The sequence below is a fragment of the Bos grunniens genome, chromosome 5 (assembly GCF_055505025.1).
Source record: "Bos grunniens cultivar Pamir isolate PY7600 chromosome 5, Bosgru_T2T1.0, whole genome shotgun sequence".
NCBI lineage: Eukaryota > Metazoa > Chordata > Mammalia > Artiodactyla > Bovidae > Bos > Bos grunniens.
The window spans coordinates 57,515,296-57,652,746 of NC_141169.1; the positions used below are offsets into that span (position 1 = coordinate 57,515,296).

At 40.5% G+C, this 137,451-nt stretch overlaps 3 protein-coding genes, 2 non-coding genes and 1 pseudogene across 24 annotated transcripts; 4 read left to right on the top strand and 2 right to left on the bottom strand.

Annotated features, from left to right (window-relative positions):
- Positions 1-27,770: 27,770 nt before the first annotated feature.
- On the top strand, positions 27,771-27,850 carry LOC147372027 (small nucleolar RNA U2-19). The gene has a single exon (XR_015164984.1). It is a non-coding gene; the product is annotated as a small nucleolar RNA U2-19 (small nucleolar RNA).
- A 154-nt stretch (positions 27,851-28,004) lies between these two features.
- LOC147372028 (small nucleolar RNA U2-30) lies at positions 28,005-28,076 on the top strand. The gene has a single exon (XR_015164985.1). It is a non-coding gene; the product is annotated as a small nucleolar RNA U2-30 (small nucleolar RNA).
- Positions 28,077-52,240: 24,164 nt separating this feature from the next.
- On the bottom strand, positions 52,241-74,173 carry LOC147372029 (17-beta-hydroxysteroid dehydrogenase type 6). Of its 2 annotated transcripts, XM_086400476.1 has the most exons (5): positions 74,054-74,173; positions 63,524-63,850; positions 60,524-60,782; positions 56,639-56,802; positions 52,241-52,892 (listed from the first exon to the last, which is right to left on the bottom strand). In XM_086400476.1, the coding sequence occupies exons 2-5, from the start codon at positions 63,834-63,836 to the stop codon at positions 52,675-52,677; spliced, it is 954 nt and encodes a 317-aa protein (XP_086256602.1). In that variant the 5' UTR covers positions 63,837-63,850; positions 74,054-74,173; the 3' UTR covers positions 52,241-52,674. The 2 variants fall into 2 exon arrangements, with proteins under 2 accessions (XP_086256602.1, XP_086256603.1); XM_086400477.1 differs by lacking the exons at positions 56,639-56,802; positions 60,524-60,782 and having other exon boundaries at positions 74,054-74,147.
- Positions 74,174-89,758: 15,585 nt separating this feature from the next.
- PRIM1 (DNA primase subunit 1) lies at positions 89,759-108,345 on the top strand. 6 transcript variants are annotated; one of them, XR_015163895.1, is made up of 14 exons: positions 89,759-89,936; positions 90,693-90,850; positions 94,272-94,378; positions 94,454-94,527; positions 95,909-96,045; positions 96,471-96,529; positions 97,658-97,767; positions 98,268-98,359; positions 98,529-98,670; positions 100,950-101,019; positions 101,429-101,514; positions 102,843-102,892; positions 105,666-105,764; positions 107,203-108,345. XR_015163895.1 is itself a non-coding variant. In XM_086400491.1 (13 exons), the coding sequence occupies exons 1-13, from the start codon at positions 89,834-89,836 to the stop codon at positions 107,220-107,222; spliced, it is 1,257 nt and encodes a 418-aa protein (XP_086256617.1). In that variant the 5' UTR covers positions 89,759-89,833; the 3' UTR covers positions 107,223-108,345. The 6 variants fall into 6 exon arrangements, 1 of the variants encoding a protein (XP_086256617.1); XR_015163898.1 differs by lacking the exon at positions 97,658-97,767 and having other exon boundaries at positions 98,271-98,359; XM_086400491.1 differs by lacking the exon at positions 102,843-102,892.
- A 2,190-nt stretch (positions 108,346-110,535) lies between these two features.
- On the top strand, positions 110,536-121,431 carry NACA (nascent polypeptide associated complex subunit alpha). 13 transcript variants are annotated; one of them, XM_086400479.1, is made up of 10 exons: positions 110,536-110,699; positions 111,153-111,291; positions 111,476-111,547; positions 113,955-118,409; positions 119,519-119,604; positions 119,791-119,868; positions 120,101-120,247; positions 120,653-120,781; positions 120,996-121,118; positions 121,307-121,431. In XM_086400479.1, the coding sequence occupies exons 3-10, from the start codon at positions 111,478-111,480 to the stop codon at positions 121,319-121,321; spliced, it is 5,103 nt and encodes a 1,700-aa protein (XP_086256605.1). In that variant the 5' UTR covers positions 110,536-110,699; positions 111,153-111,291; positions 111,476-111,477; the 3' UTR covers positions 121,322-121,431. The 13 variants fall into 13 exon arrangements, with proteins under 13 accessions (XP_086256605.1, XP_086256604.1, XP_086256613.1 ...); XM_086400478.1 differs by having other exon boundaries at positions 110,536-110,625; XM_086400487.1 differs by lacking the exon at positions 113,955-118,409 and having other exon boundaries at positions 111,454-111,547.
- A 12,270-nt stretch (positions 121,432-133,701) lies between these two features.
- LOC147372032 (cytohesin-2 pseudogene) lies at positions 133,702-135,286 on the bottom strand (annotated as a pseudogene). The gene has a single exon (XR_015164944.1). The product of XR_015164944.1 is annotated as a cytohesin-2 pseudogene (transcript).
- Between the last annotated feature and the right edge of the window lie 2,165 nt (positions 135,287-137,451).

Here is a 137,451-nt window from a genome sequence, read left to right on the forward strand (position 1 = left end):
GTTATTGATATTTCTCCCGGCAATCTTGATTCCAGCTTGTGCTTCTTCCAGTCCAGCGTTTCTCATGATGTACTCTGCATATAAGTTAAATAAGCAGGGTGACAATATACAGCCTTGATGTACTCCTTTTCCTATTTGGAACCGTCTGTTGTTTCATGTCCAGTTCTAACTGTTGCTTCCTGACCTGCATATAGGTTTCTCAAGAGGCACGTCAGGTGGTCTGGTATTCCCATCTCTTTCAGAATTGTCCACAGTTTATTGTGATCCACACAGTCAAAGGCTTTGGCATAGTTAATAAAGCAGAAATAAATGTTTTTCTGGAACTCTCTTGCTTTTTCCATGATCCAGCGGATGTTGGCACTTTGGTTTCTGGTTCCTCTGCCTTTTCTAAAACCAGCTTGAGCAACTGGGAGTTCACAGTTCACGTATTGCTGAAGCCTGCCTTGGAGAATTTTGAGCATTACTTTACTAGCATGTGAGATGAGTGCAATTGTGTGGTAGTTTGAGCATTCTTTGGCATTGCCTTTCTTTGGGATTGGAATGAAAACTGACCTTTTCCAGTCCTGTGGCCACTGCTGAGTTTTCCAAGTTTGCTGGCATGTTGAGTGCAGCACTTTCACAGCATCATCTTTCAGGATTTGAAATAGCTCCACTGGAATTCCATCACCTCCACTAGCTTTGTTCATAGTGATGCTTTCTAAGGCCCACTTGACTTCATATTCCAGGATGTGTGGCTCTAAGTGAGTGATCACAGCATTGTGATTATCTGGGTCGTGAAGATCTTTTTTTGTACAGTTCTTCTGTGTATTCTTGCCACCTCTTCTTAATATCTTCTGCTTCTGTTAGAGCCATACCATTTCTGTCCTTTATCGAGCCCATCTTTGCATGAAATATTCCCTTGGTATCTCTCATTTTCTTGAAGAGATCTCTAGTCTTTCCCATTCTGTTGTTTTCCTCTATTTCTTTGCATTGATCCCTGAGGAAGGCTTTCTTATCTCTCCTTGCTATTCTTTGGAACTCTGCATTCAGATGCTTATATCTTTCTTTTTCTCCTTTGCTTTTCACTTCTCTTCTTTTCACAGCTATTTGTAAGGCCACCTCAGACAGCCATTTTGCTTTTTTGCATTTCTTTTCCATGGGGATGGTCTTGATCCCTGTCTCCTGTACAATGTCATGAACCTCCGTCCATAGGTCATCAGGCACTATATCTACCAGATCTAGTCCCTTAAATCTATTTCTCACTTCCACTGTATAATCATAAGGGATTTGATTTAGGTCGTACCTGAATGGGCTAGTGGTTTTCCCTACTTTCTTCAATTTCAGTCTGAATTTGGCAATAAGGAGTTCATGATCTGAGCCACAGTCAGCTCCCAGTCTTGTTTTTGCTGACTGTATAGAGCTTCTCCATCTTTGGCTGCAAAGAATATAATCAATCTGATTTCAGTGTTGACCATCTGGTGATGTCCTTGTGTAGCATCTTCTCTTGTGTTGTTGGAAGAGGGTGTTTGCTATGACCAGTGTGTTCTCTTGGCAAAACTCTATTAGCCTTTGCCCTGCTTCATTCCGTACTCCAAGGCCAAATTTGCCTGTTACTCCAGGTGTTTCTTGACTTCCTAATTTTGCATTCCAGTCCCCCATAATGAAAAGGACATATTTTTTGGGTGTTAGTTCTAAAAGGTCTCGTAGGTCTTCATAGAACTGTTCAACTTCAGCTTCTTCAGCATTACTGTTTGGGGCATAGGCTTGGATTACTGTGATATTGAACAGTTTACTTTGGAAACGAACAGAGATCATTCTGTCATTTTTGAGATTGCATCCAAGTACTGCATTTTGGACTCTTTTGTTGACCATGATGGCTACTCCATTTCTTCTAATGGATTCCTGCCTTTGCTATACACACATTGTAACACAATAATGTAAATTAACAATGATTTTTGTAAGTCAACATTGTAAGTCCACAATGATTTGACTTTAAAAATGAATAACAAAATAAAATAATATTTAAGTTTTTATTGAAGTATAGTTGATTTGCACTGCAGTGCCATCTCTGCTGTATAGCAAAGTAACTATTATACACATATAGACATTCTTTATTTAATATTCTTTTGGTTTATAACAGGATATGGATATAGATGTCTGTGCTAAACAGTAGAAACTTGTTGTTTATCCATCCTATATATAGTCATTTACATCTCCTAATCCCACACTCATACTTCTTCCGTCCCCTACCTGCTTCCTCCTAGGTAAGCAGAAGCCTGTTCTCTATGTCTACAGTCTGTTTCTGTTTTATAGATAGGTTCATTTGTGCCATATTTCACATTCCACATGTAAGTGATATCATATGGTGTTTGTCTTTTTTTTTCTGATTTACTTCATTTAGTATTAAAACCTCTAGTTGTATCCATGTTGCTGTAAATGGCATTATTTCATTCTTTTTTGTGGCTGAGTAGTATTCCATTGTATGCTGCTGCTAAGTCGCTTCAGTCACGTCCGGCTCTGTGCGACCCCATAGACGGCAGCCCACCAGGCTCCCCAATCTCTGGGATTTTCCAGGCAAGAACACTGGAGTAGGTTGCCATTTCCTTTTCCAATGCATGAAAGTGAAAAGTGAAAGTAAAGTCGCTCAGTCATGTCCGACTCTTCGAGACCCCATGGACTGCAGCCTGCCAGCCTCCTCCGCCCATGGGATTTTCCAGGCAAGAGTACTGGAGTGGGTTGCCATTGCCTTCTCCATTTCATTGTATAATAATATTTAAAAATAATATAATTCCTTTAAGAAAAAAGTGGAGAAGGGTGGGGTAAAGTATTAAAGAAAGTCAAAGAGAGCATAGCTGAGATTAAATTGAATAGGAACATGAAAATTACTGCAGAGCTGGGATCTGGACTGGTGACCAACCCCCACATTGACCAGATGTCAGATTTCACAATGACTCTTCTTGTGTAGTTATTCTCTGGTTTTTTATTCCACTGTTTTTTTTGGTCTCATTTTGCCTGCCTGACTCCATCCCCCAAATGGGCATTGCTCAGGGTCAAAAGGGAACTTTCCAATTAGAAAGAGTTCCCCTCACCAGGAACAGAAGAGCAGGGTAAGAAACCAGCTTCCTCAGTCTACTGGGGTACTGCACAAATATCCCATGTTTGTTTCAACCCACCCAAACCAAAAAAGCTGATATGTATAGAAATATCTAGGAACAAAGAAGAAAAGCAAGGGCTACCAATAGCAGCCACACAGCAGGAGCAATCGTGGTCCACAGTGACCTGCTCTCCAGCAGATTTCACCACAGTCACCCTGGAGATTACACAAGTTTTCACCCTGGACTCTGTGCCACCCCTTGACCCAGCACTCCAGAGTGCCCCCACCGGCAGGTAAAAGTCTTCCCTTACTGAAGTCAGCCCACAAAGTCTGGAAGAGGGAACTGCTTCTTCAAATGCACAGACATCTGCACAAGGCTACAGGGATCACAAAGAATCAGGGAAACATGACTCTACCAAAAGATTACAGTAAACCTCTCATAACTGGCCCTGAAGAAATGAAGATACTGGAACTGCCCAACAAAAGTTCAAAATAATAGATCTAAAAGATGCTCACATTGCTACAAGAGAACACAGATAATTTAATGATATCAGAAAAACAGTACAAGAACAAAATGAAAAGTTCAAAAAAGAGAGAAAAAAAAAAAAAAAGAACCAAACAGAAATATTGGAGGTAGAGAACAGAATGATTGAACAAAATAATTTGATAGACAATTCCAGCAGCAGACTTAATCAAGCAGAAGAAAGAATAGATGAGCCTGAAGATGGATGAATTGAAATTATCCAGAGAAGTAGAAAGAAAATTAGGCTTTAAGCTCTGAATCAGCCTCACTCACCAGTGGGCAGACAACAGCCCCAGAACAATTGTAGCCACTCACACCCAACCAGCCCACTCACAAGCAGACCCTGGGAGTGGCTGAACCCCAGCTTCACACACCAGTGTGTGAACATCAGCCCCAGTACAACCACAGCCTTGTAGCCTGTGGGCCCAACTCACCCACCAGCAGACCAACACAAGTTTTGGGAACCCCAGACCTTGCAGCCAAATGTATCAGGAACTGGCCCCACCCACCAGTGATTCAATACCAGCTCTGGGACCTCTTGACCCTGAAGCCAGACACCAGGAGATGGCTCTGCCTGCCAGTGGGCTTGCACAAGCAGCAGGACCTTGTGGAAGGCACCAGCCCTGGGATCTCCTGAACCCAACCCCACCCACCGGTGAGCCAGGTAGTGACAGGACCCCCTGGGGTTCCTCGCCAGCTGCCTTGTGACCCAAATCATTAACAAGCAGCCAGCAATCTCTGCACAAGGCAGAGCCTAGCAACCAATCAGACCAGGGGCCAGCCAACCCTACCAGATTGCCCAAAGTAGTCACCCACCACAACAGAAGGACCCATGCGGTCCACTTAAGGGGAACTCTGAGAGCATATACCTCTGGGGACAAGAAGAAAATATGCTGCTGGGATACACAGGACATCTTCTACAAAAAGCCATATCTCCAAGGCAGGGAAATATAATCAGATATAATACATGAAAACAGATATTAATACATGAAATCAAAAATGGCAAATTAGGCAAAAATGAGGCAATAGCAGAATATTAACAAATTAAGAAACAAAATAAAATCCCAGAGGAAGAAGATCTAAGTGAAGTGGAGATAGGTAATCTACCCAAGACAGGGCTCAAAGCAGTGATCATTATCAAAGTGGGGCTTCACTGGTGGCCCAGTGGTTAAGAATCTGCCTTCCATTGCAAAGGATGCAGATTCTATCCCTGGTTGGGGAACTAAAATCCCATATGCTGTGGGGCAACTAAGTTTGTGCACTGCAACTAGAAAGCTTGCATGCCACAACTAGAGAAGCCTGCTTACCACAATGAGAAGCCCACAAGCCACAACTAGAGGAAGCCCTTGGGCTGCAACAAAGAGCCTGTGTGCCACAACAGAGACCCAGCACAGTCAAAAAAATGATTCTTTTAAGGAAAATAGACATTGGAGTGGAGTGGACAATGGCACCCCACTCTAGTACTCTTGCCTGGAAAATCCCATGGGCGGAGGAGGCTGGTAGGCTGCAGTCCATGGGATCATTAAGAGTCGGACACGACTGAGGGACTTCACTTTCACTTTTCACTTTCATGCACTGGAGAAGGAAATGGCAACCCACTCCAGTTTTTTGCCTGTGAATCCCAGGGATGGGAGAGCCTGGTGGGCTGCTATCTATGGGGTTGCATAGAGTTGGACACGACTGAAACAACTTAGCAGCAGCAGCAGCAGACATTGGAGACCATCTGCGGCATTGTGTATTATCAAAGGTTTGGCAACAAATTTTCAAGAAGCCTGACCCAGATATCTTGGGAAAATTGTCTCATCAGATGTCATCTGCTTCAATTCCAGGAAATCTTTACTTTTAGGTTAACAGATGATATAGAGGTCCAGTCAAGGTTCAGTCCTTTCTTTAAGTGTATCACATGAATCCGGGAGTCTATTCCTTGGGGTTCGGCAGCACAGGTGTTGCTTAGCAGTACCTGATAGGGACCTCTCCAACAAGGTTGAAAGGAGTTATTCTGAAGGTATCTTTTGCAAAAGGTGAAATCTCCAATTTCCAACTTGTGATACTTAAGGTCTTCATCTCCTGAGAGTCCACTGTGAAAAGCCTGCTTTACCAAAACATGGTTATTTTTCATAGAAACATTTAGGCCTCTGCAATACTGGAATATCTCCTTTTATTGGTTGTGGGTCAAAATAAGTAGGAGCAAACTGTGTTAGGTGTCCTGTACTATCTCAAAGGATGAGAGTTTATGAGTTCCAAAAGAGGCAGATGCAAGATATAAAACGACCAACGTCAATGCTTTTGGCCAACGTTTTTGGAGAGTCTCTACAAATTTTGCCAAATGAGTTTTAATAATGCAGCTGATGCATTCAACTAAGCCAGCCAATTGAAGATGGTGATCACAGTAAAGGTGTAAAACTGACCAAACAGTGCAAACTTGCCAAAGTATCTGGCCAGTAAAATGGGTTCCTTGATCACTATGTAGTTTGAGAGGAGTTCCCCAGGTAGGGATAATGGTTTCCAAATGGAATTTAGTCACAGAAGAGGCAGAAGCCTGCTTGCAAAAGAAGGCTTCGGTCTAGTGTGAAAACATACAGATAATGACTAAAACTATTTATATCCACTAGACATGGGAAGTTGTAAGAAATCCATCTGCCAGACCTCGATGCTCCATTAGGCAGTTTAAAATGTCAGAGAGGAGGCCAAGCCAAGTGGGTACCCAATTCTACCCACCAGCAGGCTATCACAAGCCCCAGGACACACTTGGGCCCAGCCCCACCTACCAACCTGCCCACAGTTGTCACCTTGTCACAACAGAAAGGTCCATGCAGCCAACATAGGGACAGTCCTAGAGAATATAGCTCTGATGACCAGAGGAGAGTGTACTGCTGGGCCCCAAGGGCATCTCCTCCATAAGGCCACTTCAACCTACCTATTATTAATAGGTATTAATCCATAGAAATAAAAACAGAGAATTAGTCAAAAGGAGGATGCAGAGGAAGATATTTCAAATGAAAGAACAAGACAAAACCCCAGAAGAACTAAGCAAAGTGGAGACAAGCAATCTACCCAGTAAAGAATTCAAGGTAATGATCATAAATATGCTCAACAAACTTGGAACAAGAATGGACGAACACAGTGAGAAGTTTAACAGAGTTAGAAAATATACAGAAGAACCAAACAGAGCTGAAGGGTACAATAATTAAGTTTAAAATACACTAGAAGGAGTCAACAGTAGATAATACAGACAAATGAATCGGTGAATTTGAATAGAATAGTAGAAATCACCAAAACTGAACAGAAAATATATTTACTATCAACGTAAATACGGGCAGCTTTGTCCTGGGCTAAAGTGCAAGCCTATGTAAGAGCGTATAATTTAGACAGTTGGGCCAGAGTTGACATCAGATAAAGATACTATCTTAACAACATCAAAAGAAGTTGCAGTAGCATACTTAGCACAGCATTTGCATCATCACCTTTTAAGTAAGAGCCATCAGTGAACCATAAGAAGTCAGTGTTACCTAAAGGTATTTTCTGTAGATCATCACAGGAGTCAGAAGATGATCTGTCAGCATTAAGAAACTGTGATGGACTTTGTTGGTACTGAAGGGAAAAAGAGCCAAAGGGGATGAAAGCATATAAAACTTCCAGCTGAAAATACATAAGTCACAGGGATATATTATACAGCATGCCAATTCTATTAACACTGTATTGCATAGTGAAAGTTGCTAAAAGAGTAAACCTTTAACGTTCTCATGACAAGAGAAACAAATTCTGTAACTGTGTATGGGGATGGATGTTAACCAGATTTATCGTGGTGATCATGTCACAATATAAACAAATATGAAATCATTACATTGTACACCTAAAACTAATCTAATGTATAATATATACATTATAATGTATAATCTAAGGTATAATGTCAATTATATCTAAATTTTTAAAAAAGAATAACATGTATAAAATGAGTTCTGCTGAAATATGGACATGGAGGTATTTTTAATCCTTCCCTGAGAATCATTTAAATTTATATAATTTTTATTAAAATAATATAAAAAATGAGTAGCAAGGTTAAGATTACCACAATATAAAAGAGTAACGTGAGGGGCAGTTAACAAAAAGACTTCATAAGAGTTGAGGTGAGGAGGAAGAGCAAAGATGGCAGAGGAGTAGGACGGGGAGAACACTTTCTCCCCCACAAATTCATCAAAAGAACATTTAAATGCCAAGTAAATTCCACAAAAAACTTCTGAATGCTGGCGGAGGACATCAGGCACCCAGAAAAGCAACCCAAGTCTTTGAAAGGAGAGACCCTTTTTTTTTTCTTTAACTCAAACTTCATATATACATTTTTTATAATTTTTTTGACCTTGTTTTTTTTTTCTTCTTTTCTTTAACATTGTATTTTTGAAATTCCAAACTCTACTCTAGATTTCTAATTTTAGCTTTTTGGTATTTGTTATCAATTTTGTACCTATAGCTTTTTAAATACTTTCTGTGACTTTTTTTTTTTCTCTGTTTTTTTCTCTTCTTCTTTTATATAACATTGTATATCTGAAATTACAAACTCTACCCTAGATTTTTAATGTATGCTTTTTGGTATTTGTTATCAATTTTGTACCTGTATTTTCTTTATAATTTTTGCGACTTTGTTTGTTTTTGTTTGTTTGTTTTTCTCTCTTTCTTTTCCTTCTTCTTTTCTTTAACATCGTATTTTTGAAATTCCAAACTCTACTCTAGATTTTTAATTTTTGCTTTTATGTATTTGTTACCAATTCTGTACCTTTAAGAACCCAATCTTCAGTACCCATTTTTCACTAGATTACTGGCTTGACTGCTCTCTCTCCCTTTGGACTCTCCTTTTTCTCCACCAGGTCGCCTGTGTCTCCTCCCTAACCCCTCTCTACTCTACCCAACTCTGTGAATTTCTGTGTGTTCCAGACGGTGGAGAACACTTAAGGAACTGATTACTGGCTGGATCTGTCTCCTTCCTTTTCATTCTCCCCTTTTATCCTCCTGGCCACCTCTGTCTCCTTCCTCCTTCTTCTCTTCTCTGTATAACTCCGTGAACATCTCTGAGCGGTCTAGTTGTGGAGTGCACATAAGGAAGTGATTACTGGCTAGCCCACTGTCTCCTCTATTGATTCCACCTCATCTCATTCAGGTCACCTCTAAATCCCTCCTCCCTCTTCTCTTCACCTCTCTGGGTGACCCTCACGGTAGAGAAACTTTTCATCTTTAACATAGATGTTTTATCAATGGTGCTGTATAGAAGGAGAAGTTTTGAAACTACTGTAAAAATAAGACCGATAACTGGAAGCAGGAGGCTTAAGTCCAAACCCTGACTCCAGGGAACTCCTGACTCCAAGGAACATTAATGGACAGGAGCTCATCAAACGCCTCGATACCGACACTGAAACCAAGGGCCACACAAGGGCCAACAAGTTCCAGGGCAAGACATACCAAGAAAATTCTCCAGCAACGAAGGAACACAGCCCTGAGCTCCAAGATACAGGCTGCCCAAAGTCACCCCAAAACCATAGACATCTCATAACTCATTACTGGACACTTCATTGCACTCCAGAGAGAAGAAATACAACTCCACCCACCAGAACACCGACACAAGCTTCCCTAACCAAGAAACCTTGACAAGCCACCTGTACAAACCCACACACAGCGAGGAAATGCCACAACAAAGAGAACTCCACAAACTGCCAGAATACAGAAAGGACACCCCAAACTCAGCAATTTAAATAAGATGAAGAGACAGAGGAATACCCAGCAGATAAAGGAACAGGATAAATGCCCACCAAACCAAACAAAAGAGGAAGAGATAGGGACTCTACCTGATAAAGAATTCCAAATAATGATAGTGAAATTGATCCAAAATCTTGAAATCAAAATGGAATCACAGATAAATAGCCTGGAGACAAGGATTGAGAAGATGCAAGAAAGGTTTAACAAGGACCTAGAAGAAATAAAAAAGAGTCAATATATAATGAATAATGCAATAAATGAAATTAAAAACACTCTGGAGGCAACAAATAGTAGAATAACAGAGGCAGAAGATAGGATTACTGAATTAGAAGATAGAATGGTAGAAATAAATGAATCAGAGAGGATAAAAGAAAAACGAATTAAAAGAAATGAGGACAATCTCAGAGACCTCCAGGACAATATTAAACACTACAACATTCGAATTATAGGGGTCCCAGAAGAAGAAGACAAAAAGAAAGACCATGAGAAAATACTTGAGGAGATAATAGTGGAAAACTTCCCTAAAATGGAGAAGGAAATAATCACCCAAATCCAAGAAACCCAGAGAGCCCCAAACAGGATAAACCCAAGGTGAAACACCCCAAGACACATATTAATCAAATTAACAAAGATCAAACACAAAGAACAAATATTAAAAGCAGCAAGGGAAAAACAGCAAATAACACACAAGGGAATTCCCATAAGGATAACAGCTGATCTTTCAATAGAAACTCTTCAAGCCAGGAGGGAATGGCAAGACATACTTAAAATGATGAAAGAAAATAACCTACAGCCCAGATTATTGTAGCAAGGATCTCATTCAAATATGAAGGAGAAATCAAAAGCTTTTCAGACAAGCAAAAGTTGAGAGAATTCAGCACCACCAAACCAGCTCTCCAACAATACTAAAGGATATTCTCTAGACAGGAAACCCAAAAACGATGTATAAATTCGAACCCAAAACAATAAAGTAAATGGCAATGGGATCAGTAATTACCTTAAACGTAAATGGGTTGAATGCCCCAACCAAAAGATAAAGACTGGCTGAATGGATACAAAAACAAGACCCCTACATATGTTGTCTACAAGAGACCCACCTCAAAACAGGGGACACATACAGACTGAAAGTGAAGGGCTGGAAAAAGATTTTCCATGCAAATAGGGACCAAAAGAAAGCAGGAGTAGCATATCAGTAGCATATCTGATACTCATATCAGATAAAATAGACTTTAAAACAAAGGCTGTGGAAAGAGACAAAGATGGTCACTACATAATGATCAAAGGATCAATCCAAGAAGAAGATATAACAATTATAAATATATATGCACCCAACATGGGAGCACCACAGTATGTAAGACAAATGCTAACAAGTATGAAAGGAGAAATTAACAATAACACAATAATAGTGGGATACTTTAATACCCCACTCACACCTATGAATAGATCAACTAAACAGAAAATTAACAAGGAAACACAAACTTTAAACGATACAATAGACCAGTTAGACCTAATTGATATCTATAGGACATTTCATCCCAAAACAATGAATTTCACCTTTTTCTCAAGCGCACATGGAACCTTCTCCAGCATAGATTACATCCTGGGCCATAAATCTAGCCTTGGTAAATTCAAAAAAATAGAAATCATTCCAAGCATCTTTTCTGACCACAATGCAGTAAGATTAGATCTCAATTACAGGAGAAAAACTACTTAAAATTCAAATATATGGAGGCTGAACAACACCCTGCTGAATAATCAACAAATCACAGAAGAAATCAAAAGAGAAATGAAAATATGCATAGAAACGAATGAAAATGAAAACACAACAACCCAAAACCTGTGGGACACTGTAAAAGCAGTGCTAAGGGGAAAGTTCATAGCAATACAGGCATACCTCAAGAAACAAGAAAAAAGTCAAATAAATAACCCAACTGTACACCTAAAGCAACTAGAAAAGGAAGAAATGAAGAACCCCAGGGTTAGGAGAAAAAAAGAAATCTTAAAAATTAGGGCAGAAATAAATGCAAAAGAAACAAAGGAGACCATAGCAAAAATCAACAAAGCCAAAAGCCGGTTCTTTGAAAGGATAAATAAAATTGACAAACCATTAGCCAGACTCATCAAGAAACAAAGGGAGAAAAATCAAATCAATAAAATTAGAAATGAAAATGGAGAGATCACAACAGACAACACACAAATATAGAGGATCATAAGAGACTACTATCAGCAATTATATGCCAATAAAATGGACAACGTGGAAGAAATGGACAAATTCTTAGAAAAGTACAACTTTCCAAAACTGGACCAGGAAGAAATAGAAAATCTGAACAGACCCATCACAAGCACGGAAATTGAAACTGTAATCAGAAATCTTCCAGCAAACAAAAGCCCAGGTCCAGATGGCTTCACAGCTGAATTCTACCAAAAATTTAGAGAAGAGCTAACACCTATCCTGTTCAAACTCTTCCAGAAAATTGCAGAGGAAGGTAAACTTCCAAACTCATTCTATGAGGCCACCATCACCCTAATACTAAAACCTGACAAAGTTCCCACAAAAAAAGAAAACTACAGGCCAATATCACTGATGAACATAGATGCAAAAATCCTTAACAAAATTCTAGCAATCAGAATCCAACAACACATTAAAAAGATCATACACCATGACCAAGTGGGCTTTATCCCAGGGATGCAAGGATTCTTCAATATCTGCAAATCAATCAATGTAATACACTACATTAACAAATTGAAAAATAAAAACCATATGATTATCTCAATAGATGCAGAGAAAGCCTTTGACAAAATTCAACATCCATTTATGATAGAAACTCTCCAGAAAGCAGGAATAGAAGGAACATACCTCAACATAATAAAAGCTATATATGACAAACCCACAGCAAACATTATCCTCAATGGTGAAAAATTGAAAGCATTTCCTCTAAAGTCAGGAACAAGACAAGGGTGCCCACTTTCACCATTACTATTCAACATAGTTTTGGAAGTTTTGGCTACAGCAATCAGAGCAGAAAAAGAAATAAAAGGAATCCAAATTGGAAAAGAAGTAAAACTCTCACTATTTGCAGATGACATGATCCTCTACATAGAAAACCCTAAAGACTCCACCAGAAAATTACTAGAACTAATCAATGATTATAGTAAAGTTGCAGGATATAAAATCAACACACAGAAATCCCTTGCATTCCTATACACTAATAATGAGAAAACAGAAAGAGAAATTAAGGAAACAATTCCATTCACCATTGCAACGGAAAGAATAAAATACTTAGGAATATACCTACCTAAAGAAACTAAAGACCTATATATAGAAAACTATAAAACACTGGTGAAAGAAATCAAAGAGGACACTAATAGATGGAGAAATATACCATGTTCATGGATTGAAAGGGTCAATATAGTGAAAATGAGTATACTACCCAAAGCAATTTATAGATTCAATGCAATCCCTATCAAGCTACCAAGGGTATTTTTCACAGAGCTAGAACAAATAATTTCACAATTTGTGTGGAAATACAAAAAACCTCGAATAGCCAAAGCAATCTGGAGAAAGAAGAATGGAAATGGAGGAATCAACCTACCTGACTTCAGGCTCTACTACAAAGCCACAGTCATCAAGACAGTATGGTACTGGCACAAAGACAGAAATATAGATCAGTGGAACAAAATAGAAAGCCCAGAGATAAATCCACGCACCTATGGACACCTTATCTTTGACAAAGGAGGCAAGAATATACAATGGGTTAAAGATAATCTCTTTAACAAGTGGTGCTGGGAAAACTGGTCAATCACTTGTAAAAGAATGAAACTAAAACACTTTCTAACACCATACACAAAAATAAACTCAAAATGGATTAAAGATCTAAACGTAAGACCAGAAACTATAAAACTCCTAGAGGAGAACATAGGCAAAACACTCTCCGACATACATCACAGCAGGATCCTCTATGACCCACCTCCCAGAATATTGGAAATAAAAGCAAAAATAAACAAATGGGACCTAATTAACCTTAAAAGCTTTTGCACATCAAAGGAAACTATTAGCAAGGTGAAAAGGCAGCCTTCAGAATGGGAGAAAATAATAGCAAATGAAGCAACTGACAAACAACTAATCTCAAAAATATACAAGCAACTCCTACAGCTCAACTCCAGAAAATAAATGACCCAATCAAAAAATGGGCCAAAGAACTAAATAGACATTTCTCCAAAGAAGACATACAGATGGCTAACAAACACATGAAAAGATGCTCAACATCACTCATTATCAGAAAAATGCAAATCCAAACCACTATGAGGTACCATTTCACGACAGTCAGAATGGCTGCGATCCAAAAGTCTACAAGCAATAAATGTTGGAGAGGGTGTGGAGAAAAGGGAACCCTCTTACACTGTTGGTGGGAATGCAAACTAGTACAGCCACTATGGAGAACAGTGTGGAGATTCCTTAAAAAACTGGAAATAGAACTGCCTTATGATCCAGCAATCCCACTGCTGGGCATACACACCGAGGAAACCAGAAGGGAAAGAGACACGTGTACCCCAATGTTCATCGCAGCACTGTTTATAATAGCCAGGACATGGAAGCAACCTAGATGCCCATCAGCAGATGAATGGATAAGAAAGCAGTGGTACATATACACAATGGAGTATTACTCAGCCATTCAAAAGAATACATTTGAATCAGTTTTAATGAGGTGGATGAAACTGGAGCCTATTATACAGAGTGAAGTAAGCCAAGAAGAAAAACACCAATACAGTATACTAACGCATATATATGGAATTTAGAAAGATGGTAACAATAACCCTGTGTACGAGACAGCAAAAGAGACACTGATGTATAGAACAGTCTTATGGACTCTGTGGGAGAGGGAAAGGGTGGGAAGATTTGGGAGAATGGCATTGAAGCATGTATAATATCATGTATGAAACGAGTCACCAGTCCAGGTTCGATGCACGATACTGGATGCTTGGGGCTGATGCACTGGGATGATCCAGAGGGATGGTATGAGGAGGGAGGAGGGAGGAGGGTTCAGGATGGGGAACACATGTATACGTGTGGCAGATTCATTTCGATATTTGGCAAAACTAACACAATATTGTAAAATTTAAAAGTAAAATAACATAAAGAGTTGAGGTGACTGACTGAGAAATGTTGAGTGTGGTGAGAATTCAGGAAGGATTCTACTGACATGTACAAATGGTAATTTTAAAATGGATAACCAACAGGGACCTATTGTATACCACAGAAACTCTGCTCGATATCCTGTAATAACCTAAATGGGAAAATAATTTGAAAAAGAATAGATGCATGTATACGTATAAGTGAATCATTTTGCTGTACACCTGAAACTAACACAACATTGTTAGTTGTGCTAATCAACACTACTCCAATATAAAAGTTAAAAAAAAAATTTACTTTCAGTGAGAATGGATTTTAGTAATACATGAGCATTAGGGAAAACAGGGTATGGGATAAAAACGTTATTTATTGCTCAGGCCATGACAAACCTCCACCCTTGATCCTTAAGTTTTCTTACTGGTAAAACAGGAGTGTTATAGGGGCTAGTGCAAGGAATCATGAGGCCTTGAGCCTTGTAACAGCAGCAGCAGGGCCTTGTAATCTTCTATTATGAACTTTATGCCTTGAAGGCTTTCTTTACTGACAGGGTATTGATTAATTCTGGGAAGAGGTTTTGAGAGACCTATTTGAATTTTGATGGGAGATGCACTGTAAATTTTGCCAACATCATTTGGAGATTTTACCTATAAGGATGGTAGTTGATTCAATAGAGACAAATGATGGATGTTTCCAGAATCAGCTCCAGTACTACCAGAAATAGAACAAGTAAAAGATGTCAAAATATCATTTAATTCACCTAATGGTTTACTTTGATGACTACTGTCAAATTCTAGAATTATTTCTTCCTTTTGGGAGAAAGAAATTCTGGTATAATACTTCTAAGAAGTCTCAAATACAGAATGAATATCGGAATGGACAGGGGCAGAGTTCCTAAGGAAAAAAAGGTGTGTCTCTCTCAAAGGGTCTAAACCAAGGTCTAAACCTATTCAGTTCAGAGACAGGCCCTCTTGAGGTTCATTAAAGATCTCCACTATTTGAACTGTTTTAGTTCTCTGTGCAGTGGCTGCTTTACAGTAGTGGGATTGAGCATCAAGAATGTGGCTACAGTGTCGGTTAGGACTGTAAGAAATTCATCCCCAATCTGGAGAAATGTTTCTCAAAGTTGGTTAAGAAGGAGGGTTGGAAAGAGCACCTGTAGTTCCTTGGAGCCCCATCCGTAAGAGTTGGGAGGAAGTTGGAAAGTGCTTAAATTTGGAACAGCCTCTTTCGCAATATCCTGGATCTTTGCAAAAACAGCAGAAAATAGGAGGGTTTTGATTTCATTTAGGAGCCTTCATTTTCCAGAGTTGAAGATTAAGAATTTTGGCAGTCTTCCTTAGAGACAACTCATCTAGAGAGTATAAGAGAGCTGCTTTACCAGATTAATGAAATCTGGAGTGGACATAGTTTCTGATTCCATCCTGGTCCTTTTTACTAAGAGGGAAAGCTCCTGGTTTACCCCTTAATAAATATAGAATTAAAAACTACCTTGGAAGAAAGACCAGAATTTTCTTTAAAAACAATCTGAAGTTGATTAAAGTCGTGATGAACACGTTCATCAGTTTTTTGTGTGGAAGCCTGAATTTGGTTCCAATCAACAGGCTTTGGAAAAGCCCTGGGCTCAAGGCCTCAGACAAGAGCTGTCTGCATTGAAAAATAAACAAATGGAATCTGCGTGTGTGCATGCTGACACTTCAGTTGTGTCTGACTCTTTTCCACCCTGTGGACTGTAGCTCACCAGGCTCCTCTGCCCATGGAATTTTCCAGGCAAGAATACTGGAGTGGGTTGCCATGCCCTCATCCAGAGGATCTTCCCTACCCAGGGATCAAACCTGCATCTCTCCTGCAATGGCAGGTGGGGTTTTTGTACCACTAGCTCCACCTGGGAAGCCCCAAATAGAACCTAATTAGACTTAAAAAAATTTGCACAGCAAAGAAAACATGAACAAAATGAAAAGACAACCTACTGAACGGGAGAAAATATTTCTTGATTATACGACCAATAAGAGGTCATCCAAAATATATAACATCCAAAATATATAAACAGTTCATACAACTTAACATCAAAAAAAAGCCCAACCTGATTAAAAAATGAGAAAACCTGAATAGACAAAAAGCGTACAGGTGACTAGCAAACACATGAGAAGATGGTCAACATCATTAATCATCAGAGAAAGACAAATTAAACCGCAATGAGATATTACCTCACACCCGACAGAATGGCTCTTATCAAAAAAGACACAAGTAACAAATACTGACAAGGATATGGAAAAAAGAGAACTCTTGTGCACTGATGATGGAAATACAAATCAGTGTAGCCACTGTGGAAAACAGAACAAGCTAGTGGTTATCACTGGGGAGAGGAGTATATGCCTGCTAAGTCACTCAGTCATGTCTGACTCTTTGTGACCCTATGGACTGTAGCCTGCCAGGCTCCTCTGTCCACGGAATTCTACAGGCAAGAATACTGGAGTGGGTTGTCATTTCCTCCTCCTTGTGTCAGGGAATCTTCCTGACGCAAGGATGAAACCTGCATCTCCTGCATTGCAGACAGATTCTTTGCCACTGAGCCAAAGACTGAGGAAGCCCAGAGGGGAATATTTGTTAATGTTGTTCAGTTGCTAAGCACGTCTGACTCTGCTGCCCCATGAACTGCAGCACGCCAGGCTTCCTTGTCCTTCACTATCACCTGAAGTTTGCTCAAATTCATGTCCACTGGGTTGGTGATGCTATCTAACCATCTCGTCCTGTCACTTCCTTCTCCTCCTACCCTCAATCTTTCCCAACACCAGGGTCTTTTCCAGTGAGTTGGCTCTTTGCATCAGGTAGCCAAAGTACTGGGACTTCAGCTTCAGCATCAGTCCTTTCAATGAATATTTCAGGGTTAATTTCCTTTAGGATTGACTGGTTTGGCCTCCTTGCAGTCCAAGGGACTCTCAAGAGTCTTCTCCAGTGGGAGAAGAAGAGGGTGGGATGATTTGAGAGAATAGCATTGAAACATATGCATTGCCACATGTGAAACAGATAACCAGTATGAGTTTGATGTATGATGCAGGACACACAAAGCCGGTACTCTGTGACAACCTGGAGGGATAAGGTGCAGAGGTGGGAGAGAGGTGATACATGTATACCTATGGCCGGTTCATACTGATGTATGGCAAAAACCATCACAATATTGTAAAGTAATTATCCTCCAATTAAAATAAAATAAATAAATAATTTGAAAAAAAAGTCTCCTCCAGCACCACAATTTAAAAGCATCGATTTCTGGTGCTCAGCTTTCTTTATGGTCCAATTCTCATATCCGTACATGACTACTGGAAAAATCATAGCTTTGACTATAAGGACCTTTGTCAGCAAAGTGACGTCTCTGTTTTTTAATATGCTGTCTAGGTTTGTCATAGCTTTCCTTCCAAGAAGCAAGTGTCTTTCAATTTCATGGCTGCAGTTACCACCCACAGTGATTTTGGAATCCAAGGGAATAAAATCTTTCACTGCTTCCACTTTTTCCCCTTCTATTTGCCATGAAATGATAGAACCAGATGCCATAATCTTAGTTTTTTGAATATTGAGTTTTAAGCCAGCCTTTTCACTCTCATCTTTCACTCTAATCAAGAGGTTCTTTAGTTCTTTAGAAAAGGATATAGCCAATATTTTATAATAACTATAAATGGACTATAACCTTTAAAAATTGTGAATTTAAAAAATTTTGCTATACTGTAACTTATATCAACTATACTATACATCAACTATATCTCAATAAAAAAAGAAATTTATAAAAAATAAACTGCATCTTAAGGACCAAAATAAGGTAGTCACCAGGCCTAGACTAGAACTATGAGGTCACTAAGGGTCATGGAGCACACACACAGACATGCGCGCACACACACACACAACTTGAATCAGGAAAGACCCCCTTCCTCCTATAATGTCCCTCCAACACCCTCTACTGGCCTCTCCTGGCAATGCATAATTTAAGAAACTGCTTGTTGAACAGTCCAGTCCAAAGTCACAGAGCAGTTTCTGAAGAATGAATTCAGAGTTCGGCGACAATAAATTGGTAGTTGGTACAGACAATGTATTGTTCCAATACCAGTTAGTGAATATTCATTCTTTTCTAAGTTATTTAAAACATTATCCTTACATTTTCATATATTCATGGTTTCGTTCAGGGATTCTGTATCCTACAAAGCTATTTGCAAATCTCTGTATTAGTACCACACAATTGTTTTGTTTTTTTCTCTCCTTCTTCCCACTTTGGACAGTATTTTTCTAACAGTTCCAATGCCACCTTCTCCCTGTTGCGTGCCTTTATTACAGATTCCTGGATCACAGAATAAACTTTCCCAGAGTCTCAGGTCTTTACTGGCCTATACGGTCTTTTCTTCTATTTTCCCAGGAAGGAGAGGCTTAGGAAACAAGGCCAAACTGGCAAGACCAAGATGAAGCCAGAACATGATATTCTGTACCCCACACTTCTAGCCAGCACTATCTATGACCTTTGGAGAAATCTTTGTTTTTTTTCCAGCTGCTCTGGGTCTTCATTGCAGCTTGCAAGCTTCTCTACTTGCTGAGCACAGGTCCTAGAGCACTGGCTAATAACACAGGTATAGTTGCCACAAGGCAGGTGGGATCTTAGTACGCTGACCAGGGATCAAACCCAAGTCTCCTGCATTAGAAGGCAGGTTCTTAACCTCTGGACCACCAGGGAAGTCTCAGTACCACATGGATTTATCACTATAGAGAAACGAGTTTTGACACTTGTTGAGGCAAATTTCCCCTCATTGTTGCTTTTCAATTATTTTTGTAATATTCCCAAGCATTTTTTTCCAGGTGTTCTTTATTATCAACTTGCCAAATCCAGTTGGTTTACATTAAATTCACTTGTTAACATGGATAGATTTACAATATCAGCCTTCCTAAATACTTAAAAATAAAATTCTTTAAAAAAAAATTAGCCACTGTGGAAAACAGTATGACTTAAAAAATTAAACAAAATTACCATATGATCCAGCAATTCCACTTCTAGGTATGTAGCCAAAAGAATTGAAATTCAGGGCTCAAACAGCTATTTGTACATTCATGTTCATAGCAACAAAGCAACCTAAATATTTACAGGTGGATGAAAGGATAAATAAATGTGATATATATATACAATTGAATATATTCAATCTTTAAGAAGGGATGAAACTCTGATATATGCTATAACATGGATAACCCTAAAAGACACTGTGTTTAAGTGAAATGAGCCAGTCACAAAAGGACAAAAATCATATGACTCCACTTACATGAGGTACCTAAAATATGCAAATTCATAGGGACAGAAAGTAGAAAAGTGGTTACCAGGGTATGGAGGAAGGGGAAATGGGAAGTTCATACTTAACGAGTACAGAGTTTCAGGTGGGAAAAATGAAAAAGTTCTGGTGACAGATGGTGGTAATGGTTGCACAACAATATGAATGCAAAAGTTATGACCAACCTAGACAGCATATTGAAAAGCAGAGACATTACTTTGTCAACAAAGGTCTGTCTAGTCAAGGCTATGGTTTTTCCAGTGGTCATGTATGGATGTGAGAGTTGGACTATAAAGAAAGCTGAGCGCCGAAGAATGGATGCTTTTGAACTGTGGTGTTGGAGAAGACTCTCGAGAGTCCCTTGGACTGCAAGGAGATCCAACCAGTCCATCCTAAAGGAGATCAGTCCTGGGTGTTCATTGGAAGGACCGATGCTGAAGCTGAAACTCCAATACTTTGGCCACCTAATGTGAAGAGCTGACTCATTGGAAAAGACCCTGATGCTGGGAAAGATTGAGGACAGGAGGAGAAGGGGATGACAGAGGATGAGATGGTTGGATGGCATCACCGACTCAATGGACATGGATTTGTGTGGACTCTGGGAGTTGGTGATGGACAGGGAGGCCTGGTGTGCTGCGGTTCATGGGGTCGCAAAGAGTCGGACATGACTGAACAACTGAACTGAACTGAACTGAATGCTACTGAACTGTACATTTTCTTTCTTTCTTTTTTTTTTACAACAGCTGTTAGTAATTTATTTATGGTTACATGTGTCAAGGCAGTATAAAAACCAACATTTCGTCCTCACTAACAACCCAATTATGATGCAGAAATGTGTTACAAAGAAAATAGTTCCTCTGAGACCCAGAGAGAAAGGAAAAGGTGGTATGCTAATCTCATTTCAACCAGAGAGTGCATTTTTCTGTTTTCCTAAAAAAGTCCTGGTTGATATAAGTTGCTCCATTTTCTACCTAAGCAAAATGATGCCCAAGGACAACACAAACCTGTAAGCGGCAGACTGGAGCTTTTGCTTTGGTTGTTTTGTTTTCTTTTTGTCCATGCTGCATGGCATATGGGATCTTAGTTCCCCAACCAGGAATCAAACCTGTATCTCCTGCATTGGAAGCATGGAGGCTTAACCACTGGACTGCCAGGGAAGTCCCCAGAGCTGGAGTTTGAACCCTGGTCTATGTGATGTTAGAGTTCATTTTCTTTCAAGTTGCCCTATTGCCACAGTCTGAGGCAACTGCTGCTGCTGCTGCTAAGTCGCTTCAGTCGTGTCCGAATCTGTGCGACCCCATAGATGGCAGCCCACCAGGCTCCCCCGTCCCTTGGATTCTCCAGGCAAGAACACTGGAGTGGGTTGCCATTTCCTTCTCCATGAACTGTACATTTTCAATGATTCAAATGGTAGACCTTATGTTGTATATATTTTACGACAATAATAATAAAATGTGCACTTTTTTATTAATTATAAAATGATACACATGCAATATGAAAATATAGGAAACATGAAAAAAGTTATCCATAGTCCTATCAGAGATGATATTTAAATTACTGATGTGTTTCCTTCTAGTTTTTAAATAATGTTTATACATACATGGTTGAGATTATGCTTACTATGCAACTTTGTATCCTGCCTTTTTAACTGAAGCACTTTCCTTATGAATTAAACTTCTTCAAAATATCGTTATAAGGAGTTCCAAAATGGTGGAACGAAGGAGTAGGTGGTCATGGAGTGCATCTCTCTCCACAGATGCATCAGGAATCTATCTACAGACACAACAGTTCTCACAGAACACTGGCTAATATTAGCCAGGGTCCTTGACCACCGGAAAGGGCCGTATGGATCCATGCATAACTGGGTAGGACGAAAGTTAGAAGGGAGTAGAAGAGCAAGCAGGACAGAACCTGAACCCCAGGGTTGGGGAGCTGAAGCAGAGAATGGATTATTGCATCTGGGGAAATCAACTGGGACAGAAGGGAAGCATTTGAGGCTATTGGAGGAAGATGACGCAGCTGATCTGTGACAGTCTGGATAGAGTAAGAATCACACAGACAATCTGTACCCCACAAACTGTACATACCCTGGGCTGGAACACATGTGTACTGGTGTGCACAGGGGCGAAGCTAGAGCATGGGGATTGGAGAGTAAGCCTGGGGCAAGGACTGCTGTTGGCTGTAAGGAGATGACCCAAGGAAACAGGATGGAGGAAATCTGCAACAAGAAATGCCTTTGGAGGAAAACTGAACTGTCATGAAAGCAGGGCACTACTACTGAGTTATGTGCAAGGGTTGGAGCCCAAGAAGGACCAGCCAGAGCTGTCTCTTGTGTGCCTGCTGCCAGAAGCTAAAAAAGGCTCCTTGTAGAGCCACATATCTTGCACCATGGTCACCAGCTTGCCTGCACACCTGGCACCATTGGGCCCCCCACGATTCAAGCAGCCATGCCACTTTCATGCCCTATCCTCATTGGGGCAGACCCAAGTCCTTCAGGGCAGCCTCAAGAGCAGACTCTTGTGGGTGGCCTACATTCAGAGGTGGGGCTAAAACCACAACTGAGTTCCAGCAGTGGAGTAGCTAAGGAAGAGGATTGAAAAGTTTTCCATCACCTGCACAAATTGAAGATTAAATCCACATGATTAACTAGGTAGACTCTGTGTCTATGGAAAATGTGAAAGGACAGTGAGTGTTCCCACAGAGAAAACACTCTAGCTCTGGCAGCTGTGGACATTGGAGGCAAGCACACACAAGAGTAAGGACCAGATTAATGTCCAAGCTGTCCCCACAGGTCCCACAGTAGATCCAGAGACCAGCTCTCCCCAGCATTGGAAGGGCTCCAAGCAAGGCAGAGGTGGGCTGTGGCTCATGGTGGGGCAAGGACACTGACAGTTGGAACCCTAAGAAAACATTTATTATTATTATTATGTTTTGATTCATGCTGTTGTTGATTCTGGGTTTTTTCCCCCTGTTGTGATGGTTACTTTTATTACTATTATTATTTCTGTTTAAGTTTACAGGATTTTTTCAAAATACTTTTTATTATTTTATGTATTTCTACTTTTACTTTGGCTTTCTGCTGTTCTGTGTTTTTGTTATTGTTGTTGTTTTGGTTCTTTTTGTTGTTGTAGTTGTTTAATACATATAGATCTTTTTTATATATAATTCTATTTTAACTTTGCCTTTCTGTTCTTTCTTTTCTAAATCATTTTTGTCTGTTTTGTTTTCTTTGCTTTATTTCTCAGTTGGCATTCTGCTTTGGTTTTGTTTTCCATTTGTGTTTTAGTTAGTTTTCTTTTTAATTGGCCAATTTCATTTTTGGTTTCTCTTTTTCATCTGGTTGCTCTCTTGTACTTTGTTTTCTTTGGTTCAGTTTTGGTTCTTGTGTGTGTGTGTGTGTGTGTGTGTGTGTTCCTTTGTCTTTGTTTCTGTTTATTTCTATTTGGTTCCTTTTTCTTTTACCATGTGCCTGGGTTTCATTTTGTGTGTTGTGTGTGTGTATTTGCTTTTTTGTATTTTTAAATCTCCTTTATTACCATGACAAAGAGCTTGTGGGGTCTTGGTTTGGTTACCAAAAGTCGGGCCTGAGCCTCTGGGGTGGGAGCACCAAGTCCAGGACACTAGACCACCAAAGACTCCTGGCCCCAGAGAATATTAATCAGTGAGAACTCCCACAAAGGCCTCCTTCCAAATCCAAGACCTGGTTCCACTAAACTGCCTGTAGCACCCAGCGCTGAATACCTCACCCAAACAATAAACAAGACAGGAACACAAACCCAGCAATCAGCAGACAGATTGGCTAAAGTCATACTAAGCCCACAAACACCCCAAACACATCACCTGACACGGCCCTGACATGTCACATGACATCACCTGACATGGAGGAAGAAAGTTACCTCCATCTACCAGGACACAGATGCAAATCCCCACCACCATGAACCCTACACAAGCCTCTGGACCAACCTCACCCACCAGGGACAGAGAACAGAAGCAAGAACTACAACCCTGTAGCCTGAGGACAGGAGACATCAAACACAGTAAATTAAACAAAATGTAAAGACAGAGAAATATCATACAGGTGAAGGATCAAGGTAAAAACCCATAAGACCAAATAAATGGAGGGGAAATAGGCAAACTACCTGAAAAGAAATACAGAACAGTACTAGTAAAGATCCAAAATCTTGAAGATAGATTGGAGAAGATGAAATAAACATCTAAAAAGGATCTAGAAGAAATGAAGAATAAACAAACAGTGATGAACAACATAATTACTGAAAGTAAAAAATACTTTATAAGGAATAAATAGCAGAATACTGAGGTAGAAGAACGGATAAAAGAGTTGGAAGATAGAATGGTGGAAATAAATGCTGAAGAACCAAATAAAGAAAAAAGAATGAATAGAATTGAGGACAGTCTCAGAGACCTCTGGGACAATATTAAATGCACCAACATTCTAACTATAGGGGTCCCAGATAAAGAAGAGAAAGAGAAAGGGTCTGAGAAAATATTTGGAGAGATTATAATCAAAAACTTCCCTAACATGGAAAAGGAAACAATCAATTAAGTCCAGGAAGCACAAAGTTCCATACAGGATAAACCCAAGGAGAAACATGCCAAGACACATATTAATCAATCTAACAAAAATTAAGCACAAAGAAAAATATTAAAAGCAGCAAGGGAAAAAAGACAAATAACATACAAGGGAACCTCCATAAGGTTAACAGCTGATCTTTCAGCAGAAACTCTGCAAGCCAGAAATGAGTGGCAGGATATATTCAAAGTAATGCAAGGGAAAAACCTACAACCAAGATTACTCTACCCAGCAAGGATCTCATTCAGATTTGATGGAGAACTCAAAAGCTTTACAGATAGGCAAAAGTTAAGAGAACTCAGCATCACCAAACCAGCTTTACAACAAATGCTAAAGGAAGTTCTTTAGGCAGGAAAAACAAGAGAAGAAAAAGATCTACAAAAACAAATGCAAAAAATTTAAGAAAATATTAATAGGAGCATATATATCAATAATTACTTTAAGTATAAATGGATTAAATGCACCAACCAAAAGACATAGATTGGCTGAGTGGATACAAAAATAAGACCTGTATATATACTGTCTACAAGAGATCCACTTCAGGGGCTTCCCTGGTGGCTCAGTGGTTAAGAATCCACCTTGCAATGCAGTGGAGGTGGGTTTGATCCCTGGTCAGGGAACTAAAATCCCACATGCCACAGAGCAATTAAGCCCATGTGCTGTAACTACTGAGCTCATGTGCTCCAGAGCCCATGCACCACAACTAAAGAGTTCATGTGTTGTGATGAAAGATCCCACATTACACAACAAAGATCTTACATGCTGCAACTAAGAGCCAACACAGTCAAATAAATATTTTAAAAAGAGAGACCCACTTCAGACCTAAGGACACATATAGACTGAAAGTGAGGGGATGGACAAAGATATTCCATGCAAATGGAAATCAAAAGAAAATTGGAGTAGCAATACTCATATCAGACAAAATAGATTTTAAAATAAAGACAATTACAAGAGACTTGAGAGTCCCCTGGACAGCAAGGAGAACAAACCAGTCAATCTTAAAGAACATCAAACCTGAATATTCATTGGAAGGACTTATACTGAAGCTGAAGCTCCAGTACTTTGGCCACCTGATGTCAAGAGCGAACTCATTGGAAAAGATCTTAACGCTGGGAAAGATTGAGGGCAGGAGGAGAAAGGGGCAACAGAGGATGAGATGGTTGGATGGCAAACTCAATGGAGATGAGTTTGAGCAAATTCTGGGAGATAGTGAAGGACAAGGAAGCCTGGTGTGCTGTAGTCCATGGAATCACAAAGAGACACAACTGTGTGACTGAACAACAACAACAAGAAACAATGAAGGACACTACATAATGATCAAGGGATCAATCTAAGAATGTGTGTGTGTGCTTAATTGCTCAGTCATATCTAACTCTTTGGAACCCCATGGATTGCAGCCCACCAGGATTCTCTGTCCCTGAGGAATATCCCTGGTTGCCATATCCTCCTCCAAGGGATCTTCCCAACCTAGAGATCAAATCCAGATCTCCCATACTACAGGCACTTCTCTACCAACTGACCCATCAGGGAAGCCCCAGTTTAAGAATAAGATGGCTAACAAACACATGAAAAGATGCTCAACATCACTCATTATCAGAGAAATGCACATCAAAACCACTATGAGGTACCATTTCACGCCAGTCAGAATGGCTGCGATCCAAAAGTCTACAAGCAATAAATGCTGGAGAGCGTGTGGAGAAAAGGGAACCCTCTTACACTGTTGGTGGGAATGCAAACTAGTACAGCCACTATGGAGAACAGTGTGGAGATTCCTTAAAAAACTGGAAATAGAACTGCCTTATGATCCAGCAATCCCACTGCTGGGCATATACACTGAGGAAACCAGACGGGAAAGAGACACATGTACCCCAATGTTCATCGCAGCACTGTTTATAATAGCCAGGACATGGAAGCAACCTAGATGTCCATCAGCAGATGAATGGATAAGAAAGCAGTGGTACATATACACAATGGAGTATTACTCAGCCATTAAAAAGAATACATTTGAATCAGTTCTAATGAGGTGGATGAAACTGGAGCCTATTATACAGAGTGAAGTAAGCCAAGAAGAAAAACACCAATACAGTATACTAATGCATATATATGGAATTTAGAAAGATGGTAACAATAACCCTGTGTATGAGACAGCAAAAGAGACACTGATGTATAGATCAGTCTTATGGACTCTGTGGGAGAGGGAGAGGGTGGGAAGATTTGGGAAAATGGCATTGAAACATGTATAATATCATGTATGAAACGAGTCGCCAGTCCAGGTTCAATGCACGATACTGGATGCTTGGGGCTGGTGCACTGGGATGACCCAGAGGGAGGGTATGGGAAGGGAGGAGGGAGGAGGGTTCAGGATGGGGAACACAGGTATACCTGTGGCGGATTCATTTCAATATTTGGCAAAACTAATACAAAATTGTAAAGTTTAAAAATAAAATAAAATTTTTAAAAAATAAATTAAAAAAAAGAATAAGATGTAACAATTATAAATATTTATGCACCCAACACAAAAGCACCTCAATATATAAGACAAATGCTAACATATATAAAAGGGGAAATCAACAGTAACACAATAATAGTGTGGGACTTTATTACACCACTTACACCAATGGACAGATTATCCAAATAAAAAATTAATAAGGAAATGCAAACCTTAAATCACACATTATACCAGATGGACCTAATTGATATTTATAGGACATTCCATTGAAAAGCAGCAGAATACACTTTTTTTTTTTTTTTTTTAGTACATGGAACATTCTCAAGGACAGATCACATCTTGGGTCACAAATCAAGCCTCAGTAAATTTAAGAAAATTTAAATCACATTAAGCACCTTATCTGATCACATCAACATGAGATTAGTTATCAGTTACAGTGGAAAAACTGTAAAAAACACAAACACATGGACACTAAATAATATACTTCTAAATAACCAAGTGATCACTGAAGAAGTCAAAGAGAAAATAAGAAAAAAGAACATAGAAACAAATGACAATGAAAACATGACAATCAAAAACCTATCAGTTCAGTTCGGTTCAGTTGCTCAGTTGTGTCCGACTCTTTGCGACCCCATGAATCTCAGCACGCCAGGCCTCCCTGTCCATCACCAACTCCCAAAGTTTACTCAGACTCACGTCCATCGAGTCAGTGATGCCATCCAGCCATCTCATCCTCTGTCGTCCCTTTCTCCTGCCCCCGATCCCTCCCAGCATCAGGGTCTTTTCCAATGAGTCAACTCTTTGCATGAGGTGGCCAAAGTACTAGAGTTTCAGCTTTAGCATCATTCCTTCCAAAGAAATCCCAGGGCTGATCTCCTTCAGAATGGACTGGTTGGATCTCTTTGCAGTCCAAGGGATCCTCAAGAGTCTTCTCCATTCTCTGAGATCTGCTCTTACTGAAGTGGATCAGTGATGAAAGTAGCCAAATCTGAGCATCAGAAGACCACCCAGTGTATCTGATGCATGATCTCTGTAGTTCTGAGAAGCAAAAGAATAATTTAAAATAAGGGGTATGAAGGGGTGTGTGTGTGTGTGTGTGTGTGTGTGTGTGTATAGGTGACTGGATAATTAAGGGGCTTATTGGTGGGTAAGTGAGAGTTGGTTGTGGGTGTGCTTGTATGAAAGGCTGATCAATTCTGACCAATGATGAAAAGATTTTACTGCAGGACTTTATACAGTTATGAAGGTTTCTACACTTGATCTGAGCTCAGAATTTAAAAAAAAAAAAAAAATGAGTCTTCTCCAACACCACAGTTCAAAAGCATCCATTCTTCGGCGCTCAGCTTTCTTCACAATCCAAATCTCACATCCACACATGACCACAGGAAAAACAATAGCCTTGAGTAGACAGACTTTTGTTGGCAAAGTAATGTCTCTACTTTTCAATATACTATCTAGGTTGGTCATAACTTTTCTTCCAAGGAGTAAGCGTCTTTTAATTTCATGGCTTCACTCACCATCTGCAGTGATTTTGGAGCCTCCAAAAATAAAGTCGGACACTGTTTCTACTGTTTCCCCATCTATTTCCCATGAAGTGATGGGACCAGATGCCATGATCTTCGTTTTCTGAATGTTGAGCTTTAAGCCAACCTTTTCACTCTCCTCTTGCACTTTCATCAAGAAGCTTTTTAGTTCCTCTTCACTTTCTGCCATAAGGGTGGTGTCATCTGCATATCTGAGGTTATTGATATTTCTCCCAGCAATCTTGATTCCAGCTTGTGCTTCTTCCAGCCCATTGTTCCTCATGATGTACTCTGCATATAAGTTAAATAAGCAGGGTGACAATATACAGCCTTGACGTACTCTTTTTCCTATTTGGAACCAGTCTGTTGTTCCATGTCCAGTTCTAACTGTTGCTTCCTGACCTGCATACAGATTTCTCAAGAGGCAGGTCAGGTGGTCTGGTATTCCCATCTCTTTCAGAATTTCCCACAGTTTATTGTGATCCACACAAAGGCTTTGGCATAGTCAATAAAGCAGAAATAGATGTTTTTCTGGAACTCTCTTGCTTTTTCAATGATCCAACGGATGTTGGCAATTTGATCTCTGGTTCTTCTGCCTTTTCTAAAACCAGCTTGAACGTCTGGAAGTTCACAGTTCACGTATTGCTGAAGCCTGGCTTGGAGAATTTTGAGCATTACTTTACTAGCATGTGAGATGAGTGCAATTGTGTGGTAGTTTGAGCATTCTTTGGCATTGCCTTTCTTTGGGATTGGAATGAAAACTGACCTTTTCCAGTCCTGTGGCCACTGCTGAGTTTTCCAAATTTGCTGGCATATTGAGTGCAGCACTTTCACAGCATCATCTTTCAGGATTTGAAATAGCTCCACTGGAATTCCATCACCTCCACTAGCTTTGTTCGTAGTGATGCTTCCTAAGGCCCACTTGACTTCACATTCCAGGATATCTGGCTCTAGGTGAGTGATCACACCATCGTGATTATCTGGGTCATGAAGATCTTTTCTGTACAGTTCTTCTGTGTATTCTTGCCACCTCTTCTTAATATCTTCTGCTTCTGTTAGATCCATACCATTTCTGTCCTTTATCAAGCCCATCTTTGCATGAAATGTTCCCTTGGTATCTCTAATTTTCTTGACGAGATCTCTAGTCTTTCCCATTCTGTTGTTTTCCTCTATTTCTTCGCACTGATCGCTGAGGAAGGCTTTCTTATCTCTTCTTGCTATTCTTTAGAACTCTGCATTCAGATGCTTATATCTTTCCTTTTCTCCTTTGCTTTTTGCTTGTCTTCTTTTCACAGCTCTTTGTAAGGCCTCATCAGACAGCCATTTTGCTTTTTTGCATTTCTTTTCCATGGGGATGGTCTTGATCCCTATCTCCTGTACAGTGTCATAAACCTCCGTCCATAGGTCATTAGGCAGTCTATCAGATCTAGTCCCTTAAATCTATTTCTCACTTCCAGTGTATAATCATAAGGGATTTGATTTAGGTCATACCTGAATGGTCTAGTGGTTTTCCTACTTTCTTCAATTTCAGTCTGAATTTGGCAATAAGGAGTTCATGATCTGAGCCACAGTCAGCTCCCAGTCTTGTTTTTGCTGACTGTATAGAGCTTTTCCATCTTTGGCTGCAAAGAATATAATCAGTCTGATTTTGGTGTTGACCATCTGGTGATGTCCATGTGTACAGTCTTCTCTTGTGTTGTTGGAAGACGCTGTTTGCTATGACCAGTGCGTTCTCTTGGCAAAACTCTATTAGTCTTTGCCCTGCTTCATTCTGTATTCCAAGGCCAAATTTGCCTGTTACTCCAGGTGTTTCTTGACTTCCTACTTTTGCATTCCAGTCCCCTATAATGAAAAGGACATCTTTTTTGGGTGTTAGTTCTAAAAGGTCTTGTAGGTCTTCATAGAACCATTCAACTTCAGCTTCTGCATTACTAACTCAATGAAACTAAGCATTACTGGTTGGGGCATAAACTTGGATTACTGTGATATTGAATGGTTTGCCTTGGAAATGAACAGAGATGATTCTGTTGTTTTTGAGATTGCATCCAAGTACTGCATTTCAGACTCTCTTTTGACCATGATGGCTACTCCATTTCTTCTGAGGGTTTCCTGCCCTCAGTAGTAGATATAATGGTCATCTGAGTTAAATTCACCCATTCCAGTCCATTTTGGTTCGCTGATTCCTAGAATGTTGACGTTCACTCTTGCCATCTCCTGTTTGACCACTTCCAATTTGCCTTGATTCATGGACCTGACATTCCAGGTTCCTACGCAATATTGCTCTTTACAGCATCGGACCTTGTTTCTATCACCAGTCACATCCACAGCTGGGTATTGTTTTTGCTTTGGCTCCATCCCTTCATTCTTCCTGGAGTTATTTCTCCACTAATCTCCAGTAGCATTTTGGGCACCTACTGACCTGGGGAGTTCCTCTTTCAGTATCCTATCATTTTGCCTTTTCATACTGTTCATGGAGTTCTCAAGGCAAGAATACTGAAGTGGTTTGCCATTCCCTTCTCCAGTGGACCACATTCTGTCAGACCTCTCCACCATGACCTGCCCGTCTTGGGTGGCCCCACAGGGCATGGCTTAGTTTCATTGAGTTAGACAAGGCTGTGGTCCTAGTGTGATTAGATTGACTAGTTTTCTGTGAGTATGGTTTCAGTGTCTGCCCTCTGATGCCCTCTTGCAACACCTACCATCTTACTTGGGTTTCTCTTACCTTGGACTTGGGGTATCTCTTCACGGCTGCTCCAGAAAAGCGCAGCCGCTGCTCCTTACCTTGGAAGACAGATATCTCCTCACCGCCCCCCCCTCCAAAAAAACCTATGGGATGCAGCAAAATTAGTTCAAAGAGGGAAGTTCACAGCAATACAATCCTACATCAATCAACAAGAAAAACATCAAATAAACAACCTAATTTTACACCAAAAACAACTAGAAAAAGAAGAATAAAAAACACAAAATTAGTCAAATAATAAATCATAAAGATCAGAGCAGAAATATATGAAAAAGAAATGAAGAAAACAATAGCAAAGATCAATAAAACTAAAAGCTGGTTCTTTGAGAAGATAAATCGATAAACCATTAAGCAGATTCATCAAAAAAAAGGGGGGGGGGGAGAAGATGCAAATCAATAAAGTTAGACATAAAAAGGAGAAGTTACAACAGACATCACAGAAATACAAAGGATCATAAGAGACTACTACAAGAAATTATGCCAATAAAATGGACAACCAGGAAGAAATGGACAAATTCTTAGAAAATTTCACCAGTCCAAGACTGAAGACTGCCTGCAATGTGGGAGACCCAGGTTCTAAACCTGCATCAGGAAGACCCCCTGGAGAAGTAAATGGCAACCCACCCCAGTATTCTTGCCTGGCAAACCCCATGGACAGAGGATCCTGGCAGGCTATAGTCCATGTGGTCACAAGAGTTGAACATGACTTAGCTACTAAACCACCACCACCACCAAGACTGAACCAGGAAGAAGTAAAAAATGTGAACAGACCAATCGCAAACACTGAAATCAAAACTGATCAAAAAATCTTCCAACAAACAAAAGTCCAGGGCCAAATGGTTTCATGGGCTAATTCTATCAAATGTTTAGAGAAGAACTAACACCTATTCTTCTCAAACTCTTCAAAAACATTGCAGAGGGAGGAACACTTCCAAACTCATTCTACAAGGTCATCATTACCCTGATACCAAAATGAGACAAAAATATTACCAAAAAAAGACAGTTTCAGGCCAATATCACTGATGAACACAGATGCAAACATCCTCAACAAAACACTACAACAGAATTCAACAACACACCAAAAGAATCATACACCATGATCAAGTGGGGTTTATCCCAAGCATGCAGAAATTCTTCAATATATGCAAATAAATCAATGTGACACACCATATTAACGAATTGAAAAATAAAAAGCATATGATAGTCTCGATAGATGAAAAAAATTTTTTTGACATAATTCAACACTCATTCATGATTTAAAAAAACCTCTCCAGAAAGTGGGCATAGAAAGAACCTACCTCAAAAAAATAAAGGCCATATACAACAAGCTGACACCAAACATTATTTTCAATGGTGAAAAACTGAAAGCATTTCCTCTAACAAGACAAGGTTGCCACTCTTGTCACTCATCAAAACATAGTTTTGGAAGTCCTAGCCACAACAATCAGAAAAGAAAAAGTAATAAAAGAATCTGGACTGGAAAAGAAGTAAAACTGTCACTGTTTGCAGATAACATGATACATGTGTGTGTGCATGCTCAGTCACTCAGTCATGTCTGACTCTATACAATCCCCTGGTCTGTAGCCCACCAGGCTTCTCTGTCCATGGGCTGTTCCAGGCAAGAATACTAGAGTGGATTGCCATTCCATTCTCTAGGGGATCTTCCTGACCCAGGGATTGAAGCTGTGTCTCCTGCCACTCCTGCATTGGCAGGTGGAGTCTTTACCCCGAGCCACCTGGGAAGCCTGTACTATACATGGAAAATACTAAAGATTTAGGATTTAGCCGCCAGAAGATTACTAGTATTAATCAATGAATTTACTAAAATCGCAGGATAAAAAATTAATACACAGAAATCCCTAGCATTTCCATACACTAACAACCAAAAATCAGAAAGAGAAATGAAGGAAACAAGCTTATTCACCATTGCAAGAAAAAGAGTAAGTACCTAGGAATAAGCCTACTTAAGGATATAAAAGACCTATGTACAGAAAACTATAAGGCACTGATGAAAGAAATCAAAGATGGCACAAACAGATGGAGAGATAGGCTATATTCTTGGACTGGAAGAATCAATATTGTGAAAATGACTATACTACCCAAAGTAATCTACAGATTCAATGCAATCCTTATCAAATTACCAATAGCATTTTTCACAGAACTAAAACAAAAAATTTTACAAAATTTTTAGAAACACAGAAGACCCAGAATAGCCAAAGCCATCTTGAAAAAGAAAAACAAACTGGAGGAATCGGCCTCCCTGACTTCAGACTATATTAAAAAGCTACAATCATCAAGGCAGTATGGTATTGGTACAAATGTAGAAATATAGATCAAAGGAACAAGATAGAAAACCCAGAGATAAGCCCATGCACTTGTGGGCACCTTGTGTTTGACAAAGAAGTCAAGAATATACAATGGAGAGAAGGTAGCCTCTTCAATAAGTGTTGCTGGGAAAACTGGACAGCTATGTGTAAAAGAATGAAATTATAACACTTCCTGACACTATACACAAAAATAAACTCAGAATGGGACCTAAACTTTGATCCATTTTGAGTTACCTTTTGCAAACAGTATAAAGTAGGGTTCAGTTTCATTCTCTTGCATGTGGATATCCAATACTTCCTGCACCATTTCTTGAAAAGGTTGTTCATTTCCTATTAAATTGTCTTGACATCATTGTTGAAAATCAATTAACTATAAATGTAAGGGTTTATTTCAAGTCTCTAATTCTATTTCCTTGACCTATTTGTCTATCATTATGCTGATACTACACTGCAGCTCTACATTAAGTTTTGGGATCAGGAAGTAGGAATCCTCCAGCTTTGTTCTTCCTTTTCAATATTGTATTTGATATTCAGAGTCCTTTGACTTTCCATATGAATGTTTGGAGAAGTTTGTCAGTTTGTGCAAAGAATACAGCTTGGAATTTAAGGGGGAATGAATTGAAATTATAGATGAATTTGGGGGTTATTACTAGAAGATCCAACCAGTCCATCCTAAGGGAAATCAATCCTGAATGTTCATTGGAAGGACTGATGTTGAAGCTGAAACTCCAATACTTTGGCCACCTGATATGAAGTGCTGACTCATTTGAAAAGACGCTGATGCTGGAAAAGATTGAAGGCGAGAGGAGAAGGGGACGATAGAGGATGAGATGGTTGGATGGCATCACCAACTCAATGGACATGAGTTTGGTAAACTCCGGGAGTTGGTGATGGACAGGGGGGCCTGGCGTGCTGCAGTCCATGGGATTGCAAAGAGTTGGACACGATTGAGTGACTGAACTGAACTGAACTGAACTATCTTGAGAATTTTAAGTCTTCCCATTCATGAACATGTAATGTCTTTACATTTATTTAGATCTTCTTTAATTTCTTTCTACAATGTTTTGTAGTTTTTAGTGTGCAAGTCTTACACTTGCTTGATTAAACTTATTCCTAAGTATTTTATTCTGTTTGATACTATTGTCAATTGAGTTATTTTCTTAAAATAATTTTGTATTGTTCATTTCTATTGTGAAGAAATACAATTGATTTTTGTATATTGATCTTGCATTCTGTAATCTTGTTGAACTTATTTATTAACTATAATAGCTTACTTTCTTTTTTTAATTGAAGTATAGGTGATTTATAATATTGTGTTAGTTTCAGGTGCCCAGAACAGTGATTCAGTCTTTTTTTTTTTTTAACTTTACAATATTGTATTGGTTTTGCCATACATCAACATGCATCTGCCATGGGTGTACACGTGTTCCCAATCCTGAACCCCCCTCCCACCTCCCTCCCCATACCATCCCTCTGGGTCATCTCAGTGCACCAGCCCCAAGCTTCCTGTATCCTGCATCGAACCTGGGCTGGCGATTCGTTTCTTATGTGATATTATACATGTTTCAATGCCATTCTCCAGATTATATTCTGTTATACATTATCTTCTCTTCCTTTGGGAGACTAAGAGGGAGAGGAAGCTGTTTGAATGGTTTCATTTATAATTGAATTCTAGGGTTTCCCTGGTGGCTTATCTGATAAAGAATCTGCCTGCAATGTGGGAGACCTGGGTTCAATCCCTGGGTTGGGAAGGTCCCCTGGAGAAGGGAAAGGTTACCCACTCCTGTATTCTAGCCTGGAGAATTCCATGGGGTTGCAAAGAGTTGGACATGACTAAGCAATGACTTTCACTTTCATAGATTATTACAAGATATTGGATAATAGGCAATAAAAACAAACAAATCTTTGCTCCTATCTATTTTACAAATAGTATTCAGTATCTGTTAATCCCATATTCCTGATTTGTCCTTCCCCTCGCCCTTTCTGCTTTGGTAATCATAAGTTTGTTTTTTCTGTCTGAGAGTCTGTTTCTGTTCTGTATATGAAATCATTTGTATTATTTTTAAGATTCTACATATAAGTGTTATCATATAGTATTTATCTTTCTCTGACTTATTTCACTAAGCATTATATTCTCTGAGTCCATATTGCTGAAAATGGCAATATTTCATTCTTTTATGACTGAATAATATTCTATTACATGTATATACCATGGGCTTCTCAGATAGCACTAGTGGTAAACAGCCCACCTGCCAATGCAGGAGACTAAGAGATATGGGTTCGATCCCTGTGTCGGGAAGATCCCCTGGAGGAGGTCATGGCAACCCACTCCAGTATTCTTGCTTGAAGAATCCCATGAACAGAGGAACCTGAAAGGCTGGAGTCCACAGGGTCTTAAAGTCAGACATTATTGAAGTTACTTAGCATGCACACATACCTCAATAAAGCTAGGGGAGAAAAAGCTAGTGAGATATAAATGACAGAATGAAATAAACATTCATTGAAGACATACTACATGCCGCTGTAGTGAAATCTGTCTATACTCATGCACACATACATACACACATACACAATCTCATTAATCTTCATGTGGTTCCTGTCTCTTACAGGCCCCACATTTTCCACTATACCTGATCTCTCACCAGGGTTCCCCAGCATGAATGTTCTCTTTAGGGAAGGTACCTTCTGCCCCAACTCACACCTGCAGAGGTCTGCTCAAACACTTTGACTTACGTTATCCAATTTAACAAGTACCTATTGAACTGCTACCAAGTACAATGACACAGACATGTAGAAGATTGGGTCCCTTGCCTAAAAGAGCCATCAGTCTCATCTGAGAAACCAAGTAGATGCTAAAGAACTAGCTACTTAAGGGTGAAAAGTTATCTACAACTTAGAACATATAATTTGTTGTCCAAACCAATTCATTTTTGAGAATGTGAAAAGGCTATTAATAATTGTGCTGAGGTAATAGGAATAAAGAGGGCAAGAAGTAGAAATAAAGTGGGTATATGGATCCTATAAAGATAACAGGTCTGCATTACTGAAGAACCCTTTGTTTGCTGAAGAGTAAGAGGGACATGGATTTGCCACATGGGACAGGAAGAGGGACCAAACTAAATCAGTCTGCATGGTGGAGAAGTTGATATTTTCAGGGGAAAACTCAGAGCAATGGGATAAAGTCAAGAGGCTGGGTGCAGCTAAAAGAGCTTCAGGGAAAGAAACCCCTGTAATGAAGGTAGCAGAGAATAGGTTTGAGGAAATCAAATCAAAGTCAATTGTGCATTTTAAATTGCTTACTTTGAGGCATATAACTACCTTCTGGCTTCTCTCCCACAAAAATCCTCAGTAAAAGCTACATTTCTCACCGCTACTCTTTTGTAAGTAGACTCCAGGGAAAATTTGGAGAGATTCTGAGTTCTGCTTTGCTGTTTAAGTGGAGCAAAAACACAGACACTACCAGAGCTAGAGGACAGAGAACCACCACATCTGGTTAATCAACAAAAGCAACTCTTTTGTGTATATATCCTATACTGATAAACTTTAGTGGCTTTATGCATTTTCATTCATCTTTAAACAAGTTTCATTCCTTGTACAGTTCCGAAGTGTATGATATAGACTATGGGTACCACAGGGAACAATCTAGGAAGGAAGGAGTTTGGGTCAGAAAAGGCTTCTGAGAGGCTTAAGAAAGAAAAAGAAGGGAAGACGATCCAAGAGGGATAGCATGAGCACAGATGGTGATTAAAAAAATATGAGCTGGGTATTAACAGGGAGAGTGAGGAGGCCAGTCTCTTTGGAAAAAAATGTTATACTGAGGAGCAGGAACAATGCCAGAGAAGCTGAATAAAGGTTTCAGTATCTTTAGTCAGCAGAGTTAGAGAAGGGAAAAAGCACCAGCTGCAGCCTATTCACAAAAAGCCACAGTGCTGCCTTTCATCTTGATCTATACACTTTCAGTCATTTGACCTATTTTTTTTTTTTGGCTGCACTGGGTCTTTGTTGCTGCGTGTGGGCTTTGTCTAGTTGTGGCGAGTGGGGACTACTCTTAGCTGTGGTGTGCGGGCTTCTCATTGTGGTAGCTTCTCTTTCTGCAGTGTGTGGTTCCTAGAGCACATGAGCTTCAGATGTTGTGGCTGGTGCTCGGGCTGAGTCACCCCATGGCAAGTAGGAATCTTCCCGGAGCAGGGATCAAACCCATGTCCCCTGCATTGGCAGGTGGATTCTTAACCACTGGACCACCACAGAAGTCCCTGGCCTGTATTTTTAACAAAATATGGAACATATGAAACATAATCTACATGTAACTTAACCATATGTCACGAACATCTCCCATTCATTAAGCATCATCCTTCTACCATTTGATTTTTATTGGCTCTTTTTCACTCTTTCACAGATGAAGTATGCATGAAGTTTATGAGCAAGAGAACTGAGGTCGTCACCAAATAAATATTCTGAAAAGAAGGTTGGAGCAGTGGAAGCTAGACGTGGAAGGCCCATTCAGAGGCCAGTGTAATCTTCCAGAGCCTGTGGAAGCTCCTAGAGAGACCGTGAGAAATGCAAAAGGTGCTAGCTCTCAAGAGCAGCACAATAAATGCACACAAGAAGATGTACAGTGCAAAGCACCACAGGAGTGAAGCCAGAAACTAGCTCTGCAAGAACTCATAAGAGGATACGAGGGGGTCTGGCAGGGCCTCCCAAAGGAAGGGAGCAGGGATTGGCACATGGAACAAGGGGGCTCAGCAAGTACAGGCTGTCTTGAAAGAGCATGACATGCACTTAGGCCTCTTCCCTTCTGTCTGTTGTCTATTAGTCTTTATGTTCTGTTCTTCAAATGAGAGTAGAAATTTCTCTTCCCTACTCCTCTTTCCATTGGGAAATTCTGTTCTCACTTATTTTCCCTGACCCTCTCGGGAAAAGACCAGCCTGAAGAACCTCCAGCCACAGGGAGAATGACTCAGCATAACTTTTAACTGATTCCAAATCCTTGAAGATGATCTTTGACGACTTCACATTTCATTCACCATCCACTTCATGCTTAATCAGTTGTGGCTTGTAAGGCCTCTCTCTTTAAAACTTAACACACATACACCAGGTTCTTTGGCAGCAAATTTCTGCTTCACCGTCATGGTCTAGCTCATCTATCTGTGACATTCTCTGAGAAAATTTCCCCCAACTTCTTTTCTTTCTTCCCACCCCTCCAAAGTAATGGCTTCTTTCTCTGAGCCTGACAGTCCTAGTCCCAGTCATTGTCACAACCACACAATGTGATAGGCACCACACAAGGTGCCTGCTGTAGTCTCAACAGTATGCTCTCCAAAAGCAGGAATCCTGCCTCCTGGCCTCTGTGGCCCCAGTACCTGGCCTAAAGGAACTCAGTATTGTTAAATGGATACCACCTTGAAAAAATAAAAGTGAAAGAAAAGTTTAGGGGACATCAGATTTCCTTGGGCATAGATTCAAGAGTCCTCAGCTCTAAGTAACTTTTTTACATAATCACATCAGAAATTTTTTATGGCACTATTTTCCATTCAACTGCCTCCATGTCCTACATGTTCCACATAAAACCACCATCTTATTACCACTTCCACCCACGCCAAAAACCTGCAGCAATCTCAATGAACAACTTTTCATATCAGCAAAGCTCTGAAGTGCCTGTCTCTGCTTTCTCGTTCAATGAATATTTATTAAGCAACTATTATATTCAGGGAACAATCTCTCTTGACATCCCCTGCAGTGCCCTTGAGACCCATAGCTTCCGACAAACAAAGGCGCTGTTATAAACATACATCCAGACACTGAATAATGATGGATGACGGTGCATCCAGCTTTCTTTCTGCAACTCATACTTTCAAAGTCATTACATCCTGTGCTTCCTGTGTCCCAGCTTTCCTTGTGCCTTTTAAACCTTTATAACTTGGAATATCAGCATGATACAAGCCATCTAGAAACAACTTTTTAAAGTAAGGCTATTAAAGTTTAGGGAAACTTTGTTGTACATGAAGCATATGTGTTCAGTCGTGTCTGACTCTTTTGTGATCCCATGGATTGTAGCCTGCCAGGCTCCTCTGTCCATTGGATTTTCCAGGCAAGAATCCTGGAGTGGGTTGCCATTTCCTCCTCCAGGAGATCTTCTCAACCCGGGGATTGAGCCCATGTCTCCTGCATCTCCTGCATGGGCAGATTGTTTCTTCACTGCTACACTATGTTGGGTGTATATTCTCCTTTCAGCTACTATGGTTAGTGAGAAGTGGCTACAATACATACATGTATGTATTGTATGTATTGTACAGTGTACAGTGTATCCTCATGAGAGGGTAACAGGCAGGAAGGTCAGGGGTCTCCAAACGGAGGAAATAGCCTGCAAGTGTCAGACATTTTTTATCTCTCTCTTAAGTGGCAGGAGGAAACAAACTACTGTTATATTTTTTCCCCTTCTCTATACAAATTTAAAAAGAGGTCTCTCTGAAAATTCTGTACTGCCTAATAACAGCTGGTTCCACCTGAACTTAACTTTTCTCAAACCTCGAGCTAACCAATGCATTTTTCTTATTTAAGCAATGCTAACGTACTATGTATTAACCCTTGACTCTATCTTCAAGTTGGTTCTGCCTAAAGGCTCAGAACCAGTATGTTATACTGATACATTGCTCTCCTAATCTATGTTGATGAAACTATATATTTGTATGGAAACCTGCCTTTCTTCAAGATTCATGTCAATGGTTTTATGGCCTGGGATGACTCACCTGGTGCCAACATTATCTCAAAATGCATCTTGTGGGTGAGAGGCCTGGTGCCATTCTCTGAGTTTTGAGACATTTCCTTTCCTTTATTAGCAGACTGCTAGAAGCTATATAACATCCAGCTAAAGACTAGCTGGCGGGGTACTCTTTATCTCCCCTTCTGATGTCTATGTCAGAAGATTTCTCTATCTCTTTTATACTTTAATAAAACTTTATTACCATGAAAGCTCTGAGCAATCAAGCCTCATCTCTGGCCCCGGATTGAATTCTTCTCCTCCGGAGGCCAAGAATCCCGGTGTCTTTTGTGTTTCAGCAACAACCTTTCATTCAGACCAGCAGAATGGAAGAACTTGTCTGCTGTAACAAAGCACATTGCTCTCCCTCCTAAAACTAAACTACATTGAAATAGAAATTCAGTTTCTAATTCAATAAAGAAGTTTACAAAGTTGTGTCTATGTAGAGAACAGAGCTGGTGTTGAAAGGTTGTTGGAGAAGGGACAGGCCACCCATGGAGTCGCAAAGAGTCTAACACAACTGAGGGACTTATACTTTCATTTTCTCTGTACCATACAGTAGGACCTTATTGTTTATCTATCCTATTTATGGTAGTTTGTGTCTACTAATCCCAAACTCCTAATTTATATCTCCCTACCCTCCTTTCACAAAGCCATTGGCTGTGTGGATCACAATAAACTGTGGAAAATTCTGAAAGAGATGGGAATGCCAGACCACCTGACCTGCCTCTTGAGAAACCTATATGCAGGTCAGGGAGCAACAGCTAGAACTGGACATGGAACAACAGACTGGTTCCGAATAGGAAAAGGAGTACGTCAAGGCTGTATATTGTCACCCTGCTTATTTAACTTATATGCAGAGTACATCATGAGAAATGCTAGGCTGGAAGAAGCACAAGCTGGAATCAAGATTGCTGGGAGAAATATCAATAACCTCAGATATGCAGATGACACAACCCTTATGGTAGAAAGTGAAGAGGAGCTAAAGAGCCTCTTGATGAATGTGAAAGAGGAGAGTGAAGAGATTGGCTTAAAGCTCAATATTAAAATGGCTGTCTGGAGAGGCCTTACAAATAGCTGTGAAAAGAAGAGAAGCAAAAAGCAAGGAGAAAAGGAAAGATATAAGCATCTGAATGCAGAGTTCCAAAGAATAGCAAGAAGAGATAAGAAAGCCTTCCTCAGTGATCAATGCAAAGAAACAGAGGAAAACAACAGAATGGGAAAGACTAGAGATCTCTTCAAGAAAATTAGAGATACCAAGGGAACATTTCATGCAAATATGGCCTCGATAAAGGACAGAAATGGTATGGACCTAACAGAAGCAGAAGATATTAAGAAGAGGTGGCAAGAATACACAGAAGAACTGTACAAAAAAGATCTTCATGACCCAGATAATCACGATGGTGTGATCATTCACCTAGAGCCAGACATCCTGGAATGTGAAGTCAAGTGGGCTTAGAAAGCATTACTATGAACAAAGCTAGTGGAGGTGATGGAATTCCAGTGGAGCTATTTCAAATCCTGAAAGATGATGCTGTGAAAGTGCTGCACTCAATATGCCAGCAAATTTGGAAAACTCAGCAGTGGCCACAGGACTGGAAAAGGTCAGTTTTTATTCCAATCCCAAAGAAAGGCAATGCCAAAGAATGCTCCAACTACCGCACAATTGCACTCATCTCACACGCTAGTAAAGTAATGCTCAAAATTCTCCAAGCCAGGCTTCAGCAGTACATGAACCATGAACTTCCAGTTGTTCAAGCTGGTTTTAGGAAAGGCAGAGGAACCAGAGACCAAATTGCCAATTATCCGCTGGATCATGGAAAAAGCAAGAGAGTTCCAGAAAAACATCTATTTCTGCTTTATTGACTATGCCAAAGCCTTTGACTGTGTGGATCACAATAAACTGTGGACAATTCTGAAAGAGATGGGAATACCAGACCACCTGACCTGCCTCTTGAGAAATCTGTATGCAGGTCAGGAAGCAACAGTTAGAACTGGACATGGAACAACGGACTGGTTCCAAATAGGAAAAGGAGTACATCAAGGCTGTGTATTCTCACCCTGCTTATTTAACTTATATGCAGAGTACATCATGCAAAATGCGGAGCTGGATGAAGCACAAGTTGGAATCAAAATTGCCAGGAGAAATATCGATAACTTCAGATACACAGATGACACTACCCTTAGGGCAGAAAGTGAAGAGGAACTAAAAAGTCTCTTGATGAAAATGAAAGAGGAGGGTGAAAAAGCTGGCTTAAAACTCAACATTCAAAAAACTAAGATCATAGCATCTGGTCCCATCACTTCATGGGAAATAGATGGGGAAACAATGGAAACAGTGCCAGACTTCATTTTCTTGGGCTCCAAAATCACTGCAGATAGTGACTGCAGCCATGAAATTAAAAGACGCTTGCTCCTTGCAAGAAGAGCTATGACCTACCTAGACGGCATATTAAAAAACAGAAACAATGGTTTGCCAACAAAGTCCGTATAATCAAAGCTATAATTTTTCCAGTAGTCATGTATGGATGTGAGATTTGGACTATAAAGAAAACTAAGCATGGAAGAATTGATGCTTTTGAACTGTGGAGAAGTGTTGGAGAAGGTGTTGGAGAAGACTCTTGAGAGTCCCTTGGACAGCAAGGAGACCCAACTAGTCCATCCTAAAGGAAATCAGTCCTGAATATTCATTGGAAGGACTGATGCTGAAGCTGAAACTCCCATACTTTGGCCACTTGATGTGAGAACTGACTCATTTGAAAAGACCCTGATGCTGGGAAAGATTGAAGGCAGGAGGATAAGGGGACGACAGAGGATGAGATGGTTGGATGGCATCACTGACTCAATGGACGTGAGTTTGAGCAAGCTCCAGGAGTTGGTGATGGACAGGGAAGCCTGGAGTGCTGCAGTCCATGGGGTCGCAAGGAGTCAGACACAACTGAGCAACTGAACTGAACTGAAGTGAACTCACTTCCTAGAAGAATTTAAATTGGGGAACTTTTTCCAGAAAAATTATTACCAGATACAACTTGTTTTTAATCTTTTGCCCATACCACATGGCATACAGGACCTTCGTTCCCCAACCGGGGATGGAACCCAAGTTCCCCTGTAATAGAAGCTCAGAGTCTTAATCAGTGGACCACCAGGGAAGTCCCTACCAGATATAGCTTTTATCTAAGTAACCCCATATATATGGCAGAGCAAACCTTTAATTACTAACATTGGCTGCTCTTGTGTACTATTAATAACTCTCTTGTCCTTGGAAGCCCCAAGGCCCTATCCCATTCCTTAGCTCAGGATGGCATACATATCTCATTTTACCTTTCTGTCTCTGAACCTCTCATGTCTGTAGGGTTCTCATACATATAAAATTAAATTCTATTTTCTTCAGTTAATATGTCTCATGTCATTTTAATTATTTAACCAGTAAAAAAGATCCAAAGAAGGGAAGGGTAAGGCAACTTTTCCTCTTCCCAACACTATACATGTGACCCTGTATTTTTGACTTAATAATGTATGTGTCTCAGACACAGACTTCCATGTAGATAAGAAGTTAATGATTTAGAGATTTTGCTGAAGTCATTTACAGGAAGATCACTGTTTTGTTTACCCTGTCCACAAGATCTAAATTAATGTTCAGAGGCTTCCAGCATTACTCAATAGTGTAGTCTGTAGGGGAAAACTCCTAACCATGCATAGAGAGGTCTTACTCTTTTGTGTCAGGTCAACAATTTAAATTCTGACTCTTGCTGCTAGAATTGCTAACTTCTCAAGAAAATCTCCCTCCAAAAGCATCAGAAAAAAAAGCCTTTACTTTTCACATAATTTTATATTTCCTATATTTGTTTCATTCAGCAAGTATTTATTTAATAACTACTGGGTTATCAAATAACTTAGACAAGGTCCTAGAGATTAACATTTTATTGACATATTTACTGATTTTTTCCTTCCCAGGGACTAAGCTATTTTATAATGCTGGTGCCCTCTAAATGTTCCACTCCTCAATCAGTTGACAAGATAGAAAAGTCTGTCTGTTAATGATCTACTTGAACAAATTTTTAAAAACAGTCTTTGGCCTCACTAAAATTTCCAACAATATCCACTAAAATGAGAATATATAAAAGTATATTAAAATAACTACTCTCTTTTGAAAAAAAGTTTATTATTTACAGCCACATTTTATTGTAACTGTACTACACACAAGGCATGGGGGCTTCCCGGGTGGTGCAGGGGAAGAACCCACCTGCCCAGTGCAGGAGATGTAGGAGACCCAGGATCGGTCCCTGGCTTGAGAAGATTCCCTGGAGAAGGGAATGGCAACCCATTCCAGTATCCTTGCCTGGAGAAGCCCATGGACAAAGGAGCCTAGCGGCCTACAGTCCATAGGGATTGCAAAGAGTTGGAAGTGACTAAAGGGACTTAGTTGACCAGCCAGCCACACACAAAGCATAGGAAAATGTATTTAAAGAGGTTGTTCCTATAGTTTGAGATTACACAGACTGTTAGTTCTTTTTAATTTTAATTACTAAATATTTGAGTACTACAAAACAGTATATATGTTAATTAACATCTGCACCTGTGTTCAGTTCAGTCAGTTCAGCTCAGTCGCTCAGTCGTGTCCAACTCTTTGCAACCCCATGGACTGCAGCACTCCAGGCTTCCTTATCCATCACCAATCCCAGAGGCTACTCAAACTCATGTCCATTGAGTCAGTGATGCCATCCAACCATCTCATCCTCTGTTGTCCCCTTCTCCCACCTTCAATCTTTCCCAGCATAAGGGTCTTTTCAAATGAGTCAGTTCTTTGCATCAGGTGGCCAAGCATTGGAGTTTCAGCATCAGTCCTTCCCTGATGGGAAATCAGGATTGATTTCCTTTAGGATGGACTAGTTGGATCTCCTTGCTGTCCAAGAGACTCTCAAGAGTCTTCTCCAACATCACAGTTCAAAAGTATCAATTCTTCGGCCCTCAGCTTTCTTTATAGTCCAACTCCCACATCCATACATGACTACTGGAAAAACCATAGCTTTGACTAGAAGGACATTTGTGGGCAAGGTAATGTCTCTGCTTTTTAATATTCTATCTAGATTGGTCATAGCTTTTCTTCCAAGGAGCAAGCATCTTTTACTTTCCTGGCTGCAATTACTATCTTCAGTTATTTTGGAGCCCAAGAAAATAAAGTCTGTCACTGTGCATTGCTTCCCCATCTATTTGCCATGAAGTGATGAGACCAGATGCCATGAACTTAGTTTTATGAATGTTGAGTTTTAAGCCAACTTTTTCACTTTCCTCTTTCACTTTCATCAAGAGACTCTTTAGTTCCTCTTCACTTTCTGCCATAAGGGTGGTGTCATCTGCATATCTGAGGTTATTGATATTTCTCCCAGCTATCTTGATTCCAGCTTGTGCTTCATCCAGCCCAGCATTTCTCATGATGTACTCTGCATATAAGTTAAATAAGCAGGGTGACAATATACAGCCTTGATGTACTCCTTTACTGATTTGGAACCAGTCTGTTGTTCCATGTCCAGTTCTAACTGTTGCTTCCTGACCTGCATATAGATACACCTGTAATGCTCAAAATTCTCCAAGCCAGGCTTCAGCAATATGTGAACTGTGAACTTCCTGATGTTCAAGCTGGTTTTAGAAAAGGCAGAGGAACCAGAGATCAAATTGCCAATTATCCCCTGGATCATGGAAAAAGCAAGAGAGTTCCAGAAAAACATCTATTTCTGCTTTATTGACTATGCCAAAGCCTTTGACTGTGTGGATCACAATAAACTGTGGACAATTCTGAAAGAGATGGGAATACCAGACCACCTGACCTGCCTCTTGAGAAATCTGTATGCAGGTCAGGAAGCAACAGTTAGAACTGGACATGGAACAACGGACTGGTTCCAAATAGGAAAAGGAGTACATCAAGGCTGTGTATTGTCACCCTGCTTATTTAACTTATATGCAGAGTACATCATGAGAAACGCTGGACTGGAAGAAGCACAAGCTGGAATCAAGATTTCTGGGAGAAATATCAATAACCTCAGATATGCAGATGACACCACCCTTATGGCAGAAAGTGAAGAGGAACTCAAAAGCCTCTTGATGAAGGTGAAAGAGGAGAGTGAAAAAGTTGGCTTAAAACTCAACATTCAGAAAACTAAGATCATAGCATCTGGTCCCATCACTTCATGGGAAATAGATGGGGAAACAGTGGAAACAGTGTCAGACTTTATTTTTCTGGGCTCCAAAATCACTGCAGATGGTGAGTGCAGCCATGAAATTAAAAGACGCTTACTCCTTGGAAGGAAAGTTATGACCAACCTGGATAGCATATTCAAAAGCAGAGACATTACTTTGCCAACAAAAGTTCGTCTAGTCAAGGCTATGGTTTTTCTAGTGGTCATGTATGGATGTGAGAGTTGGACTGTGAAGAAGGCTGAGCACCGAAGAATCGATGCTTTTGAACTGTGGTGTTGGAGAAGACTCTTGAGAGTCCCTTGGACTGCAAGGAGATCCAACCAGTCCATTCTGAAGGAGATCAGCCCTGAGATTTCTTTGGAAGGAATGATGCTAAAGCTAAAACTCCAGTACTTTGGCCACCTCATGCGAAGAGTTGACTCATTGGAAAAGACTCTGATGCTGGGAGGGATTGGGGGCAGGAGGAGAAGGGGACGACAGAGGATGAGATGGCTGGATGGCATCACTGACTCTATGGACGTGAGTCTGGGTGAACTCTGGGAGTTGGTGATGGACAGGGAGGCCTGGCGTGCTGCGATTCATGGGGTCGCAGAGTCGGACATGACTGAGCGACTGAGCTGAACTGTGTATCGAACACCAAACTTGGGAAATATAGTATTATTATTTCAATTGACATTTCCAATATAGCCTTCCTCAAACCTCAAAGGTAATTACCATCATGAATTTGGTGTTTTTTATCCTAATAAAATCTTTAGTACTTTTCCTATATAGCTACATATCCATAAATAGTATATAACACTTTCTGCTGGTTTTAACACTTTAAACAAAAGATATCATACCAGTATTCATATCTTCTGCAACTTATTTTTTTTTCATTTATTATGTTATTAAGTTTTACCCACATTAATACACATAGTTTAACTTTATTCATGTTAAGCATCAGATGGATAGACAGGGAAATACTGAGACAGAGACAGATAGACTGACCATTTTATGAACATACTACAGTTTATCCATTCTCCTGTGAATGGACAGATAAACTGTCTCCAGTTTATCCTGATTCAAACAATAGAGCAGTTAAGATTCTCATACTAATCTTTTTGTGTACATGATATTAATGCTATGCATGAGAGTGCAAATCCATTTCAACTTCATCAAATATTTTCCAAATTGCTCACCAAAAGATTTTACAAATTAACCCTTGCACCAGAAGTGTAGGGTCTCCCCTTGATCTACAATTTCACTCTTTGTATTGGCTGGTTTTTTAATTTTTTGCAGTATGATGAATGTGAAATTGCATCTTGCTATGATTTTACTTTGCTTTTCTCCAATTGCTAATTAAAATGAGCATATTTTGAATGTTTATTAGCCATGCAGATTTTCTTTTCCTTTGTCCATTTTTCTACCAAGATTTTTTTTGTTTATTAATTTCAAGGAGTTCTATTTCTTAACAGTAAGACTTTGTGGTTACCTCTGATGCAACTGTACCTCCCAACCGGCGTCTTGTCTTTTGACCTATGTAAGGTATGTATTTTTTACTATTATTTATTTATTTGGCTTCATAATAAATGCGGTTGCCATCTATGGTCTTAGCTGCCACACTGGCTCTCTGTTGTGGCACGTGGGGTTAGTTGCCCCATGGCATGTGGGATCTTAGTCCCCAGACCAGGGGTTGAACCCACATCCCCTGTATTGCAAGGCAGATTCCCAACCACTGGACCACCAGGGAAACCCCAAGGTACGTATTTGATGTAGCTGTGCTGTGCTCAGTCACCTAGTCACTCTGTCGTGTCTGATTCTGCAACTCTATGGACTGTAGCTCTCCAGGCTCCTCTGTCCTTGGGATTCTCCAGGCAAGAATACTGGAGTGGGTTGCCAAGTCAGTGGATCTGGATGCCCTCCTCCAGGGGATCTTCCCGACCCAGGGATGGAACTCGCATCTCTTCTGTCTCCTGATTTGTAAGCAAGTTCTTTACCACTAGTGCCACCTGGGAAGAATTTTAACTATAGTCAGACTTGATAGTCTTCCTTTTATGATTGAGTTTTTGTGTCTGTATCTTATATAAAAGCCTTTCCTATCCTAAAGACATAATATATTCTCAAGGTTTTGACAGTTTTAAATTTTGGCTTTTCACATTTAAGTATTGGTTCCTCTGGAATTCATTTTTTAATGTGGGGGGGGGGGTAGGGATCTAATTTTAATATATTCTTTAAGAAAAAACTGTTGTTTTATCACCGTTACTGATCGTTTCCGCACTACCTCATTATGATACTGCTGTCATACCAAGTTTCCACATGTGCATCAGCTCCTCACTCTGTTCTTAACATCTATTTGTCCGTCTTTACTTTGTGCACATTATACAGTTTTATAGTAAATCTTAATGCTTGGGGAGTCAAGTTTTCCTCAACTTGTTCACCAAAATTTTCGTGGTTCTGCATGCCTTTCTGCTCTTCCAATTAAATTTAAAAACAAGCTTCCCAATTTGAATAAAATGCTGCTGGAATTTTGACTGGACTGGAAGCACATTGAACTCATAAATTATTTGGGAGGAAGTTGATACATCTATACCTTTTCCTGATGTTCAAAAATTCCTGTTCCTGAATATTGTATCTTTTTACACTTACAAAAACTTTCTTTAATGTCTTAAAATAAAATTTTATAATTTTCTATGTGAAGATATTATATATCTTTTGTTAAATTTATTCCTAGGTACCTTAATTTTTGTTGTTGCTATTACAAATGGCAACATTTTAAGTCTCTGTATGATGTCTGAGATTTCTTCAAAATAATTCAGGTTGGACTTTAGAATCATGTTAATGTTTTATGGATTCACAAAATAAAATTATATCAATAAGGATGCAGGAGTGGGGGATGATACCAAATTAAATACTAACAGGAAAAGAATGAGCCAAATTATACTTCAAATGAGTAATGAAAACATGAAAGTGCAAGTCACTCAGTCGGGTCCAACTGTTTGCAACCCCATGGACTGTACAGTCCATGGAATTCTCCTGGCTAGAATACTGGAGTGGGTAGCCAGACCCCTTCTCCAAAAGATCTTTCCAACCCAGGGATCGAACCCAGGTCTCCCGCATTGCAGGAGGATTCTTTACTAGCTGAGCCACCAGGGAAACCCCAAATGAATAATAAAAGACATTGAATGGGAAGGAAAAAATAACCCAATATTTAGAAGTTCTAAATATGTTTTCAGTTTAAAGACAAAAAGAACCACAAGTAAATATTGAACTCCAACAAGTAGATTGCTTTTTTTAAGTGCTATGGTTATAAGAGTTATAAAAATATGAAACATATTATGACATAAATGGTCTATAACTAATTGAATAAAATAAGAATCCATGAATCCATTCTTACAATAAATAAAAAAATAAAGGGAATGGAAATTTCAACTAGTAAACATAGATGAAAGTATAGAGCTAAAAATCACCATTTGCAACCATCATAATAAGAACTGATTTTAAAAGAATTATAAATAATTCTAAAATGAGTGGGTAAAAGTTTGATGAGGAATGGGGCATTTATATAATGTTGAAATATCCTGACAAATTACTTTTTTTTTCAATATAAGCATTTCTTTTAATGGAAAATACAATGTAAAAACTATGCCAAAACTCAGAAGGTGTTTGGTGATAACTTTCTGTGTTTCTGAAATATCAAGATCATGATCTTTTTGATCATTATTTTTTTAATTGTATTTTATTTTTTAACTTTACAATATTGTGTTGGTTTTGCCATATTATTTTTACTTTTACTATTTTGTACAAGTATTAGGTGTTTATATTTGCTGTGAAATCTCCAAGCTGTATGATATTTTAAAAATTTTTTATTAGTGTACAAAAATTACAAAATTACATAGGAAAAAAGTTAGCTTTATAATGGAGAAACATGGCAGACTACTTTAACCAAGGGTTCAAACTTAACATCACCAGTACTGAAATAAACTTACATCTGTGCCTACTGATGGGATGCACTGAGAGGGACACAGTGATGCACTTCTATGTCATTTCTGCTAAAATGCATAACCTGGATCTGATCATGAGAATGGATCACATAGTCCAAACTGGGGGACACTTTGCATAACTGGCCTGTACTCTTCCCTGATGGCTCAGACAGTAAAGAATCCACCTGCAATGCAGGAGATCTAGGTTCAGTCCCTGGGTTGGGAAGATCCCCTGGAGAAGGGCATGGCAACCAACTCCAGTTATTGTTGCCTGGAGAATCCCCATGGGCAGAGGAGCCTGGCGGGCTACAATCCATGGGGTAACAAAGAGTTGAACATGACTGAGAGACTAAGCACACACACAGCACATACTCTTCAAAGGGCTTTCCTGGTAGCTCAGCTGGTCAAGAATCCACCTGCAATGCAGAGACCCTGGTTCGATTCCTAAGTCAGGAAGATTCCCTGGAGAAGGGATAGGCTACCCACCCCAGTATTCTTGGTCTTCCCTGGTGGCCCAGATAGTAAAGAATCTGCCTACAATGTGGGAGACCTGGGTTCAATCCAGTCCATGGGGTCACAGTGTCAGACATGACTGAGCAACTAAGCACAGCACAGCATACTCTTCAAAACTGTAAGAATTGTAAAAGATTTTTTAAAATTGTTACTGGAGTATAGTTAATCCACAACATTATTTTAGTTTCAGGTGTACAGCAAAGTGAATCTGTTATACATATACATATATCCACAGTTTTTTAGATTCTATTCCCATATTGGACATTGCAGAGTATTGAGTAGAGCTCCCTGTGCTCTATCCCTCTTAGTTCTCTATTTTATGTGTAGTAGTGTGTATGTGTCAACCTCATTCTTCTCATTTATCCCTCCCTCCCTTACCGCCTTGTAACCTTAAGATTATTCTCTACAGCTGTAACTCTATTTCTGTTTTGTAGGTAAATTCATTTGTACCCTTTTTTTTAGATTCCACATATAAACAATATCATATTTGTCTTTCTCTGTCTGACTTACTTCACTCAATATGATAATCTCTTGGTTCATCAGTGTTGCTGCAAATGGCATTATTTCACTCTTTTTACGGCTGAGTAATATTCCATTATATATATGCGTGTACCATTTATGGCTAAGTAATACATGCAAAATCCTACTGTATAGCACAGGGAACTACATTCAATATCTTGTGATAAACCATAATGGAAAAGAATATGAAAAAGAAAGTATGTATATATATATGTATGTATAACTGAGTCACTTTGCTGTACAGCAGTAATTAATACATTGTAATACAACTATACTTCAATAAAAAATAAATTTAAGAAAAAAGAAAGAAGTATGGAGATAAAGAAAATGGTCAGGAAAGTGGTGTGAAAAGCTAAATTCTCATTTATCCTAATAGGAAATTAATAAAAAAATGTCTAAAATTAATAAATCAAGAAATAACGGTATGAAAGTGAAAGTGAAGTCGCTCAGTCGTGTCCGACTGTAGTAACCCCATGGACTGCAGCCTACCAGGCTCCTCCATCCATGGGATTTTCCAGGCAAGAGTACTGGAGTGGGTTGCCATTGCCTTCTCCGAATGGTATGAACTATATTATTAAAAAATACAGTGATATATACCAGAAGAAATAGCTGAAAGTCAAAAGCACTCATCTCTGAGGAGCAGCAATGCAGGTGGGAAACAATTATATTTTCATTTTTAAGCTTTTGAGTAATAACTGAATTTTTAACTAAGCATATATTACTTTTAAATTTAACTATATTAAATTAATAACTACATTACTTTTAAATATTAAAAAATTAATAATCAGTTCTTCTTTTAATATAAATTTATTGACTTTAATTGGAGGCTTATTACCTTACAATATTGTATTGGTTTTGATATAAAGGAGAAACATATCCAAAAACAGCTGGCTAATAGGAAGAAGATGAAATTAAACATTTATTAAAAGTACCAAAGTACAGACCCATTTCAAGTAAGAATTAACAGACCCACATTTCTCAATAGTCCCTAAGCAACAGTTGATCACAGCACAGAACAGCTATTCACTTACCTAAAGAAATAACATCAAAACAAGCTTAACTGTTTTTAGTCTACTCTAACAGGGCAAGGAAGATTGATGCATTTTGGAAACACTGTCATGCAAAAATGGCTAAAATAGTAGCGATTTAGCACCTAAGGGAGTAAGCTTTGGATATCTATAACATCAACATGTTGGTTCTCGGATGGTGTCAGATAAATGAGTTTAAGCAAGAAAGTTGATTGCTAGAAAAATTATAGATTATGCATTAGGATCAGAGAGAATCATCAATTTCAGATTTTTGTCTTCATTTCAAGGGCCATCAAATCATTTTTCTTTAGACTGCCTGGGCTGGTTTGGGCCAAGATCTAGTCAATATGTAGTCTGCCAGGGATGTAGGCAAATAAGATAGAGGGACAAAGAAAAACTGAGCATCCCAGCCAGCTGAGTATCGAGTGCGGGGATGCACGGATGTCACAGCATGTTCCATGCAGTCGGTGACCAGGTTTAGGTTTGTGCTACAACTCAGCAGCCCTTGTTTCATGAGATCGTGATCTGTAAACAAAATGAAAAATGGTGGTTAGCAATCATTGTTTAGGGATTTCCATGGTGGCTTAGACGGTAAAGAGTCTGCCTGCAATTCCTGAGACCTGGGTTCGATCCCTGAGTTGGGAAGATCCCCTGGAGAAGGAAATGGTAACCCACTCCAGTATTCTTGTCTGGAAAATCCCATGGACAGAGGAACCTGGCAGGCTACAGTCCGTGGGGTCACAAAGAGTCGGACACGACTGAGCAACTTCACTTTCACTTTCAACTTATTGTTTATATTTCTAAGATCCTGTTGCATGAGGTCACAGAAGTCTAACTACATTTCAGTTCCACAAGAATTAGGCCTATTGGACCTATGCTTCCCAGTATAACAGCCACTAGCCACATGTAGCTAATGAGCACATAAAACATAGCTAGTATGACTGAAAACTGAATTTTAAAATTTAATTAATTTTAAAGCTTAATTCTGTTATTGGAAAATTTTTAAATATGTTTGGAACAATATAGATATGTGAATCTACTTTTCAATTGGAAATTTTTTAGCATCTTTATTGAGATAATTCACATTCGTAAAAATCATCCATTTCAAGTATACAAATCAGGGCTTCCCTGATGGTCCAGTGGTTAAGAATTCAGTTTGCTTGGATCCCTGGTCCAGGCAGATCCCACATGCCACAGGTAACTAAGCCTGGCCACCACAAGCACTGAGCCTGTGCTCTGGAGCTGGCAAGGCACAACTACTGAAGCCTGTGCACTTAGAGTCCATGCTCTGCAACAGAAGAAGCCATGGCAATGAGAAGCCCACGGCACCCCAACCAGAAAGTAGCCCCTGCTCACCACTAAAGAGAAAGCCCATGCACAGCAAACAAGACCCAGTGCAGCCAAAACAAATAAGTAGATAAAAATTTTTTAAAATCAAGTATACAAATCAAGGAGTTCCCTGGTTATCCAGTGGTTAGGATTCAGTGCTTTCACTGCTGTAACTTGGGTTCAGTCCCTGGTTAGGGAATTGACATCCCACAAGCCAAGTGACATAATCAAACAATAATAATAAATAAAATAAAATATACAAATCAATGACTTTTAGTTTATCCAGGATTATGCAACCATCACCACAGTCTAAGTTTAAAACATTTCATCATCCCAAAAAGATACCTTATACCCATTAGCAATCACTCTCCCATTTCCTGACAACCCACACTTGCCCTAGGCAAATGGTAATCTACTTTCTGTCTCTACAGATTGCCTTTTATGGATATTTCATATAAATAGAATTATAGATCATGGTCTTTTGTGATTGGCTCCTTTCAGGGAGCAAAGTGTTCTCACAGTTCATCTATGCTGTAGCATGTATCAGTACTTCATTTTTTTTATTGCCAAGTAATATTCCATTGTATGGTTATATCACATTTTGTTTTTCCCTTCAACAGTTGATGGACATTTGAGTTGTTTCCACTCTGGGGCTATTATGAATAATGCTTCTGGCAACTATCAGTTGTATTAATCCAAATACAGAAGTACTTCCTAGGAAAATTTAGTATCCCAGTTGAGATGCGGAGAAGGCAATGGCACCCCACTCCAGTATTCTTGCCTGGAAAATCCCATGGACCGAGGAGCCTGGTGGGCTGCAGTCCATGGGGTCGCTAAGAGTCGGACACGACTGAAGCGACTTAGCAGCAGCAGCAGCAGCAGTTGAGATGTGCTGTAAATGTAAACTACACATCAATTTTCAAAGACTAATAGGGAAAAAATATAAAATATCTTATCAATAACTTTTATATTGATAATAAATGTTAAACGATAGTATTTTGGATATATATATGGGATTAAGTGCCGAAGAATTGATGCTTTTGAACTGTGGTGTTGGAGAAGACTCTTGAGAGTCCCTTGGACTGCAAGGAGATCCCACCAGTCCATTCTAAATGAGATCAGCCCTGGGTGTTCTTTGGAAGGAATGATGCTAAAGCTGAAACTCCAGTACTTTTGCTACCTCATGTGAAGAGTTGACTCATTGGAAAAGACTCTGATGCTGGGAGGGACTAGGGGCAGGAGGAGAAGGGGACGACAGAGGATGAGATGGCTGGATGGCATCACCAACTCGATGGACATGAGTTTGAGTGAACTCCAGGAGATGGTGATGGACAGGGAGGCCTGGCGTGCTGTGATTCATGGGGTCTCAAAGAGTCGGACACAACTGAGCAACTGAACTGAACTGAACTGAAAGTAAAATGTATTAAAATTAATTTAACCTGGTTTTTTTTTCTTTTTAAAAAGTATCTACTGGGAAATATAAGATTATATATATATGGTTCTCATATATCTATTGGATAGCACTGATCTAAATTATTCTGATCTAGGGACAAATAAATGAACAATTTCAACTCCTTTAAATCATTAAATACATATATCCCTCCTTTTACATAAAGCCACTTCTTAGTAAATTCTCTTGTCCTTTGATTTCTGTTGTCAAATATATGTACCCACAAGGGGAGACAAATTCTCTAATAGTTTAAAACTTTAGGTAGAGAAGAGCTCAGAAGAGCAGCTGGCTGCCTGACTTGTTAGGAATTGTAGTTCCCTAGCTTTGTATTCTGAGAGGCTCAGGAAGTTTTCTATCAGTCTTTCCTTGATCCAATTTCTCTCCCCTCTGTGGATAGTCACCCCCCTAAGCCTAATGTACCCAGAAGACAGGGCTGGAGGTCAGGAGTCTTCCATGTGCACATTCCCCTTCTCCTTTCTCTGTACTGAGCTATCACCCAAAGTCAAGGCCAGGGCTACTGCTACCTGCCACGGAGCCTTTTTGTGAATGGGAAAAGAGAGCTGCTCCCTTTGGCCTTGGCAAGCTGCTAAATTCTTTATGTGAAAAAAAAGTACCCCTTCCCCAGGAGCGATTCCCTGGTGGCAATGGTAAAGCATCTGCCCGAAATGTGGGAGACCCGGGTTCGATCCCTGGGTTGGGAAGATCCCCTGGAGAAGAAAATGGCAACCCACTCCAGTACTCTTGCCTAGAAAATTCCATGGATGGAGGAGCCTAGTGGGCTACAGTCCATGGGGTCACAAAGAGTCGGACACGACTCCACAACTTCCCCAGGAAGGTGCACCCCACACTAGTGTGCATGACTTTCTTCTACTTAAAGGACTTCTTTAAGCCCTCCCTCTTCCCCCAAAACCGATCCTCCTCCATGCCATGAAATTGAACCTTCTCACTCCTGCAAGACTCCCACGGCCTGCACATGAGGTCCAACCTCTGGGAATGGCCGACAGTGCCCTGCAAATCCTGTCCTAATCCACTTACCTCTCCCCACCTATATGCACCCTCCCTCCTCTCATAATAAAATGTGGAGTTTGTGGCTAGGCTGTTACCCAAAGAGTAGATAATACTGAATGCTCAACTAAGCAGGCCTCCCACACCAGCCCCTTCAAACTGTGAAGAGGCACCCCCTCACAAAATCCAGAGACTCCATGTTTCCAACCACATAATACCTCCCTGGTGCTCAGGTGTCCAGGCCCATATGTGACAGGGCAGGGCAAGCTCTGGCCTGAGGCTGCTTGTATGGCCTCTTCCTCAGCCACAACAGCCATCACCACACCAACTATGAAGGCGCTGGGACCTTCCTGAACCTTCCCTCTTGTCTTGGGAAGGCTTTACTGAAGGTGATTTATTCTTAGAAGATCTCCCAGTCTGTCTCTACCAACCGCCTTTGCCCTTTTCGTGCAAGATTATCCATCATGCCATTAAAAGAAAAGCTCACAGGCATCAAAAAACTTCTGTCCATAGGTCTCCTTAATATGCGCAGGGGTTTCTTTCCAGATTTGTTTCATTATCTCTGAGAACTTCTGCCAATCTGTCATTGCTGTTCTGAAGTAGCCAGGTTCAACCATACTGACTTTCACCCCAAAATGTTGAAGCTCACGCCTAGGGGAAAAAAAACCCTCAAGTTAACTCCTCTGACTGAAAGATACCACAATTTCAATGTTTTCAAGGAGAAAACAAAACAAAATAGTTATAAAAACACCTTTACTGAATATTTTAAAAGATAAAGAAATGGAGGGGAACAAAATAAAATTTTACACATCCCTAGGTGCAATAATTGGGATATGATTATACAAACTACCATAACTATTCAACTCCACATCCATTTATTTAACAGAATTGTTCACTTTCAACCATGTGCTATACACTGGAAAAATGAAGAATACAAGGAATAATAAGGAAAATTAATGTTTTTATGGTATCTACTGGGCTAAGTGTTTTGCATGCACAATCTCAGTAAATTAAGACTCTGCTCACCACCCCTGAAAAACCCACAGTGAGTGAATCTGATAAATAAGCAAATAATTGCAATACAAGTCAAAAGAATTATAAAGGCAAGGTATTAATGGGGCTACATAAGTAGAAAAGAGGATGTAGATTTTCTGAGGGAGTCAAAGAAGGCTTCAGTAAGGAGAAAATGTTTCAGTTGAGCCTCCAAGGATAAAGAGGAAATTTCCAAGTGAAGAAAGAGTGGAGTGGAATACCATACTGATGGAATTGCACTCACAGAAGCAGGGGGCTGTGAAAAATTACAGTGTGTTCAAAGACTGCAAGAGACCATTAGTGGAATATGACGTGGGCATTAAACTGACAAGTCACTGGTCACTCCAGAATATTCGGGTTAGTTCAAAAAACATTTTCGAAAGTATTCATCAGGGGGCCGTGTATGTATCAGGCACTATGCGAAGTGCTGCCTTCACCACGTGAAGTAAGATGGCATTGTGCACCCTGTGAGGTATTCTTTCAGTACTCCAGGACAGTGATGAGGGCTGCTCCCTGCTCTAGAGGTTGGAGCACCTTGCTAGAGAAGATGAAGCCCAAGCTAATGTCAAGGAGAAAAGTTTGGAGCAGTGTTTCATAAGAATATAAAACACAAAGCATCGTGATCCTCTAAAGGAATGAATGGTTCCCAAAGTGTGGACCCCAGATCAATAGCATCAGCATCTGGGAACTTGCTAGAATGCAGATTACTGAGCCCAAGTCTAAATTTACTAAATCAGAAACTCTGGGGGTAAGAACCAACAATCTGTCCAAAGTAGCCTTCCAGGTGACTCTGAGGCATGCTAAAAGTTAAGAACCACTGCTCTAAAGGAAAACCCTCCCTTATCAAACCAAAGCCTAAAACCTTTCAAGTTAAAGCTTCAGAAAATGATTCTCCAGGTACCTGTGTGTATTGGAGCAGAAGGAGGGGCTAGGCAAGCCAGGGGTGCTTTGGCCCTTTGCATTTCACTTCCCCTTGCAGCTTTCTCATACATTCCCCACACGCCACATCTCCATCACCTTTAAAATTCTAACTCAAATGGGGGACAAAACTTCCTTTTTCTGTTTATCCTTAGCATAATTAAGGCAAACTGGAATTTCCTACAGGAACTAAATAATGATTTAAAGGTTGGAAGGGCATGTCTTTGCTCTTGGCCTGGGAGTCCAAGAGGCATGAGCAGTGGTAAATCAGCAGGCAGCGGCCCCATGGAGGTGGTCAAAATGTTGGATAGGCAGGAAGCCAGGAAAGATGCCTGCCATACAGTAACAACTCATGTAATGTCCTTGGTTATTTCCCTACTCCTTTCCTAAGCAGATAATATGATATGCACATTATATTAGATATATACCAGTCATGGCATGTGGTAAGTTAAATAATGACTCCCAAGCATATCAGGTCCTAATCCCTGAAACCTGTAAATGTTACCTTATGTGGCAAAGACTTTACAAGTTTGATTGAGTTAAGGATCTTAAGCTAGGGAGACTATGCCAGGTGATCTGGGTGCATCCTAAATGCAATCACAACTGTCCTTATAAGAGAGGCATAGGTAGATCCAAAGACCAACAGAGGAAGAGAAGGCAAAGTGACCATAAAGGCAGAGGTTGATGTGGCCACAAGCCAAGGAATTCCAGCAGCCACCAGAAGCAGAAGGCAAGTAACAGATTCTCTCCTAGAGCCTTCAGAAGAACATGGCCCTGTCAACAACTGACTTTGGCCCAGTGATGCTGATTTCAGACTTCTAGACTCCAGAACTGTGAGAGAATAAATGTGTGCTGTTGTAAGACAGGGAGAAGGCAATGGCACCCCACTCCAGTACTCTTGCCTGGAAAATCCCATGGATGGAGGAGCCTGGTGGGCTGCAGTCCATGGGGTCGATAAGAGTCAGACACGACTGAGCGACTTCACTTTCACTTTTCACTTTTATGCCCTCGAGAAGGAAATGGCAACCCACTCCGGTGTTCTTTCCTGGAGAATCCCAGGGATGGGGGAGCCTGGTGGGCTGCAGTCCATGGGGTCGCACAGAGTCGGACATGACTGAAGTGACTTAGCAGTAGCAGTTGTAAGACACCATGCACCATAAATTACTTGTGGAAACTTATTACAACTGCCATAGGAAGTTAATTCATGATGTCTGTAATATTCGTAGCTTGTTTCTAAGAGAAACTGCCCCTAGAGTCAGCCTGTGCTAAAGGAGAGTCTGTGCAGCACTATTCTGTACCGTGTGACTGCATCCTCATGTCTACAGCTGGCATGACCAGGAAGGGTCCTTAATGGGAGAAGAGCCCTTCTTAGGACTGGACAGTGACTCAGCCTGTTATTACCAAGATGGCCATGGCAAATTACTGAACCTTTGTGCCTCAGTTTCCCTAGATATATAATAAGGATAAAAATAATTTCTTCCTCACTGGGTTGCTATGAAAATTAAATGATTTATTAGATGTAAAATACTCACAGCAGTGCCTAACAGATAGTAAGTGCAAAAAAAATCACATCATGCAATGTCATACAGAATACCCAAAAAAACGATCTCAAGCCCAACAGGATTCTCTGTCTCAGAAATTAAAATATGAAGGGAGCTATAAAAAGAAAGAACCGCTGATAGAGGAGCAGGAAGCTGAAGTGAGGTATTTTAAAAAGCCAGGAGGTAGAGGCAGGGCCATTAGAGGGTTGTGGCAAACTAAAGTTATAAGAAAAAAAAGAAACCATTAGATAAAGAGAAGATATACAGAATAAAGGGATGAAATAAGTTAACTGCAAGCAGATGAGCACCAGAAAGGGTTGCTGTGAAGAGATGAGGACAGGAGGAAAGAGGACAGTCATCCTCTCTTCAGAAAGAAAATTTTACCAAGGATATATCTTGAGAGTTAAAATGTGGTATGGTGACAGGAGACAGAGACTTCGGTCAAAACACGGCTCTGCCAAATCATTGTTGTTGCAGGTGAACTTTGAATAGATACTAAATCTGAGCCCCAGCTTTCTGTATGAAACAGACTAGCAATAATATCTAGTAAACAATAATATTTGAATATTATCTAATACATAATATCTAGTAAACATATCAGATTTTGGAAGTGATGAAATAAAATAATGTAGGTGAAAGTGACTAGTGACTAGGAGGTAGTGGTGACTAAGACATATCTAAGTGCTCAGTGGTTGCTTTTGTTTGTTTGGGGGTTTCTTTGCCACTTTATTTTTTTAATTGAGGGATAATCGCTTTACAGAATTTTGTGGTTTTCTGTCATCCATCAAAAAGAATCAAGCGTGTCCCCTCCTTCCCACACCTCCCTCCCATCTCCCTCCCCATCCCACTCTCCTAGATTGTTTTTAACTTTAGAGTCTCACCTCAGAATATCTGAGAAGGCTTCCACTCCATACTTGGAACAACTGTAGACTGCTCCAAAGAAAGCAATTCTTCCCAGAATGCTGGAGACATTGACAATTCTCCCCTGTGCTTTCCTGACCAGGGGAAGCATGCTCAGGGTCACCTCTATCACACCAATGAGGTTCACCCTAAGGGTATCCCTGTAGGTCTCAATCTTTATCCACTCAGCATAGCCATGTGAGTGAAAAATGCCTGCATTGTTGACCAGACCCCAGAGCCCTAAAACAATAAAAATCAAAGCAGGAGTTTAGTTTCAGACAAAAATGACAGACTTCTTCTACCTTGATCAATCTTCCTGTTGAAAACAGCTAAAAATGCTAGACAAAATATACTTTTTCAATCTTAAATCAAAATATGTATTTTCAATCTTAAACACATCTATCAGTAAGAACATAAAAGAAGGTCAAGCCAAAAACAAAGAGAAGGCAGGAATCCAGGGAGGATAAATAGAACCTTAATGATAGCTTTTGATTTGAGGGAATTTGCCAAACAGTGTGAATTGAACTTCAGTATTTATAGCATCAAAAAATATACACAATTAGAAGATATGAAGTCCAAGGCCCACTAAGGTAGGGAGTCTAGTAAAAAGACTCTTTCTGGATTAAATGGCTATATTATCACTTTAAGGGTGAAACAGAAAGTACTTCCAAAGGACTGAAAGTATAACTTCCTGTCTTGAGCTCTGGGATTGGAGGGAGAAGAGAAGAATCAGTCTCAAGGACCAAAATGAAAAGCAGATTTGGTGAAGATGAGACAATAAGAGTTCTCCTTTAGATTTGGTGAGTTTGAGCTTCCAGTAGAATTTCCAGTTGAGAAAACCAGCAAGTAGTTGGAAATTCAGGTGTGATGAACAAGAAATAATTTAGAAATCAAGAGCATAAAGGTAATAGATTAAACTATGCGTAAATGAGATCCATTCAACACTTGTTGAGCCCTTAACATGTATCAGACAACATGTTAGAAACTGGGAATACCGTGATGGTTAAGAGATATCCATGTCCTTGAGAACACTCTCTAACAGGTGGGAAAACATTAACAATAATAATAACGATACAGTAGAAATAAACCACTATATACAGCATAGAGGCTATAACTAACCATAACTTCTGACTCTGGAGTCAAGAACATCCTCAGGTAGGAGTAATATTTTAAAATCAGTTTTCTAATTTAAAGTAAATTAAAAAAAATAAACATTCTTCAATCCAAAAAAAATAATTTTATTACTATTTTAGAACTCATTGGATGAATAGATATCTAAGAGGTCCAATTATCAGGACCTAAAGAATCATAAAACAAGTAGAGAAAGAAGAAGGGGATCAAAGAGGATTTGGATAATATCCAAAATGAACTTTAGAAAAGTGGATTTATCCATAATTGCCAAAAAATTTAAAACAACCAAGATGTCCTTCAGTAAGCGAATGGATAAACAAACTGCAGTGCATATAGTGGAATATTATTCAGTAATAAAATTAAATGAGTACTCAGTTCAGTTCAGTCACTCAGTTGTGTCCGACTCTTTGCGACCCCATGAATCGCAGCACGTCAGGCCTCCCTGTCCATCACCAACTCCTGGAGTTCACCCAGACCCATGTCCATCAAGTCAGTGATGCCATCCAGCCATCTCATCCTCTGTCGTCCCCTTCTCCTCCTGCCCCCAATCCCTCCCAGCATCAGAATCTTTTCCAATGAGTCAACTCTTCGCATGAGGTGGCCAGAGTACTGGAGTTTCAGCTTCAGCATCATTCCCTCCAAAGAAATCCCAGGGCTGATCTCCTTCAGAATGGGCTGGTTGGCACGGAGGGACCTTAAGTGCATACTGTTAAATGAAAGAAGCCAGTCTAAAAAGCTATATCCAATATGATTCCAATTGCATGACATCTGAGAAAAGGCAAAACTATGGAAAGAGTGGGGACAACAGAGGACGAGATGGTTGGATCGCATCTCTGAGTTTGAGCAAGCTCCAGGAGATGGTGAAGGACAGGGAGGCCTGGTGTGCTGAAATCCATGGGGTCGCAAAGAGTTAGACACAAATGAGTAACTGCACAACAAGATGGAAAGAGTAAAAGGCTGCACAGTTGCCAGGATTTGGGAGGAGGTGGGGAGAGCAGAGGAGATGAATAGGTGGAGCCAAAGGATTTTTAGGGCACTGAAAGTATTCTGCATCATATTATAACACAAATGAGTAACTTCACAACAAGATGGAAAGAGTAAAAGGCTGCACAGTTGCCAGGATTTTGGAGGAGGTGGGGAGAGCAGAGGAGATAGATAGGTGGAGCCAAAGGATTTTTAGGGCACTGAAAGTATTCTGCATCATATTATAATGGTAAATATAGGATATTTTACATTTGGCAAAACCTATAGAACCATACAACACAAAGTGGATCCTAATGTAAACTATAGACTTTCATTAATGCTAATGTATCAACATCAGTTTATCAATGTAATAAATGTACCACACCAATGCAAGATGTTACTAATAGGAGAAACTATAAGAGGGGGGTTGCATATGGGAACTCAGTGCTTTCCAACTTTTCTGTAAATCTATCACTGCTCTAAGGAATACAGCCTATTAATTAGAAAAAATAAAATGAAAACTTGTTTTAAAAAAAGAATAGATGATCAAAGGCTGGCTTCAAGGAAGGGCAGAAGAAGCAGATCCTTAAGAACCCCTTGAAAATTCTTCAAACGTAAAGAATTGTGAAGAAAAGGATTGTAGTTGTAAATACTTCACTTGCAAGGTGAGATAATAGCCTTGAAATCTGAAATCTACTGGGTTCATTTTTCAATACAAACATTGTTAAGGAAAAAAACACACTGCCAAAGATCACAACTGTCTTTCAAATGACAAAGCCAGTCTTTCAAGCCCTGCTTTTGAGATTATATATGTGTAATATATATGCACATAAAATGTTAACATCTTCACGCCTGAGTAAATGAAAGGAGAAAAAACTTGCCCATACCTCTGTCCCCAACACGCTCCTTCACCCACTCAGTGGCCGCAGCGATGCTCTGTGTCTTGGTGACGTCCAGAATCACTGTCTGCAGCCTGTCTGATGTCTGGTTCCTCAGCTGCTCGGCCCCCTGCTCCGTCAGACACCCAGCCAGGACCCTCAAGCCTCGCAGGTCCAGCTGCCTGGCCAGCTGGTTCCCAAAGCCCGAGTCACAGCCCGTGATGAAGACAAACTTGTCCTGGAGGTGGCTCACCACCTGCCTCTCTCGGTACCAGCGCAGGAGGTAGTACAGGCCCAAGAGGACTGCCAGGTACAGCCACATGGTGAGAGGACTTCCTTCAAAAGAAAAAGAACAGCTTTCATTTTATTCCTTCCTTTTTTCCTTAACCAGTATTTACTATGTGCCAACCACTGCACTATGTGCTAGGACTCTGTACTAACTAACACATGGTCCTACCCTCTAGCCACAGTCTAGAGAGGGGAGTCAGGGAAGTAACCAAACAACTGCATTGCAATGTGGTAGGTACCAAACAGAAGTATACACAGTCTGATGGAGCTATAAAGGAGAGTGACCCACTACCTGCTAAGTTAGACCTAGCTTCACAGAGGCGATGATTTTTGAAATACTTCTAATAAAATAGTTAAAGAGTTCAAAAAGTGGATACGGATGAAATGACATTCCAGGCAGCAATAATGTGTACATGAATGGAGGAGTGAGCAGCATAAAACTTCCTGATACCTACAAGCAGTTTAGGTGATGTAGAAAGCATATGGAAGAAGAAATGGAAAGTGAGGTGGTAAAGGGTCAGACCAGGAGGGGTCCTGTAAACTACACTAAGGAATCTGGATGTATGTTATAGGCAACAAGGGTGTGCCATTAGAAGGTATTAAACTGAAGGCTGAGATGGCCAGATTTAGCTTTAAAAAGATCTGTCTCACAGTGGGAATGAAGGATGGATTAAACAGGGGTGTGATGAAGGCAAAGAGATTAGTTAAGAGATCCAACAGTTTGGTGAGACATTGCAGCCAAAGCAGTTTGGAAATATAGACCAATCATATGCATTGTTGAAATGAATGTTCAGAGATGCCTACACTTCTGTACATAGTTCTAGAGAAACATCCACCTTTTGGGGGCAATCTGTAGTTTCTGGCTGAACTAACATATGACTCATAAAGTCATGTGCATGCTCAGTTGCTCAGTCGTTTCCGACTCTATGCAATCCCATGGACTGAAGCCACCAAGCTCTTCTGTCCATGGGATTTCCCAGGCAGGAGTGGGTTGCCATTTCCTTCTCCAGGGAATCTTCCCAGCCCAAGGATCAAACTCGAATCTCCTGAATCTCCTGTGTCTCCTGCCTTGGCAGGTGGATTCTTTAACACAGAGCCACCTGGGAAGTCATAGATAGAGGTCAAAGATGGGTGTAGGGGTTTCCCTGGTGGTCTAGTGGTTGAGAATCACTTTGTAGTGTAGAAGACACCAGTTGGATCCCTGGCCTGAGAAGACCCCACGTGCCATGGGGCAACTAAGCATGAGCACTGCAACTTATGAGCCTGTGTTCTAGAACCTGAGAACCACAACTACTGAGCCCACGTGAAGCCTGCATGCCTGGAGCCCATGCTCCACCACAAGAGAAACCACCACAGGTAGAAACCCATGTGCCATAACCAGAGAGGAAGCCCCCACTCACCGCAACTAGACAAAGCCCAAGTGCAGCAACGAAGACCCAGATCAGCCATAAATAAAGCTTTTTTTTTTAATAGATGGGTTTGGACCCACTAGGACATCACAAGGCTTACACAATGTTTACCTTAGCTTGGCTTTAAGGTCTCCCCAGTGCTCTGGTCCCAGATTTCTTTCTTAGCCTCCTCTTTGACCACCCTCTTTTACACCCTACTCTTTAGCTGTAATAAGCACCTTTCAATAACCCACACAGTACAGGCTTTTCATGCCCCAATATACAATTCTGTCTATAATTCTTTCCCAGCTCTCATCCATTTGACAAATAATACTCATCTGTTAAGACTCCACTGAATCATTTTCATTCAACGACATCAATTCAACATCCACTATGAGTCAGACACAATGTAAAGCACTGATACACAAAAGTGAACAAAACAAGATTCCATTATGCATTGAATTCATGGTCTAAGTGTAAAGACTGACAAGAAAACAGTGCGATATACAGTCATCCCTTGGTATCCATAAGGGGTTGGTCCCAGGACCCTTCACAAATACCAAAATCTGAGGATGTTCTGTCCCTTATGTAAAATGACATAGCATTTGCATATAACCTATGAATATCCTCTTTAAATCATCTCTAGATTACTTATCATACCTAATATAATGTAAATGATATGGAAATAGGTGAAAATACAATGTAAATGCCTGTAATTAGTTGTAAATGTGGTGTAAATGCTATGTAAATAGTTGCTGGCATGAAGCAAATTCAAGTTTAGCTTTTTTGGAACTTTCCGGAAATTTTTTTCCTAATATTTTTAATCTGTGGTTGGTTGAATCTGCAGGTGCAAAACCAGTAGATATGGAGGGCCAACCATAATAGAAGTGAGGGCCAGATGCTGTTGGAGCATTCAGGAGAGGCTTCCAAGCCAGTCTAAGAACTGAGAGGTTTCCTAATGAGAATAAAATATAACTTCAGATCAAAAGCATAATAAAAGCAGCTAACACTTGCAAAGCACGTGCTGTAGTACATACAGGTCCTGTTATAAGCATTTCATATATATTAAGTCATTGAATTTTCATAACAGCCCATTAAGGTAGATCCTATCAATATCCCTGTGTGTCAGTTCAGATGCCAAGACAGAAACAGACATGCAAGGCACTCACTGGGGGAAAATACCTAAAAAGACTAAAGGTGGAAAGTGCAGGAGTGGGTGCCAATACAGGTCTGAAACAAGAAAGAGAAGGAAAAAAGGATTTAAAAAGAAGAAACTTAAACTGCAGTTCAGCCCTGAGAAAGTCTCAACTAGGCCAACGAGGGTCCTTGAACAAAGACTGCCCAGTAGAGTTCTACATTGGGCTGAACTGGTTGGAACTTTCAGTTCCACCTCCTGACCTCCAGGGAGAGGAGAGGATTTGGAGATTGAGTTTAATCAGTAATGGCCAATGATTTAAGGGGCGTCCCTGATAGCTCAGCTAGTAAAAAATTGGCCTGCAATGCAGGAGACCCTGGTTCGATTCCTAGGTTGGGAAGTTCCCTTGGAGAAGGGCATGGTAACCCACTCCAGTATTTTTGCCTGGAGAATCCCATGGACAGAGGAACCTGGTGGGCTGCAGTCCATGGGGTCACAAAGAGTCAGACACGACTGAGCGACTAAGCATGCACTGATTTAAATCAATTATGCCTATATAATGAAGTATCCACCAAAACCAAAAAGGATAGGGTTCAGAGAGCTTCCAGATGAACATTCGGAGATTCAGGGAGGGTGGCTTGGAGAGGGCACAGAAGCTCTGTGTCATTTCCCCATGATGGTGGTTTAGTCACTAAGTCATGTCCAACTCTTACGACCCCATGGACTGTAGCCTGCCAGGTTCCTCTGTCCATGGGGTTCTTGACAAGAATACTGGAGTGGATTGCCATTTCCTTCTCCAGGGGATCTTCCTGACCCAGGGATTGAACCTGGGTCTCTTGCATTGCAGGCAGATTATTTACCAAGTGAGCTACAAGGGAAGCCCAGACCTTGCCCTAAGCATCTCTTCCGTCTAGCTGCTCCTGAGTTATATCCTTTTATAATAAACCAGTCATCAGATAAGTAAAATGTCCCTCTGTAAGTTCTGTTAGCCCCTATAGCAAATTAATTAAACCCAAGGATGGGGTTGCTGGATCTTTCAATCTACCATCCATCAGAAGCACGGGTGATAATCTGGGCTTATAACTGGTGTCTGAAGTGAGGGGTGAAGAGAGTAGTAGGGTTGTAGGACTGAACCCTTAACCTGTGGAATCTAATGTTGTCTCCTTGTCGTTAGCGTCAGAACTGAGTTGAATTGTGAAACACCTAGCTGGTGTTGGAGAGAATCATTTTTTTATAATTAGGTCCAGAACTGTTGAGGTGAATAGAACTCGAGGAGCCAGTGAAGGGGAGAAAACAGTGGATAAAGACATTGATTGGTCCCTCCCTGCTCTTCTCTTTCTCTCCTTTTCCCTCCTCCCACTGCCTCCGTATTCTCTCCCCTCCCCCAGGTTTTCTGCTCTCTCCAGTATGAGTCCTGTGTTCTCTAGCCAACTGCCTCTGTTCTGCCCAGTTGTCATTCTCTGGTACACTGTACTAACAGAGCTTCATCCTGCCTGTTTACTGACTAAAAGGGTAATTTCCTGATGCCATTCAAAGATGAGAATCCATGTCCCCCGTGAGGAGGAAGCTTGGAAACCACAGCCTTTCTACATATTACTATTCAATCACCACATAGTAAGACTAAACTTGAAAGAGAGATATGCCAGGCCAAGCAGAATCCCAAAACATAGGCCTAAATTGAATGTGAATCAAAAGCCTTGAGGTGTTTTGACTATTTCAAATATCTATATCCCTTGACCTGACCATTTTCTGAGGCTCTATCCTGTCTTTCTAATTTCCTTAAGTACTTTTCAGCCAGATGTTGAGCCAGATAGTCAATATATCCAAGATAGAACACATCATATTTTCTCCTAAAACTGTTTCTCCTCCAGGATTCCCAATTTCTATTTGTATTATTTTTAGTCTTAAGGCTCTGACACTTTCTCTTCATTGCCCCATGCATTCCCTCCAGAGATGAGGCGGTAGAGTCCAGCTCTCTAGTATCTGGAGCACCTGTCCCCTACCCTTCACTCCCATGGTCACATCCATCGTTCAAGCCTTCAACATTCAATACCTCTTGCTTGACCTATCGTAGAAGCCTTCTCACCATCCCCACAGTGTTAGTCCCTTCTCACCTCCACACAGTGCTGTCTGATAATTTTCCTCAAGCACAGCTCTGTTGATGTCACTACTTGAAAAGCATGTACTGTGCTTAGTCACTCAGTCGTGTCCCACTCTTTACAACCCTATGGGCTGTAGCCCACCAGGCTCCTCTGTCCATGGGAATTCTCCAGGCAAGAATGCTAGAATGAGTTGCCATGCCCTTCTCCAGGGGATCTTCCCAACACAGGAATTGAACTGGGATCTCCTTCATTGCAGGCATATTCTTTATCAGCTGAGCTACTAGGGAAGCCCCACAGAAGAAACATATTCCAACATAATAAAGACCATATGTGACAAGCCCACAGGCTTCCCAGGTGGGAAAACATAGGGAAAAATTCCTTGATGTTGACCTTGGCAACAATTTTTTTGGCTGTGAAACCGAAAGCAACAAAAGTAAAAATAAGTGGGTCTACATCAAACTAAAAAGTTTCTACACAACCAAAGAAACAATCAACAAAATGAAAAGGCAACCTATAGAATGAGAGAAATATCTGCAAACTGTATATCTGATAAGGAGTTAACATCCAAAATATAGAAGGGACTCATAAAACTCAATAGCAAAATAAATCCAATTACAAAAGAGCTCCAGGAGTTGGTGATGGACAGGGAGGCCTGGCGTGCTGTGGTTCATGGGATCGCAAAGAATTGGACACGACTGAGTGACTGAACTGAGAGAGGATCTGCATAGACATTTTTCCAAAGAAGTCATATAAACAGCCAACAGATACATGAAAAGAAGCTCAATATCACTAATCATGAGGAAAATGCAAATCAAAATCAGAATGATCACTTCATGTCTGTTAGAATGGCTGCTATCAAAGAGACAAGAGTTAACAAGTGTTTCCAAGGATAGGGGAAAAAAATCCACCTATGTCAACAGTCCCAAGGTTGAACAACTAGAACAACCTGAGGAGGTTGGGAGAAAGAAAGGGAAAGCCTAGGAGAAGTCTCAGGGCAGTACTGAAGGCGCGGCTCGCTTAGCAGGTGTCTTCTAAGCCACCAACTGAGCCACCTCCTTGGACTGAAGACTCTCAAATGGAAACACGACTCTGTAGGTGTTACTTCTGAGCCTTTTCTTTACCAACAGCGAAGTCATTGGCCCATTCTGTCTTGGAGACTTCATCCTAAGACCATCTACAATGAACTGTAGAGCTCATCTGGCCATCCCCAAGCCTGAGATTCCCTTACTGCTCTCCCCACTTAGCAGGGTGAGCTTTTCTCTAAGGGAACAGTGTTTGTTTTTGTGGATGGGGCCATGTAAGCATGAAAGGAAAGGGAAAATATAGCAGAAGAGGAAAGAAAGGTAGAAAAAGGTGTGGGGAAGTAGAGGGTTCCAGGGGCTCCACGAGAAAGTAGAGATGGCTTAATCTCTGCCTAAGCATCCACCAGGATGTCCCTTCTTTGTCTTTCCTGCCATCATCAGTCTTTGGAGCCCATCCTCACCAGCCCAGGTCTTGTTCAGTGACAGGGCCCCAAGAAGGAAGCAGGAAGGTTTGGGGCCCCATGAACTGACCTCTCTGGATGCCTTGGAATCTGGGGTGAACACAGGGTCACTAGCCACTGGTATGGATATTAGAAATATTAATATTGACTACTACCTCTGATTGGTTTCTCTAAAACCTGAAAATCCCAACAAAAACTAGCCATAATACTGTGTCATCAATCTCTCAGTAGAGCAACCATAAAAACCTGACACAGAAAATGAAAGGAAAAACCCAAGAAAAGTCCTAGGGAGGTTGGCAATCCTCAAGATTAGGCTCGCTGCTAAACTGGGCTTCCCCACCCAGTCACTGTACTTGGTGTGTGCCGAAAACTCTCACATCCAAACCTGGAGGTGTTTCAGGCTTCTGTAACTTTCCTCTTCAGCAACTATGCAGAGCAAGGGCTTCCCTGGTGGTCCAGTGGTTAAGATTCTGGCATTCCCAATGCAGAGGGCTCAGGTTCAATCCCTGGTCAGGGAACTAGATCTCACAGACCATAACTAAGAGCCCTGACACTACAATTAAAGACCTCATATACTACAATGAAGACCCAGTGCAGCTGAATTAAAAATATATACAGTGCAGAACACATTCCATTTCTCAGAACACTTTTTTTGGAGTCTGTTATACCAATGAGACCCTTGGCTAATACTCTGCCTACCTTTCCTTTTATTCCTTTCCAATTTGCATGAGTTCCCCTGACCTCAACCCTGATTTTGTGGATAGCATAGAAATATGAGCATGTATTCTGAAGTCAGATTACTTGGGTTCAAATCAGGCTTTACCATTTACTTGTGTAGCCTTGGGCAAGTGAATTAACCTCTCTACCTGTGTTGTTATTGTGCATGCTCAGGCATGTCTGACTTTGCGACCCCATGGACTGTAGCCCGCCTGCCTTCTCCGTCCTGTGAGACTTTTCCAGGCAAGAACACTGGAGTGGGTTGTTATTTCCTCCTCCAGGGGATGTTCCTGACCCAGGAATCGAACCCCGGTCTGCTGCAACTCCTGCATTGCAGGCAGATTCTTTCCCCACTGCACCATTGGGGAAGCCCTCTACCTGTGTGCTCATCTTCAAAATGGGAAAAGGACCCTTCAGTGATTTGTTGGGAGAGTTTAAGTGAGTTAACACATGTAAAGCACTATGTAATTTCTAGATATTATTAGGATTACTTTGGTGGTTGTTGTTTTATTATTGCCATTCTAGACTTTTATCCCTGAACCCTGCCTCTTCCTCTAGGTCTTATCAGAATCACTTTTTCACAGTGTGTGCAACTCCAAGCATTGCAACATCCTTAGTCTTTTCTATATGCTTTTTATCACTACACTGGGCCATACTAGTTCACCCCGACCTTCTTCAGTCTCAAGCAGAGGACCTGTCTCTCTGAAATATAGCACAAGGCAAAATAAGGAATAGCCTTTATTCTCTTCTTTTAAATCTTCAGACATGAGTTTATCTGTAAGGTTCAATCAGTCTAGTCACTGATCCTAAGAGTGAGTCTATCAACAACACACGGATTCGTGGACTGATCCATTGTGACCTTCTTTGTTCTCACACTGGGCATACAAACTAGGTATTACTTGTAAAACAAAGAATGTTGCCCACTATCCAGTTCTACAAGGATCAAGTCATTAGCCTCTGCAGTCACTGACTGGCAGTACACTCTGAAAAGAATTCAGGATGAAGAATGTGATAAGGCATTTTATACTTTGGAAAAACAGATGCCTTAGTTTGAGATATCTCAGGTGGAAAAAAATTTAATGAACCCAGATTTTTGCATCTTCTCATACAGAAAAAAAAGCACTAAGATCATTAACTGAGGACTTCCTTGGTGGTCCAATGGTTAAGAATCTGCCTGCCAATGCCGGGGATCCAGGTTTGATTTCTGGTCTGGGAAGATCCCACATGCCACGGGGGCAGCTAAAACCATGCGCCACAACTACTGAAGCCCACACATTCTAGGGCCTGAGAGCCCGTTCACCTTAGAATCCCTGCTCTGCAACGAGAAGCCACTACATTGGGAAGCCCATGCACCATAACTAGAGAGCAGCCCCTGCTTGCCACAACTAGAGAAAGCCCACATGCAGCAATGAAGACCCAGTGCAGTTCAAATAAATACATAAATAAAATTTTAAATCTTTAATTCAGATATCTGATCCTGGTGGTGCAGTGCATAAGAATCTGCCTACTAATGTAGGGGACATGGGTTCGATCTCTGGTCCAGGAAGTTTCCAGGTACAGCAGAGCAACTAAGCCTGTGCACCACAACCACTGAGCCTGCACTCTAGAGCCTGTGCTCCACAGTGAGAGAAGCCACCACAATCAGAAGCCTGAGCACCACAGTGAAGAGCAACTCCTGCTCATCATAACTTAGAGAAAAAAAAAAAAAAGCTTGAGCAAAATAACAAAGACCCAAAACAGCCAAAAATAAAAATTTTTTTAAAGGAGTTCACAAGAACAATCAAACATTGCTATTGAACAAGTAAATATATTCAATTTGGAAAAAGCAATTTATCATTATCTACCAAAGATAATGATCCATCTTCCCTATACCCAAAGATTCCAGTTTAGGTATATAACAACAAAATATGTACACCATAAACATTACTTGTGATAGCCAAAAGCTGGAAACAACCCACACATGCACAAATAGTAAAATGGATAAATAAGTTGAGATATGTTCATGCAATGGAATGCTATACAGTGAAAAAAACAAACTATAGCTACACACAGTTACATGAATGAGTCTCGCAAACATAACACTGTGACACAAAAGAACACATACTACATGATTCCATCTCCACAAAGCTTTAAAATATAAAACTAATCTATGTTGGGACTTCCTTGATGGTGCAGTGGCTAAAATTCCACACTCCCAGTGCAGGGGGCCAAGGGTCAATCCTTGGTCGAGGAACTAGATCCCGATGCCACAACTAAGACCTGAAGCAACCAAATAAATAAAAATAAATCTTTTTTAAAGCTATAAAAATTTTTTAAATTAATCTATGTTGATATTAATACAAATCATATTACTGGTTACTTTGGGGGAGGAGGTAGGGTTCAACAAATGAGAACGGTATTAATGGATTATCTACCATGCTCATAATGTTCTATTACTTGACCTGTGTGGCTGTAACAGAAATGCAAATTTTGTGAAAATTCATTGAACTGTCACCTGTGTGTTTTCTACTCAAATTAGAAAAATTAAAATACCACTTTGGGGCTGGTGCACTGAGATGACCCAGAGGGATGGTGTGGGGAGGGAGGTGGGAGGGGGTTTTAGGATGGGGAACACGTGTATACCCGTGGCGGATTCATGTTGATGTATGGCAAAACCAATACAATATTTTAAAGTAAAAAAATAAATAAATAAAATAAAGGCTGAATAATAAAAAAAATACCACCTTGATTAAAAAGAGAAGAAAAGAAACAGTCTGAAGAAAATCACTTCTGCATTTGTCATAAAATTCTTATCAAGAACACTGTGTATCTATACACTGTGTAAGATCCCACATGATAAATCCTGTCATGCATTTAGTACCAGGAAAGATTTTGTCTTTTCTAAGTAAATAGTATACTATTGATTCTTTTTAAATTATCTAATTTTTCCATATTATCTTAGTGGTTTAAGGCCAAATTTAATGTTCAGTCATAGTAATTCTATTCGTCCTCATAAATAGCATTTTGTTCTTCTTCTCTCTTCTCTTTCAACACGTTGATTTTCTTTCTCTTTTTATGTTTCCATTTGCATTTTAATAACTTTTTTTGTGTATGTGTCTTTTATTATAGATTACCTCAAACTCTTTTTGAAGATGCTACATTTGTCCAAGAATAAAATCTAATAGATTCGCCAACCTCAGTCTCTTCCCAAAAGCTGACTCAATCCCTCAGCCAAGTGGGAAAAAAATTAGCAAATACTCCAGTAGTTGATGCCATGTACTGGCATATATATACACATATATCTATGTATAATATAATAAAATGTATATATACACATATACATAAATCATACTTCATTTCATATCAGTATATGAGATTCCACAAAGAGAAAGGACAAATGTTACCTGAGAAATTTTTATTTGTGAATATACATCACATTTCACCTACCTTTGGAATTTTACTTCTTCTCTGTTCTCCACAGGATTAGAAATGTAATGAGAGAAGGAATCATGGGACTATTGAACCCTTGTTTACTGGTCACATGGGTTAAAAAAGAAAGAAAAAAAATTTCACCACTCCCACTGCAAAGAGCTTGCTCATAGTAGGAAATTGGGGTAGGGTTAGGTCAGGACAGAACTAGATCACAGAGCTTCAGCAACACAACTCTCAGGGCTTAATTACATAAAGCTGCTTTTGCTTATCCAAAAGTTCATGAACTTACTCCACAGCTCCCAGCATTAACTAAAAAAGAGCTGGTTTTCCACACTGTCAAGATTCCCAGTTTACAGAGCATATCCAAGGGGTCTTATGTGTAAGTATAAAATCACTGTCAACTTCTAAACAATATTTAAACTGCAAAAGAATAAAGATCAAAAAAGTGGAGAAAATCATCAGTTCAGTTCAGTTCAGTCACTCAGTTGTGTCCTACTCTTTGCGACCCCATGGACTGCAGCATGCCAGGCTTCCCTATCCATCACCAACACCCAGAGCTTGCTCGAACTCATGTCCATTGAGTCGGTGATGCCATCCAACCATCTCATCCTCTGTTGTCCCCTTTTCTTCCTGCCTTCAATCTTTACCAACACTAGGGTGTTTTCCAATGAGTCCGTTCTTCGCATCAGGTAGCCAAAGTGTTGGAGTTTCAGCTTCAGCATCAGAGAAAGCCATGATGATGAATTTTCTTTCAGAAATCAAAGTTGAAGGGTCTTTTAAGAAAATTATAGACCACAATCAAGATCTTTATCCAAACAGATTTTATTTCCAACCCAAAACACACACACACACTCACACCATTTGTTCAGGAAGAGTTTTCAGAGGACTTCATGAACCCCACTGAGCAAGGTCCCTTTCCTTTCCTGCACGCTGCCCATCCCAACCTTCTGCACCTCTTTCACAACACCACTCTCTTGTGGTCAGAGTTCAGGGTGCTTCACTCGCTTGTGCCCTGCCTATAGTTCTCAACAGTGCCAGCCTTGTTCAGCTGCAGAATCTGACCTGTTACAGTCAAAAAAAAAAAAAAAAATTAAAAACAGAAAGCTCCCATTCTCTAAGTTGGAGCCTCTGCTGGAGTCAGGGAATGGGGAAGCAGAGCCTGCTCTTAGACTGCCCACCTGAGATCAGTTTCTGCGAACTGGGGCTCTGGGCCCTTAAGGCTGTTAGACACATTTCCAAAAGACCTGCCACTGCTTTATGATCTAATACATTCTAGCAAATCAGTCAAACCCAAGGAGGGAGTCGTGGAAATCTTCAATTTAAAGCACAGGTAACAACCTGGGCTTGCGATTGGCATCTGAGGTGGGGGGGAGTCTTGTGGGATGAACCTTGAATCTATGGAATCTGACACTACCTCTGGGTGCATGCATGTTCAGTCACTTCTTTGCAACGCTGTGGACTGTAGCCCACCAGGCTCCTCTGTCCATGGGATTCTCCAGGCAAGAATACTGGAGTGGTTGCCACACCCTCCTCCAGGGCATCTTCCCTACCAAGAGATCAAACCTGTCTCCTGAAGCTGGGTAAATAGTATCAGGGCTGAGTTGAATTGTAATACACACAGCTGGTATCCAAAGAACTGGTTTGGAGGTATGGGTAAACACATCCCTCCCTCACATTAGAATTGGTATAAAATCCTTCAGCACCTTTTCACAACTCTCTCCTTTCTTGGCTCCTATGAAATCACCATCTCCTAGCTCTCCTGCTTCTATTTCTATTTGTTCTCCTTGTCCTTCCTGGCTTCTCTTCATCCACCCAGTTTTTAAAGTCAATATCTTTAAGAGTTCTATCCAGGCCCTTCTTCTCTTCTCAATGCACACACCCTCCTTGTATGGGGACCTCAGTCATCATCAACTTCAACCTGATCTACAGTCTAAGGACTTTGTAAATCTCTGTCTTCAGTCAAGATCTCTCTTGACATCTAGCTCCTCATATCCAACTGCCTGCTGGGCATCTTTCACTGGAATTCATTCATCCATTCCATAAATATAGAGTTCCTACTATGTGCTAGGTCCAATGCTATTTATTGGAGCTAATGTTGTTGCTTTTGTTTAGTCACTAAGTCGTGTCTGACTCTTTGCAACCCCTTGGGCTACAGCCTGCCAGGCTCCTCTGTCCATGGGAGTTCCCAGGCAAGAATACTGGAGTGGGTTGCCACTTCCTTCTCCAGGGATCCAACCCACATCTCCTGCACTGGCAGGTGGATTCTTTACCACTGAGCCAGCAGGTAAGCCACTGGAGCTAATAGAGGAGAATAAATTGGCATGATATTTGAAACCTTAGAATTTATCATTTTAGTAGGAAAATAGACATTAAATATACATTCCTACAAATAAATGTATAATTACACACTGTGACAAAGGCTATGGAAGAAAAGCATAGGGAGCTTAGGAAATACAGAAACAATATAATATAGTCACAATAGAAACTCAAATTTAACTTTTCAAAACTGAAATGATGATGATTCAGTGCAATATGATCCTCCTCATTTTCATGTTATTTCCTATCCCTACATGTATTCAACAAATACTCAACAAATTTAATGATTGCCCACTAGATGCTAAACAACTCCCTTCCAACCAGCTGCCCAATCCTGAAACCTGGGAGATCATCCTAGACCCATCCCTCATCCCCTACATCCAATCAACATTAATTCTTTGTAATATTTCTTGTCACTTATGTCCACCCAATCACATCCATCTCTACTGCCTTAGTTTAGGCCACAAGTATTTGTGCCTTGGATTCCAACAACAGTTTCTTGGGATGGTTCTGCCTCTGGTTGCTCTTTCCCCTTCTATCTGTCCTTTACAGGGCTCCAGAGGTTATTGGAACAGACTGGTTCCAAATCGGGAAAGGAGTACATCAAGGCTGTATTTTGTCACCCTGTTCATTTAATTTATATGCAGAGTACATCATGTGAAATCCTGGGCTGGAGAAGCACAAGCTGGAATCAAGCTTGCTGGGAGAAATATCAATAACCTCAGATATGCAGATGACACCACCCTTATGGCAGAAAGTGAAGAAGAACTAAAGAGCCTCTTGATGAAAGCAAAAGACAAGAGTGAAAAAATTGGCTTAAAACTCAACATTCAGAAAACTAAGATCATGGCATCTGGTTCCATCACTTCATGGCAAATAGATGGAGAAACAATGTAAAGAGTGACAGACCTCACTTTTCTGGGCTCCAAAATCACTGCAGATGATGACTGCAGGTGACTGCAGCCATGAAATCACAAGACGCTTGCTCCCTGGAAGAAAAGTTATGACCAACCTAGATAGAATATTAAAAAGCAGAGAGAAACATTACTTTGCCAACAAAAGTCCGTCTAGTCAAGGCTATGGTTTTTCCAGTAGTCATGTATGGATGTGAGAATTGGACTATAAAGAAAAATGAGCACCAAAGAATTGATGATTTTGAACTATGGTGTTGAAGACTCTTGAGACTCCCTTGGATAGCAAGGAGATCCAACCAGTCCATCCTAAAGGAAATCAGTCCTGAATATTCATTGGAAGGACTGATGCTGAACCTGAACCTCCAATACTTTGGCTACCTGATGCAAAGAACTGACTCATTTGAAAAGACCCTGATGCTGGGAAAGATTGAAGGCGGGAGAAGGGGATGACAGAGGATGAGATCATTGGATGGCATCACTGATTCAATGGACATGAGTTTGAGTAGGCTCCAGGAGTTGGTGATGGACAGGGAAGCCGGGCATGCTGCAGTCCATGGAGTCGCAGAGTTGGACACAATCAAGCAAATGAACTGAACTGAACTGAACTGAGAGGTTATTTCTTTCTTTTTTAAAATTTTATTTATTTATTTTCTGCTGCCCTGGGTCCTCATTGCTTTGTGCAGGTTTTCTCTGGTTGAGGTGGTTCTTTCTCTGGTTCTTGTGGTGTGCAGGCATCTCGTTGCGATGACTTCTCTTGTTGCGGTTCACAGGCCCTAGAGTGCACAGGCTTCAGTAGTAGTTGTACCGTTCAGGCTTAGTTGCTCCGTGGCATGTGGAATCTTCTCAAACCAGGGATCTAACCCTGTCCCCTACATTGGCAGGCAGATTCTTACCCACTGCACCATCATAGAAGTCCCCAGAGTTTATTTCTAAAACACAGTTCTGATTATGTTTCTTCCCTGCTTAAAAGCCTTCCAAGAGTCCCCACAGTCTTCAGACAAATACAGATTCCTGGGGAGGAACAAAGTTTGATGTTGTGTTTTGATTTGAATCTGTCATCCTTTATTTTAAGCAGTCTGCAAGGAGTAAGCTAGACCCCAAATGTATATAACTTTATAATTAACAAGAAAATCTATTCAGTAGGTATATTGGCAGGTTACTCATCAAAAATCTGGTGGGTTTGCTATTGTATAGAACATGGAACTCTGCTCAGTGTTATGTGCCAGCCTGGATGGGAGGTGGGTTTGGGGGAGAATGGATACATGTATAGGTATATGAATGTCTGAGTCCCTTCACTGTTCACCTGAAACTATCACAACATTGTTAATTGGCTATACCCCAATACAAAATGTTTTTGGTGTTAAAAAAATAAAATTAAGAAAAAAATTTTTTAAATATTGTGGGTTCATTTACAGCTTAAGTGAAAAAATTCAATTTCATATATTATATCCATCAAACAGGTTATAAAACAATTACAAAGTCCTACAACACGTTTTATCAGCTTTGAAGTCATCATTTGCTTTATGGTTAAAAGAATCATTCCTGTGAGATTTAACTAAAACTTTGTCATTAAAAAAATGAGGGTACTCTTTATTACTTTCAGTAGTTGATGACAAGTGATAAAAGTTATCATAAATTGAAATATGATCTTGGCTCCACCTAGACAGTCTCCCCTTGTTTATGATGCTCTTCTGTGAACATAACAGATTTTCTTATCTTCTCTTATTTTATTGAGAAGGAAAATAACTAGCACAGGGTAATTCAAATTTTCAACTTATTTCAACAATATTATTCATTCCCAAGGCTTCAATACAGATATGATCGAATCAGATATGATCAATATTTCATTTTAATTTTAACCAAAACTGAATTAAAATGGACAAATGACTTTTAGTTCCACACTCTTTAGCTTAGCACACAATGCTCTGGCCATAGCTTGCTTCTTGGTCTCATCTCTTACTGTGCCTTCCCTTGAAGTCTGAGTTCTGACCATATGGAACTATTACTGGCAGTTTCCTGGAAACACCATGCCATTTAAGCTTTTGAGCCCTTCCTCCCTGTACCAATCTTGCCCAAATCTTTAAAAAAAAATACTGACACCAATAGACAACTGGATTAAAAATTCATCTATAATATTTTATTCTACTTTTTGATTTGTATCAATTGCCCCTATTAGACTATAACTTTCTTGGAAGCAGAAACCATGTCATTTTTCTCCCCAGAGCCTAGCTAAATGTCCAACACAAATTTTTATTAACTGTGGGATAAATGAATTAGTTTAAAAATGACTGGATGAACCATATTTTTCCCAAACAGATCATCCTTTTACATGTTAAAAACATCCAGAATAACAGTAAAAGCTGGACTGAAAGTCCATGAAGTAGGTATCCAAGTCTGCAAAGAACTTGAAGAGAATGATGGAGGGCTGACAGATTACCCAAAGAGGTTGACAGTAGACATAAGCAGTAAATGTAAAGATGGTAGGCAGTGTAAGACTTGAAGGACAAAGGGGTTTTGCAAGTACAAGGATGAAAACACAAGAGGAAACCAACTGAATGGCAATACTGCCTCCCAGTGGCCCTTGGGATAAAAACCTGTATATCAAAGCACTTCCATAAAATAACTTTCTCACTTGGGTTCTGGGCTATGAGCTTGTGCCAGGCACCTCTCAGTTTATCTCATTTAACCCTCACAACAACCCCCTGTAGACAAATAGCTTGCAGCTTAGGAGTTAATCTCACAGACTCTGGAGCCAGGATGTCTGCTTCTCTCACTTACTAGCTTTATGACTGGGACAAATTAGTTCTCGGCATATGTCTCCACCCTAATGGCAGAAAGCGAAGAGGAACTAAAGAACCTCTTGATGAAAGTGAAAGAGGAGAGTGAAAAAGCTGGCTTAAAACTCAACATTCAAAAAACTAAGATCACGGCATTTGGTACATCACTTCATGCAAATAGATGGGGAAATAATGGAAACAGTGACAGACTTTATTTTCTTGGGGTCCAAAATCACTGCAGATAGTGAATGCAGCCATGAAATTAAAAGACACTTGCTCCTTGGAAGAAAAGCTATGACAAACCTGGTCAGCGTATTAAAAAGCAGAGACATTCAGTTCAGTTTAGTTCAGTTCAGTCACTCAGTCGTGTCCGACTCTTTGTGATCCCATGAATCGCAGCACACCAGGCCTCCCTGTCCATCACCACCTCCCGGATTTCACTCAGACTCACGTCCATCGAGTCAGTGATGCCATCCAGCCATCTCATCCTCTGTCGTCCCCTTCTCCTCCCGCCCCCAATTCCTCCCAGCATCAGAGTCTTTTCCAATGAGTCAACTCTTCGCATGAAGTGGCCAAAGTACTGGAGTTTCAGCTTTAGCATCATTCCTTCCAAAGAAATCCCAGGGCTGATCTTCAGAATGAACTGGTTGGATCTTCTTGCAGTCCAAGGGACTCTCAAGTGTCTTCTCCAACACCACAGTTCAAAAGCATCAATTCTTCATCGCTCAGCCTTCTTCACAGTCCAACTCTCATATCCATACATGACCACAGGAAAAACCATAGCCTTGACTAGATGGACCTTTGTTGGCAAAGTAACGTCTCTGCTTTTGAATATGCTACCTAGGTTGGTCATAACTTTCCTTCCAAGGAGTAAGCGTCTTTTCATTTCATGGCTGCACTCACCATCTGCAGTGATTTTGGAGCCCCAAAAAATAAAGTCTGACACTGTTTCCACTGTTTCCCCATCTATTTCCCATGAAGTGATGGGACCAGATGCCATGATCTTCGTTTTCTGAATGTTGAGCTTTAACCCAACTTTTTCACTCTCCACTTTCACTTTCATCAAGAGGCTTTTGAGTTCCTCTTCACTTTCTGCCATAAGGGTGGTGTCACCTGCATATCTGAGGTTATTGATATTTCTCAAGGCAATCTTGATTCCAGCTTGTGTTTCTTCCAGTCCAGCGTTTCTCATGATGTACTCTGCATATAAATAAGCAGGGTGACAATATACAGCCTTGACGTACTCTTCTTCCTATTTGGAAGCAGTCTGTTGGTCCATGTCCAGTTCTAACTGTTGCTTCCTGAATACAAATTTCTCAAGAGGCAGGTCAGGTGGTCTGGTATTCCCATCTCTTTCAGAATTTTCCACAGTTCATTGTGATCCACACAGTCAAAGGCTTTGGCATAGTTAATAAAGCAGAAATAGATGTTTTTCTGGAACTCTCTTGCTTTTTCCATGATCCAGCGGATGTTGGCAATTTGGTCTCTGGTTCCTCTGCCTTTCCTAAAACCAGCTTGAACATCAGGAAGTTCACGGTTCACGTATTGCTGAAGCCTGGCTTGGAGAATTTTGAGCATTACTTTACTAGAGTGTGAGATGAGTGCAATTGTGCGGTAGTTTGAGCATTCTTTGGCATTGCCTTTCTTTGGGATTGGACTAAAAACTGACCTTTTCCAGTCCTGTGGCCACTGCTGAGTTTTCCAAATTTGCTGGCATATTGAGTGCAGCACTTTCACAGCATCATCTTTCAGGATTTGAAATAGCTCAACTGGAATTCCATCACCTCCACTAGCTTTGTTCATAGTAATGCTTTCTAAGCCCACTTAACTTCACATTCCAGGATGTCTGGCTCTAGGTCACTGATCACACCATCATGATTATCTGGGTCGTGAAAATCTTTTTTGTACAGTTCTTCTGTGTATTCTTGCCACCTCTTCTTAATATCTTCTGCTTCTGTTAGGTCCACACCATTTCTGTCCTTTATCGATCCCATCTTTGCATGAAATGTTCCCTTGGTATCTCTAATTTTCTTGAAGAGATCTCTAGTCTTTCCCATTCTGTTGTTTTCCTCTATTTCTTTGCACTGATCGCTGAGGAGGCTTTCTTATCTCTTCTTGCTATTCTTTGGAACTTTGCATTCAGATGTTTCTATCTTTCCTTTTCTCCTTTGCTTTTTGCTTCTCTTCTTTTCACAGCTATTTGTAAGGCCTCCCCAGGCAGCCATTTTGCTTTTTTGCATTTCTTTTCCATGGGGATGGTCTTGATCCCTGTCTCCGGTACAATGTCACGAACCTCATTCCATAGTTCATCAGGCACTCTATCTATCAGATCTAGGCCCTTAAATCTATTTCTCACTTCCACTGTATAATCATGAGGGATTTGTGGTTTTCCCTACTTTCTTCAATTTAAGTCTGAATTTGGTAATAAGGAGTTCATGATCTGAGCCACAGTCAGCTCCCGGTCTTGTTTTTGTTGACTGTATAGAGCTTCTCCATCTTTGGCTGCAAAGAATATAATCAATCTGATTTCGGTGTTGACCATCTGGTGATGTCCGTGTGTAGCGTCTTCTCTTGTGTTGTTGGAAGAAGGTGTTTGCTATGACCAGTGCATTTTCTTGGCAAAACTCTGTTAGTCTTTGCCCTGCTTCATTCCATATTCCAAGGCCAAATTTGCCTGTTACTCCAGGTGTTTCTTGACTTCCTACTTTTGCATTCCAGTCGCCTATAATGAAAAGGACATCTTTTTTGGGTGTTAGTTCTAAAAGGCCTTGTAGGTCTTCATAGAACCGTTCAACTTCAGCTTCTTCAGCGTTACTGGTTGGGGCATAGACTTGGATTACTGTGATATTGAATGGTTTGCTTGGAAACAAACAGAGATCATTCTGTCGTTTTTGAGATTGTATCCAAGTACTGCATTTCGGACTCTTTTGTTGACCATGATGACTACTCCATTTCTTCTGAGGGATTCCTGCCCGCAGTAGTAATATAATGGTCATCTGAGTTAAATTCACCCATTCCAGTCCATTTTAGTTCGCTGATTCCTGAAATGTTGACATTCACTCTTGCCATCTCTTGTTTGACCACTTCCAATTTGCCTTGATTCATGGACCTGACATTTCAGGTTCCTATGCAATATTGCTCTTTACAGCATCGGACCTTGCTTCTATCACCAGTCACATCCACAGCTGGGTATTGTTTTTGCTTTGGCTCCTTCCCTTCATTCTTTCTGGAGTTATTTCCCCACTGATCTCCAGTAGCATATTGGGCACCTACTGACCTGGGGATTTCCTGTTTCAGTATCCTATCATTTTGCCTTTTCATACTGTTCATGGGGTTCTCAAGGCAAGAATACTGAAGTAGTTTGCCATTCCCTTCTCCAGTGGACCACATTCTGTCAGATCTCTCCACCATGACCCGCCCGTCTTGGGTTACCCCACGGGCATGGCTTAGTTTCATTGAGTTAGACAAGGCTATGGTCCCAGTGTGATTAGATTGACTAGTTTTCTGTGAGTATGATTTCAGTGTGTCTGCCCTCTGATGCCCTCTTGCAACACTTACCGTCTTACTTGGGTTTCTCTTACCTTGGGCGTGGGGTATCTCTTCACGGCTACTCCAGCAAAGCGCAGTTGCTGCTCCTTACCTTGGATGAGGGGTATCTCCTCACCGCTGCCCTTCCTGACCTTCAACGTGGGATAGCTCCTCTAGGCCCTCCTGCACCCGCGCAGCCACCGGTCCTTGGACGTAGGGTTGGTCCTCCCAGCCATCGTCCCTTGCCTCAGGCGTGGGGGCGTGGGACATTGAGTTAGTGAGTGAAGTGAGTGAAGTCGTTCAGTCATGTCCGACTCTTTGCGACCCCATGGACTGAAGCCCACCAGGCTCCTCCGTCCATGGGATTCTCCAGGCAAGAATACTGGAGTGGGTTGCCATTTCCTTCTCCAGGGGATCTTCCCAACCCAGGGATTGAACCCCGGTATCCTGCATTTCAGGCAGATGCTTTAACCTCTGAGCCACCAGGGAAGCCAACAAAGGTCTGTCTAGTCAAAGCTATGGTTTTTCCAGTAGTCATCTATGGATGTGAGAGTTGGACCATAAGGAAGGCTGAGCACCAAAGAACTGATGCTTTCAAACTGGTGCTGGAGAAGACTCTTGAGAGTTCCTTGGACTGCAAGGAGATCAAACCAGTCAATCCTAAAGGAAATCAGTCCTGAACATTCATTGGAAGGACTGATGCTGAAGCTCCAATACTTTGGCCACCTGATGGCAAGAGCCAACTCATTGGAAAAGACCCTGATGCTGGAAAAGATTGAAGGCAGGAGAAGCAGATGACAGACGATGAGATGATAGGATGGCATCACTGATTCAATGTACATGAGTTTGAGCAAACTCTGGGAGATGGTGAAGGACAGGGAAGCCTGGTGTGCTGAAGTTCATGGGGTCATGAAGAATCGGACACAACTGAGTGACTGAACAACAACAAATATGTCTCCATCTGTAAAATAGGGATATGATTAGTACCAATCACATATGTCCTTGACAGCATAGCAAATGCTATACAAATGTTAGCTATTATTATGTCCTTTTGCCTAATGAGAATAACTGTTAAATAAATCAAGCATACAATAGGAACTCAATAAATAAACTTCCCTTGCTTTGCCCACTTATATCTTAGCTCCTTGCAGTGTGCCTTCTTTAATGGTCCTAAAATTCAAATAGGGGACTCCCAAATAGCTAAAAGAAATTAGTTCCTAAAGGCAGAATAAGGAATTTCCAGTAAAGAAACACCAAAACTTCCATTAAAAAGCCCAAGGGTATGCAGCTCTGGAAAAGAGAACTCTTAATGTTTCTCCCTTTTTTGTTCTTTTTTTAATTTTTGACTTTTGACTGCATCAGATCTTAATTGTGGGAAGCTGAGTTAGTTCCCCAACGAGGTTCTGTATCCCCTGCATTCGAAGCATGGAGTCTTAAGCTCTGCACCACCAGGGAAGTTCCTCTATTGGTACTCTTGCTACTGTTATTACAGTGAAGACATTCCCAGAAGTGAAATTCACTCTATCCAAAACAGATTGTCTGGGGATTGTGAAAATCAACTAATATTGTGCAGAACATCATATTTCTAGAAATACTCAAATAAATATGATCTGTCTAGAGACTATTTTTCACCATGTTGCCTACAGAAGATGAGGGACCATGACCACTTTCAAAAAGTAAAGTTCATGAAAATGATGGCCTTCAAGCAACAACAGTGATGTAATTATCAGACTACCCACCCCAATCCACATTTGTAGTGAGATGTATCTTTACCTGGTAAGACTGATTAGCAAATCTGCACATCAATAGTAAACAGGCTCCTTTCATACTTATAAAACTCTCCATGATTCTTCAAGCTTCCTTGGATTCAGATTTTAGTATTCCTGGATGTTCTACATGAGAGACCAAATATACAAAGAAATAATGACCAGACCATATACAAAAACAGAACTCTGATCCACAATCTGCCCAAAGCATACCCAGGAAACCAATTCCCTTATCTATAATAAACAGCCCAGGAAGCCAGCTTGCTTTAGGTCAGACTTGTAGGAAGTGAGACTGCAGTCTAGAGTAATAGTCCAGGAAGCTAAATAACCCACATAAGAACCCATCCAAAATAGTCAGGACTTGATTAAAAACTGACAGCTTCCCTAATTTTTGCCCCCACTTCCAATTTAGAACCAACCAGAGAAAGCCAAATGTGCACACCTGACCAATCACATAGGATGTCCCAATGTGTGTTAGCCCACTTATACCTGCCCAATGCAAAGAGTCTTGATTTAGGATATACCTGAAACCTTCTCTCTTGTCCCTATTAAAGCTTTCCCATTTCTCTGCCTACATTTGAGTCTGTCAAAATACAAGTGAGGGTGGCTGACTCCCTTTCTGTATAAAAGAAGTTCTTGAATAAATAGATCCTGCTTTTCTCATTTGGTTGGTCATTTATTCCATATATTGGACATAGAAATTCTATGAAGAACTAATTTCCAAACCTTCTTTAATTGCTTAAATGTGTTGTTTCTAAAACAGTTATAAAGTTAGCAGAGAACATCTCTTTTACTTCATCTTGATAACCTAAGTCTATATGCATTCTTGCCTTGAGAACCCCATGAACAGTATGAAAAGGCAAAAAGATGTGACACTGAAAGATGAACTCCCCAGGTCCGTAGGTGCCCAATACAATACTGGAGAAGAACAGAGAAATAGCTCCAGAGGAATGAAGAGGCTGAGCCAAAGCAGAAACAACACCCAGTTGAGGATGTGTCTGGATATGAAAGTAATTCCAATGCTGTGAAGAACAATATTGCATAGGAACCTGGAATGTTACGTCCATGAATCAAGGTAAACTGGAAGTGGTCAAACAGGAGATGGCAATCATGAACATTGACATTATAGGAATCAGTGAACTAAAATGGACAGTAATGGGTGAATTTAATTTAGATGACCATTATATCTACTACCGTGGGCAAGAATCCCTTAGAAGAAATAGAGTAGCCATCATGGTCAGCAAGAGTCCAAAATGCAGTACTTGGGTTCAATCTCAAAAATGATAGAGTGATCTTGGTTGGCTTCCAAGGCAAACCATTCAATACCATAGTAATCCAAGTCTATGCCCCAAACATTAATGCGGAAGAAGCTGAAGTTGAACGGTTCTATGAAGACATACAAGACTTTCTAGAACTAACACCAAAAAAAGACGTCCTTTTCATCAAAGGTGAATGGAATGCAAAAGTAGGAATTCAAGAGATAACTGTAGTAACAGGAAGTTTGGCCTTGGAGTACAAAATGAAGCAGGGCAAAGGCTAACAAAGTTTTGCCAAGAAAATGCACTGGTCATAGCAAACACCCTCTTCCAACAACACAAGAAACAGTTCTACACATGGACATCACCAGATGGTCAATACCAAAATCAGATTGATTATATTTTTTGCAGTCGAAAATGTAGAAGCTCTACAGAGTCAGCAAAAATAAGACCAGGAGCTGATTGTGGCTCAGATCATGAACTCCTTATTGCCAAATTCAAACTTAAATTTAAGAAAGTAGGGAAAACCACTGGCCATTCAGATATGACCTAAATCAAATCTCTTATGATTTTACAGTAGAAGTGACAAATAGATTCAAGGGATTAGATCTGATAGACAAAGTGCCTGAAGAAGTATGGACAGAGGTTCATAACACTGTACAGCAGGCAGTGATCAAAAACATTCCTAAGAAAAAGAAATGCAAAAAAGCAAAATGATTGTCTGAGGAGGACTTACAAATAGCTGAGAAAAGAGAAGCAAACGGCAAAGGAGAAAAGGAAAGATATACCCATCTGAATGCAGAGTTCCAAAGAATAGCAAGGAGAGAAGAAAGTTTTCCTAAGTGAACAATGCAAAGAAATAGAGAAAAACAATAGAATGGGAAGGACTAGCCATCTCTTTAAGAAAATTAGAGATACCAAGGGAACATTTCATGCAAAGATTGGCACAATAAAGGACAGAAAAGATATGGACCTAATAGAAGCAGAAGATATTAAGAACACGTGGCAAAAACACACAGAAGAACTATATATAAAAAAAGATCTCAATGACCCAGATAACCATGATGCTGTGATCATTCACCTAGAGCCAGACATGCTTGAATGCAAATTCAAGTGAGCCTTAGGAAGCATCACTTAAAACAAAGTTAGTGGAAGTGATGGAATTCCAGCTGAGCTATTTCAAATCCTAAAAGATGATGCTGTTAAAGTGCTGCACTCAGTATGCCAACAAATTTGGAAAACTCACCAGTGGCCACAGGACTGGAAAAGGTCAGTTTTCATCCCAACCCCAAAGAAGGTCAATGCCAAAGAATGTTCAAACTACCGCACAACTGCACTCATTTCACATGCTAGCGAAGTAATGTTCAAATTCTCCCAGCTAAGCTTCAACAGTATGTGAACCTGGCATACTAAGATGTTCAAGCTGGATTTAGAAAAGGCATAGGAACCAGAGATCAAATTGCCAACATGCACTGGATCATAGAAAAAGCAAGACAATGCCAGAAAAAAATCTACTTCTGCTTTATTGACTACACTAAAGCCTTTGACTGTGTGGATCACAACAAACTGTGGAAAATTCTTAGAGATGGGAATACCAGACCACCTTACTTGCTCCCGAGAAACCTGTATGCAGGTCAAGAAGCAACAGTTAGAACCAGACATGAAACAATGGACTGGTTCCGTATTGGGAAAGGAGTACGTCAAGGCTGTATATTGTCACCCTGCTTATTTAACTTATATGCAGAGTACATCAAGCAAAATGCCGGGCTGGATGAAGCCCAAGCTGGAATCAAGATTGCCAGGAGAAACATCAATAACCTCAGATAGGTAGATGACACCGTCCTTATGGCAGAAAGCGAAGAGGAACTAAAGAGCCTCTTGATGAAGGTGAAAGAAAAGAATGAAAAAGTTGGCTTAAAACTCAACATTCAGAAAACTAGGATCATGGCATCCAGTCCCATCACTTCATAGCAAATAGATGGAACAATGGAAACAGTGACAGACTTCATTCTCTTGGACTCCAAAATCACTGTAGATGGTGAAAGAAGTCATGAAATTAAAAGACACTTGCTCCTTGGAAGAAAAGCTATGACAAACCTGGTCAGCGTATTAAAAAGCTGAGACATTACTTTGCCAACAAAGGTCCATCTAGTCAAAGCTATGATTTTTCCAGTAGTCATGTATGGATGTGAGAGTTGGACCATAAAGAAGGCTGAGCACCAAAGAATTGATGTGTTTGAACTGTGGTGTTGGAGAAGACTCTTCAGAATCCCTTGGACTGCAAGGAGATCAAACCAGTCAATCGTAAAGGAAATCAACCCTGAATTCATTGGAAGGACTGATGCTGAAGCTGAAGCTCCAATACTTTGGCCACCTGATGGCAAGAGCCGACTCATTTGAAAAGACTCTGATGTTGGAAAAGATTGAAGGCAGGAGGAGAAGGGGACGACAGAAGATGAGATGGCTGGATGGCATCATCAACTCAATGGACATGAGCTTGAGCAAGCTCTGGGAGATGGTGAAGGACAGGGAAGCCTGGCAGTGCTGCAATCCATTGGGTCGCAAAGAGTCCGACATGACTGAGAGACTGAACAACAACCATATGCTCCAGGGCTCATCTTTCCGCAGTAAATCGTCCAGGAATGGGCGTGGTCTTCTTCGTCCCACCTGTGCAGGGAACCTAGCTAAGAAACAAATGGGCAGAGACCACAGGAGCACCGCCCTCGACCAGAAAGTGAACGGGAAAGTCGCTCAGTCGAGTTGGACTCTTTGCGACCCCATAGACTATAGCCTGCCAGGCGCCTCTGTCCATGGAATTCTCCAGGCCAGAAAACCAAAGTGGGTAGTCAATTCCCTTCTCCAAGTCATCTTCCAAACCCAGGGATGGAAACCAGGTCTCCCTCATTGCAAGCGGATTCTTTACAGTCTGAGCCACCAGAGAAGCCCAAGAATAATGGAGTGGGTAACCTATCCCTGCTCCAGCGGATCTTCCCGACCCAGGAATCGAACTCGCGGTCTCCCATTGCAGGCGGATTCTTTACCAGCTGAGCTACCCTGGACGCCCAGTCGGTCAGAAGCGGCCTCGCCCAGGCCAGCCTCCAAATAGGAACTACAATTCCCAGCGGCCCCTGCGGACGGCGGGCCGTGGCCACGATGCGCCTGCGCAGTGGCTCAGGCTGGCCTGTGTGGTTCCCGCCAATTCTTGCGGTAGTCCGCCCACGGTTGAATTCTGTGTTCCATGGAGGCGTTTGATCCTGCCGAGCTGCCGGAGCTGCTTAAGCTTTATTACCGAAGGCTCTTTCCCTACGGCCAATACTATCGCTGGCTCAACTATGGCGGAGGTGATGGAGGCAGGGAGAGGGGTGGTAGTGTGTCTGCAAAGGCGTGTGAGGAGGTTTTGGGAGGGTACCTTGGAATGACAATATGAAGTGCCTCCTGTGGGCCAGGCGTTGTGCTGGGCACCTTCGTTTGTTATCTCCAGCCCTCTCCGTCACCTCTGAGGGGTAAATGGGCCGAGAGAGGATGTAATGACCAGCCTACGCCGCACACGGAAGGGTATAGCCGCTACCACTACCACTACGTGTTAGTGTGTGCTGAGTCGCTCGGTCATGTCGACTTTTTGCGACCCTGTGAACTGTAGCTCACCAGCTCCTCAGTCCATAAGATTTTTCCGGCTCAAATAGTCGGACTCACTTTCCGTTTGATGTTTACCTGCAACCACGGGGCGTGAGGGGAGCGGGGGGTGGAGGGGAGGAGGTACAGGGTCATAGCATGAAGCTGCAAAGTCGTGATCTGCTCAGGGACAGAGGGGCATCTCCTAAAAGAGGAGAGGTACTTAACTCTTGCCGCTTGAATTTATTAGTGCCCACCAAGGAAAGAGAGGTGGTATTACATATTGAAAATATTTCTGCATTTTTATCTTCATCTTTGTAAACCCCTTCAAATTAGTAACTAGCTCTTGCCTTTTTTTTTTTTTAACATGTAGCATAGTGTTGAGCAGAGGACTCATTAAAAATATCTTCTCATTGGTTAATGTTTTAATGCTCTGAGCTGGATAAAGTACCAAATTAACTTTAAGGTGTACATTTATTTTGCAGTGGTAAAGAACTACTTTCAGCACCGTGAATTTTCATTCACATTGAAAGATGATATTTATATTCGCTACCAATCCTTCAACAACCAAAGTGATCTGGAAAAGGAAATGCAGAAAATGAATCCATACAAGATTGATATTGGCGCAGTATATTCCCACAGAGTAAGAAATCGTTTTTTTAAGTAGTTTGTTGCTTTTTAAACCAAGAAAGGTTTGGTGCCCCTAGCATTTTGAGATAAATTTGTAGTGTTTATTTTATTTGAAGAGCCACACTTCAACCATTTTTGTAAGAAAGTTGTAAAGTAAAAAAAAAATTTTTTAACATCCTTTGATACTTTACTGACTGGAAATCATTTGGAAATGGATTGGGTATATTCACTCTAGGACAAAAAAACTTTCAGCCAGTATCTGGCTAAAAGACTAAATGAGGTCCATTAAAAAAGAAATGTTTAAAAAAAAAAGACTAAATGAGGGACTTCCCTGGTGGTACAGTGGATGCAGGGGAAATGGGTTCAATCCCTGGTCCAGGAAGATCCCACATGCCATGGAGCAATTAAGCATGTGTGCCACAACTAATGAGCCTGTGCTCTAGATCCTGAGAGCTGCACCTAAAGCCCAGGCGCCCTAGAGGCCATGCTCCTCAGCAGGAGAAGCCACTCCAATGAGAACCCCGTGTACTGAAACTAGAGAAAGCCCATGCAGCAACGAAGAGCCAGCACAATCAAATAGATAAAAAAACATTTTTGAAAGACTAAATGAAGAAGTCAGCATGGTTGAACACAGAAGATATTGGAGAGAATCATTCTTGATTCCTCTCTCACACCTATGTCTGTTTCACTAGGTAATCTCTTTAGCTCTTCCATAATAATATCTACTAACCACTGCTACTAGTGGTACTATCATCACCATCACCTCTTATCTGAATTATTGTAAAAACTTCCTAACACTTTGCTCCTGTAGACTCTAGACTGTATTCTCAACACGGCAGCCAAAAGGATCCTTTTAAAACAAGTAAGATCATCGTGATTCATCTGCCCAAAACCATTCTCCAGTGGCTTCTCATTTTACACAGAGTAAGCCACTCTCTCTCCCTCACTCACTCCATTCCTGTCACACTGACCTGTGCTCAATCAATTTCCACGGCCTAGAACCCATTTCCCGAAGCATCTTTTTGGTTCATTTTTCTCACCTTCAAGTCCTTACTCAAAGAGGCCTGCAGCCTGCCCTTCCTCCTACCCTCTCCCCTCACTGATACATTCTAAGTACTTAGAATACTGCCGGACAGAGTATCTGTTGAATGAATGAACATAATTGCCCAAAATTGCCCTTCTTCCTCTCTTTAAAAATATACACAGGTAGGGAAAAGATACACATAGAATAATAGCTTTTGTATGGAGCTTTTTCTTAATGTATAACTTGTTTTTCATATCATTCTTCATTATTCTTTTTTAAAAAAGAGAACTTAGATAATTTGGCCTAGGTTACACAATTTCTAAATGAGGGAGATAGGACCTAAATCCAGGTTTTCTGACTCTAAATCCCAAAGGAAAGGGAGAGGAGGTAAGAAAAGGCAGGCAGGGAAAATACTTTGGAGCAGGTTTCTCCTCTTAGGGATGGAGATTAAAACTGAAGTCTCTATAGAAGAGCCAAGGTGTCACTCTACTCCTCCCTAGCACAGAAGGGGGAAAAGGTGTCATTTCTTAAATTGGGCCAAGACAGGCATCTATACATCATCTTTGTGTGTTTTTATTGGTTATATATGCACATAGTTTACAAAATCAACTACTATTAATTAGGCTTTTTTTTTTTTTTTTTTTTGGTCTCCTACTTTTGCCCCTATTTTCTGTTCCCAAGAGGCAACCTCTTTTTTTTTTTTGGCTGTGCTGGGTCTTAACTAAGGTACAAGGAACCTTCAGTCTTCATTGCAGCATATGGAATCTTTAGTTGTGGCATGTGGAATCTAGTTCCCTGACCAGGGATTGAATCCCAGGCCCCCTTGTATTGGAAGTGCAGAGTATTAACCACTGGACCACCAGAGAAGTCTCTTTTCCTACTTATTGTTTTCATTTTCTCTGCTTTCTGGGGAATTTCCTCAGAGGTTTTCATTTCTGCTATTATGTTTTCATTTCCAAGAACCTTTTTTTTCTCACATATCCTGTACTCTTTTCATTGATGTATCTGATCCTGCTGAAGATACCAATGACAGGTTTTTACCTGTCATTTTCTTCTGTTACACAGGTTGTTTTATCTACAGTTACATTTTTTTCTGTTTTTCCACTTTTATCAGAGGTTTTCCTCATATATCTGGTAATGTCTTGCTTGTTGCTTATATTTAAGAATAGAGTACCAAAGAGCTGATTGGAAGCTCTGTGTACATGGCTGAGATTTCTTTACTACAGAGTGATCTGACTGGGCCATTTTATTGCGGGAAGCTCTGGTGTCAGTTTCTCTAGGTCTTTGCCAGAATGAAAACTCCAGTTGATCACTGATCTGTTCCTAGAGCCTAATAACAATGCCTGACACACCTGGTCAGGCTTCAGAGAGGAATCTTCCTGTCTCCTGCCTGGGGCGGCAGTGGAAAGGTACAGAGGAGACAGCTAGGTCTCAACATTCCACAAGTAAATGTCTAATTAATCCCCTGAATATCTGTACAGTACAACATTTTTTCATCTGTGCCTACTCTCCCCTTCTCAGTCCAGGGACCCTCTGTTTTATGCTCTCCAGGTAATGATTCAGGTGTCTGCCAGGGAAATGGAAGCACAGTCACCTAGCTCCACAGAGTAGGTTTAGTACTAACTACCTCATAAACAGGTTTGTAACCAATCCTCCTGTTTTTAATCTCAGCTCCAGAGATACGTGTTGTCACCTGTTCCTAAGACTTGGGGATTCTGAGATGTAAACTGGGTTTCTTCTTATTCTTTCTTTACTGAGAGCTGAAGATTCAGCTTTTTGAATCTCCTTATAAAAATTGTGGTGGTATCGTCTCCTCTCTGGTTCTTTTTAAAAAGACTTATACCTGTCTTTAAAAAGAAAAAATTATTTTTGTACAGGTTTAGAGAAAGCCAAATAAGTATTTGCATTCAGTCTATCTTCTTTACCAGATACTCCATAGCCTCAAAGGAAATTACTTACAGCTTGAGCCAGACTGACTTGGGAGATCTTTTTGAATTATTGAAAAATTTTAAACACAATAACAATTAAAGGTCCTTAAAATATCTTGCAGTAGGCTTCTAATTATTTGTATGGACCTTTCCTGATCAGAAACCTAAAAATGCTTTATTATGATTTCTATTGATCAACAAATGTTTATTATACAATGTCTTATGTCAATTATATCTCAATAGGATTATAAGAAAACATAACTTATGGTAAAACATTTATCAAACCTTGTTTTTAGTAGATGAAAGTTACACTGTCATCACTTCTGGCTGTATAGGATCCAGTCAATGTCAGTCACTGACAGACTTGGCAGTATATGGTTTCTTTCCTTCTCTTTGGCACCTTTCTCTTTATAAGTAGGAAATTAGCATATCTGACACTGTGGCAGCTCTTATAGAAACTGATTGATATTTTGTCCCTTTAGCCCAATCAACACAATACAGTGAAGCTGGGAGCTTTCCAGGCTCAGGAAAAAGAACTGGTGTTTGACATTGACATGACAGACTATGACGATGTGAGGAGATGTTGCAGGTGAGCTCGGCATGCTTTGCTAGTGGGGGGGGGGGGTGATATCACTGACAGTGAGTAATGATCATCCTGCCCCAGTTCTGCAGACATATGTTCCAAGTGCTGGACCCTCATGACGATGGCCATACATATCATCGACCGAGCACTGAAAGGCAAGTATTAGCAGTATCTAAATGGGGTCACCATGCAAGAATCTTTTTTTCTTCTGAATATTAATCTGTCTACACCATTTTTATAATCAATTCTCATAAATTTCTGACATGTTTCTTTGAAATATATGATGGGAAAATAAAAGATTAAAGTTGTAATTAAAACTTTGATAAACCTGTTGATCAAATCATGTAATTTTTTTCCCAATTCAGTCATCTGTTGAGCAACTCTTGCATGCCAGTTACTGTCCTAAGTGAGGGAACTATGAAAGATAACAATTCTTACCTCAAGTAAGTTATGCAGTCTAAAGAGGAAACAAGAAAATTCAGGATTACATATGTGTTAATATGCACAGGGTGCTATGGGGATATAGAACAGCAGGAGTACATACAGGAATGGGAAGATATTAGATCAGAAAAGGCTTCCTGGAAGAGGTGATGGTAAGGATAACAATAATGACTAACTTTATATAAGAGGCTTATTATGTACCAGGCACTGTTCCAAACACTTTAAATTTGTTACCTCTTTTAATATTCTTAGACTGGATCTTTAGAGAGAAATGGCAATTGGTCAGGGAGAGAAATGGAAGTAGTGGGGCATGAAGAAATTCTTAGCAGAGTAACAGAATAAGTAAAGAACTGAAGGCAAGAGCTCAGGGAGCATGGGAAAGTACAAATAATGTACAGCTGACCCTTGAACAACATGAATTTGAACAGCGCAAGTCTACTTATACAGATTTTTTTCAATAGTAAATACTGCAATACTATATGCTTCATAGTTGGTTAAATCTGCAGATGTGGAACCACAAATATAGAGGAACTGCTGATGCAGAGGAACTCGTCCTTTTATATATATATATATATATATATACACACACACACACACACACACACACACATACACACACACACATATATATATATATACACACACATATTTATTTGTTGGCTGCACTGGGTCTTCATCACTAGACATGGGCTTTCTCTAGTTGACAGGGAGGGCTGTTCTTCGTTATAGCGTGCAGGCTTTTCTTATTGCAGAGTATAGGCTCCATAGTTGTGGCACACAGGCTTAGTTGCCCCACAACATGTGGAATTTTCCCTGATCAAGGATCAAACTTGTGTCCCCTGCATTGGCAGGCAGATTCTTAACCACTGGACCACCCAGGAAGTTCAAGGAACTGTTTCTATGGAGGGCCAACCATAAGTTTTACGTGGATTTTCTAGTGGGAGGGTCGGCATCCCACTTTGTTCAAGGGTCAACTGCAGTATAGTTAAGATGAGTACATGTGGATAAGAGGTAAAAAAAATCAAGCTAGAGAAGTATGCAAGAACCAGAAATTTACAAATTTATTTTAAAACCGATGCTTTCTTCCCTCCTCAGAGGACTTTGGATTTAAACATCGTCTCTGGGTATATTCTGGAAGGAGAGGTGTTCATTGTTGGGTCTGTGATGAATCAGTTAGAAAACTGTCCTCTGCAGTACGTTCTGGGATAGTTGAATATTTGAGTCTTGTAAAGGTAAGGTCTTCTTAATGATAGTTTACATTATTTCGTTAGCTAGACATTACCCAGTCTTGTATGCTTAGTAACAAAACAAACTATCTTTTAAGTATTCATATTTCAGAGTAAATGATTTTACCAGCAGATCAGTTAAAATCATAGTAGTTACATTTTTTTAAGATATCTCATATTTTGCTGTAAGTATCCTCCTTTGTAGCAAAAGGAAGTTTGGTTTACTTTTCTGGTCCAAGTATGTCAAGTAAAGTTAACCAAGAAAATTACAGGTATTGAGACTGTATAAAATGGCATCCAAGATTCTATACTTTGACAGAATTTAATCAATATCTTTAGAACACGTTAAAGAAAATTTTGATTTATTTCATTTATGTTATATAATATACATGAAGTGTTTGTTTGTTTGTTTTTGATGGTTTGTTTTTCAGGGTGGTCAAGATGTTAAAAAGAAAGTTCACCTAAGTGAAAAAATTCACCCTTTTGTCAGGTCTGTTGAGGAAGACTCCATGAAGTTTAAGTTGTGTCTGATTTACCTGCATGTGCTTTTAGAATTACTTTATCAATTTTCTGCACCAGGGTAGCATTTTACAACAGTAATAGCCAGAATTAATTAATTGTCTGTTTTGTACATTCCAGTATTCTTGATAGGTGTTTCACAAATGTTCTTATTGGTCTTCACGACAACCGCATTAGATACATGATGGTTATCTCCACTTATAGATGAGAGAAGTGAGATTTGGAGAGATTTTATAATTTGTTTGGCTTTATGCAAGTAATTATTAAAATCAGGATATATGTCCTTGTCTGCTTGATTCCAAAGACCATACCTTTTCCATTGAATTCACTACTTCTCTAGGATAATGGAAAGAGCATTGCATTAGAAGTAAGAATCCCTATTTTGCCACTTTAATATGACCTTGATAAAATATTAGAGACTCTGTTTCTTATCAGTATGGGGAGAACAGTGTCTACTCCATCTATCTCAGAGTTGTGGCAGAGATTAAATGAAACAGTAGAAAGGCCCTGGCAGTCCAGTGGTTAAGACTCTCTGCCTCCACTGCATGGGTCATGGGTTCAGTCCCTGACTAGAGAACTGAGATCCTGCATGCTGTGTGCTGTGCAGCCAAAAAAATAATAATAATAAAATAAAAGCTAGTAACCTAACATACAAATATATATACATAAAACAGTAGTTGCAAAGTCTATTTTCAAAATGCAAAGCACTTTGTAACTGTTGAGATGCTAAAGCAAGCAATTCAGAATAGAAACTGGATTGTATCCCACATCCTACTACTGATGTATTATTACATTGTCCTGATTTGGTTGCTTTCTGCCCTTGTTACATGTCTATGATGCTATTAACCTTCTAAATTGTGGGATTTAAGAAGTAAACATTTCTTGAATATCTAGTCTAAGCCAAGTATTACGCTAGGTTCTTTCCCCTTAGAGTGTTTCATTTAACTCTCATAACCCTATGAAGAGATATAATTCCCATTTTATCTAATTAAGTTCTAGAAATTCAGTGAAAATAAGTACTAGCCTCCCTAGTGAACAAAAGCCATGTGCCATATATGTCGCTAATAGTGTTGGGACTTTGTTATTATTGTTCCTACAGAAAATCTATAAACATAATAAAAAAATACTTTGAACAATATGCCTTAGTTGATCAAGATATTCTTGAGAATAAACAAAGTTGGGATAAAATTTTAGCCCTTGTTCCTGAAAATATCCTTTCCCAAGACCATTTCTATGTGAGCTACTTGTACTGACCTATGATATTATAAATTTGTTCTACCTGCATGTTCTCATGTACTTATATAGTTTTAACCTTTTTACACAAAACATCTCCTGTATTTCTGCTTTTTTTTTTTAATCTCTAGTCTGGAATATAATAAGAAGTGAGGCTGTTTTGTAAATAAATTTCCTCATTTTGGAAGTTGATCCTCCTAAAATTAGTGACTACTTAATGAATGCAAAATCATCATCAAAATATATACAGATCACGGACCAGTTTTACCTTAAACCTTACAGCTATTTTGGCATTCTTTCTGTCGTACCTAATACAATTTAACAGGGGAATTTTTCTAAGGTTTTGTGTTTAATATTTGTATTTTAGAAGACAATAATTACTGTGTAATCTTTAGATATCCTTGTGGTAATACACATTGAAAATAAGTTGTTCATTGATGTACCCTAAATGAGTGTGTTCCTTAATGATCCATCACCAGTGCGTGATGAACTTCAACAAGGCTTCCAAAGGCAGAGCAATTCACCTCAGCGTTGGGAGACTTTGAAGAACACCATCAACAAATATCAGGTATATTCCATTGAAATCTATATTACAAATACAACAATGCAATTCTTAATTAAATTATCATTTTTTTGCTTACTAAGTTAAAGATGGTTGAAGATCATTTTTTCACCACCTTAAATAAATCTTCAAAAGTTCCTACTGATCCTCATGCTGGACTTGCATCTGTTTTTAGAAAAACAACAAAAACGACAAATGTGGACTCTGGCTTGAGTGGGAGATCATGCTCCAGTATTGTTTTCCACGACTGGATATCAATGTTAGCAAAGGAATCAATCATTTACTGAAGAGCCCTTTTAGTGTTCATCCTAAAACAGGTACTATGTAAAAAAAAAATAAGAAAAACAAAAGAAAAATCAAAGTTATTTTTTGTTATAGAAAGCATGTCACTGGGTGTGAATGTCTGAAATAGTAAAGCTTGAAGAATTGTTCTGTCAGCTAATATCTGAATTAACTTATTTTTCCATTGTCAGTTAATAGCTATTCAATGAGTTTCCACTATGTAAATAATTTTCAGTTGGGTTTCCAAGGTTCAGCGTTAGAGTTGGAGAGGAACTTAAAAATCACAGAACAATAGCACATATTGTACAGATGAGAAAAAAGTGGCTCGAGAGGTTAAAGTGATTTGTCCACAGTCTTAAAACAAATTTTGGGGAATTCCCTAGTGATCCAGGGAGGTTAGGACTCAGCACTTTCACTCATGGGGACCAGGTTCTATTGCCATTTGGGGAACTAAGATCCCACAAGCCTCGTAGTATGGCCAAAAATAAAAAAATTATGTCAGAACTGATAACAGAGTTCAATTCTTAAGACTCAAAGTTCTGTGCTTTTTAGAAATAGAATCACAGATATAGAGGACAAATTTCTGGTTACCAAGGTGGAAGCAGAGGGTGGGATGAATTGGGAGATTGGGATTGACATATATATACTACTATGTAATTAAATAATGGGAACCTACTGTATAGCTCAGGAACCTGTACGAATCATCTGTGGTAACTTAAATGAGAAGGAAATCTTAAAAAGTGGGGGTGGGTATATGTATACATAGAACTGATTCATTTTGCTGTACAGCAGAAATTAACAACACTGTAAGGCAACTATACTCCAATTTAAAAAAAAGTTCCATGCTCTTTCCACTATGCTGCTTCCCTCAGGTCTTTTTCAATAGATTTAGCTTTCTTCTTTCACTCTCTGGATAAGATTTGATGGACTAAAACTGACTTTACAATAAGTATGATAGTCGAGACAGTGGCATAAACTTTGCTCCACCCAACTAGAGGACACAATTAGAAGTATCTAGTTACCCTTTTTAGTGTCAACAATTCAACTCTACCACTTGCTGTGGGAAGTTAAGCAAACTACCCTTGGTTTTAGCATCTGTACAATGGAGATACCTCAGTGGTTTATGGTGAAGATCTAAAAGGTAAAATGCTTAGAAAAGTGTCTGTCACATATTCAATACTCCCAAATTGCCTGCTGCTGCTGCCAAGTCGCCTCAGTCGTGTCCGACTTTATGTGACCCCATAGACGGCAGCCCACCAGGCTCCCCCGTCCCTGGGATTCTCCAGGCAAAACCACTGGAGTGGGCTGCCATTTCCAAATTGCCTAGTTTTCTTTAATAGTCTACAATGACTCTGTAGTGTATACATTTATATAGCCCCTTTTCAAATCTGCCAATTATGTGTTTTTAGTTTATTTTGGTAGTAAGCTTAATGTTTCTTAATGTTTATCTTAATATTCTAAAGCTTCAGTGAGTATTCCCCTTATTTAATATTTAAGATTTGAGTAACTAATTACATTCACTCGTAAGTATACATTTTTATTATATCTTTTTCCCATTAAATGGCTATAGTCTTTTCACTCTGCCTTCCACCAGTAACTCCCAATTTCCTTAATTATTTTGTTAGTCACCTGCCATTCTTTAAATTCATTATCTCATTTTTCAGATATGAATTTTATGTCATGTCCCAGTTGTGGATTTTGTAAAAGGGTAATATGTCATTTATATTATTTCCAAAGATGCTCAACACATAGGTGTCTGTTTTGATTTCAGCAAATTAAAGTAATGAAGTAAACTACTTCCATCTATTTTGTGTTCCATCTTCACGACTCACTAAATTTGAGATTGTTCCATACTTACATATTGGAAGATATAGGGAAGAGGAAAACAGAAATCAAAATGGATATAAGAGCAACTAGGAAATAGCTCAACAGTCTTTCACATCTATTTTTTTGTGTTTTTTTTTTGGTGTTTTTAGAGAAATAAAAGGCACTAATGTGAAAGTACTTTTTTTTTAAGACCCAATTTTATTGTATTTATGTATTTTTTGAAACTTTTTGGCCACATGGCATGTGGGATCTTAGTTCCCTAGTCAGGAATAGAATCATACCCCCTGCATTGGAAATGTGGAGTCTTAACCATTGGACCTCCAGGGAAGTCCGGAAAGTACTTTTAATTTATATTTCTAAATAAATACTCTTAACAGATTAGTGTAACCCTTTTTCTAAGCCTTAAAGTTTTAGCCAAAAATAACTCATAGGACACAGCCTATAATTATTTGTATTGTACAATATTCAGCTTTTTTGTTTCTCACAGGTCGCATTTCTGTGCCTATTGACTTACAGAAAGTGGATCAATTTGATCCATTTACTGTTCCAACTATAAGGTATGTTCCAGATCACTGATCACTCCTTTTTTGTTTGTGGCTATTATAAATGTGAAGTAAATTGGATTAGATCCCTTCTGGAGAGGCAGCTTCTCTGAGGCTATATGATGGTGCCCTTCCAGAAGAGCATTTCCTAGTGAGTTCTACAGAACACAGGTTTTTCAGCTACTATTATACAAAAAAAAGTTCAAATAAGTTTGAGAAATGTTGACTTAAGCAAAATTTCCTAGTCTTTAATAGGCTAACATGCATGGAAAACTCCAGAAAGAGAGTATGATGTTTAGAATATCCCAAATTTATTTGGCCACATTTTTTTCACAGAAAATCTTGTGAGATTCATGTGCTTTCATACACTGGGTAATACTGACCAAGAATCAACTTTTAAATTATCTTCTTCTATTATTTGTAGTTCCATTTGCCATGAGTTGGATGTTATTTCTACTAAAGAAGAAGAAGAGAATGGAACTGAATCTGATACTAAACACAGAACCAGAGGTAGGTTAGTATATTGAAGTCTCACTTTAACATAATCTTTTTATATTGACATCTTTCTGTGACTCAGTAATTAATTTGCCTTGGATTCAGACCAGAATGGATCATTTTTTATCCTGAAACCAGCTCAGTACCAAATAATATGATCACAATGTTTCTCTCCTTCATCAGTTGCCCAAATGGTGCTGTTGAATCCAATGTGAGTCAACAAATATTCACAAAGTAACATTTAATGCCAGGATCTATACTGAAAGATTAAATTGTCAATTGATTTTGACAATTGTTTGAATCTCATAGTCTTAGATTCAATAACTATTTACTTAACAACTACCATGTATGCAGTATTTTGTTCTCTACTTGTTTTTGTATCCAGATGAGTGTTATGTTAAATATATGTCTAAACTGTAACTGAATTGTATATCCAATAATTTGAAAGAGCTGGGAGTATAAAACGGCCTGTTCAGTTCAGTTCAGTTGCTCAGTCGTGTCCGACTCTTTGCGACCCCATGAATCGCAGCACGCCAGGCCTCCCTGTCCATCACCAACTCCCGGAGTTCACTCAGACTCACATCCATCGAGTCAGTGATGCCATCCAGCCATCTCATCCTCTGTCGTCCCCTTCTCCTCCTGCCCCCAACCCCTCCCAGCCTCAGAGTCTTTTCCAATGAGTCAACTCTTCACATGAGGTGGCCAAAGTACTGGAGTTTCAGCTTTAGCATCATTCCTTCCAAAGAAATCCCAGGGCTGATCTCCTTCAGAATGGACTGGTTGGATCTCCTTGCAGTCCAAGGGACTCTCAAGAGTCTTCTCCAACACCACAGTTCAAAAGCATCAATTCTTCGGTGCTTAGCCTTCTTCACAGTCCAACTGTCACATCCATACATGACCACTGGAAAAACCATAGCCTTGACTAGACGGACCTTTGTTGGCAAAGTAATGTCTCTGCTTTTGAATATGCTATCTAGGTTGGTCATAACTTTGCTTCCAAGGAGTAAGCGTCTTTTAATTTCATGGCTGCAGTCACCATCTGCAGAGATTTCGGAGCCCAAAAAAATAAAGTCTGACACTGTTAGTGAAAGTCAAATCTTATACCAACATCCAAGAGACACTATAGCAATAGCTCAACAGTACCTTCTGTGATGAAAATGTCATGCACTGTCCAAATGGTAATCACTAGCCTTTTCACGTGACTTTTGATAACTTAAAATGTGAGAAACTGAATTTTTAGCTTCATTTAATTTAAATAGGCTCATGTGACTTGTGACTACTGTAATGGGCAGAACGGATCTCTGATTGATCTTTTTAGTCAAATGTTGCTACCTTGCTTTCAGAATCCAAGCTCAAATGTCACTTCATATATTTCAGCTCTAACATAAACAAGGTACGTTCCTCTATCAATATTTATAAAATGATTACAAGCATTCTGTTTAAAATAATGCACAAAAGTCTCGAACAAATAAACTGGATAATAATAAACTGAAAAAAAAAAGAACTCAGGGGAAATAAACAATGCAAGGAACAGAGGAAACCTTTTTTTAAAAATACTGATATCCTCAGAGATTAAGAGAAGACAGTGTATCCATGAAGCAAGACCAGAATGCTATGGGGGGAAAAAAAAAAACATTCAGAATAAGAAAGAGGACTTAGAAATCAAAAACATAATTGTTAGAATAAAACTTTCACTGGAAGGGCTGGAAAAGAAAAGAGGAGACTTCCTAGAAAGTAGTAAAAAAAAGACAAGTTAGTTTATGTTTTTTAAGGAGGAAAAAGATAAAATTAAAGACTGATTCAGGAGGTCTAATATCTGACAGAAAAAGAACAAATAAAATAGGGATGGAAAAAATTGTCAAAATTATATATGAAAACATCCCAAAAATGAGCCCTTTGTTAAAAGGGCTCAGCATAATGAGAATGATACGCCTGCACCAAGGCACGTCGTTTTGAAATTTAACACTCAGAATTAAGAGAAGATCTTAAGAGCTTTCAGACCCCTTCCTACAGTCCCTCCCCACAAAAAAGCCATGGACCTAGGAAGAATGGCCTTAAATTTCTAAGTAAAAATGGAAGTATTCATTTTTAGAAATAAGTGCTAGAAAAGAAAAAAGTAGTTGCCATTCAAGAAGATGGAAAGGTGGGAGCTGCTATTTTTTCCCACATAAACCTGTTAGTATTATTTTCTTTTTAACAAATTACTTTTAACACAACTTTTTTAATTTAATAATAAAAAAATAATAAATTTAATAGTATCTCTTTGTGAACATCTTTTTACTTTGTTCAGAGGTTTTAAGAAAGCAAGTTTTGGCTCCCTATAAGGAGAAGCTTTATAATAAATGTGTTCAGAAATAAACTGCACTTTCGAGTATTCATAAAGGCTATTAGCCATGAGTAAGTCAGGGATGCTTTAGATTAGGTGGGAGGCTGGCATAGGTGATATTTAAGTTCCTTATTATTTCTTTAATTTCTATGATTCTAAACTTTTGTCCATTTTCATATTAGTACCATTTGCTCCTTCCCTTCTACTTCCCAAATACTGGTATGTTCTCTACCCTCCTCGCTGACTATCTAATTAAATCTTTTTTCTAAGACCCAGTTCATAGCTACCTCAGTCAACTTTGATTGGTCAGTTCTTTGGACACAAAATTATCCATATGCCTGTTTGGCCTTTAATTATATATTGTCTTCTGTTACTACATAGAGGAGTTGTTTTTCCAATTCATTTAAAAGCTTCTTGAAGGAATTCCCTGATGGTCCAGTGGTTAGGATTCCATACCTCCACTGCAAGGAGCCTGGGTTCCATCCCTGGTCAGGGAACTAAGATCCTGCAAGCCTCACAGAGTGGCCCAAATAAATAAATAAATATTTTAAAACATAAAAATTTCTTGAGATGAAGTAGTTTGTATGGATTATACTTTTTTATAATTTAGCATAGTACTCAATAAATAATTATGGCATGTGGGATCTTAGTTCTCTGATCAGGGATGGAACCCTACCCTGCAGTGGAAGCATGGGGTCTTAACCACTGGACCACCAGAGAAGTCCTTGGTTCCTTTTCTTTTTTTTTTTTCTTTAAATTCTTTTTAGTAAACTATTATGAGTATTCTTAATTCCATGCAGATAAAATCCAAATCTCATTTTGATCTCAATTAGATTTTTTCCCTTCCTTTGGGTATTAATTATAGATTGTATAATTAAATGGATGATTAAGATTCTGTATTCAAAGTTTTATATACATTTTTAAGACTTTTATAAATCAAAAAATACCTGTACTTAATGCATGTGACTATAAATTTCTGATTGTTTCTAGAAGGTATGGTCCTCACTTCACATTTTCAGTGTTTTGATCTGTTGGTAAAACTATTTATTATTGAAGCCACAATTTCCAAAGAAAGGAGTGTTTGGTGGGACTTAATACATAGCAGTAGATGATGTTGGTCTAGTACCAGAAAGCCTACTAGAGTAGTTATATACATATGGTTTGGATGTTTTAGAGCAGCACTGTCTATAATATATTAGCTACAGTGTGGCTATTAGGCATTTGAAATGTGGCTAGTATAACTAAAGAACAGGGTTTTGTTTTGTTTTGTTAATTTTAAGTAATTTAAGCTTAAAAACTGATAACTGATTCAATTGTTAGAAAACTTTTAAGCATGTTAGAAAAATTAGTTATATAAGCTTGCTTTTTAAAATCTAGATCAAGTATTTCCAATGATATGATAATATAGTATCTGTTAATAAATTGTTATACTTTAAGTACAAAATACTACATTTCAAAGACTTAGTATGAAACAATGTAAAATATTTCAGTCTTTAATGGCAACCAACTCCAGTATTCTTGCCTGGAAAATCCCATGGATGGAGGAGCCTGGTAGGCTACAGTCCATAGGGTCGCAAAAGTTGGACACAACTGAGCAACTTCATTCACTTTTTATCATATGTTGAAATATTTTAGATATAATGGGTTAAATAAAATATACTATTAAAGTTAATTTCACCTTTTTAATGTGGCTACTAGAGTGTTTTAAATTATACATTTCTCATTATTTTCTATTGGACAGCACTATTCTATAGCATTTTTACAAGAGACTAAAAGTTATACTTTCATGTTATTCTTGCTGCCAAAATGCTAATTATAACTCATGGTCTTCATAATTTAGATTATAAGAGGACCAGTCTAGCTCCTTTTGTAAAAGTTTTTGAGCAGTTTCTTGAAAACCTGGATAAATCCCGAAAAGGAGAACTTCTCAAGAAGAGTGGTAAGATTCTATACCTTTCCCTTATAGCTATTTTGATCTTAGTATGAGCAGTTTAAAACATCTAGCAAGTGAACAATTTTTAGAGCTCTAATCTTTGCCCTCTCAAGAAAAGTTACTAGTTTATCTTACTATCTTTAGTGTTTTGAAAACTGAGATCCCTTAATTCAATTCAGCACATACTCATTTAACACTTTCTATATGTCAGGTTCTATGAGAAAAATAAAAATGAATTATACTAGGATGAATTCCACACTATGGCTCCCTGCCCTTAGGGAGTACTAACTGATACCAAAAAAAGAAAAAAAGTATAAAATGCTAAAAAAGCAATAGAGGTCTCATCTGACTGAGAGAACCTGGGAAGATTTTATATGAAAAGAATGGCATTTAACTCTATTCAGTGAACTACTGTATGAATTCTAGTCCCCAGTGCCAATATATCAGGCCTTGAGGTATGAGTAGGAATTCCACAAACAGATTTGATGAGATAGAGATACAAGAGTGGAGAAAGGAGACAGGTTGTTCATTCTCCAAGGAACAGCAGAAACAAAGGCATAGAAGCAGGAAAGCATCAAGTCACTCTAGAGGCCATCAAGTAGCATAGCTTATTTGGAAAAAGATGCATCAGGAAGTGATGAGATAGAAATTCAAAGAAGCCACAGTGTAGATTGCCTTGAATTCCAGACTTGGGAGTTTGAGTTTACTTCACATAAACAGGGAAGCAATTAAAGCTTTTTGAGGAAGGGAGTATCATGATTTGTTGTATCTAGAAAGTTGTGCCTAGAAAGATAAATCTACTAGCAGTATCTGGGGAGAAACAGGGAATAGAATGAGCTGTTAGTATTAGGACAATAGAGCTGGAGATCTCCAAAACATGCAGATACTAGAGCCATCCTTGAAACTTGATAATGATTTTTGGGGGAAGCTGAAAGATCTAAGTGCAGAAGCCAAGCAAGAGGAACGTTTCAATGAGCTTATCAAGTTCTTTGACTAGGAGACACCCAAGCATATGTGTAAGGCAAAAGGAAAAAAATCAGTAGTATTATTCAAGAGATTGATGAATACCATAGAAAATTGGCAATGTTGTAGAAATGCAAGCCCCCTTTCCACTTCATTTTTTAATAAAACGTGTGATGATTAAATAGTATTGCCTAAGATAATGCTCTACTCATAGTAGACACTCAAATACGTGCTTGTTGAATGAACAGTGATGACTCTGAACTTGGAAAGCCTCATTGAAGCTGCCATTCCAATGCGGCATATTAAGTCCTTTGTATTCTCGTTCTGTACTAACTCAGCCTATAATGTGGGCTTCAGCAAATGTGAAAGCAAATCTTTATGCATGATGTGAATTTAATGGAAGCATTAAGCAAATCAGAATGTGAAATAAATGAGCTTTGTTTTCCTTTACTATCCTTGATAAAAATCTATCCTATTTTAGATTTACAAAAAGACTTCTGAAGATAACAGCTCCTTTTATATGAATATGGATTATCGTCTACCTTCAACCAAGAATCAAATACTTCAAGAGCCATTTAATAAACGTAGCAGAACTGTGTATGTGTCTTAATGCTCAAAGCAAAATTTCCTTTTCTTGAGAAAGAATTATGTTGAAAAGATTCGGGAAACCACCAAAGGAAAATGTTCAGATTCCTGGAAGGAGCAATAATGGGAGGATATAAGTGAATGCAGATTAATCTGTAAAATTTAATATTATAATTCTAAGATTACTGATACAGGTACTAACTTTTAGTAGTTGCCATGTATAGAAGTAAGTGAGTAGTAATATGACCAAGACTTTAATGTCAGTTCACCAGATTCAACCTCCATATTTCTAGGTGTATGAGGGTTTTGTTCTTAAGTTCTTAATTAACACTTAAGTTAATTATACCTGGAGTGTATATTCAGTAACTTCCTCATTTTGTTTACTGATACTTTTATTGGTCAGGCCACACCCCACTTCCTGTCTTTTAAAAAATCATTTTAAAATGGGCATCTAAACCTACTATAACTTTAATTCAAAAGATATGACTTAATACTCTTGCAGTATTAGAGCCTAGTATTTTTTACAACTGTTGGCAATTGTAGCTCCTTCTTCCCTCAGAGAATAATTTTCTAAGCAATTTAGAAAAAATAAACCACTTCACCAGCATAAAACTTTTTGTACTTGTCAAAACACTTGGACTTTGTAGATCTCCACTTTAAATTTAAGTGTTTTTTTTAAATTTAAATTTTAAAGGTTTCATTTCTTCCATATTTGACTTAATGTGATAGATTCTGAAATGTCAGATTTCTTTTGCCTGATTTTACAGCCAGTCTAAACAAAACAGTCGTTCTGGTTTACATTGTCTTTTGAGAAACATTGAGAAGCTGGCTTTCAGGCTGGTGCTTTCCATGGGGTATGAAAATTTTCCTTTCTTTGCATTACCTATAACATTGTTTTCACCATAGCCACAGTCTTTTTTCTTTTGTCTTTTGACTTATATAAAACAGATGGTGTAATACAGTCAACACACTAAAATGCATTGCATTTCTTTCTCTTTTCTAATTTTTTAAGAAAAAAATTAAAGACTATTGTGTAAAATTCCTCTGTTGAACTTCTGTTTGCTATATATTGTTCAATCTTTTTGGAAAACAGTGACTGGTCAATTAAAACTCCTGAATACAAAATTACTAAAGATTTGTTAGTCCATCTTAAGTAAATGAGAGGAGAAAAACTGGGATTACCCATTCAATAAAAGATGTTTTAGCATTAAAGCATTTTAATGCTTTAATATTAGAGCCCTTGATAAAAACTGGTATAACAGCCCATAAAATAAATATATTGTGCTTGTATATAACAATGTCTGATTCTTGAAAATAGCAGAAACATGCTCAAAGACAATTAACTTCTCTAACTCTGATTTGCCAACTCATCCATGTATGAAAAGTGTAGAAACAAAGGGCACAGAACTAGTTTCCATCTTCAAACTTGCCCAGTTGATAAAGAAACCCAAAGAAAGAAAGTACATCCTTCCTTAGCTAATGATTAACAGTTATAAGTCAGTGGGCTTGCTGGGAAAGAAAGGGGAGTAGTCAGAATGTTTTACTTATCTAAGGCCACAGTTGGCTATTATTGGCCCTTTCTTCTGAAGGTAAATGAATGCACTGAAAGCCTCCCAGATCACTATTAAGCAGAAATATTATCAAAAAAATTAATAACAATAAGTTGGCTTACATTACCTTCCTAACAATCCTATGAAGTAATCCTCACAAAAAAAATAAATTGGCTTCCCTGGTGGCTCAGACGATAAAGCGTCTGCCTGCAATGCGAGAGACCCGGTTCAATCCCTGGGTTGGGAAGATCCCCTGGAGAAGGAAATGGCAACCCACTCCAGTACTCTTGCCTGGAGAATTCCAGGGACTGAGGAGCCTAGTAGGCTACAGTCCATGGGATCACAAAGAGTCGGACACGACTGAGTGACTTCACATAGTAAAATAGTGAAATTTTAAAGTAGCTTTTAGACCATTTAAAATATTCACTGCTTATCTTAAAAGTGTTAGGCTCTCAGGCATGTCCAACTCTTTGGGACCCCATGGATTGTAGCCCTTCAGGCTCTGTCCATTGGATTTCTCAGGTAAGAATACTGGAGTAGGTTGGCATTTCCTTCTCCCGGAACTTACCCACCCAGGACTCCACCCCTCATCTCCTGCATTGCAGGCAGATTCTTTACCATCTGAGACAATAGGAAGCCCACTTATCTTAAAAGATAGCCACAACTGTCTTAAAGCCACTAGCTTTTAAGTGTATTTAAAGTGTGGTGTTGGGAGAAGACTCTTGAGAGTCCCTTGGACTGCAAGGAGATCCAACCAGTCCATCCTGAAGATCAGACCTGGGTGTTCATCGAAAGGACTGATGTTGAAGCTGAAACTCCAATACTTTGGCCACCTGATGCAAAAAGCTGACTCACTGGAAAAGACCCTGATGCTGGGAAAGATTGAGGGCAGGAGGAGAAGAGGACGACAGAGGATGAGATGGTTGGATGGCATCACTGACTCAATGGACATGGGTTTGGGTAGACTCCACCAGTGGGTGATGGACAGGGAGGCCTGGAGTGCTGCTGTTCATGGGGTCGCAAAGAGTCAGACACGACTGAGCGACTGAACTCAGTGTTAATATTGTATTTGTTGAGTCCTTTTGGAGAGAGGATATGGGAATCAGGACCCCTGACCTTTTCATTAACAAAACGTTTACATTACATTTGCTTTTCAAAAACTACTGTATAAGAAGTGGGATCCTCTAGAACGGATGAGTTTCAGGATACAGTGTCCAAAATAGGCAAAAAGAAATATACTGAGTATAGAAATTTACACCTTCACGATAATCTCATTTAAATTATGTATTCCAAAATAAAATAATTGACAGCCTAGGTCACAGCTACCTTTCATTGGTGTGACTACAATCTCCGTGTATTCGTCATTATTTAATACGTCGTTCTACCGAATTAATTGATAAAAGGAAGTCAGAAAGTAATACTGTTGTGGCTACTTTGCTGACCCGAGAGAAGAGGCTGCTGCCTCAACATGAGGGACGCGAAGGGGTCGGCTTTCTAAGGACTGCATAACTCAGGATAGAGAGTTCTGCCAGGCCAGCGAGTCCTGTTCTAATTTCATACCCTTATTTAGACCTCGTCACCACCCACAACTGGAAACAGCCGGATGACTTACTGGATAAAGGAAGTGACTGTAAGCAGCTCCTGACCCGGAATTAGATCCTGGTCCCGCCCCCTCCGCCAGGCTTCGTTCTGCAACAGGCGTGGGTCACGCTCTCGCTCGCTCGCTCGCTCTCTTTCTGCCGCCATCTTGGTTCCGCGTTCCCCGCACAGTAAGTGCTTGTCTTCGCCGCTACTTTTTATCCGTAGCCATCCGCCTTGCTTGCGGCCTGAGGCGCCGCGCAGAGTAAGAGCTAAGGAGAATTAGAGGTTTTATGGGGTCACGGGGTTCCTATTCAACCCTGGGCAGTGTGGCCTTGGGGCCTCCGGACAAAATGGGGTCTGCTCTTGGTGTCCTGGCAAGAATAGGGCAGAAAGGCCAGAGAGTCCAGGGCTAGGGAGATGGGAGCCGTTGGGGATGGAAGTGGGCTGCGTCTGCTGTTGGAACCGGCTTCACCAGACCCCAGAGGATGTTAAGGGGTCACAGCTTTGGAACAACCACCTCCCCGCCCGCGCGCGTATACACACACACACCCTTATTGTGACAAGCCAATGTTGGGACTTAAGACACTCTCTTTCCCCTTCTGGGTCCCGGAAATCAGCAAACGAGGGTCCTGGAGGTCCTCGCCCAGAAAGCGCGTGGGGGAGAGGGGGCGCGGCGTTTCAAGGTAGCGTCTGAAGTCTCCCATCCCGTGCTCAGGAGCCAGACCGGGATCCTCTCCCTCGGGTTGAGAACGCAGTGATAATTGCTTCTGTGTGGGATTTGGAGTGTGGAATAAAACGAATCCCTGGGCACTGGGAAATCCGCTCTCCGCGGAGTGAAGAGGAGCGATAAAAAGGTGATTCTCTTGATCAAAAATGTGAGGGTTACGTCGTGTTTTTCACCTATTCCAGCTACTTTGGGGAGGGTTGTCCCACACACCCTTACGGTATTTAACAGCCCTCAGCAGTTTTAAGCGTTACTCTGGATTGGGCAGCAGAATGGATCCGAGTCAATTCAGGCCTCCTCTTTATTCCCTTCAGAAATGCCCGGTGAAGCCACAGACACCGTCCCTGCTACAGAGCAGGAGTTGCCACAGCCCCAGGCTGAGACAGGTAGGTTCCCCCTGGACCCCTTGCCCTTAATTAAGATTGTAAAATTGCCCCTAAAAACATATGGTGGGTTAAATGACAAATAGACTATACTTCTGTTTTTTAGTATTGGTTCTCATTAAAGATGGGGCTGTAGCTGTACCAGGGAGGAGAGTCCATAATAGTAACTTACCTATTGGAAATAGGTGACACACTGGCAGGCCAAGGAGACCTGAGCTTTTGTGAAGTTCCAGCCAGCAAATTGCATCAAGGTTTTAGATGGCAGTGCTTGGCATTGTGCTGTCATCACATGCCTGGATGAGATGTGTGCTGGTTGGTACATGTGTTCTCCTGGGCCCTCGGGCCCTCCTAGATTGGTTAACTTGTTTTGTGGATTGGTGCTGAGATGTTTCTAGTGTCCTGGAACAATGCCTTCATCAACAGCTTATCTGGAACCCAGGATTGAATTAGAGCCTTCTTTTGACTGCTCTTTAGCTTTGAAATAATGAGTGTAGAACGTAGTGTAAATGCAAGGTTTGAATTCTGTTTAAAATACATCGCTACAAAACCTGAGGGGGGTAGTGAAAAAACTTTTATGGTAGTCTTCTTGCTGTTCAGTTGTGCAGAAGTAAATGAAGGGAATCTTCAGGCTATGACCTCCATTCTCACCTCTCCCCGCCCCCATGGTAATTCTTTTTTTTTTTTAACTCCACCTGTCACTTAAGGGCAGTTTCTATCTCCTGGAATTAAAATAGTTGAAAGCATTAAGGTTCTCCCTCCCCACCTGTCTGATTTAGCAGCTGAACGGATTAATACAGCTGCTTGAAAAGAAAAAGGGGGCCTCTGAGTTGGGGAATGAGCTATATGAAATCCTTGAACTACTGGGACTTAAGGAAGGTTACAAAATAAAGGACTGGTTTCTGAAGATTCTGTAGTTTCAGAGTTAGACAAAACTTTAGAGAGTCTCAACTTGATTTTATAAGTGTGGGGACTGAAATTCAGATGAATTTTGAATAATCTGAATCAGGCTTCAAAATTAATGCTGTTTGCTTCTGAAGCAGTCCTCACAGCTGTTAAACTTATACCTGAGTATTTTGAGATTGCACTGTAGGTTAGATTAAGTGCCTGTGGTGAATACTCGGGGTTTTTTTGTTTTTGTTTTTTTAATACATAACTATAAATAATTATTAGAGTTAGTATAGAAACTGACTCAGGAAATACGTTATGGTGTCTAAAGCGAGTAATTTGGGCCTTATACTGGAGTTTTGAGGTTCAGTGAGAAGAAAACATTCTAAGTTTCAAATTGTGATTAATATGTTTGAGAGCGTTTGCACTGTAGTCATAAAGACTTTGAGCTACCAAGTTTCCAGGAAAGACTGGTTTGAGCCTACCTTTGTAGTGGGATACTCTTGATTGAGTAATCTGTGAATTTGGATGCTCTACGCTTTTTTAAAAAATAATACTAATACTCCCTTCTAGGTGTTGAGCAGTCATTTAGAATCTTTTGCATAGCTTCAGTGTGGTGCTAAGTAGTGCCTGTTTTGGCACAATGGCATACTCGTCCAGATTAAGGGGTGAGGACCCAGTGTATTCTCTCCACTTGAATTCCCTACTTTCAAAATAGAACCACAGTCTGGTTTGACCAGTTGGATTACAGTTTCATAATACAGTTCCTACCCTTGTGACTAAGCTCTGTTACTCGTGGTCTAATTCATCCAGATTGATGTCTGAAGAGCTAACACTGCTTAGAGACTGTAGAGGCCATGCTTTTGTGTTGGTTTTTTGTTTGTTTGATTTGGGTGAGTAAAATGAAGTATAGGGAAGCTCAGTGACTTAGTATTTAATATTGAGTATTCTGAAGCCTGAGCATTAAGAGACCTGTGTTTCTCATTCAGCTCTGATTCTCCATCATTATTGCCACTCATTAGCTTCCTTGTTCCAGTTTTCAACGTTTGTTTCAGTTCATGCCCCTTGGGTGGATAGAGTAGAACTTGCTATTGGTGATTCCATGGTCTGTGAGAAAGTCTTAGGGTTCCTTTGAGGAGGGAAGAGAAGGGCACAACTGGGAAAGGGTAGAAAGCCTACTGTTGCCAACTTATTCCTGGGCCTGTGCTCCCCATTTGGAGACTAATAGGCTGGTCTTAGACTGTTCTTCACCCTAAAGGGGTTTACTTATTTTAGTAGATTTGGGAAAGGAGAAGAATGATGTATTCTACTTGACCACTGAAGTATGTTTAGGGAAGATTGCTGTTGCTTGTCACCTTTGTCTAATCCTGTGTGGTGACTTTCATTCTCAGATTTAAAATTCCAGTGTTTCTTGTGTGAGGCCTGTTGTACTAAGTTGGGCTGTATAACTCACTTGTTTTTTTCCTTCCCTTTCCTCCTTCACTCCCCGCCTTTTTTTTTTTTTTTTTTTGCTTTTCTTTTCCAGCTGTGCCTCCTGTGTCTTCATCCTTGAGTGTCACTGCTGCTTTAGGGCAGCCTAAACCTACACCTACCCCTCCTTGTTCCCTGGCCTCCCAACAATGCCCTCTGGCAACCCCTGACCAGCCTTCCCCATTCCTTTCTCCCTCTACCATTGCCTCAACCTCTTTTGAAGCTCCTTTTCTCCAGTCACCCCATGGGACAGCCCTGCCTTTGGGAGCTGCCCCTCCCACTGACACCCCCATTTTCTTACCAAACCTAATAGGGCCTCCCATCTCCCCAGCTGCCTTAGCTCTGGCCTCTCCCATGATAACTCCAACTCTGAAAGGTGCTCATTCCTCTTCAGCTCCCTTGGCTCTGGTGGCCTTGGCTCCCCACTCAGTTCAGAAGAGCTCTGACTATCCCCCTAATGCTCTTAGTTCACCTCCATCAGTTGCCGTAATTGAGTCGGGGTCAGTGACATCTCCGTCAGCTCCAGTTGCTCTCTCAGAACCAAAGCCCTCTCCTAGTCAAGTTCCCTCTCAAGTAATTCCTAATCCAAAGGGTACCCCCAACCCTCCAAGTATAGTCAGTGCTATCCCTTCCCATCTTGTAACTCCTTTGGCCTCTATTCAGTCTGAACTAGCCTCATGTTCTCAGATAACACCTGCCACTCCCCCAGCCATCCCTTCCCCTCAAGTCAAAGGTGTCTCTGTTTCCTCAGCTCTGACTGCTCCACAAAACCCTGTAAGCTTCAGCCTAAAGGGACCGCTTAGCCCACCCACTGCTTCATCTCTTTCAACTCAGTCTTTTGCTGTGGCTGCTGAGTCCCCTCCAGTTCTCCTCACTTCTCTGGACTCTCATCTTACACCTTTACATCAGAGTTCTCCTGTCCAAACTTCAAGTTCTAATATTCTGTCAGATCCCATAGAAGATACTATTTTTGTAGATCATTCTTCTGCAGATGCCTCTTACACTTCTCAGAGATCTGTAATTCCTCCCCTTCCTTCCAGAAATGAGGTGGTTCCTACTGCTGTGACTGCTTTTCCAGGGGGGACTCCAACTTCCTCTCTGGCTATGTCTGCTGACAAAGGCATCTCTGCTGTCACTGACCTAGCCTCCTCAAATATAGTTGCCTCTTGTCCATTATCTCCTACAGCCTCTCTCATTCTCAAAGATTTTCCTAGTACAGCAGCCCTGGCAGCACCTAAAGATGCCCCCTCTCCCCAAAGTACATCATCTTCTCCAGAGATAGCTCTTTCTCCTGAAGCCACCCTAGCAACAAAAAGCTACCCAGAGTCTCTCCCTGTAGTGAAGCCAGCCAGTACTACTCCCTCTTCTTTGAGTGTTAACTCCCCAATCTCTGTAATCAAGACAGGTTCTTACACAAGCCCAGACCCAACTAATCTGCTTCTCAAAAGTTCTTTCACTACCCCAACTGTAGCTGCATTTCCTTTGGAAAGTGCTGCCATTGATGGAATGGCTCCTACAACTGCCAAAGGTCCTTCCACTCCTTCAACTGCAGCCAGTCCTTCCACTCTTAATACTTCACCTTTGATGCCTCCAACCTCTGAAAGTTGCCCTATGGCTCCAGTAGTGACTTTATCTTCCCAGAATGCTTCTGCTTCTCTAGCTCCTATGGCACAGGTCCCTGAAATTCCCAAGTCTGAGTCTTCTACCCCTCTGCCTCCAACTGGTGCTCCTCAGGGTGAAAAGAAAGTTCATGGCATTTCTCAAACCTCACCATTGGCACCTATGGCTTCTGCTCCTGAAGGGTACCCAACTGAGGACTCTGGTGCTTCTATTACTGCATCTTCCAAAGGAATGTACCTAGCTGACTCCCCATCTCCTTTAGGGACTACTGTGTCTCCTCAGCCTAAAAGAATTCCAACCAAGAAGGGTTCAGCTACTGCTCCCTTAACTCTTGCCCCTTCTGCTTCTAAAAGTGTACCTGCTATCCCTGATACTCCTGCTGGAAATCTTTCGTTCACTATTTCTCCAGTTGAAGCTTCTTTTCCAGAGGCGGATCTTCCTTTTCATGTCTCTAAAGGATCACTAGCCGAGAAGCATTCCCCTACTCCCCCATCCTCCAGAGAGGCTCCTGTTCCCCCGCCTATGGCTCCTTCCCCCAAGGAGGGGCCAGCATCCCCATCCCCTAAAGAGACCCTTACTCCTCTAGCTGTGACCCCTTCCACCCCCAAAGGAGCCCCAGCAACTCCTTCCCCCAAAGAGGCTCCCACTCCCCTAGCTATGACTCCTCCTTCCCCCAAAGGGAGCTCAGCAACCACGTTACCTAAAGAGACTCCCCTTCCTGCTGTGACCCCTTCCTCCCCAAAAGGAGCCCCAGCAACTCCTTCCCAAAAGCAAACCCCAGCCACCCCACCTCCCAAAGAGGCTCCCACTTTCCCAGCTATGGCTCTTCCCTCTTCCAAAAGAACCCCAGTTAACCCACCTCCAAAGGAGGACTCCACTCCCGTAGCTGTGACTCATTCTTCCCCCAAAGAGAGCCCAGCAATCCCACCTCCCAAAGAGACTTCTTCTCCCTCAGCTCTGACTCCTCCCTCCCTCAAAGGGCCTCAGGCCCCCAAAAGAGCCTCAGCTACCCCATCTCCCAAGGGAGACTCCACTCCCCCACCTGTGTCTCCTCCCTCCCCCAAAAGGGGCTCAGCAACTCCATCTCCCAAAAAAGCCCCAGCTAGCCCACCTCCAAAGGGAGACTCCACTCCTCCACCTGTGACTGCTCCCTCCCCCAAAGAGATCCCAGCAACTCCATCTCCCAAAAGAGCTCCGGCTAGCCCACCTCCAAAGGGAGACTCCACTCCCCCACCTGTGACTCCTCCTTCCCCCAAAGGGAGCCCAGCAACTCCATCTCCCAAAAGAGCTCCGGCTAGCCCGCCTCCAAAGGGAGACTCCACTCCTCCACCTGTGACTGCTCCCTCCCCCAAAGGGAGCCCAGCAACTCCATCTCCCAAAAAAGCCCCAGCTAGCCCACCTCCAAAGGGAGACTCCACTCCTCCACCTGTGACTGCTCCATCTCCCAAAAAAGCCCCGGCTAGCCCACCTCCAAAGGGAGACTCCACTCCTCCACCTGTGACTGCTCCCTCCCCCAAAGGGAGCCCAGCAACTCCATCTCCCAAAAAAGCCCTGGCTAGCCCACCTCCAAAGGGGGATTTCACTCCCCCAGGTGTAACTCCTCCATCTCCAAAAAAGGGCCCAGCAACTCCATCACCCAAAGGAACCCCCACTCCCTCTGCTGTGACTTCTCCCCCCAAAAGGGGTCTGGCAACCCCACTTCTCACAGGAGACCCTGCTTCCCCATCTGTGGCTCCTGTCTCCCCCAAAAGAGCCTCAGCAACTCTGGCTCCCAAAGAGTCTCCAGCAACTCCAGACCCCAAGGAGATTCCCACTTTCGCAGCCATGACTCCTTCCCCCAAAGAGGCCTCAGCAGCAGCATCACTCAAAGAAACTCCCACTCCTTTAGCTGTGGCTCCTCCCTCCTCCAAAGGGACTCTGGCTGCCAAAAGAGCCTCAGCAACTCCAAACACCAAAGAAGTCCCTACTTCCCCAGCCGTGACTCCTTCCACCAAAAAAGCAACAGGAACCCCAGTCCCCAAAGGGGTGCCCACTCCCTCAGCTGTAATTCCTCCCTCTCCAAAAAAGGCCCCAGTCCCCAAAGGGGCCCCAGCAACCTCATCCTCCAAAGAGGCTCCCGCTCCCCCAACTGTGATTCCTCTCTCTCCCAAAGAGGCCCCTACTTCCCCAGTTTCAGTCACATGTCCCTTGGGGTCCACTGCCCCTCAGGCATCTAAAGGGCCCCCAATAAAGAAAGGCCCCACAGCTTTCAAAGCAGTGCTTGATGGTTCAGCTCCAGAAAGTGCACCAGTCATCACAACTCCCACTCAGAAAGGTCCACCAGCCAAGAATAGTTCTATTTCACCACCTGTGTGCCCAGATCCCTCATCTCAGAATGGTACTAAAGGACCCCTTCCTGCAGTGGCTCCAGCTCCTCTACTGACAGTCTCTACTCAGAAAGGTTCTTCTCCAAAAGCCCTCCCTGTCTCTCCCTTAAAGGGCAAAGATTCTTTCCATTCCCCAGAGGGCCCCTTGCCTCCTCCTTCTGAGTCAGAGACATCTACCCCTTCAGCAACAGCTGCCCCAGAGAAGAGCCTTCCTAAAGCTGGATTAGTGTCTGTCTCTCCAGCACCTACCCCGTCAGTCTCTCTGCCTCTTGCTTCCTCCCCAGTTCCCCCTCTGCTTCCTAAACAGCAATTTCTGCCGTCCTCACCTGGGCTGGTGCTGGAATCACCCCGTAAGCCCTCAGCCCCTGCTGATGAGGATGAGCTGCCGCCTCTGATTCCCCCGGAACCAATCTCGGGGGGAGTGCCTTTCCAGCCGGTCCTCGTCAACATGCCCACCCCCAAACCTGCTGGGATCCCTGCCCCAACCCCCTCTGCCAAGCAGCCTGTTCTGAAGAACAATAAGGGTATTTGCCTTGGTTTGCCGTGTGCATGGTGTGTTGCCCACAACCCTCCCGGGCTACCCACCAATACTAACCATAGGATGCGCCGCTTTTTCCAGTATACCTGTTTGTGTTTGGGCATAGAATAAGTTTAAATGCAGAAACTCTAGGCATGTGAGACAGAATCTTGGTTTTCGCCTCAGATAGTCCATTATGTGTTTATTATCTTGTGTAATGTGGTCCAGACTAACTCTGGGTCCATCATCTTCCTTACCTACCTGATCTGACACTGAAAACCAAGACCTTCTAGACCTTTAATTTGCTCTAATCTCTACCACATCACTAACCTTGTCCCTGGGCCTGGGATTTGCTAAAATATTGGGAAATGTAGAACTGCTTGAATTTCTTCATATCTTAAACTTAGTAATAACCAGTGCCCAGGGACTCTTCCTCCAAGACCTATTATTTTTCCTAGCCTGAGAATGGTGGAGGTGTATGCTTTTACCCTCAGTAGTCCATTGATGCTTGGCCTTTGAATTGAGGGAAATTTAAATATATGAGTTACATTTGGAAGAAATGGATGAGGTCATAGGACAATTATCTAGAAGTGACTATTAGAACTATAGATCAGCATTTTGAGACTATTTGGGTCGTGTTGATTAGATCAAATTGCTAGGGTTAGCAGTTTGAAAATAAAGCTAAATGTGTACACAACTGCTTCTGGCCTCCCCCAACCCAGTTTAAAGGATGAGGGGAAAGTGTCCCTCCCCTCAAGACCGCCTCCACAATGTCATCTTAACGGTCTTCACTGAAGTATACCTGGAGGCACCTTGCCTACCAGAACCTTTCTAAGATGGATGGGCTATTGGGTAGAATTTGGCATTGCATAAATCATTGGTATTTGCCTGTGCCGAGAAGTGAAGAACTTGAAGAAAAAGTAACAGTTATATAAAATGCTCAGCTGTGTCTAGTGTTTCTGGGGCTGGGTCTTTAATGGATGTGTACACACTAGTTTTTGACTAAGTTACAGGCTATCATACTGTATAAACCAGTGACTTTTGGTCTGGGCAAGCCATGGTGAGGTGCCTCTTGTAATCTTTGCTATAAAATGTAAAAGTTATTTGTCATTTTAGGGTCTGGAACAGAATCTGATAGTGATGAGTCAGTCCCAGAGCTTGAGGAACAGGATTCTACACAGGCAACCACACAACAAGCTCAGGTGGGTATTATCTTAACTTACCAATGTAAGTACTTGGGTCAGAGAAACATTGGTGAACCAGTGTTAATCAGATAAAGCTGGCTTATGCGTTTGGAGCTGTGAACTTTTGTAAAGGGAAAACCACATGGGGATTTTGGTATCCAGGTTTTACATTCCAGTTTACTCATAGCTATTTGATTTTCTTAGCTGGCAGCAGCAGCTGAAATCGATGAAGAACCAGTCAGTAAAGCAAAACAGAGCCGGAGTGAAAAGAAGGCACGGAAGGTAAGAATTGAAGTTATAAACAAGAGTTAAAGGTTCTGAAGAAGCAACTTTGGAAAGGGGGAGTCTGTAGTGGAACTCAGGGTAGTGGCAGGAAGCCTGGGAATCAATGATATATTCCTGTATAAACTTTTCTTTGCCCACAGAAAGTCTTTGCTTAGAATGTAGTTTTGTTGAGTTTATTTCCTGAAGCTGCTTCTAAAGAAGTTGACAACTGTTCTTTTTTATTCTTTAGGCTATGTCCAAACTGGGTCTTCGACAGGTTACAGGGGTTACTAGAGTCACTATCCGGAAATCTAAGAATATCCTTTTTGTCATCACAAAACCAGATGTGTACAAGAGCCCAGCTTCAGATACCTACATTGTTTTTGGGGAAGCCAAGGTAAGGAAAGTTTTCTTGAGAATTACTGTAGACCAGGATTTCTCAACCTCAATGCTGTTGACATTTTGGATCAAATAATTCTTTGTTGTAGAAGGGCTGTCTATTAAGCAGTATCACTTGCAGTTGTGATAACCAACAAAATCTCCAGGCTTTTGACAGATGTCCCCTGGGGGACAAAATCACCCTCCAGTGGAGGACCACTGCTTTAGACATAAGCTATTTCTTTGTCTACAGGGAGATATCAGTATAATCTGAGTGAGATCAAGCCATTTAAAGCTAGGTGGTAAGTTAATGTGATTTAGATTTAAGTTAGTTAGATTCAGAGTGAGAGTTTGGGAAAGATACCATTTTGTTGATTTACTGCAATTGATCTACTCATTTGAATCTGTACTTTCTGTCCTATAGATTGAGGATTTATCTCAGCAAGCACAGTTAGCAGCTGCTGAGAAATTCAAAGTTCAAGGTGAAGCTGTCTCAAACATCCAAGAAAACACACAGACTCCAACTGTACAAGAGGAGAGTGAAGAGGAAGAGGTATATAAGGAAACCTTTTGTACCTTAAATCCTTTCAAGATAATACCATGTTTGTATTGATGAGTGTGTTCTACATGGTTTTAGGCTCTTGAACTCCATGAGTTAAGTAGCTTTTGACTTAATGTTAAGTACTGTCTGTAGATTCAGGAGATGCCTGACAACTCTTGAAGTTGTTCTTGCCTTTAGTTTATTAAGTATTTTTTCCTTATCTTAGGTTGACGAAACAGGTGTGGAAGTTAAGGACATAGAATTGGTCATGTCACAAGCAAATGTGTCGAGAGCAAAGGCAGTCAGAGCCCTGAAGAACAACAGTAATGATATTGTAAATGCTATTATGGTAAGTATCCAAGCTTATTCTTTGACTCCCGCTGCCCTGACCAGTTGTGGGTGACTAGTTTTTGTGCTTAATATCAGCCAATTAAGAAGCCTCTTTCCAGAACCTGTTCTGAGTTTTCTTGGATTTTAGTGACCTGTATTCTCTGAATTTGCCTGTAACCACTTCTGATGATCTCTTTTCTCTTACAGGAATTAACAATGTAACCATCTGAAAAGAGGACCTTTTTTTGGTGTTTCAAAAGAGTAACTGCAGCTGGGTTTGAAATTTGTACTGTTTCTATCATTAATAAAGTTATGGCTTCTTGTTGGATGAACTCAGTGGGTGCTTGATCTCTTCGGGGTTGTGGGGACAAAAGCTCTAGAAATAAAAACACATTTATTTGTAACTGTTAAGACCTCAGCTTCAGTTAAAGAGGTTTAATGCTGCAGGTTTCCCTTTTAATAATTATCCTCTCCTCTGACCTATGATCTTTCTGAAAACATATTGGGACTCATCTGGCCTCTTGTCATGTAATAGCTTGGTACAGGGTTGGACGTAACAGATGTGAAATGCTTGCCACAGAGGCCAGGTGAGGCCCAATATGTATTCAGATAGTACTTTGTAAAAAAGTGAAGATACTAGGACTTCCCTAGTAGTCCAGTGACTAAGACTCCTCACTCCCAGTGCATGGGGCCCAGGTTAAATATTTTTTTAAAGGAAGGTGCCTCATGAAGGAGAGATTTTTGACTATAGACAGTACACATGCTGTGCTCTTGGACATACAGATATATTAATCTATAAATTCTGATTAGGGTAGCCATTAATTGTGCTACAATAATAAATGAAATCAGAACTGCTCCAGGCAAACTGGAGTTTAGCCAGTCGTGATAAAAACACAATACAGATAACTAGAAGTCATAAGAACAGTGAAGTTTCTGAGTTGCTCAGTTGTTTACAACTCTGTGACCCCATGGACTGCAACATGCCAAGCTTCCCTGTCCACCCAACTCCCAGAGCTTGCTCAAACTCATGTCTATTGAATTGATTCCATTCATCCATCACGTCCTCTGTCATCCACTTCTGCCTTCAATCTTTTTAAGCATCAGGGTGTTTTCTAATGAATCGGTTCTTCCTATCAGGTGGCCAAAGTGTTGAAGCTTCAGCATCAAATCAGTCTTTCTAATGAATATTCAAGACTGATTTCCTTTAGGATTGACTGATTTGATCTTGCAGTCCAAGAAACTCAAGAGCCTTTTCCAATACCACAGTTCAAAAGCATCAATTTTTCGACACTCAGCTTTCTTTATGGTCCAACTCTGAACGTCCATACATGACTGACTACTGGGAAAGCCATAGCTTTGACTAGATAGACCTTTGTCGGCAAAGTAATGTCTTTGCTTTTTAATATGCTGTCTAGGTTTGTCATAGCTTTTCTTTCAAACAGCAAGCATCTTTTCCACTTCCTGGCTGCCGTCACCATCTGCAATGATTTTGTAGCCTAAGAAAAAGTCATGTGTTTCCAGTGTTTCCCCATCTTTTTGCCATGAAATAATGGGACCGGATGCCATGATCTTAGTTTTTTGAATGTTGAGTTTTAAGCCAGCTTTTGCACTCTGCTCTCTCACTTTCATCTAGAAGCTCTTTAGTTATTAGGAAGTGGTTTGGGAGAGAGCAGAGGGCTAAAATTTGAAAATAGGAAGGCTACATTTTTTAAAAAATTAGATGCTGTGGTATGTTTTGGGAACTAAAGTTTAAATCCGTTTACTATTCTCAGTTCCTTTGAGAAAGTAGGCATTATTTTAGGAGTTGGGATTAAGGACCAAAAGAGGTTAAATGACTTCCCCAAAGACTGTGGTAGGCTATCCTAGAGAAGCACAGATTGACTTTCTGGCTGAGAATAATGATCTGCTTCTATTTCTCTGGAGTAAAACAATCATTAAATGAACAGAAGTCTCAAGAGGCTGAATTCTGCCAAGTCTGAGGTAATAATTATTTCAGGAAGAAATTAGGGATATTAACTCCCATTTCCTCACCCTTCCCTCTCTACAGAGAACAAACTGCCAGTTCTTGGTTATATTTTTAGAGAAGTATCTTATTCAAGGCTATTACTGCCACTGATAAATGTAGTGTATTCCCATTTCAAACTATTGCTACCCTTTATATCATGTATTACAGGCATTTGTTGTTTAGTTGCAAGTCGTGTCTGACTTTTGTGACCCTGTGGACTTCACCCACCAGATTCCTCAGTTCATAGGATTTCCCAGGCAAGAATACCAGAACAGGTTGCCATTTCCTACTCAAGGGAATCTTGCCAACCCAGGGATCAAACCCATGTCTGTTGTTTTGCAGATGGATTTTTTTTTACCACTAAGTTACCAGGGAAGCATTACTTTACTAGCATGTGAGATGAGTGCAATTGTGCAGTAGTTTGAGCATTCTTTGGCATTGCCTTTCTTTGGGATTGGAATGAAAACTGACCTTTTCCAGTCCTGTGGCCATTGCTGAGTTTTCCAAATTTGCTGACATATTGAGTACTTTGATGGCATTATCTTTCAGGATTTGAAATAGCTCAACTGGAATTCGATCACCTCCACTAGCTTTGTTCATAGTGATGCTTCCTAAGGCCCACTTTACTTCACATTCCAGGATATCTGGAATATGATCACTGGTGAGTGATCACACCATTGTGATTATCTGGGTCATGAAGCTGATTTTAGAAAAGGCAGAGGAACCAGAGATCAAATTTCCAACATTCGCTGGTTCATTGAAAAAGCAAGAGAGTTCCAGAAAAACATCTATTTCTGCTATATTGACTATGCCAACACCTTTGACTGTGTGGATCACAATAAACTGTGGAAAATTCTTAGAGATGGGAATACCAGACCACCTGACCTGCCTCCTGAGAAATCTGTATGCAGGTCAGGAAGCAACAGTTATAACTGGGCCTGGAACAACAGACTGGTTCCAAATAGGGAAAGGAGTACGTCAAGGCTGTATATTGTCACCCTACTTATTTAACATATGCAGAGTACATCATGAGAAATGCTGGGCTGGAGGAAGCACAAGCTGGAATCAAGATTGCCAAGAGAAATATCAATAACCTCAAATATGCAGATGACACCACCTTTTTGGCAGAAAGTGAAGAACTAAAGAGCCTCTTGATGAAAGTGAAAGAGGAGAGTGAAAAAGTTGGCTTAAAGCCCAGCATTCAGAAAACCAAGATCATGGCATCTCGTCCCATCACTTCATGGCAAATAGATGGGGAAACTGGAAACAGTGGCTGACTTTATTTTTCTGGGCTCCAAAATCACTGCAGATGGTGACTGCAGCCATGAAATTAAAAGATGCTTACTTCTTGGAAGGGAAGCTATGACCAACCTAGATAGCATATTCAAAAGCAGAGACATTACTTTGCCAGCAAAGGTCCATCTAGTCAAGGCTATGGTTTTTCCAGTGGTCATGTATGGATGTGAGAGTTGGACTATAAAGAAAGCTGAGTGCTGAAGAATTGATGCTTTTTAACTGTGGTGTTGGAGAAGACTTGAGAGTCCCTTGGACTGCAAGGACATCCAACCAGTCCGTCCTAAAGGAGATCAGTCCTGGGAGTTCATTGGAAGGACTGATGTTGAAGCTGAAACTCCCAATACTTTGGCCACCTGATGCAAAGAGCTGACTCACTGGAAAAGACCCTGATGCTGGGAAAGATTGAGGGCAGGAGGAGAAGGGGACAACGGAGGATGAGATGGTTGGATGGCATCCCTGACTCAATGGACATGCGTTGGGGTGGACTCCAGGACTTGGTGATGGACAGGGAGACTTGGTGTACTGTAGTTTATGGAGTCGCAGAGTCAGACACGACTGCTCGACTGAACTGACTGAACTGAACTACCAGTGAAACCCAGAAAAGAAGAAGGGGTAGTAAGGCAAAAAGGCTGATCTCTGGCATACCTCAAAGATATTGTGGGTTCAGTTCCATACTACCACACAATACAGTAAGTCATGATTTTTTTTTTCTAGTGCATATAAAAGTTATGTAGGACTTACCAGGTTTTTTTTTTTTTAAACTGGTGGAAGTCTTGATGGCTACCGACTGATCAGGTGGGAGTTTCTGAAGATTGAGAGTAACTTTTTTTTTTTTTTTTATGGCCATGCCATTTGGTTCAAAGTCAGTGTGTAGGATCTTAATTCTGGACCAGGGGTAGAACCCTGGGTCTTAGCAGTGAGAGCTTGGTGTCCCAACCACTAGACCACCAAGGAATTTAAGACAATAGTGAAGTTTGCCATATCGATTGACTTTTCCTTTCAAGAACAATTTCTGCAATGCTGGTTTTTTTAAGTTGTTGTTTTGTTTTGTTTTTTTAACATTTATTTTACTATTTATTTGGTTGTGCCAGCAACTTGGGATCTTGAATCTTTGTTGCTGCCAGCAAACTCAGTTGTGGCATATAGGATCTAGTTACCCAACCAGGGATCAAACCTTGGCCACCTGCATTGGGAGCATGGAGTCCCAGCCACTGGACCACCAGGGAAGTCCCTGCAATGCTGTTTGATAGTGTTTTTACCCACAGAAGAACTTCTGTCAAAATTGAAGTCACTCTTAACAAACCCTGCTACTGCCATATCAACTAAGTTTATGTAATATTCTAAATTCTTTGTCATCATACCAATAATCTTCACAGCATCTTCACCAAGAGTAGATTCCATCTCAAGAAACTACTTTGTTCATCCATAAAAATCAACTCATCCATTCAAGTTTTATCATGAGATTGCAGCAATTCAGTTATATCTTTTTTTTTTTAATTCAGTTATATCTTAAGGTTCCACTTCTAATTTCTAGTTCTCTTCCTATTTCCACATCAGCAGTTACTTCCTCCACTGAAATCTTGAACCCCCTAAGTTATTCGGGAGTGCTAGAATGAACTTCTTCCAAACTCTTAATACTGATGTTTTGATCCCTTGAGTCACTAATGTTCATGGCTTCTAGAATGGTGCATCTTATCCAGAAGGTTTTCAATTTACTTTGCCTAGATTTATCAGAGAAATCATCATGGCAGCCTTACGAAATGTATTTCTTTCTTAAGTCATAGGACTTGAAATTACTTCTTGATTGCTGAACTGCATCAGGGATATGTTCAAAAACAACATTAATTTCACTGTACATCTTTCAGGGCTCTTGGATGACCAGGTGCATTGTTGATGAGCCATAATATTTTGAAAGGAATCCTTATTTCTGACAGTTAAGTCTCAACAGTGGGCTTAAAATATTCAGTAAACCCTGTTGTAAGCAGATACGCTATTATTACCCAGACTGTATTGTCCCAATTACAGAGCAAAGGCAGCATAGACTTAGCATTTTTAAAAGCCCTACGATTTTCAGAATGGTTGATAAATGAGCACTGGCTTCAATTTAGAGTCACCAGCTGCACTATCCCCTAATGAGAAAGTCAGCTTGTCCACTGAAGCTTTTCAGCCAGGTATTGACCTTTCTACCTATGAAAGTCCTGAATAGTCTCTTTACTGAAAACTGTTGTGTAGTGTAGCCATTTTTATTAATTATATAAGCTAGATTTTCCGGATAACTTGCTGCAGCTTCTACACAACACTTGTTTGATCTTGCAGTTTTATGTCATGGCTTACTTCCTTGTATCTCATGAACCAACTTTACCAGCTTTTCCTTCTGCAGCTTTTACCAGATTTTCCTTCTGCAGCTTCCTCACCTCTCTACTGTCATCAAATCTAAGACAGCTGGGGCCTTGTTCCGGATTAGGCTTCTGTTTAAGGGAATGTTGTGACTGGCTTGATCTTCTATACAAACCACTAGAAATTCTCTTTATCAGCAATAAGACTGTTTCGCTTTCCCTTGTGTGTTGCTGAAGTAGCACTTTTAATTTACTTCAAGAAATTTTTTGTTGCATTCACAACTTGGCCAATTGTTTGGTGTAATTTAGACCTAGTTTCAGCCTATCTCTGCTTTTGACATGGCTTCCTCACTAAGTTTAATCATTTCTAGCTCTTGTTTTAAAATGAGAGATGTGAGTCTCTTCCTTTCACTTGAACACTTAGAGGCCATTGTTTGGTTATTAATTAGTCCTAATTTCAGTATCCTTGTGTCTCAGGAAATAGAGAAGCTTGAGGGGAGAGAAGAGAGAGAGATGGCTGGTCAGTGGTCGAGTTCACCATCTTATACAGGCATGGTTAATGATGTCCTAAAACAATTACAGTGGTAACATCAAAGATCACAGATCACCATAAAAAATATAGTAATTTTAAAGTTTGAAATATTGTGAGAGTTACCAAAATGTGAGATAGACATGAAGGGAGCAAGTGCTGTTGGCAAAATGGCACTAATAGACACTCGACGCAGGGTTGCCACAAACCTTCAACTTGTAAAAAACACGGTGTCTGCAAAGCAAATAAAATTAGGAATGCCTATAATTCCTTCAACCATTTTTTATCTACTACCCTTAAAATGTACAACTAACCTCCTCTGCTACCGAATGATTAAATTTTTAGTTCTCAAATTAGGGGATGTATAGTTTCGATAAACCTTTTAAAGAGGAATTGTTCCTTCCTATTCTCAAACTGATTAAATACTTATGTTCAAATACTCAATAGGCCACATATCAGTGAAATCTCAAGTAATATCTGCTTCCATCTGTAACAGTAGACCTAATACTCCCAAAACATATTTAGGATGGTTAGAAGCATTTGATAAGGATTTGAAATTGGCACAGGTTATTTACTAAATCACCCTTCTGATTTAAAATAAAAAGTAAAAGTATTTTCCTGGTGTTACAGTGGATAAGAACCTGCCTGCCAATGCAGGGGACAGGGGTTCGATCCCTGGTCCAGGAAGATTCCACATGCCATGGAGCAACTAAGTCCATGTGCTGCAACTACTGAGCCCACACACTGCAATAAGAGAAGCCACTGCAATGAGAAGCCCACACCATTGCAAAAAAAAGTAGCCCCTACTCGCTGAAGCTAGAGAAAGTCTGTGCTCAGCAACAAAGACCCAGCACAATCAAAAATACATATAATAAAAATAAAAATAAAAAATGAGGACCTTCCTGGTGGCACAGTGGATAAGAGTCCTCCTGCCAATGCAGGGGACACAGGTTCGATCCCTGGTCCTGGAGGGTTCCACGCACCCCATGTGCCACAGCTACTGAGCCCACATGCTATAGCAACTGAAGACTACATGCCTAGAGCCTGTGCTCTGCAGCAAGAGGCCACTGCAATGAGAAGCCCAGGCACTACAACTAGAGAAAGCCTCAACGCAGCAACGAAGACCCAATGCAATCAAAGGTAAAAATAAACATTTTTTTTTAATGAAAAATGAAAAGCTTCCTAATGGGCCAGTTTATTTACTTAGCTAGGATTCACATTTCAGCCATTCACTTAAATTTTTTTCTTTATTTTTGACTGCGCTGGGTCTTCACTTCTACACGGACTTTTCTCTAGTTGCCAGAGCAGGAGCTACTCTAGCTGCGGTTCGCAGGCAGAAGCCATTGCAGTGGCTTCTCATGATGCAGAGCACTGGCTCTAGGGTATATGGGCTCAGTAGTTGTGGCTCAGGGGCTTAGTGGGATCTTCCCTGATCAAGGATTGAACCTGTGTCTCCTGCACTGGCAGGCCAATTCTTCACCACTGAGCCACAAGGGAAGCCCCATTCACTTAAAAATTGATTCTTTTATTTTGCTTTTTTAGGCCATGCTGTGCAGCATTTGGGCTCTTTGTTCCCCAATCTGGGATCAAACTCATGACCCCCTGCATTGGGAGACACACTCTTAACCACTGGGCCGATAGGGAAATCCCCAAAATTGATTTTTTAAATTCCTATACATGAGTTCCTATTCTTAACATACATTTATAATATGCCAAAAAAGTTAGTGTTCTGCAAATTTAAAACTTTAAATAAAATTGTATTGTATATTACATATCTTCATGTAAATTGCTTTTCAACTTACTTTCCAAGATTTATCTATGATGATAGATGTATTCATTCCCTTCCCAGTCCCCTGTTGTCTTCCTTTTATCTCTACTTCTCCAGGAACTGTTTCTCATCCAGGGCTGCTGCTGCTGCTGCTAAGTCGCTTCAGTCGTGTCCAATTCTGTGCGACCGCATAGACGGAAGCCCACCAGGCTCCCCCGTCCCTGGGATTCTCCAGGCAAGAACACTGGAGTGGGTTGCCATTTCCTTCTCCAACTCATCCAGGGCACCTAGTTGCTAAGTCCAGTGGACGGACACTTCATGCATGGCTGCATTTGTCTTTCTTCAAATTAGCTTTCTTAACATTATCTAGCCTGTCGAAATTTTCCCTTATGTATTTCCTGCTAATACAGTTAATGAATGACACAGCTATTCATTCAGTCATGTTTAAAAAAAACAGGAATTCCCAGGTGGTCCAGTAGTTAGGACACTACATCCTCACTGCCGAGAGCATGGGCTCAATTCCTGGTTGGGGAACTAACATCCTGCAAGCCACGCAATGCAGCCAAAAAGTAATTTTAAAAAAGCAACTTGGTCTTTGCAACAAATTGTGTCAGGAAAACTAGATATCCACATGCAAAAGAATGAAGCTGGACCCTTATTTTACCCCATATACAAAAATTAACTACAAGGAATTCCCTGGCAGTCTCGTGGTTAAGAGTCAGCACTCTCACTGCTCTGAGCCTAGGTTCGGTCCCCTGGTCAGGGAACTAAGATCCCACAAGCCTCATGGTGTGGCCAAAAATATATATAAAAAATAAACAATAACTACAAATGGATCAAAGACCTAAATGTAAGACCTAAAATGATAGAACTCTCAGATTTTAAAATGGGGAAATCTTCATGGTCTTGGATTTGGCAATGATTTATTAGACAACAAAAGCACAAGCAACAAAAGAAGGAATTAGATAAATTAGATTTCACACAAATTTAAAATTTCTATCAAAGGACATAAATCAACAGAGTAAAAAGACAACTCAGAAGTTGGGAAAAAGTACCTGCAAATGACAATTTTGCGGTTATAATAGGTTAATATCTACAATGTACAAATAACTACAACTTAGTGGGCAAAGGACTTGAATAGACATTTCTCCAAAGAGGTTATTCAAATAGCCAATAAGCACATGAAAAGATGCTCAACATCACAAATCATTAGGGAAATGCAAATCAAAACTGCAGTGAGATACCACCTCACAAGCATTAGAATGGCTACCATCAAAAAATAAAATAGATGACAAGTGTTGGTGAGGATGTGAAGAATGGAAACACCTGTGATCTGTTCATGGTACTATATAGTACTTCAACTGCTACAGAAAATGGTATGGCAATTCTCAAAAAATCAAAAATAGAATTACTATGTGATCTAGCAGGTCCACTCTGGGTATATACTCCAGTCAATGCAAGGGTAATAATACACCCATGCAGCATTATTCACAATAGTCAAAATGAAGAAACAACCTAAATGTCCCTTGGAGATGAAGGAAAAAGCAAAATGTAGCATATACGTATAATGGAATATTATTCTGCCTTAAAAGGAAGAAAGTCTGATACATGCTATAAGAGTAAACCTCGACATTAAGCTAAGTGAAATAAGCCAGTCAAAAAAGACAAATATTAATGCATATGATTTCACTTATATGAAGTACCTAGATTAGTCAAACTCACAAAAACAGAAAACAAAACGGTGGTTGCCAGAGGTTGGGGGAGAAACGAAGGGAGAATTCGTGTTTAATGGGTACAGAAGTTCAGGTGGGGAATATGAAAAAGTTCTGGAGATGGATGGTGGTAATGTTGCAAAATGACAAGAGCATAATCCCACTGAACTGTACATTTTAAAAAATGATTAAAAAAGTAAATTTTATCTTGGGTTATTTTTTTTAAAGAAAAGTCTTGTCATCCTAACCTTGTCACAGTTTCCTGTTGATGTAGGTTGCTTCCATGTCTTGGCTACTGTAAACAGTGCTGCTATGAACACTAGGGTGCGTGTATTTTTTTTAAACAATCATTCTTCTAAAAATTTTATTGTTTTTGGCTGTGCTGATCTTCATTGCTACATGTGGGCTTTCTCTAGTTGGAGCAAGTGGGAGCTACTCTTTGCTGTGGTGCATGAGCTTCTCTCGCTGCAGAGCACAGGCTCTAGAGTGCATGCGCTCAGTAGCTGTAGCACACAGGCTTAGCACATGTGGCCTGTGGGATCTTCCCAGACTAGGGATGAACCCATGTCCCCTACATTGGCAGTCATTTTTTTAAAATAATACTTTTGTTATTTATGGCTGTGCTGGGTCTTCATTACTGCACATGGGCTTTCTCTATTGTGAGGTGACAATTAGCAATACTGAGCATCTTTCCATGTGCCTGTGGACCATCTGTATGTCTTCTTTGGGGAATGTCTGTTTAGTTTTCTGCCCATTGTTTTGACTGGGTTGTTTTTTTGATACTGAGTTGTATGAGCTGTTTGTGTATTTTGGAATTTAACCCCTTGTTGGCAGCATAATTTGTAATATTACAGTTGTGGTGAGTGGAACTCTTTGTTGTGTATGAGCTTCTCATTGCAGTGGCTTCTCTTTTGAGGAGAACAGGCTCTAGGCACAAGGATTTCAATAGTTGCCACACACAGGCTCAGAGGTTGCAGCTCATAATCTCAGTAGTTGTGGCGCTTGGGCTTAGTTGCTCTGCGGCATGTGGAATCTTCCCCAACCAGGGTTTGAAATTGTCTCTTGCATTGGCAGGCAGATTCTTTACTACTGAGCCGCCAAGGAGGCCCTTATGTTAATTTTTGATTGAGTACTCTGACATGAATATTACTTTGTTGGATTCTGGATATTTTTGTATTTCTATAAACATTCTTGAGATTTTTTTCTGAGGTGCAGTTAAATTACTTGCAAACAGTTTGATTCTTTCAGGTCTTACTTTTAACTTTGTTAGATGAGGCCAGGGCAGAGTTTGGTCTAGGGCTAATTTTTTCCCAGTACTGAGCCAAACTCTTCTAAGTACACTTACTCAATCATTTATGAGGTTTTCAACTAGTAGGAATAAGCATTATTCCTGATCTTATCTTACATTCAAAGATTGCTCTCTTTGTTTCAGGTGGTTCTTTCCCCACTGTAAAGGTTCTTTCCTCATGTATATGCACTAAACAATACTAAGGAAAAGACCTAAGAGGGAACCCTTAAAGATTTCTAGAAATCTCTCAGTGTGTATCTGTCTCTTTTCTGATACTTTATCCCATGATACCTTGGCCTCCATCTCCTTTCAGTTCAATTCAGTCACTCAGTGTGTCCTACTCTTTGTGACCCCATATACTGCAGCACTCCAGGCTTCCCTGTCCATCACTATCTCCCAGAGCTTGCTCAAACTCATGTCCATCAAGGCGGTGATGCCATCCAACCATCTCATCCTCTGTCGTCCCCTTCTGCTCATGCCTTCAATCTTTCCCAACATGAGGGTCTTTTCCAATAAGTCAGTTCTTTGCATCAGGTGGGCAAAGTATTGGAGCTTCAGCTTCAGCATCAGTCCTTCCAATGAATATCCAGGACCGATTTCCTTTAGGATGGACTGGTTTGATCTCCTTGCAGTCCAAGGGACTCTCAAGAGTCTTTTCCAACACCATAGTTCAAAAGCATCAGTTCTCAAAAGCATCAATTTACTCATCCACCTCCTTTACTCAAGGTAATGGCCAGGCTCCTCCTAGATTCTTCCTCCTTGTGCCATGACCTGGAACTTCTCTCTAGGCATTAAACGGAGACAATCTTAGGGTTCACTTCATTGGTCTGTCATTTTTAAGTAATCACTAGCCTTTGTTACCTGATGTTCAATGTCTTGAAAACAATCGTTTCATATATAGTCTAGTATGATTAGATTAGATCCCTGTTACTTTATGTTGGCCAGAGCAGTAGTCCTAGCACTTTTATGGCATAGCTCCTTCCTCATCAGCAGTCTATGGTGGTTTCCCAGGTGCCTATTGCTAAAACAGAGAAAAGATATTGATTTCTATATGTTTCTACACCTTTATAAGATATGTCTTTGAGTGGAAATGGGGAGTAAGGCTGTTGGGACTGGTTATTTTTTCATAACATACAGGATTGAATGACTCTTTAAACCACATTCTTCTGTAATTTTGATTAAAATTACACAATAAATGGTAATGGGGCATCCCAACTAGTTTATGATTTAAACATTGCTGTAGTGTTTTACCATTTAAGATAATATTTGCAATTTGTTTGGATATAACATAGCTTTTGTTTAAATTGTTTCCTTGAATTTTTATTTACTTAGATTTATTATTTATATTGTTATGCATAAACACTGACTTGTGAAAAGTTTTTCAGCTTTCATTAATAATAATCCTAATACAATCATAATAAATTATAGTAATTGGTTTCCTTAATATTAAACCACTCCTGCATTCCAAAAATAATCTTGAGTTAGTTGTAGAGTATTATTCTTTTGCACACTGATGGATTCTCTTTGCTAATGTGTTATTTAGAATAACCACCCCACCAAGTAGGAACTCTCCTACTTTTTTGTTTATTGTTTGATGTTTAAATAATTAATGATTACTAACTGCATGTTGATTACAAATCAGAGCAAGGTGCTAGGATGAACAGTTTTCTAAATAGGGCACCAGGATCCACAGTTGCAGGGCCCAATCAGCCACTGGGTTAGGCAGTTCTGTACTAAATAATGGAGTGGGTACAAAGGGGCAGGGCTCTTAATGGTTTTTGTTAACAGAAATCCACTTCTAAAAAAAAAAAAAAAAGAAATCCACTTCTTCCTTGCCGCCAACAACTCTGGAAGGGGCCCATGTTCACAGCTGCCTGGATGGACTGGATCCGCTGGTCCATTCCTGCACAGGGCCAAGATCAAGCACACCACGTGGTTTCCCTCAGCCATCCAACCATCTGCCTCTGTTTCATAGGCTTTGATGAACTGCTTCTTGTTATTGCGAATATAAAGCTCAAAGTAGTTACATTTCTGGCTGTCACCTATCTTTCTGATGCTCAGATTCTTCAGGGGCATGACTCCTCTGGACTCCTTATTCATCATATACTCAAAATAGTAGAGGCAATTGTCTCTGAGGATTAACCAGTGCTGCTTCCACATTTTCACCTGGCCCACTTCCCCCACCCCAGTTTAAGGAGTCAGCATCAGGGCACTGGTTGAAGAATTTCAGATTATCATTCCTGATCATCCTCAGGCTCTTGAAGGGCTCATTTTGGGTGTGGTCCTAGAAGTTCCAGATCAGCTCCTTAGGCAGGTCCCACCCTACTTGTGCTGGTTCATAGCCACAAAGTGCTCCAGGCCTGGCTTGTTCCAGATGTTGGGACTGTAAAGGCTGGTGTTCAGTATTATCTCTGGTGAAGGACAGTACATAGCAGGCATCTGTGGACTGGATAATCCCAGGGTGGCATCTGCAGTATCCACAGGCAAAGGCTTCCATCATCTGATCAATCTTCTAGCCCTCTCTGGGGACACAGTAAGCTCCATAGAAATTGCCTGAGGGCCTCACCAGTCATGCAGATCCATGAAGGTATGGAGCATTGGTAGGTTCAGGTCTTCCCTCTCCCCTAAGTAGTCCCCGTGACTGTCTTGTTCAGGCCCTTGCCCTTGAACAGGAAACAGAAATTGACCCCTTGGGGGTGTGCACTGGAGAAGTTTGTTCTCCACCAAGAACTTAATCCCCCTTCTTGGGGTCCTTGTTGAAGTTCTTTCTAACTATTGCCATGTTCTGATCCTATTGCAAGGACTCACTGCCCTCAGTGGCCTCCAGGCACCCTCGCTCATGGCTTCATTGAGCTCCTACCACAGGTGGTGGATCTCCAGCAGCAGCTTCTGCGTCAACAATGAGACATTCTCCAGCTCCATCTGCTCCTTAGGACTTTGGCCTGGGTGCTCATAGACACTGTCCTCCATGGCTGCCAAGTCCCTTCAGGCAGGGCTGGATCCAACTTCACCTGTGGGCTCAGATCAGCCAGTCAAATATCTTGAGGGCTGCTGTCACTGTCTAAACAAGGAGAAAGTAAACAAAAAACAAAAGGAGTAGCAGGATAGTAGAGAAACTGGAATAGCTGCCTCCTAATAAAAAGAACAGGTTCCTGACATTGTTTAGGAGGTGGTGATCAAAACCATCCCCAAGGAAAAGAAATGCAAAAAGGCAAAGGGGTTGTCTGAGGAAGCCTCACAAATATCTGAGAAAAGAAAAGAAGCAAAGGCAAAGGAGAAAAGGAAAGATATACCCATCTGAACGCAGAGTTCTAAAGTAGCAAGGACAGACAAGAAAGTCTTCCTCAGTGATCAATGCAAAGAAATAGAGGAAAACAATAGAACAGGAAAGATTAGAAGTCTCTTCAAGAAAATTAGAGACACGAAGGGAACACTTCATGCAAAGATGGGCACAATAAAGGACACAAATGGTATGGACCTAACAGAAGCAGAAGATATTAAGAAGAGGTGGCAATAATACACAGAAGAACTATACAAAAAAATCCTAATAACCCAGATAACTATGATGGTGTGATCACTCACTTAGAGCCAGACATCCTGGAATGAGAAGTCAAGTGCGTCTTAGGAAGCATCTCTATGAACAAAGCTAGTGGAGGTGATGGAATTCCAGTTGAGCTATTTCAAATCCTAAAAGATGATACTGTGGAAGTGCTGAACTCACTATGCCAGCAAATTTGGAAAACTCAGCAGTGGCCACAGGACTGGAAAAGGTCAGTTTTCAGTCCAATCCCAAAGAAAGGCAATGCCAAAGAATGCTCAAACTACAGCACAGTTGCACTCATCTCACATGCTAGTAAAGTAATGCTCAAAATTCTCCAAGCTTCAACAGTACATGAATTGAGAACTTCCAGATATTCAGGCTGGATTTAGAAAAGGCAGTGGAACCAGAGATCAAATTGCCAACATCCGCTGGATCATGGAAAAAGCAAGAGAGTTCCAGAAAAACATCTATTTCTGCTTTATTGACTACACTAAAGCCTTTGACTGTGTGGATCACAATAAACTGTGGACAATTCTGAAAGAGATGGGAATACCAGACCACCTGACCTGCCTCTTGAGAAATCTGTATGCAGGTCAGGAAGCAACAGGTAGAACCGGACATGGAACAACAGACTGGTTCCAAATAGGAAAAGGAGTATGTCAAGGCTGTATATTGTCACCCTGCTTATTTAACTTATATGCAGAGTACATCATGAGAAACGCTGGGCTGGAAGAAGCACAAGCTGGAATCAAGATTGCCAGGAGAAATATCAATAACCTCAAATATGCAGATGACACCACCCTTATGGCAGAAAGTGAAGAGGAACTCAAAAGCCTCTTGATGAAAGTGAAAGGGAAGAGTGAAAAAGTTGGCTTAAAACTCAACATTCAGAAAACGAAGATCACGGCATGTGGTCCCAGCACTTTATGGGAAATAGATGGGGAAACAGTGGAAACAGTGTCAGACTTTACTTTTGGGGGCTCCAAAATCACTGCAGATGGTGAGTGCAGCCATGAAATTAAAAGACGCTTACTCCTTGGAAGGAAAGTTATGACCAATCTAGATAGCATATTCAAAAGCAGAGACATTACTTTGCCAACAAAGGTCTGTCTAGTCAAGGCTATGGTTTTTCCAGTGGTCATGTATGGATGTGAGAGTTGGACTGTGAAGAAAGCTGAGCGCTGAAGAATTGATGCTTTTGAACTGTGGTGTTGAAGACTCTTGAGAGTCCCTTGGACTGCAAGGAGATCCAACCAGTCCATTCTGAAGATCAGCCCTGGGATTTCTTTGGAAGGAATGATGCTAAAGCTGAAACTCCAGTACTTTGGCCACCTCATGTGAAGAGTTGACTCATTGGAAAAGACTTTGATACTGGGAGGGATTGGGGGCAGGAGGAGAAGGGGACAACAGAGGATGAGATGGCTGGATGGCATCACTGACTCGATGGACATGAGTCTGAGTGAACTCCAGGAGTTGGTGATGGACAGGGAGGCCTGGTATGCTGCGATTCATGGGGTCGAAAATAGTCGGACACGACTGAGAGACTGAACTGAACTGAATGAGTGATGGAATGGAGAGCTCCAGAGTAGAATTTAGGAGATCACTTATATTTTAGAGGACAGCAGGGAGTCAGTGAAGGACAGAGAAAGACCAGTCAGTCATCAGTCACAGAGATTGACAAGAACTAGAAGGGAGCCATTTCAAGAAAAAGGGGTGATTGATCAGTTATGTCAGATGCTTCAAAGAGGTCAAGAATAAGGACTTAAAAGATCTTTTAAAAAATTATTTCCCTCACAGATCTGGCACATGACACACTCTTTAAACAAATTATTTATTGAGCAAGAATCAAGATAAAGCTACTAGAAATAGGAACTTCC

Coding starts and splice junctions, on each gene's coding strand:
- LOC147372029 (XM_086400476.1), bottom strand. CDS start 63,836: ATGTGGCTGTACCTGGCAGTCCTCTTGGGCCTGTACTACCTCCTGCGC. Junction 60,783..63,523: donor GGAGCGTGTTGGGGACAGAG/GTATGGGCAAGT, acceptor TTATTGTTTTAG/GGCTCTGGGGTCTGGTCAAC. Junction 52,893..56,638: donor ACAGAAGTTTTTTGATGCCT/GTGAGCTTTTCT, acceptor TTTTGTTTACAG/ATCACGATCTCATGAAACAA.
- PRIM1 (XM_086400491.1), top strand. CDS start 89,834: ATGGAGGCGTTTGATCCTGCCGAGCTGCCGGAGCTGCTTAAGCTTTAT. Junction 94,379..94,453: donor GATGTGAGGAGATGTTGCAG/GTGAGCTCGGCA, acceptor ATCCTGCCCCAG/TTCTGCAGACATATGTTCCA. Junction 101,020..101,428: donor TTTACTGTTCCAACTATAAG/GTATGTTCCAGA, acceptor TATTATTTGTAG/TTCCATTTGCCATGAGTTGG.
- NACA (XM_086400479.1), top strand. CDS start 111,478: ATGCCCGGTGAAGCCACAGACACCGTCCCTGCTACAGAGCAGGAGTTG. Junction 119,605..119,790: donor CAACCACACAACAAGCTCAG/GTGGGTATTATC, acceptor TGATTTTCTTAG/CTGGCAGCAGCAGCTGAAAT. Junction 119,869..120,100: donor GTGAAAAGAAGGCACGGAAG/GTAAGAATTGAA, acceptor TTTATTCTTTAG/GCTATGTCCAAACTGGGTCT.